Here is a 144179-nt window from a genome sequence, read left to right on the forward strand (position 1 = left end):
ATAGTCATGGCTCAAGTTTTTAAAAGTATTAAGCATACTTGTCGACAAACATTTTTCTTACTGCCAGGACTCAGTGGCTTTAACGCTACCCAAAGGCTCATAAATTACTTAAAAGTGTGTGCTCTGCACTTTTCCCCAGAAATCTCGGTGGACGGTCATGTAAATGGGGTGTAGCGTTGATGAATTACACCTTTCCTCCTGATTCGAGGCTGAGTTTCCTATTATTAAATGGTCATGTGCCAAGACACTCAGTGGCCTGATGGTCAATTAAATTTCAAAAGGACTTCAAAGGCCAGGCACAGCCATTTCCCCTTCTTTTTGAACGCCTTAATAGCAACGGTCTCGAATTCCTTGGAAAAATTAAAATGCAGTTCATTTGCAGCCAGCGTTGGGTAATTATAAAATATTGTTCTGCAATTTCTTTTAAGAAGGGAACTTCATTCTGAGGAGCAGATGTGACAGTCACCGGAGGGCTGAGAGGTAACAATGAGAGGTAACAATGGCTTTGCTAACATTGTCAAGGAAGCAGCGACTCCGCTCTGTGCAAGATATTTTAATTCAGCTCCATTGTTTCCAAGGCAGATTTGCATATCTCAGAGGGGAAAACTCCACCCGTGAGTCCTGTGCCACAGGCATAAATCTTACAGGGCATGTGACTGCTGTACACAAAGGAGACCACTGGTGAAGGCGACTCTCTGGGAAGTCACTCCTCGGATGGGAGCTGGGATTTTCCACTGCCATGCGCTGTCACTCTTCACACTGCCCTTTAGTCTCCTGGAGGGAAAAGTACCCAGAATTCCTGTTGTGATCCAAACAAACCCATGGAGGAAGATCCCCAGCTGCTGCTGCTGCCCACCCTGCCGGTGCCCAGATCTGGGACCGTTAGAGGGACAGTGTGGACTGAAAAGTACCTGGAAGCACACGGCTTGCAAGTGGAAATCTGGAAATTCCTCCTCTAAGGTAATCCGTTTTTAAAAATCTATCTTACAAGATGTGTCAAACACACAGATATGGGTGTGAAGAAGCCTTAGAAGCCCGAGTCACCCTGAGCTCGGCCCGTCCTGGACCTCCAAACTGCAGTGCTAAGGCGGCCAGTGAAAGGCCAGTTAAAATCAACATTCCAAGGATCTTTTTTATTTTGTTCCGCTATTATAGACGTAGTCTCGAGAGATCTCTGCTTCTTTCTTTTCACCTGGTTTCCCTTGTGCTACAGGACAACAGGGAAGCCAGGAGATTCACACGGCCCAGCTCCTCTTTGGATCCCTCTCCAGCACTGCCATCATCAGGATGCTCCCCCAAGCCCCCCAACCCCCACCCCCACCCCCACCCCCACCCCCACCCCCAGTCAGTCTGTTGGCAGAGACAGGATAGAACAGGATGCCATCAGGATCCTCCCGCCTCTGTCCCATGAGGGGTGTGGCCATTTACCTTGTGCTTCCATGAAAGAAGGAACCTCTTCTGTAGTCCACACAGACAGTGTTGTCTTAATGGATGGTAAAGGGAATCATGGGGACACTGGGCATCTTCTCCCTAAGGAGATTCCCAGTGATGTCCAGGAAGAAGAGGTGCTATGAGAGAAAGGGAGATGCAGGAGGTAACGTATTTGTTGTTAGGAGCTCCCAGCTGCAGAGGTTCCTGTACTAATCTGACAAAATGCAGACAGAGTCTGGCTTTATCACTCTCAGGTGTTCCAGAACACCTGCTCCCAGCAGCTTCCCATTGCTCTTGTTTTGAGACAGAGTCGGGCTCTGCAGCTCCAGCTGACCTTGACTGCCTGGCAATCCTCCTGTCTCAGCCATCCTAGTGCTGGAATTACAAAGGTGAGCCACTGCACTGGGCTTTACCCAGCACTGTTAAATAAAGTACCCTGTGCCCCGTCCCTGCTCCTGCTCCTGCTCCCCCCACCTTCCATGAGAATAGGTCACCATGATGAGTAAAGGGAACATTTCGCTTCTGTTGCCCAGAAAGTTTTTGGTTGAAACACCAGGCTTTCAATTTCCTGAACAATCCCCTATGTGTTGATTGGCCATTTCCTGTTGACATAATGCTGTCATAATCTAGAATGATGCTGTAGTTCCCCAGCCAATCCTTGCTCTAAGTAGAGCAATACTCCCCTTCTATATTCTGTTTGATAAGGAGTGAGGCCCTGAACAGGGTCAGCCAATGGGAGGTCATCTGTGAACACCTGATGTCTCTATGTGGCCGTGCAGCAGCGCTCAAAGCTGGACTACGAGACTTTGTAAGATTTTTTTGCTTTTCAAACTTAATTCATTCATTCATTCATTCATTCACTGTGTGTGGAGGTCAGAGGACAACTTGCAGAAGTCAGTTCCCTCCTGACTCTGTGTGGGTTCAGACATCAAACTCAGGTCATCAGGATTGGTGGCAAGTGCCTTTCCTCACTGAGCCAACTCTCTGGCCCTAGATTTTCTAGAATTTTTAAGAGATTCCCATCAGACACTCAAGGATCTCAACACTTGCTATCTCTCCATGAGATTTTCTTGATTTCTGATGGAAACAGAAATTCAGCCAAGTGGCATGTGGCCAGCCATGAATGCCAGTCCTAGACTTCACTGTCACTGAACCTGGAGTAGAAGAGACACCCTCTCTCATACAACCTACTCACTGATAATGTGGACTGTCTGTCCTCAGATCAGTTGAGACAGAAAGCGAACAGTTTAAATGAATGCCCAGGAAGCATCCAAGATGTTCAGCGAGAAGAGGAAGAGTCACTGTGGGGTGGGTAGCACAGACATCATTCTGTAAAATTACCAGATCAACAGTTGCCATCACATTCTTTGAAGGGAGCCCTTCACCTCCAGGGCAGAGCATGACTCGGTCAGCGCCCTGCGCTCTGGCTTTTCTGCCTTTTTAACACAGATGCATGCGACGCTGTGCGCTTCTTCCTGCGGCTTGGTTTCCCCGTTTGTTGATGTAATGGAAACTACCCTGGTGTCTAACCACCTAAGGGATAGATTTTACCCAGTTTCGTTGGGCTTTAATATAAACCTACACTTTTCCCCTATCCATCAGGGCTGCGTCCACGCCTGCGCACAAAGCCTACCACAGTTTACTCCTGATGGTTCCAGAGTGGGGCTTTTAATAGAACCCTGGGCATGTGTCATGTTAAAAAATGACCTCTCTGATGTTGTAATAAGATTAAAAACTTGGCATGGTGCCTAGATCAGATGACAATATTTATGAACACTCTTTGTAATATTTTGGATTCTAAAAAACCCCCTCCCCCCAACACACACACCACTGCGCTAAGTCAATAGGGAAATATTAATCTCCAGGAAGTCAGAAAGGGAAGTCACCAGGGGGATGGGCCACGGGGTCACTTTAGTTTCATTGCATAAGCCTCTGGTTACAGCAAAGCCTTCTGCTGGAAGTTCTTACTGAGAAAACAGCAGAGACAAGCCCTCTACCTCCCTTGGCTTTTGGTGAGGAAGAGGTCGGGAGTGACCCCCTGTGTGCTTTAAAAGGCCCCACTTGCCCCTCGCTGAGGCTTGCTTCACTGGCTGTTTAATAAACATCTGAAACAATGTTTTAGACTTATCTGTGTTCATTAGCTTTGCAAGACTTCAGACCTTTGACCGTATTTCTTTTTTAAAATACTTTGTTCATTCATTCATTCATTTATTTGTGTGTGTGTGTGTGTGTGTGTGTGTGTGTGTGTGTGTGTACACATGCAAGAGTGAAGGCATACACACACACACACACACACACACACACACACACACACACACACACACACTCACGTACACACATACACACACACCCCACAGCATTCACATGGAGGCTACAGGACATCTTTTGGGAGGTTACTCTCTCCTTCTTCTGTGGACTCTAGGATGGAGCTTGGGTCATTGGGCAGTGGGCATGAGCCATCTCACCAGCCCTTAACCAAAGTTCTTTCCATCCACTTTCAAAGTCAGTGACAAAAATATGCTCTGCTATGGATGCTGGACCTTACAGTCTGAGCCACTTTAAGACTACTAAAACTTTTTTTTTCAAGACAGGGTTTCTCTGTGTAGTTTTGGTGCCTGTCCTGGATCTCACTCTGTAGACTAGGCTGGTCTTGAACTCACAGAGATCTGCCTGCCTCTGCCTCCAGAGTGCTGGGATTAAAGGCATGCACCACCACCACCCGGCTGTAAAACATTTTTTAAAAAGCCATATTTATCGTTTCCTCCCCCAAATTGTAGGGCCATTTTGGCATTATGGAGCATTTATAAACCTTGGGATTTATAAACGAGGTGATTCAGTTGCTTGACAGCCACCAAAGACCAACCATTTTTCCAGAAAGATGATGAACTTGAGGGAGGAGTCGTCGAGACTAGAATCGGGTGAAGGGTGGCCAGGAGATTCACCATGTCCTCTTCCCTGAAATCAGAGCCAGCTGCCTCCCGTATTTACTTCCCATGGACTGACTGAGGATGAGCTCAAGGCTGCCTTTGCTACATCCAGGCCTTCCTGGCTCATGGCTTCAGCCTGCCTATCAGGCTTCTTCATGTGTAGTGTGGCGTTGGAAGTGAAGGTGGAGATAAGCAGTTACTATGTGGGTTTCCCGCAAGGACCCAGGAATGGTGGAAATGAGAAAGTGAAAGCCAGAGTTCATCTCCTGTGAGTGAAAGCCAAAAAGGAGAGAAAGAGGTTCCCAGCAGAGTCCCACAGGAGGGACCCAGCTCCCCATGTCTACTGTCCCCTAAGCAGAGTCCCACGGGAGGGACCCAGCTCCCTGTGTCTACGGTCCGAGTCCCACAGGAGGGACCTAGCTCCCATGACCTCTGTCCCCCAAGCAGCATCAGCCTTCCTAAGACACACTTACCCTTGTCATCTATCACTGTAGCCATAGCGCCACTGGGACAGGGAACTCGCACCCCGTCCCTTCTGCACGAAAACACCAAGCCCCTGCAGACACTCACTCAGTTACGATCCCATCTTTGCAGCATATCCCTGTACACAGACGGATGCACACGCAGCCGGACCAGGGAAATGGAAGTCTGTCCGACAGGACCTTGTATTCCAAAACCATACCCAGGAAGCTCCCGGACAAAGGCAAGCCTTCAGCGGCCCACTGCTCTGAAGTACTCTTGGCCAACTTGCTTGGTCTGTAGCCATCTTAAAACTTCTCTCCTAGCACCCCACAAGATGGGGTACTTGTATTTTGCACATATGAGAGTGAAACATTTATTTTAAAACATAGTTTAGAGTCAAGGAAGACTAGCAAAGATTTCATTTGCCATTTCCAAGTCTTATCTCAGAGGTTTTGAGTTTAGAAACTCAACAAAACAAGAGATTAGCCTCTGTATCTCCTCAGAGTGTGTGTGCCATGTGCCAATGAGGCCAGGGTGGACTCAGCCACGCAAAGACAACTACATGATAGATGCACTGAGAACTGCCTTCCAGTACCCTGAGACACTCCCTAGTTCCCTCTGTTGTGGGGCACAGCACTGACTACTGGAGACGAGTTCTAGTTACAGCTTTTCTGCAATCTGCCCTCACCCAAACAGAATCTGTCTCTGCTCTGCTCCTAGGACTGTGTGAAGTTAATCCAGGAGGCAGGTTGTTCTCCATTACTGGTTGAGGCAGGTCGGGCTGGAGAAATGACTCCCTGGGTGGAACACTATCAATGTAAGCATGAGTACATGAGTTCAGATCCCCAAGTATCCACAATAAAAGCCAGACCTGGTGACGTGCATCTGTAATCCCAGAGCTCCTAGGGTAAGATGGAAGGTAGAGATGGGAGAAGCCATAGAAAACTGCAGGTCAGCTAAGCAGGGATATGGTCAACAAGAGACGCTGCTCCAAACAAGGTAGAAGGTGAGAACTAAAACCCCTCCTTATACACGTGGCATGTGTCTACCCATATTCTCTCTCTCCCCCTCCCCAACCCCTCTCATGCACACCACACACTACACACACACACACACACACACACACACACACACACACACACACACGAAGATGTTGTTTTACATTATGCTGGAGAGATAGCTCAGTGGTTAAGAGCACTTGCTGTTCTTCTAGAGGACCTGAGTTTGGTTTCCAGCACCCACATAGGATGGTTCACAACCACCCATAACTCTAGCTCCAGGGGATCCAGTGTCCTGTGGAGAAATCTCTGTGGGCGGTCCTCTCATCAATAGCCCCTGCACCTTCCCTTAAAAATGTGTCAGATCGGCCGGGCGGTGGTGGCGCACACCTTTAATCCCAGCACTCGGGAGGCAGAGGCAGGCGGATCTCTGTGAGTTCGAGGCTAGCCTGGGCTACCAAGTGAGTTCCAGGAAAGGCGAAAAGCTACACAGAGAAACCATGTCTTGAAAAACAAAAAAACAAAACAAAAAAAAATGTGTCAGATCTCCTGGCACTAACACTCACTGTGTTCTCTGGAGTACCAAGCCACTTATTCAAGAAGCCATCCCTGTCCAGCTTCCTTCCCCACAGTCACAGGTGGAGAGGGCTCCTGCCTCAAAGAGGAGCAGGGATCTTCTGGCCTCTGTGCATCAAGGACTCCCATACTCTGTAGCGTCAAGGACGGGAGGAACCTCATGAAGGTGGCTTCCCATTTGCTTTTGAATGGTTCCTCCCAGAAACAAAGCAGTATCTTTTTACCTAGGAAAAGTCACCAATTCAGAGAAACACAGAGAGGGAATGCACTCGTCCCTACTTCTGCCCAGTTCAGATGATCACTCACTTTTATTCCATCTGGGGTCCCAATGTAAGGGAAATTCTAAAGTAGTTCAAACTGACGTGTGGCCAGCTTTCTTTCCTGCTATTAGACATTTTCAACCTTAACTGTCCCTAGTGGCTAGGACATTCTATATTACTTTTTTTTTGGATGCATATATACAAACATAAATACATTTTATTGAAGTCATGAGATCACAGTAGAAACTAATACATTGACTGGATTAACTCTAGTGTAGTTAATATAATAAAATGAATATAATCTGTCAGCCTTTAGTAAGTAATACAATTTTTGAGGCATGAAACAGAAGACAGAAATCTCATATTACAATTAAGTTTCGAATAAGTATACCCCACAGCTTCAAGGGTATAGTAGATTGATGTGCAAGTCAATCTGTATAGCATGAATCTTAAAAGTTCTTATTAATAAAATCAAACCTGAGGCCAGTTATTGGGGTGAATGCTGGAAGATCAGAGAAGCAGAACAAGCCACAGCTACCTCACCTTGCCTGTTCCTCAGCTGGTCTTGTTTCCTCAGACTGGAGGCCTCTGAGTCCTCATTGAGAATGAATCTCAGCTGAACTGCTGCTAGAAGCCTGAAAGCTTAACCAACCAAATGCTTCTAGTTTCTGGTCTTCACGCCTTATATACCTTTCTGCTTTCTGCCATCACTCCCTGGGATTAAAGGCTCACTTTCTGGGGTTAAAGGTATGAGTCACCATGCCTGGCTATTTCCAGTGTGGCCTTGAATTTACAGAGATCCAGAGGGATTTCTGCCTCTGGAATGCTAGGATTAAAGGCAGAGCGACCACTGTCTATCCTCTATGTTTAATATTGTGGCTGTCCTGTTCTCTGACCCCAGATAAGTTTGTTAGCATGCACAATATTTTGGGGAACACAATACCACCACATATCTGTAAAAGTCAGTTTCTTCTGATACTCAAAGAACACCAATATCAATAGCTCAGAGAGGCAGGAAGCACTTTTAAAAATATACTTATGAGGGAAGGAGTCATTTAAGAGAATACAGGAAAGCTGGATAGGAATGAGAGCCCTAAGTGGGGAGTCACCATTTTGAGTGGCAGCTGTTTCCTGTGAGGTAGGAACAAAGTTTGGGAGTTGTGTGTGCATGGTGCCGGGGGAGCTCCCAGCGTCCCTGCTTCTCAGAACAAACCACGAGGGCATGTTCCTCTCTAATGTCTCTGTTGTTGTTTGGGTTTTTGAGACAGGGTTTCACACAGCCGAGGCAGGCCTCTGACTCTGTTTATAGCTGAAGAGGACCTTGAACTCCTGATCTTCTTCTTGCCGTGTCCCCAGGACTGGGATTACAGGTGCAGCCCATTTCCATCTCCAAATGCCTCTGCAGAGGTCTAAGTAAATAAAGTTAGGATGTGGAAGGCGCCATCTCTTTCCTCAAGAATAAAGGGTTCAGGGAAAGGCGAGTGACAATCACGTCTTGTGTGTCCTTCTGGAGTATGGCATGCAGTAGAGAGGTGTTCTAGGACAGTGAGCAGAGGCCCCAGCTGGGAGAGAGGAGGATGCTCTCTGGAAAGCTAAGCCAGTTCAAATGACGGTATCCCTGAGGCTTAGCGGTCCCCTGCCCAACTATTGCTAGTGTTGCTGTTCTCCACACAGGGAGAGCTTACGGAGCTAACAGAAGAGCGCAAGTCCGGCCAACTCACCTTGGGTCCCAGACCTGCTACTTACAGGCCTGCTTTGGACCTTCGTTTCTGTTGAGTGTGCATGTGTTCAACATTACCTAGTTTTTTGTTTGTTTTTTTGTTTTGTTTTTTCATCTCCCACTTTATTATCGACAGAGTTTGTACTGACTTTGGGCAATGACATTGATATCCTGGCCACCCAACAGTGTAACTTGAGAAATGCTGCTGGCTGGGAAGAGAGAGGCCGGTGGAGCCTGCCTGGCGTGACTCCAACCCCCATGTTGCCTTGTACTTCAGGGCCCCTTTCTGAATGTCACTGGAACCAGAGCAGCTGAGATGTTCTCAGCATGAGGAGCCTTTGGATTTCAGTTTCACGTTAGTAATATCGAGTGTCACATATGGAGCTGGAGAGATGCCTCAGCAATTAAGCAGATGACCCCAGTTTGTGTCCCCGTACCCAAGTTGGGTGGATCATGATCACCTATAACTCTGGTTGCAGGGGGATCCAACTTGACCTTTGAGCTTCTGTAGGCACTTGGACTCAATTCACACATGCTTACATGCAAGCCCGTGCCCGTGTGTGCATGTGTACTCACACACACGCAATTGAATAAAGCCATAAAATCTTGAAAAGAGTGTATACACACACACACATACACACCTCACCACCTTCTTCATGGTCATAAGACTAATCTAAGTATTTGAAATCATAATATTTATGTTGTAGTGTTGCGCTGTGGTTTTGTGATGCCTAGAGCAGCCATGTGGGTCGGCCCTCAGTAGACCATGGATGGAAGCAGCTGTCAGCATAATTGTCCACGGGCAGCTGTGCCCGAGGCATCCGCCCTGTCATGGGACACACTGCGTTGATCTCTCATTAGAAAATAAGGGAAGCAGCCAGCAGCAAGTGTCCCCTGGAGGGAAGCAGGCAGGTCAGTGTGTGTGACAGGTGGGGCGGCTTGAAACCCAGCATCACTCCCCACATCTGTCACTGTCCAAGGAGAGAGTGGTCCCTTCTCCAAAGTCACTGTTTGGGGGGTTGTAGATAACATCGTGGACCACAGAAGTCCCTGCCCATGTGTCCTTAGCTCCCGTGAATCAGGACCAAGGGAAAGTGACTGAACTTGCTCTGTGTCTCAGACCTGAAGAAAGTTCACATTGTTTTTGCAAGACATCTTGCCGTGTGGTCCTGCTGTCTTCTCGCCTAAAAGGACGAGGGACCTTCTGACGTGCCGCAGTGACCCTGAAGGTGACAGTGACAGCAGCCATCCCTGGAACGTCAGGACAGCTGCCTCTAGCACAGAGTGAAGCAGTACACCTGATCTACCCCGCAGATGGCAGGAGGTTCATGAAAACATCAGACACACCAGTGCGGGTAAACACTCCCACCCACGTGACGTGCTTTTGTGTTAATTAAGGGAGAAGACTGCCCCATGCCTGGCCAGACCTGCCCCAGGTTGCTCCTTGCTCCCTGTGTGGGAGTAGACTTTCTCCTGCGCATTCCTCACTTTCACAGTGGCCCCTCTTCCGATATGCCCATGAATAAACCCAGCAGAGTGTTTCCTAGTGAGGAATCATCCTAGCCTGCAGCAACGCGTCTCAGGATTAGGAGTTTGGATCTCTGGGTCAGTCCCTCTCTGTGGTCAGACTCTGTCACATGTGTGACCCACAGCAGTGCCCAGACAGTCACATTCACCTGTCCATCGGCTCTGGTTGAAATCTGTCGGAAAGCAGACCCCTGTGGGGGGGCTTTGTCTTATGTATTTCTACTATGGCTTTCTGCGCCTTAGAAGAGGCATGCAGGGAAGATGCTATTCATCAATTCAAGAGACCTAAGAGAGGAAGTGATTCTGTTTTTATTTAAAGTTGGCATTTTCCTCAGTTGCTCCAACCTAGAGAAGGGGGTACCTGGGCAAGTATCCAACCGTCATAGTTCAGCCATGCTGTTCTGCTCAGAAACTCAGCGACTCCCGCACACTGTCAACACGGCAGGGTGAAGATATAGTTGTAATAATTAAAATCAAGGCAGAGCTCATAAAAAGCTGTGTGGCTACTCCCAATGCTGCCGTGATCATAAAATACTCTGAGAAAAAGCAACCTAAGATAGAAGGTGTTTATTTTTGGCTAACAGTCCCAGTTACAGTCCATCCAGGCAAAGAAGTCACGCGGCAGGAGTTGGGATGAACTGGCCACACGGCATCTCTAACCAAGAACAGAGAACAGCGGCTGTTAAGGCCTGTGCTTAGCTTGCTCTCCTGGATTATTAAGTCTAGATCCTGCCCACAGGTATGATGGGTCCTTCCTACATCAGTTGATGTAATCAAAACTCCCACAAGTCTGTATTCCAGGCTGTTTTAGATTCTGTCAGGTTGGCAATGTCACCCATCACACATACACTAAGCAAACATTTGTGGCAAAAACCCCTTGCCTTCAACCCAACAGGATCAGATGGACTGACTCAGAAACATTGAGGAGGGCCAGGATGGGTCCAGTGGTTTGGGATGGGGTTGTAGGAGGGTACCTGGACTGCTGGCAAACTTTGGCAGTCGGGAGACTTATAGATGGGAAGGGAGTTTCCATGAAAGCTACATCAGGCCATAGCTCGGAGAAGGGCTACTTCCGTGGAAGCATCGAGAGAGTCTTTGGATGTGTGGGGACTCCAGACCTGTGTGTTCTGGGTGAGAGTGGAGAAGGCTGTGTATGAACAAGTATAGAACCAGGGCCAGGTCACTTTTGCATGTGAATAGAGGGTGACAGGACACTCTTGCAGACTCAGGGCAGGTGTCCAACATGGGTAACTTCTCCAATACTTGGAAACTGCAAACCCAGAAAACTTTGAAAAGACCTGATGGCATTAGGAGAGAAGCAAAGCTGGGGGAAATGATTGTGATCTATTTGCTAGATGCAATAGTTACTTTCTTAATATAGAAGAGTATCTCTCAGATTAATAGCTGAAGAATGGAATGAGGGTTCACACCAGGGGAAAAGCAAGTCGGCTTCTCTCTGAAGAGGTAAGACTTGAAACCATGGGGGAACCTCTTATCCCTTGGCTGAGGCAGAAGTTTGATAACATTTTCTCTGAGTGTGTTTGAGACAGTGACACTCAGGGCTTCTGGGAATATAAACTAATGCATTGTCCTTAGAGGTGGGTTTCAGAGTAGTGTGTGTGTGTGTGTGTGTGTGTGTGTGTGTGTGTGTGTGTGTGACACAGAGCGAGAGACTGTATTGAGTTTAAGTACAGATCAGTTAAAGGATGTTATATGTTGAAAATGAATACAGATGGGACTAGAACCAGGCGATCCCTGGGTGATTCGCGGTGACTGGTGACTGGTTGCTGGCCTCAGAAGGGCAGTGGGAGGAAGCAGTCACTAATAACACTTGGAGTAAATTTTGAGATGGACAAAAAGGCTCCTGGAGAATTGTTTGGAAGCATAGAACAGTGACCACCTATGCAGAGCAAGTTACAGGGAACACAAATGAATAAGGAAACTTAAGGTCAGAGCTACATAGGGTGACCCCTCAGCAGAGCCCTCCAGGCTGGTGTCCTACCAGGGATGGGAGGTGTTTTCAAACTCGGATCTAGTCTTGTCTTTCACCAGAATCTTAAAATCACACAAATTGAGTCCTTGGAAGTGATGACCTCTTCACTCTGGATATTTAAATATTTAAACACATAAGTAAATATTTAAATATATCTGTAGATAAGGGGAAATTCTAGAAACTTCTGAGGCATATACAATGAATAAGTGTTCAGAGTGGGACATTTTGGAAAGTACCAAAAGACACAAAAGACAAGAGGAGTTTCCAAATAGCTCCTTGTCAACTCTGCTTTGAATGTGGAAAAGTGAGTTAATACATATCCTAGAGACCACGCAGTCCCCCTAGAACATGATATCCTCAGTGTTGACCTCAGAGCTTATCAATACAAGGGCTGAGCCTCTCTTTCTAATAGGAGACTCTTATCTCAGTGGTCCAGCTGGTTTTGGGGAGATGTGGTCACTGGCTCTGGGACGGGGGGTGGGGAGGGCTGGTCACTGCTTCTAAATGTGCTCTGGACTGTGCCTGATCTGCCTGGTGACCAGGAAAGCCATGGCTCCCTCACATCCTGGCATCTCACCTGCAGAATTTCCAAGGTCTCCTTCACTGTCCTTTTATTAACTTGATTGTCTGGACCAATTTCTCTAGCACATTCTTTGGGGAGAGAGAGCCTAAACAAGAACAAGGCTAAGTTTCTGAGCATATAATAGCCTTTCCCTTTCATATTTAACTACCGTATGCTGGAATAAAGAATTGTTTTGCTGGCTTACTTTTCCCTCTGGTATAACAACTATCATTCCATGTTGCCATTAGACTTTCTGAAGGTGATCTGAATTTCCTTTCTTCATAAAGTAACTAATTTCATTGCCCAGATACCCAAAGGCCTTCCCTGTTCTTTTGACTGCGGTAAAGTCAATGGCTTACATCCTGGGCCTGTTGGTACCACAGGCTTGAACACAGGGCCCGTGTTAGCATTCTCAACCTTTTTATGTCAAGAGACACCAGTGGAGTTCCAATGTTTCATCTTTATTCCACTGTTTGTTGTGAAATTCTATCTAACCTCTGAATTAATTTTTTAATGGAAGGATGCACACGTGCGTGTGAAGGTGGCCGGTCCACACTAGGGTCTTCTCCAGTTACTCCCCACCTTGATTTTTTTTTTTTTGAGACAGGGTCTCTCACTGAGCCTGTGTCTCACAGATCTGGCTAGGCTGGCTGGCCAGGGAGCTTCAGAGTCCCCACTCCTGGGAATACGTGGGTGTGAGGAGTCTGCCCTCATGTCCTTGTGCATGCTCAGCAAGCATTCACAGCACTGAGCCATCCCCAGCTTCCCTCTTAAATATCCTTCCCTATTGCCTTGTTTCCTTCCTCCCAGCCTTCTGGGATGCCATTTCATTTCTTCGCACTCCTTGCTCACCCCCAGAATGCTTTGTCTCAGCTCTAACTCTTCCTAGAAGGCATGGCCGCCACCACCTTAAATTTCGCTACTTCTTTGCTACGTTGCTCATGTCTTCTGAATTTCATGGAGGTTGTTTGGAGCTCCTGAGGCACTGCTCTTTCTACTCTGTGTCTTTGGGAGGGGTCTCCATTCCAGCAGGAGCATCCCCTTTTCCTTGGATTAACCGGAGGCACCCTGTGGCCCCTTCTGCTCCTCCTCATCACCTGAGGGAGGGCCCCTGCATTTGTGGGAGCGAGAGATGGATTATGTAACACGAATCTTAAAAGGTCTTGTCAATAAAAAACCTGAAGCCAGATATTGGGGTAAATTCTGAAAAATTAGAGAAGCAGAACAAGCCACAGCCAACCTCACTTTACCAACTCATCTGATCCTGTTTCCATGAATCCTCAGATTGAAAGCTTCTGAGTCCTCACCCAAATGGATCTCAGCTGAACTGCTGCTAAAAGCCTCTAGTTCCTGGTCCTCACACCTTTATATACCTTTCTGCTTCCTGCCATCACTTCCTCTCTCCACCCAGCTGCATCACTTCTGTCTGTCTGTACAGACCTCCAGACCTTTATGGTTAACTAGTGTTGGAATTTAAGGCGTGTGTCCTTCCCAAGCAGAGGCATGAGATCTCAAGTGCTGGGGTTAAAGGTGTGTGCCACCACTGCTTGGCTCTGTTCCCAGTGTGGCCTTGAACTCACAGAGGTCCAAATGGATCTCTACCTCCCGAGTGATAGGATTAAAGGCACGGGTGCCACCCCTGTCTGGCCTCTATGTCTAATCTAGTGGCTGTTCTGTTCTCTGATCCCCAGATAAGTTTATTAGGGTACACAGTATATTGGGGGATACAATATCACCACAGGATTATGATGCTTTCCACCTCTCTGGCTCCACAGCTCCCCATGTTGTAACTCTCATGAACCCCTCCATCTGCCATTGGGCTCTGCCCCTGACAAATGCTCCTCTGTATAGGACTCTGTCCTGGGAGGAGACGTGTTAGTTGGTTGGAGAGTAGAACCCAGCATCCCCTTAAAAATAAGTTTTGGAATACGTATTTGTTGACTGGACATAGTGGTGCATGCCTTTAGTTCCAGCACTTGAGAAACAGAGGCAGGGAGATCTCTATAGTGAATTCCAGGACAGCCAGAGCTACATAGTGAGACTCTCTAAAGACAAAATAAAACAAACAAACAAAACTATGCCTTTGGGATTAAAGACTAAGAAACACATTCTTGAGGTGACTGCTCACTGCCAAGGAACTCAGCTGTTGATATAATACAAAATGGAATGTACTCTACTGTTCTAGAAAGAGTCAGTTCAGAAAGTTAAATGGAGAACATGGTAGATACTCATTACAATATCTTGGCAAATTACAGATGAGGAAAAATGTGGAATTAAATTCATTCTCTCTCTCTGCCTCCCCCATGCCCCATACCTCCTCCCTCACCCTTTCCCTCTCTTTGGAATCTCTAACTGGGCTTCCCCCCCCCCCCCCCCAGTTCAGAGTATCAGTTAAGTTTCGTTCACCGCGATGCTAGCTTGGCGCAGAGTGCTGTAAATAACAAGGGGCCTCTGCCACCCCACCCCCACTCCCTTATTTCCTACAGCTCGATGGCAAGTGTCCTTTTGTAACACGGCTGCAGACCCTGCGTTCCTTCCTCTTGTTCCACTACTATAGGACAGTTATGTGACTGCACGCTGGCCGCCTTCCTTCCTGGAAGAGTGGCTTTCCCTGCATTTCTTACATTTGTTTCCATCTGCACTAAATTGGAGTGAGGGAGAAATCCATTATGGAGATGACAAGAAGGGCCACCTTGGCAAAGTGCCCCCTCTTTCTTTCCTGCTCTCCAGAGATGGCTGTATGTCACAGCTCAGAGACCTTGGGAAGCCATGTTTCCCCTCCCACAGCTCCTCTGGGCTAGCCCATGGCTGCTTTGGTATTTCTGTCCCCACAGACGATTCCAGTGGGTGACCAGTGTTAAAGACTCTCCAAACTGGGCCACAGATTCAAAAGGCGATGCTAAGGTAATGGACAGGTGTGGAATGGTTGTGAGAAGCTGGTGTGCTTCTCTGGTGTGCCCTCAGCTTGCAGGTAATGGGGAAGTGTGGTGTTATTTCAACAGGGGCTGTGGCGTTAGGTCCATCCTCATGACAGCATGTCACAGCACATCACGGTGTTGTACTGAAGGCTGCAGTCAGGGTGAGGGAGGGGCCTCGGCCCCACAGCAGAGCCGTGCAGGTCAGATAGGGCCAGGATGAACAGGGCTGCCTGGCAAGAAGTTCCCCAGGGAGACCCCTGACGGTGAGGTAGCCCCAGGAAAGGTGTGTCCTGGAGCCCAGGGGAACTGAAATGAAGTGTGGGCCACTGGTTCTGTCGCTGAAGGAATGGGGCTGGAGCTGGAGGAGGACCTGCCTGTCTGGATGTAAATTTCTAAGACACAATACTAGAAAATTAAATCTGCTAATATGTTAAGTAAGCAGTACATCGAACCACAGTTGAAATTGATACTTAAAATGCAAATTCAGCATCCAAATGGGACAGGAAATGGGACACGCAACATTAAAAAATGAGTTCCTGTAGAATGATGGCTCACCTGGAACCCAGCACCCAGAAGGCCAAGTAAGGTAAGAGGATCACAAAAAGCAAATGATTCAATCACTATAACCTGTTACATTAATAATCAAACCTTAGTATATATAAATGAGTTACCTTATCAAACCCAGTTATAGGCATGAATTTTTAAAAACATTATTAGTGGTAAAAAGGGGGTTTCTGAAATCAGATAAGGCTGGTGTGTAGTGATGAAACTGACTGAAATGGCTGTTCCAGTGAGGGGTCCCAGCTCTCCACGGGTCAGTCATGAGACGGTGTCACCGTGTGGGGTAAATTATCTTCCAGGAGTTCTTCACCAACACATTAAGGCAAGAAAACTATGAAGATTAAACAAAAAGAAACAGACCTGTATTTACTCACAGGAAACACGATTTTCTAGCTAGAAAACCTAAGGGGGCCACAGACTGCTGGCATCGCCTGCAGAGGAGGGCAACGTCAGCATGCCAGTGCCAATGCACTCCTGTGGTCCAGGAGTGACCATGTGGGAATCTGAGACTGTGAACAGCACAAGCTGTGGAAGCAAGAAAGGCACCCCCCCACACACCAGGAGTCAGCGTGGAACACAGGAACGGCAGGAATGCCGTAGGGAAAGTTAACGCACACTTAGATAAAGGGAGTCTTTGTTCGTGGATTAGGGGCTGGACACTAATTGTGATTTCATCTATGGATTCAACTCAATCTCAGCAAAAATACCTCCAGGTACTTTAGGAATAGGAAATTAGAAAGGCTATCAAAAGTGAAGAGCGTGCGCTTGACTGCAATTTTGTGGCGAGTTCTAGTGTTTTATACACACGTGTGCAGAGATGATATGTCACCACTTGGGCGAAGATCTCAGCAGCACAGGAAGTCCGTGTTTGCAAGTGTGTTTATTTCAACCTCACACCCAACAGAAGAGCACGGCCCACACAGGAGGGAGCTCTGTGAGATGTGGAGAATTTTCATGGCCTTGGGGTATGCCAAGATTTCCTACATAGTTGTGAAACGCATGCTACCTGGAAGTGGAAGGAGCCAGGTAAATTATCATTAAGAACCTCATTCATGAACGTCACCACTAAAAGAATTGGAAATGCAGTGGGAAATCCGCTGAATGTATGCCTTCCAAATGAAGGAACACAAGTGGCCCATAAATAATACATTTAAAGTGGTTAACATCCTTACCTAAAGGGGAGTGGAAATCAGAGCTACAGCAAGATGCTACCTCATCCCGGTGAGAACGGCCACCCCAGAGAAAACAGACAACAAGTGCTGGTGAAGTTGGGATGGGGAGAAGAGTAGCCGTGGAAATCGATATGAAGGACCCGGCAGAAGCTAAGCATAGAGCTACCACAGACCCAGTTACACTGCTCCTGGGAAAGCCATCCCACCACAGAGACCACCGCATGCTGTGCTCACTTCTCACCACCTACAGCGGTCAAAATAGGAAACCGGCCTCGGTGCCCAACCGATGTATCGATGAGGACGTGGTGGTGGGTGTGGTGGTGGGTACACACAAGGGCCTCTTGCTTAGCCACAAAGAACACAAGCACACCATTTGTAGGAAAATGAGCATCATTTATTAAGTAAAATAAGCCAGATTCAGAAAGGCAAATGTCCCATGTTTTCTGTCATAAGTTGAAAATACCCATGACGGTATAATGGTGTGGTGGTGTGAGTAGGAATGGCCCCCATAGACTCACGTGTTCAACTGCTTAGTCATTGGGAGTGACATATTAGGAGGTGTGGCTTGTTGGAGTAGTTGTGGCCTTGTTGGAGGAAGTGTGTCCCTGTGGAGGGGGGCTTTGAGGTCTCATATATGCTCAAGCCACCCTCAGTGTGATAGTTCACTTCCTGTTGCCTGCAGATCAAGATGTGGAGCTACCTCTCCAGCACCATGTCTGCCTGCATGCTGCCATGCTTCCCACCATGACAATAATGGACTGAACCTCTGAAACTGTAAGCCAGCCCCAGTTAAATGTTTTCCTTTATAAGAGGTCACAGTGTCTCTTCACAGCGCTAGAAACCCTAAGACAAGTGGGGACTACAGTCAGTGGGTAAGGGGAGGGATAAGTATGGGTGGTCAGGGGTAAATAGAATCAAAGTGCCTTATATATAGCATGGAGATGTCACAATAAAAATATTTTGTAGAATTAACATACATGAAGTGAATAAGGACTTTACAATACACCTGGGCACAGTGCAGATCTCTAATGAGATGCTTGTTAGGACAGGGAATTTCTTCATACCTGTACCGAAAAAGGGTAGACCAGAAAAGCAACCATTTTATTTTTTTATTTTATTTTTTTTTCAAGACAGGGTTTCTCTGTGTAGCTTTTTGGAGCCTATCCTGGAATTCACTTTGTAGACCAGGCTGGCCTCAAAATCACAGAGATTCACCTGCCTCTGCCTCCCGAGTGCTGGGATTAAAACCGTGCACCGCCGCCGCCACCACCCAGCAAAAGCAACCATTTTAAAAAGCCAGGACTTGAACGAGCACATCCCTGAAGGGTCCATGGAACCAGCCAGAACCACATGAGAACAGTAGCCCAGAAGAGCGAGCCCAGGGACTGGGGAACTGCCGTTGTAAACAACAGGAAAGGCAGAGGGACAGACTGACACAAAGAAGGGAAAGAAGGAGACAGGGGAGGAGAAACAAATGGCGGTCTGAACCCTGGCGAGCATGTTGTAGGTAGTATCAGCTGGTGCTCAACTTACACGCTCTACAGTCCGGCCGTTCTGCCCTTTGCTTCCTGTTCACCTGAACTGCACGTGGCTGTGCACCAGAGACTAACTACAAACATCCCCTGCACCACTGTTTATAATACCTACATCCTTTAATGGTGAACTCAGGGGTATGTTGTGATGTAGTCCTACAACAGAGTGGCACCTATCCAGAAGACCCAGTACCATGGGCCAGTGGTGGCACACGAATGACAGATGACCAGGTGGCAGCTGGCATTTGCTCCCATCTTTACAAAAGTAGTCTGTGCTTAATGGAAGTCAGAGGATGCTGGCATATGCATGCAGAGCCTGGGACACAGCAAGAACGCGTTCCCTGGAATGCAGGTCACACGCTGTTTTGTTAACTTGAATGAAGGTGAGGCAGGCGTGTTCTCTTGGCCACGTCATCCACCTGAATGCTCATGTGCACTTTTGATTTCACATATTTTTAATAAAAAAAATTTGAAAGGGCATGTACACGTGGATTAAAGTAGGTAAGAAAAAGATCGTGGCTTCCCAGTGGCTGATGAACCTGCTGTCAACTATCTGTCCGTCTTGCTGACTTCTAGCAACTGAATCTGTATGAGTTTGAGACCTCTATGATCTAGAGTACTGATGGTTCCGACAACAGGATCAGGCCGTGCCACACTGGACCTTGCGGCCAGGGTGAAGGTGACACGTGGCGGCCCCTCTGAGCTGGAGGGGCTGTCCTGGCTCCTCTCTCAGCCTCTGGTGAAGTACCGATCACCCTGGGGGTTCCCTGGTTTCTGATGTGCCACCCTGAGCCCTGTCTCCTCCCCACAGAATGTCCCCTGTTGTGCAGACCTATGTCCATATTTTCCCTTTCAGGAGAATCAGGCACATTGCCTGAGAGCTCTGAAATCCTGCTTTAACGGCCTCAGTAAAGCCCCCATCTCCAAATAAGGCCAGATTGTGAGCTTCTGAAGGTAAGACTCCAACATATGACTCTGGCATACATAATTCATCACATAGCACTGTTAATCTACACACACACACACACACACACACACACACACACACACACACATGACTGTCAAGTGTTTGTGGTCTTTTAATGAAATCCTGGCTTTTGATTAAAGTTTGCTCTTGGAAAATACAATTTCCCTCCAGTACCTGGGGGCAAATTGTATAGTTGAGTTCAAAGTACACACACACAGCATGCATTTAGCACATAACTTGGGACAATAAAGCATGTGTTGGTAATAATTAGCTCTAGACGAATGACTAAGGAAGTCATTGAAAGAGGTCCAACATCATGCTTAAGTGGTAATTATCGGACATTCCGTGGAAGCCGCTGGGTTAGATTGTAGCCGTGATGTTCCTGAGAAGCTGACTGGCCGGCTCTTGCTTCAGACTTCGCAATACCATAAAATGTTAGCTTAATTTTAAATTAAGGCACCATTGTTGGAACTGATGTGGACAGTGACCGGTTTGCTGGCCTTCACACACAGGGCAGCAGATTTGGAGAGCTGGCGTCCTGTCTGAAGTCAGCCCCTCTGTGCCTTCACCTGCTCTGCTTGGATGACACTAAGGGGACCCCTCTGTGCACAGCAGTGCAAACCTGACCCAGCTCCTGGCCACACACACCCTTTGTACTGTCCGCTCTGAGTCAGGAAGGTGTTCCTACAGGATCAGTCAATAGCACAGCCTGTTCAGCTGGAGCTTTACAGAGAGCAAAGTATGTTGACACTTACGTCTGATCCCCAGAGCATTCTTTGGAGCTGGCCCGATAAGGTCTGTGGCACCCCGCCTCCCAGGGTACAGCTTTGATGTGCTAGTGAGAACCCAGTACCACACCTGACACGTAGCAAGCGCCCAGTAGTCACAGCCCTGGCGTTACACGCGTTTTTATTGTTATTACCTCCACAAGATCACATGGCTCATAAAACTCTGAGAAAGAACTTGACCCCAGGTCGCCAGACATCAGTCATTTCCCAGTGCCTTGAAACGTGACAAATAACAGGACTGTCGTCAAGGCTGCCTGTCCTGCAGAACCTCGGGGACAAGTGGAGGCAGGTGCAGGGGGCTGGAATGCTGCCGCTGTCTGTCCTCAGAAAGCTAGCTGCTGTTGTTTCTGGGTGAGCCCCAACCCGACAAAGGGAAGTGGGGCACACAGTGAGGGCCCCACGAATACAGGTCCTTGTCAATCTAGTTCATGGCAGGAACCAAAGCAGAGACCAGCTCCAAAGCCCTTCTAAGTCAGGAGCTGTGGACCATGTCACCCATCTCTCAGTCATCCCCCTCCCTCCCTCCCCGCCCCCCACGGCCGCCATTTAAATCCCAGAGATTGACAGGAGTCTACCTTTCCAGAAACTACATGGCACAGTCACTTGAAAAATACACCAGACATTCAACTTCTGTGGCATCCAGCCACCTAGGCAAGTATGTGGAGGAGCTGCCCATGGACTCAGGAGTCATTCTGTCATTTCAATGGGTGAGCACAACCATCACCGGACAGGAGGAGGAGACCCATCCTACATCATAGGAAACAAAACTAGCCAGCGGCAGAGCTCTAGATGCGGACAGAAGTGGAGCCGACCCCACGGCTCTGCTAGGTCTCCAAGGCTAGCCAGCTGCGGCACCAGGAGGCCACCTCCAGACACCCCTGCCTTATGTCCTGTCCTCTGCATCCTGAGAAAGTCCCACTGGTACTGACGGAGAAGGGGTATGTCTGCCTACGATGAATTACATGACTGCTTGGAAGATTCTCGCCTAGCTGAAACCAGACTCCAATCCAACTGAGAATCTGAGAGGAAGCCCACAGGGATTTAATAATACAAGGTAGAGCCAAGGTCAAAAGTGATGAGTCCCAGGGCCTCCGTGACATGGAGCTGTCTCTTCCACCCCGCAGAGCACCTGTACTTTCCCTCAGCGTCAGTGAGGGAAGGATTGTACCTTCAGGTGTGAACATGGTGGTTTGCCGCTGAGGATGCTGGAGGGAACAGGGAGCAGGCACATGTTGCTGGTCCCTCCTCCCTGCCCTTGGCCTGTCCCTGACGCCATGGCCCATTATCTCTACAGTCCTGTTAAAGCCACCCACCCAAGCGCCACGAGTCCTGTGTCTGTTTATTAAGTAGCAGAGGGAGGGTCACACTAAACGTAGGAACCTCTGGAGCTGGATCCTTGGAAGTGTTTGTAGAATGTTCCTCTAAGAACTTTCAGAAGGTCCATGGATAGTCACTTGAGAACCTGAAGATTAAGCAACTTGTCTGAAGTCCGCTCTAATCATAACCCTTTAGAACCAGGACATGTCCCTTGTGGACTTGGCTCGCTCTCTCTCTCTCTCTCTCTCTCTCTCTCTCTCTCTGATCTGGAGCAGGGAGGTAAGATCTGCTGGTGGGTTTCAGCTGCACCTCTCCACAGCTGGACACATCTGCGGGGGCTGCATTTCCATCTCAAACTCTGTTCTCTTGTTCATTCTTTGATAAGCCAGCCTTCCTTCCTTCCTTCCTTCCTTCTTTCCTTCCTTCCTTCCTTCCTTCCTTCCTTCCTTCCTTCCTCCCTCCCTCCCTCCCTCCCTCCCTCCCTCCCTCCCTCCCTCCCTTCCTTCCTTCCTTCCTTCCTTTCTCCCTTCTTTCTTTCTTTCTCCTATAGTAGTGGGAACTGAGCCCAGACCCTTGTACATGCAAAGCAAGTATTCTACCTCTTTTAACTTTTTATTTTGAGACAGGGCTTCACTGTAATATTCCTCACTTATCCCGGCCTTCAACTGTTCTGTAGCCTCGGCAGGCCTTGAATTTTCAATTCTCCCAGCTCAGCCTCCCAAGTAGCTGAGCCCCCAGCCCGGCTTTCTTTGACAAGTGTGTCCTTACGATTCTGGGAGCATGTGAACCTGAGAGCGCCACTGCATGCAGGCCCTGTGAGCTGTCGCCGTGGAGTGGACCAACCATGCGACTCCTTCTTCCTACAGCGCACCAGACTGGTCCGCCCTGTGGCCGGGCAGAGGCTGACTGGTACCAGGACTTCATTCTGAGAGTGCACAGAGGGACACAGACAGCAGAAGAGAGACTATCAGGTCACACAGGAAGATGTATGAGGGGTCTTGCTAACCCTGAAAAGAGAGGAGCTGGGGCTGGAGAGATGTCTCAGCAATAAAGAGCACTCGCTCCTCTTCCTGAGAACCCAGGTTAGGTTCCCCACACCCACGCAGTGGCTCACAACCATCTCTAACTCCAGTTCCAGGAGATCTGAGGCCCTCTTCTGGCCTCCACGGGCACTAGGCATGCACACACGACACATGCATGCAGGCAAAACACCCATACACATAAAATACTTTTTTTTTTTTTAAGTGAGGAGGTGTGCAGTGCATCTCTGGAGGTCGGAAAGAACTGAAGCAGCAGAGTCTCCAAGCTGCAAACCAACCCGAGAGACGCTCCGGAAAGCACCACAGCCACCCTGCCCCGCCCACCCAAGCGTTTGTGAAGGGGCCCATCTCCTGTCAAGGGCTCCTGTACCTCAGCAGGAGGTGATGTTTCAACCCCCACCTCGAGTGTCACAGGCTTGCACCAAGCCAATGAAGGGTTCAGAAATGAGGCAAAGCGAACTCCCTCCTCAAGTGCCTCGTGGGCTATCGCTGGGCCTTATGCTGGCGAGCTACCAAGCACTTAAATGAGAAGGGGTGTGTCTGCCCACGCAGACTCCAATCCAACTGAGAATCTGAGAGGAAGCCCACAGGGATTTAATAATACAAGGTAGAGCCAAGGTCAAAAGTGATGAGTCCCAGGGCCTCCGTGACATGGAGCTGTCTCTTCCACCCCGCAGAGCACCTGTACTTTCCCTCAGCGTCAGTGAGGGAAGGATTGTACCTTCAGGTGTGAACATGGTGGTTTGCCGCTGAGGATGCTGGAGGGAACAGGGAGCAGGCACATGTTGCTGGTCCCTCCTCGCTGCCCTTGGCCTGTCCCTGACGCCATGGTAGGGACATCAGGGACATCATCCTCGGTGGCTGAGGAAATATAAGATTTAGTGTCACTGAAGTGAGCACTGTTTAAACACTGAAGCTCAAACCTGTGTTCTTGCCTGTAAAATGAGTCAGGTGGGTCATCCCTCCTGCTAACTCACAAGACCTCCTGCCTCAGCTTCCAGGAAGACTCAGATGGACGTCACCCCCCCAAAGGCTCTCAGTGTGGGGAGAAGGTGAACCCTCAAGGTCATTTTACTGGTAATAATTATGACACATAAAAGCAGTAATCCTTGACCATATATCCCTACTAAGCTGTTTGTCCTGGTAACTTCTACCCCACACTGGCCACACGTGGGCCATCGTGCAGATTTGCATATCTTTATTCTGAGTCAGTTTATGTCGGTTAGTTTCTGAGCTGCATGGCCAATCATAGTGCTGTGTAGGTGGTCATCTCCAGTAGGTCATCTCCAGCTCTCTCCCTAAACCGTAACTGGAGAGGAAGAGAGCAAACTCTCTTTCTCTCTCTCTCTCTCTCTCTCTCTCTCTCTCTCTCACACACACACACACACACACACACACACACACACACACACACACACACACACACACGTGCACGCAGTCTCACAGAAAAGTCTTCTCCGGGCTGGAGACTCAACCAACACGAGTGTTTGGCTCATGCACTAGAGAATGGCAGGTCAGCATTTTGCATCATTGTCTCAGGTGGGCCGCTCTCCCTCAGTGAGCTCAGATAGGAGAAGTGGCCACACTGGTTTGAGGCATGAGGTAATTATCTAAAGGCTCATGGGGCAAGCTGGAAGCCTTGGCTCTCTCAAATAATCACACAGACCTTGGTGCATCTGTCCCACTGCAGGTAACTTCCAGACCCTGCAAGGTGAGATGGCTGAAGAAACCAGATCCCGCAGCATCTGGGGGCTGTCCATCCATTTTAATTGAATGCACTAATTGAATCACCCGCTTGGTAAGGAGAGCAGCCCTGTCTGCACGCTGCATTTCTTATAGCATGTCAGCGCTGAGCCTTTTATCCTTCCAAGAGACATGTTTCTTCCCAATGGAAGAAGAGCGAGGGGATGATAACTTTCCCTAGTAAACTGTCAGATTTCAGAGCTGAGCCAGTACTTACGGGCAGTGAAGTGCTTGCCTTACGAGCATGGTGAGCTGAGTTCAGACCCCCCAACACCCAGGTGAAGTTAGGTGTGGCGGTGCATGTCCGTAACACCGGCGCTGGGCAGTGGGGATGGAACTTATTGATCAGTCAGACTAGATGAAGTGATGGGCTCTGGGTTCAGTGAGAGACTTCATGTCATAAAATAAAGTGGGGGGGCAATTCATTTTCAAGACCTGCTCCCTGCTGCCTGGGCTCTTCTGCTCTGCTTCTCAATAGACTTTGCTCCCCCAAAATAAATGTTAGAAGAAAGATGAGAAGTGATTAAAGAAAGCTCCCATTGTGGAACATACACAGCACACCACACATAGATATGAGCGCTAGGCACAGCAGTCAATCAAACAAGTCAATAAATGTTATACTATCAGAGCATTTCCAAGAAACAGTTACTAGGAAGCTTGATGTCCTGATAAAGGTCCCAAGTCTCGTCTCGTCTACCTTAGAGTCCCTTTACATCTTTGCTGGTGCGGGGAGCTCTGCTCTTTTTCTCTACCCCCTGCCCCATGCTGACTCACCTCCAGCACCCCTGGGGACTGCACAGGGTGGGCTAGAGCCGAAGATCCCAGCAGCAAACCAGGGTGGGGGACACCCAAGGGCCTGACCTGTGATGTCAAAAGGTGGCGTCACACAGGAGGCTTTGGGCATCCAGAGAAGAGGAGGGAAAATGAGGCACTCTATAGAAATGACCTTCTGCTGGCCTGTGGGATTCTGTTGGGTCAGATGCTGAGACAGCCGTCTGGTGTGGCTCCTCTAAGGATAAGTAGATGGGGTCCCCTGGCTGTTTACCCTCAGACACCCACCTTCTTGTCCTCTACATTTCCCCCCTGAGCCTTGTCTCAGGTCTGCTGTTGGCACAGCCAAGCTAACCCTCCCAGACCTTCTCCTAGGTATGATGCCACAGAGCGAGCAAGGGTCCTGGAGAATGGGCAGGCGGCAGAAGCTGACAAGCTCAGCAGCCTGTCAGTGTGATGAGTCCCAAACTTGTGTGCAGCACAACACCTACCCCCTGCACGTGATCTCCGTCCCGGAGTTAGGTGATGTGCCCGTGACCAGAGGGCTCTTTTCCCTCTTTATCCAAACTTACTCTCTGAAGGAGTAACTCCAAGTCTTCTCCTAGGTCTTTGCAGCCACTTCATCCTGCACGGAGATCCCGGCACACACACACACACACACACACACACACCTGGCTTGTTAGCTTCTAAACATACTTCTACTGGGCTTACAAAGGACCGTTTAAGTTTCTGAAGGCTCATCTGCCACATTTTCTTGTGGCTGTCCATGATCTCAGCACACAGCTTTTTTCTTCCCCCCCATGGGAAAGGATTTCTGTTGTCAACAGCGCACACATCCCATCACCCTTCGGGTGGCCCGGTGGCCAGGTCTTTAATTTTATTTGTTTGTTTGTTTGTTTGTTTGTTTTACTTTTCCTTCCACCACAGGCATATGCTGGAAGAGGGACAGAGGAACTGGGCAGGCGTGCTGTGTTCTAGCCTGCAGGAAGCCAGCAACTGCTCCATGATGGTGCCGCCTGACTCTGTCCCCTCCTCCATTTACACTGAGCAGGGGCAGGATCTTCTGCAGTCACTGCTCTTGCCTCTGCTTCTCTGAAAACCTCTTCGCCAGTTCAAACTGTCCGACCAGGAGCAGCAAACACACGCAGCAAGAAATCTCCCAGTGAACACAGACCCGCTGCACACCCCAGAAAGGGCGGAGTGCCCCTGACTCCATACTAATCCTTCTGTGCCCCACTAAAGACACAGGATGTGGGGACTAAACAGGAGAGGGACAGGGGGGTGGTGGCAGAGACAGCGAGCCACCCCGGTCTGTAGTCCATTGCCAAATGGTTCTTCTTGGCCAAGAATGTACTCCAACGATGGCCTTCCCAGCACTGTCTAGACTTTGACAATTTCCAATGTTACGTAACTCAGGGTGGCGGAATATTTTCCCATTAACTGCGGAGTGAGCCCACAAAGGTCACCGATGAAATAATGTTTCAAAGGGTATGGAAAGCACTCAAAAAATTCAAGAAACTGGAGGGCTAGCCACACCCATACTTTTTGATACCCATTCATAGATAAAGTGAGGTCTCAGGTTTGACCGGCCTAGGTTCCAGTCAGGGTTTGAGAAGTGTGGAGAAAAAAAAAAAAAATAAGACCAGCTTGTCTCTTTGCTGGCAGAATGAGGATGTCTGTCCAGGGACAGGGACAGCCCCACAGCTTGCTAATGGCCTAATGATGACACAGGACAGTTGCCCTGGTTGGAGCATCGCTGAGCTGGCTGAGGCAGGAGGCATTTCACAATCACATTTTGTAATGGATTTGATAGACGCTGGTGCTCTGGGCTCAAAAGAGAACGGGAAATAGAGAAGAACACAAAATAGCAAGGAAGGCAGGGGCATTCTGGGAATAGGGAAGGCCCGCCCCAGCCCACTGGGAGGTCCTCATTTAGAGTGCCTGCAGGGTCTGCCGCTGATAGACCAGTATCTGTAAGCCAGTCAGGATCCTCTTTATGTAGACGCTGCTTTACCATCCACAGGCTGTAGGCCGAGACCTGCCCCTCTCTGACTTCCACAATTGCTGTGAGTCCATGCATTTCTGGGCCCAGACAAGTCCTCTTCCTCAAGAGGCTGGCCTCGCAGCGTGAGAGATATACACCTGGAGTTCAGGCTGGACTTTCAGGGGTATTCCCAGGATCCTGCCCACCCCAGGTGTCTAAGAACTGGCAACAAGTACAGAGGTCTTTCTAGTTAAAGTGAACCCCCCCTCCCCCATGAATGCTGTCACTTTATTTATTTATTTATTTTTTTTTTGGTTTTTCGAGACAGGGTTTCTCTGTGTAGCTTTGCGCCTTTCCTGGAACTCACTTGGTAGTCCAGGCTGGCCTCGAACTCACAGAGATCCGCCTGGCTCTGCCTCCCGAGTGCTGGGATTAAAGGCGTGCGCCACCACCGCCCGGCAGTGAATGCTGTCACTTTAAACACTGACTTAAAAGAGAAATTTTCTGTGAGATTCAAGGCATCTGCTGCCGGCTACTCTTGTTCTTGAGGGACTCTGTTTGGTCTACTGATTTATGACTCCCGATAATGTTTCTTTAAGTCCTGACTGACCCATCATCCCCTGACCTTGGTGAAGCCCCTCTCTGCTGCTGAGTGAAGCCGAGCCACCGGTGACCATGAGCGGAGCCTCTGCCATCTGTCCCTGTGTCGTGGACATGTGTCAGAGCAGCATGATGGGCGCCTGGGGACTTGGGAGCAAAGTGTAGCCCTGGCAAGTGTCCCTCTGTCAGTCAGCAGCCCCTCCTGGGGACAGGAGTCTGCGGGCAGAGCAGGGACATGGTGTTCCATCGACATCGACAACAGCCATGCTCAGCACAGAAGCGGCACACGTTGCTTTTTTTTTCTGTGCAGGATAATCTTCCATACCCAGAAACAGAGGATGGCTCAGTCCGAGAAGGGCCCACCACACAGACGTGAGGACCTGAGTTCAGGCCCCCAGAACCCACGTAAAAACCGAGCACGGTGCCGTGTCTTTAAGCCCAGTACTGAGGGGTGGAGACAGGTGGATCCCTAGAGCTCATCAGCTATCTAGCCTCATCTGATTGATGAGCTTCAGGCTTAGTGAAGAGAACCTGTCTCAGTACAAACAAACAAACAAACGAACAACGAGAACAAGGGAGGAAGATATCCAGTGCTGAGCTCTGGCCCCTACACACACACACACACACACACACGCATGTGTATAAATACAGACACATGCGTGCACCACAACAAACACAAAAAAACAAATCACCAAACAAACAACAGACAAAATGACTTCAAATGATGGCAAGTCAGAGGCCAGGGAAAAGTGGAATGCTCATGGTGGCTGAGCCATCTCTTCCCTCATGGCTAGGTAGGCAGACAGAGCTGGGGGTGGGGTAGGGTTGGGGGCTGGGATAGACATCAACACCATGCTGAGCTCGGGCAAGCTGGTATGCCCAGTACACTTTTGGACCATTTTCAAAACCAGCTCCCACCACCAGGCTTTCTTGTCATAGGGATGTTGTGTGAGCTCGGGTCCTGGAGGTACCACAGAGGGAACTGTGCTGTGCAGCCACCCAGGTCTACAAAGGGCTCCAACTGCAGCCCAGTGTAACTGCCACACGTTATTTTACAACGTGGTTCTTAAAGATTCTATTTGTAAAGTTTTGTGTTATTTTTCATTGTGTGCATGTGGGTCTTGTAGAGGGAGTGTGTGCATGTGAGTGTGAGTACTAGTAAATGGCACTAGATCCCCTTGAGCTGGAGTGACACGTGGGTCACTCCACGTGGGTCCTGGGAACCGATCTTGGGTCTTCTGGAAGAACAGAAAGCCCTCTTCACTGATGAGCCGTCTCTCCAGCTCCCTTAAAAGAGCCTTGTTTCCATGTTGTCAGTATTTACAAATCTGCCCTAATGTATTTATTTGTTTACATTCTAGATCAATCCAAACTGCATTTTGGCTGCCTTCCACACACACACCAGTTCAGATGAAATCCAGGAACACTTCACTCTCGACTGAACACCACAGTATGGGCCACCCTCAGGTGATGCGGCTTTAGGGTTACACAGTTGTTTTTCCACATCAACTTTATACATTTAAGCCAGACTTAAAGCTTAACTCACAAGGACCCCGATTTCCTCGCTGTCTGTGTTCACCTGTCAAGTCAAGGCTCAAAATACTACAGAAAGCGCTTTCTAATTGTCGCTCAAAGGCAATCAAGCAATCAGCAAGAGCAGGCATCGGCTGTAAATGTCAACCCAAACAAATATTTCAGAGAATTTTAATTTAACAAAGTATTGATTGAATAGCTCTTACGTTCAAAGTCTTGTGCTCACTCAGAGAGGCAGGGAAAGGAGGCAGAGGTGCCTACAGACTAAGGAGACAACCTTAGCTCAGGCTCTGTTTACCCCCATCCGGAGGGCTTTGCCGGGTGGCCATCTGCCTGTCGCCGCAGGAGCCTCCTCTATGTCCCATGGTCATCGGCACTCCCAGGCCTGTGTGCAGCTACATGTGGGGCAGTGGATTTCTATACTGGGTCACTAATGCTGGAGGCCAAAAGTGCCCCCAACTAGCCAGGGACTATTTCCACTGAGTGATTACTTTGCCTGGCAAGTGTCAGTCTGTCTGGTGTCTGTGTCTGTTCAGAGATGTGGAGAATTCCTCACTACCCTGCCAACCCTGCCAGACATAGTCCATGCATATATACACACTCCAAGAAAACAGGTCACAGACAGACACACAGCTCAGGGTCCCTAGGAGTTGAGTTTTAAATCTGGTTCAAATGTTTAAAATAGGAATAAAACCTGAATAAGTCCACAGTGACCCACTATGAAACTAATGTGCCCTCATATTTCTCTCTCTCTCTCTCTCTCTCTCTCTCTCTCTCTCTCTCTCTCTCTGTCTCTCTCTGTCTGTCTCTGTCTCTGTCTCTCTCTCTGTCTGTCTCTGTCTCTGTCTCTCTCTCTCTTTCTCTCTCTCTCTCTCACACACACACACACACACACATTGTGTGTGTATGTGTATGCAAAGCAAAAAATGCACTTTGGATCTATAGAGACTATAAATTAACACACACACACACAAGTGGATAGGCCATGAGTCAGAAACCAACACTTGGTAGCTGTAAGATTGGTGTATGGTTTTCTCTCCTACACAGAAATAATGGGCTTTATTGCGTGATACTGATATTTAGAGTTTAATCCTCAATAATTATCAGTAATTATTAGTGTTTGGCTGTGAATAGATAATTATGCAAGTGGTGTCCTCCTTTTGAAATGGAAAAGTGGGGTGACGCTACAGAAACAGTCACTTTAATCCCAGAAGCTCTCGTTCTCTAGCCAATGGTGAGCAGCCCCAAACATGCGCAGAGCAGCCATGCCGTGGCATCCGCCCCAGGCCTGCCTGGGATCTCCTTCTCCACAGTCTTATCAGGAAGCGCAGACAGCCAGAGCAGAGGGCAGCCTAGGGGAAGGTAGCTGACCCCACATCACCTGAGGAAGTGAGGATCCAATCCCAGGATCTGTGCACAATACAGGTTCTCCTTGGGTGTGTCTGGGGGATGCCTCTGCCTCTGCCTCCCTAACAAGTTTCCTGGAAATGCCAGGACCCTGGTCTACAGACTGTACTTTGCAACATGAAGTGGGAGAGGGTTTCTGTGTGCACAGACCCCGTGCTTGCCATACAGGTCCAGATCTCAGTAGGAGGACAAGCCAGGCCTAACTCCTGTTACCGTGACAGCAAGGGGGCAGAGAGGTTCCCATGCAGTGCGGCAGGGGCTCTGAGTCTTCTTCATATAGCTGTGGTCTGCAAGGGAAGAGGTTGGCCTGCAGATACACATTGGAGCAACATCACCTCAGCATCAGGAAATGCCACACCCACACCCCCATCCCTGGCCTCTACGTGTTGATATGGACTCACTTCTACAACTCTTTGCACAAAACACCCTAAAACGTGTAATGCTGCAGGCCTTCAGGATGGCTCAGCAGGTAACGATGCTACTGCCAACCCTGACGACCCGAATTCCGTCTCCAGGCCCCACATGGTAGAAGGAGAGAACTGAGTCCTTCGTGTTACCCTCTGACCTCCACATGTTCACCGTGGCACACACAACAGGAATACACATCAATTAATAAATAAATATAATTAAAACAGCGTTGATGTGATGTTTCCTGCAATCTTCACAGATGTGACTTTGTATTTAATGTTACAGTGTATCTCATATACCTCAGATTCTCTTTTTTGTGTGAATATATATATATATATATATATATATATATATATATATACACACACACACATATGCATTTTTTTTCTAACACAAGTTATGGGTTGAAGTAGAGCTCGGATGATTGCTTGTTTCCATGTGGCTTTACAATGGTCACTGTTAGAATTTTAAGGTTGGGACAGCTTCCCTGTGCGTGCGTTTGATTTAGGTTGATGAATGGGCTGCAAAGAGATCAAATACTATTGGTAGAGGCAGTTGCTAAGAGATTCTATTGACAACAGGTGATGGTAATCTTGTGTCTGAAAAAATGCAGATGCTACAGAAAACATGACTATCCACCTTGAAAACATCAGGGGTGTGTGTGTGTGTGTGTGTGTGTGTGTGTGTGTGTGTGTGTGTGTTCCCAGTGAAGGTCATTCAACTCTAAAGCTCACAGAAGGATAAAAATAGATAGAAAACCATAAAGGACATCCAACATAAAATTTATGTCAAAGAGATGACAGGGGATAAAAGGAAGTGATTGTGATACCAGCTATAAAAGGTAAGTGTGGGCCAAGGGCGGAGAAATGATTAACTTTCTATTTTGTCGGCACACCTGTTAGATATAAGCCAACATTTTAGCACACCATGAGCTGCCCCTACACAGTTTTAACAGATTGCTGACTGACTATTCAATATCAACGCTGGCATATCTCATTACAGAGAACTAAGGGGTGAGCGGGTGGAAGAATGACCGTGGATCTGAGGTGTGGATCTGTGCCGTCTCTCAGATCGCAGAGACCCCCTGTCTGGTCACAGATCCCGAGGCCAGCTGGTCAATATGGTGGAAGCCTGTGATGTCCAGGTGAGACAGAGCCAGGTTCCTGGCTCAGACTTACTTTAGAGCTTCTCAGTAGGACTTTACTCAACCTCCATCCTTTTTTCCTCAGAAGGAAGAGAAATTACTTAAGGAACTAATATAGACTCACAAGAATGATGTAGTTGCAGAGTTATTTCATTGTCAACTTGGTGGGAATGGGAATTACCTGGGAGACACACCCCCGGGCAGGTTTGTGAGGGTTTCCAAGGAGGTTCAGCTGAGGAGGAAAGCCATTTTGAATGTGGGCTACACCATACCACAGGCTGGGATCCTGGACTGAATAAAAAGTAGAAAGAACACTGAGCCCCAGAGTCATCCTTCTCTGCCTCCTGACTGTGGATGCAGGGGACCAGAGGCCTCAGGTTCCCAATGCCATGCCTTCTGCCATGGAGGACCATATATACCTCCAAACTGCAAGTCAACATTAACCTTTACATTGCTTTTCTCAAGAGTTTTATCACAGCAACAAGAAGAGCAGCTGATGTAATTACCTCAATAAATCCATCCTCTGAAGCGAGATCTTCATTGAATTCTTCCCATGTCGGTTTTATTAAACATCTCGTAGTGTAATTAATGCTTTACATAATGAATTGGATGCAATGTAACAATGGCGTTGGGAGTGAGAGCAGCCTCTGCTGCATGAACATGTGCAGGCTAGAATCACTGTGAGCTTCCAGAACTCTGGAACCCACAATACACCCCAGACCAGGTCACTCAGCCACGGGGGTTGAAATCCCAAGATTTCCAAAGCTCCAGGATGTATTGACAAAGCTGCAGTCAGTAGCGGAAGCATGTGCTCCAGACCAGCGGGGTTTTGATGCTTCGTCTGACTGGGTCTGCTCAAGGGGCCTCTGTCCAGAGCCTGTACTGTCCTGTCCATAGGAGAATAACACTGTCCCGTGCAAAAATAGAGCGTGGCCTTGGCTGCAACTCCTGGGGCCGATGAAACGAATGGTTTTGGGAGTAGGATCTGCCCGGTGGCCTGGCCCAGTAATTTCTAGTCCTTCTGACAAGGCTTGTCAAGAATTCATCCTGCATCAGGTTTGACTGTGGAGATACAGTGAGCGAGGAATACGGCATGTTCACCTCTCTCCAGCAGCTCGTAATTTACCAAGAAAGAGTCCATGAAAAATAGAATAGAGCTTATTACCATGCCGGAGGAGACTGGAGGAGACTCAGGCCCCAAACAGCCCTCCTTGTAGGCAGGAGGAGGAAGAGGAATAAAGGACGTGGCTTGACTGAGCTTCACCTTCAAGCAGGAACTAGGCAAATGGGACAGGACAGAGGAGGCAGAGCTCCTCCTCTAGGAAGGGGTGTGGGCGTCTGCCATGCTCCAAAGACCAGGATTACCTCTAGAGTAACACAAAGGGTCTTTTCCTAGGAGACGTGGGACCACTGTCTTTGGTCTTGTTCCATTCTATACAGGGTGATGCTTAGCTCAGTCAGTGTTTGGAAAGAAAAATTAGACACCAGTGGATGGACAGAACTTCCCTATGTTAATCCAGGAGGAGACAAATAACAAGATGAACGAGGTAGATGTACCTCAGTACATTTCCCTACCTCAGAGCCAAACCTCTCTGGAGTCAGATGTGCCAAGGATGTCAGGGAAGGAGGGATAAACAGGGCGAGAGGGTGTAGCTCTGGAAAATATGTCCCCACTGTCATATCTTCTGCCATGGAGCTCTACCCTGTGGTGGTATTGTGTTCCCCAAAATATTGTGTACCCTAATAATCTTATCTGGGGTCAGAGAACAGAAAAGCCACTAGATACTTAGGATAGTCAGTGATAGCACACGCCTTTAATCCTAGCATTCCAGAGGCAGAAATCCATCTGTTCAAGGATACAGACAGGCATGGTGACTCATCACGCCTTTAATCCCATGGAGTGATGGCAGAAAGCAGAAAGGTATATAAGGCATGAGGACCAGAAACTAGAAGCATTTGGCTGGTTAAGCTTTCAGGCTTCCAGCAGCACAGTTCAGCTGAGATTCATTCTCGATGAGGACACAGAAGCTTCCAGTCTGAGGAAACAAGACCAGCTGAGGAACTGGCGAGGTGAGGTGGCTGTGGCTTGTTCTGTCTCTCTGATCTTCCAGTGTTCACCCCAATAATTGGCCCTGGGTTTGATTTTATTAATAAGACCTTTTAAGCTTCCTGCTACACTACCCCAAGTGCTGGTTGTTTTTACTTCAACCTGACACAGGCTAGAGCCATCTAGGCAGAAGGAACCTCGATCAAGGAAATGAATCTGTTGAACCGGCCTGAGGGAAGTCTGTAGGGCATTATTTCTTGACTGATGATTGATGGGGGTAGAGCCCAGCTCACTGTGGGTGGTACCACCCATGGGCAGGTGGACCTCGGTTCTATAAGAAAGCAGGCTGAGCAAGCCATGGGGAGCAAGCCAGTAAGTAACACTCCTCTGTGGCCTCTGCATCAGCTCCTGCCTCCAGGTTTTTTGACTTAAGTTCCTGCCCTGAATTTCTTTCATGATGGACTGTAAGCTGTAAGATGAAATAAACCCCTCCATCCATAAGTAGTTTTTGTTCTTTCATGGCCATGGTGTTTTACCACAGCAACAGAAACTAAATAAGATGACGATCCAATGCCCAACGGATAAGCTGGCTACCCAATGCCCAATGGATAAGATGGCTACCTAATGCCCAACGGATAAGATGGCTACCCAGTGCCCAATGGATAAGATGACTACCCAGTGCCCAATGGATAAGCTGTCTACCTAATGCCCAATGGATAAGATGGCTACCCAGTGCCCAATGGATAAGATGGCTACCCAGTGCCCAATGGATAAGATGGCTACCCAGTGCCCAATGGATAAGATGGCTACCCAATGCCCAATGGATAAGATGGCTACCCAATGCCCAATGGATAAAATGGCTACCCAATGGATATTTGGGAGTAGGGGTCTAGATCTGAGCTGAGTAAGTCAAAGGAGGAAATACAAAACATTTCTTCAAATTTTTAGTTTTAGTTATTATTTTTTTTTTTTACTCTTGGGTCATTTCATACGTGTATACAATGGATGGAGGTCATTTTAACTTTAAATTAGCATGATAGACACTAGATATCATTTGGAATTTTCAACCACAGTGTGTCTCATCGATTCTCTGCCTCCCTTATTGCCCCCATTGTCTGTCCCCATCTTCCATTGTGCCATCCCCAGTTCCTTTCCGTTCTCATGGCACATGTGTCCTTTTCACACATCCCTTCCTTAGCTTCTCTTCTTAACCATCTTGGCCTGGTGGCCTGGTGGCCTTTCTAGTGATTTTTAGACTTTACCCACATTTACACCCATTTACAGTCAGACAGATAGATATAGATAGACAGACAGATATGGCGAGCTAGAATTTGCATATGAGAGGTAACATGTAGTTTTTGTTTTAGACAGTATTAATATGTGAAACATACAAAGGAGGAGGCAAAGCAGAAGGAAACACACAAGAAGCAGAGTAAACATAGGCACGCCCAGCCTGGACCACTACCCTCGATAGATAGATAGATGATAGATAGATAGATAGATAGATAGATAGATAGATAGATAGATAGATAGATAGATAGAGATAGAGAGAGAGAGAGAGAGAGAGAGAGAGAGAGAGAGAGAGAGAGAGAGAGAGAGAGAGAGATTGGAGGGACTTTTACCTTGCTAAACAAAAGATCACATGACATTCATTTATATAAAATTCTAGAAAAAGAAGTCAAGTTAGTAAGATCAGTGGATATCTGGAATAAGAGGAAGGAGTGTAGGAATGGTGTTTTAGATTTTTTTGACTCGTGCACCCGGGTGTCTCACTGCGGCTTTAGTTTGAGAGTCATGTCACGGGCTCACTGGTCCGTTGTACAAATGCTCCAGCGTTGCTGCACAGCATTCAGTCATTTTAGTTGTGCCCTTTGCCTTTGCACGCTTGAGGAGTAAATACTGTAGCGAACCTCATAATACAAGCAAACACGAAGTAGGAGAGTGTATAAAATATTGAAAGATTTCAAAAGCCAGCTCCACTGAATTACCCCCACCTTCTAGGCTCTCTGCCATGTGAGTAACACGGCGGCTTCTGAGCTTCTGGTGGTGCTGTCATATGAGCCAATGCTCCCATGCACACACATGTGCCCATCCACACCCCCACACATGCACCCTACACACACATGCACTACACATACACACACACATTTACAACACACACATGCACCACACCACACACACACACACACACACACACACACACACACACACACACACTACTCATCCCAAGACTTTTATCACATTCCTGGATCAAATATGCTCAGTTATGGAGAATTGCATTTTAAAGACCTCTCAACCCAATTTGCTGTTATTCTGAGTGTAAGTGTGCACAGAGTAGACAAGTCTACAGTTTATGAAGTGTGCACATCTGTGTGCCAGGGTGGTCTCAGGTGAGACTGTGGTTTATGGGGTAGGCACACCCTTGCCAGCAGGCCTCTTTGTCAGATTTGATGTCAGTTTGTGTTGACGTCACATCAGTAGCTACACCGCACAGTCCCGGCCCCGGGGCTGGAAGCTCCAATGCCTTCTCCGCAGTCACTGGGGACAGGAAAAGCACGTTGGGGAGGAGGGTGAATGGCGCAGTGAGGCAGGAAGCGTGGTGGTCCCTGTGGGACTCAAGGTGGATGTGGGTTAAGGTGTCTCCATTTCTGGCTTCTGGCCCCCAGAGGGTCTCTGATTTGAGGACAAATTGGACCGCAAGCTGAGGAGACTGCCAAACTACAGACACCCCTCCACCTGCAGGCTCCCTGTTCCTGGAATTGTTGTCAGAGCGGGAGAGAGCGCAGCAGGAGAGTCCAGCTGGGCGACTCCCCTTGTTAAATCGCCCTGGCTCCTGGGACCAAGCTCCAGACAGATGCGTGGCTGGTCCTCAGCCTTAAGCTGTATTGCACACTAAGTCATGTCTGCCTGGCTTCTCACCACTCTTCCCGCTCTAGCTAGACTTGCGTGGCTGCGATAATCCCCACACCCTTCACCTCGCTCCAAGTTCTTATAATGTGTTCCTTTCCACTAAAGCCGGACTTCCTTGCTTTCCCCCAGAAAACAGACAAGCCTGTTAGAGGCAGCCATCCTGGGAAAAATAGAGAACCCATTTATCTGTTTTATCATCACCAATAAACCAGACCGACTGAGTGCAGGTTTGAGCTAAGTCTGACATGGTTAACACACACACACACACACACACACACACACACACACACACACACACACACACTCCATTCTCCTCACTAAACTATGAGACAGAGAAATCCCCAGTGACCCATGACAGTACAGTACCCCAGAATACTCACAGGATAAGGGACAAGAGTGTGACATGGATGTCTGTTACAGGTAGCCGAAAATGTTCTCCAATCAGTGTCAGTTACCACAACATTAGGAGATTCCCTGCTAAAATATTATTAGCTTGTTAAAGCTTTCAAGGGTCTTATGAACCCCAAATTAGCATTTTATCTAAGCAGAGATATGGTCTCCTCTGTAATGAACGATGTCATCCATGCCCCGTGCTGCAGGAAAAGTTAATTAATTGCTGTCTAACATGTTAATTAGGGGAGCGTTCAGACTGTTTTCCACTCTCCAGCTCTGACTTACTCAGAAAACGTCAGTTTGGCACAAGAAGCTATCGGCTCACATTCCTCTGTGTTGGAGTATATGACAAAAATGTACACTTTTAAAGGAAAATTTTGTTAAGGCAAGTTGAAAATTTGCAGTGTACCACTTGTGGCAAGTCACTGGGTGTCCTAGGCAGACAGCAGGCTTCCTTATGTTCTGTGTTGCTGGCAACCTGAGAGCCAGTCCGCTTGGAGCTAGACAGAGCCCCTGGTCACTAGCCCCTCTCAGAGAGACGCCAGGTTCTCTCCCCCTATGAGTGCAAATGCAAGGTTTACCCGAGGAAAGTTTTCCTAAAGGGAAGATGATAAGCCAAAGTTAGCTTGGGAGGAAACCTACGTGAGCCAGGTGGGGACAGCTGTGTGGTAGGACTTGGTTCCCATGCTGTCCCTGCTCTGCACTGTAAAGATCTGAAAACCTCCTTTGTAGACAAATGACACCGAGTGTATGTGGCCGTCCCAGGCTGTAGAAGGAACCTGCAGGGCCCCATGAGGTTCCCATGAGAGAGGTGGAGGGGCGGTGAGGGCCCTTGGTGGAGAGATAGCACAGAAAAGAACAACATAGGAATCTTCACCGGAACGCAAAAAAACCCCTGGATGCTGGCCAGTTCGCCAGCAGCTTTACAAGCCGCGAGGTTTATAAAAAGCATAATATGTTCTCCGCTTCTAAAATTATAACAAAACATCAATAAAACTGTCCAGATAGAATTTGCATTCCAGTTAGAGCTCTTAAAGAAAAAAAATATTAGCATATATGCACATAAAACAAAATGTTCTCGGCCTGTTTGATTTTAGTGTTGGCCTCTCTCTCCACCGGGACTCTGGTCTGTAGTCAGAAGGTTCTGCTTCTGCCTCACGTGTGCTTCTAATTATCCTGCACATTTCAGAATCAAGAACTCAGTCCCCTCTCCTCTTTTGACCTTCTCTCATTTCTCCCTTCTCCTCAACCCTGTAAACTCAACAAACTTGCTGTCCTTTGTTGGGTACCAACCAGGAGTTAGTGATTCCTTGACATCAGGCCTTCCAGGACATTTCAGCCATCTCCCTGTGAAGGAACGGATGCAGTCAGTGACCATTCCATTGGAAATGATGTTGAAGCAGCCCCGGAGGCTCATATTTTGAGTGTTTTATTCCCATCTGGTAGTGTGTTTGTTCTTTGTTTTTGTTCTCACTATAGAGTAGAACGGGCTATGTAGATCAGGCTGTCCTCAAACTCAGAGATTCTTCTGCCTCTGTCTTTATACACGGTATACACCACGACATCCATTGGTTGTGTCTTTTGTTGTTGTTGTTGTTGGAGGGGCTGTAGATTCTTAGAGTCATGACCTTGCTGGTAGAAATGGATCCCTTGGCCTTTGAAGATTATAGGGTCAGCCCTCGCCACCGCGAACTGAGCACAATGCCATTCCTTCCCCATTACAATGAACTGACGCCCTTTGAAATGGTGAGCCAGCATACATCATTCTTTCCTTACTTCTGTTGCTTAGTTTGGTCACAGTGATAGGAAAGCTACTGCTATAAGCATATGTCACATCAATTGCCATAACAGACAGCTAGGGATGCCCACAAAAATCTACGAGATGTACACCATGAAATGTGAGAATGCCTCAGGTATTAGTGTCACAGTGGGGAAGGGCATGAGGCCTGGGCATGTGGGAAACACTGGAAGTACAGGCTGCTGGGAGCAAATGTTCCCTGCTGACTTGTGATGACAATGGACCAGCTTCAGGGCCAGTGACTCTCCACAGACCATTCTGGAGACACCCAATGGACACAAACAGCTGTGAGCTATGCCATCCTCAGACCCTCCATGCGGGTCTGACTAACCCTCTTAGTGAGCAGCTGCACACACGCACCCAGCCCTGTGCACAGGATTGGACGGTAACAGGGGGAAACCCCACACTGTGGAAGAGGGAAATGCATGGTTTCCCACCATGATGATGTCCGGATTCTGGGTGCCCTTCCAGAATACAAGGGGAGGTCTGCACGTGTCCAGGGGGAAGGCCCACACATCTGATGCCAAAGGAAAACAGAGGACACATGAAAAGAAGCAACTCAGGATGTAACACAGCAAGCGTGTAGGGTGGGGAGTGGTGGACCGCTGAGTTGGCATCGTGGAAGATCAGTCTGTGAGGCTGGAGGGCCTTGAGGAGCTCTCCAGAAAGCAGCGGGGTAACGAAGAGTCTGTGTTTGTGTGGAAGAGAGGGAAAGGGCCCCTGAAGGGTGAGACTGGCACCACTGAAGGGAGATTCAGGAAAAGAAGCGTCTGGAAGGTGAAGAAACTTATTCAAGCACGCAGTCCCTAACCGGCTCTCCTACGCGGGAACAGATCGGCTGCCTTAGTTTCCCCGTGTGTCAGGTGACATGGTAGAAGGCAATGTGTTACCCCTTTGCTTCCTTCAGGAAGGGCACTCATGTGTGGCATGTGTAGTTAACAGAACCCCTGGGAGAACGATTAAGACCAGATGACAGTCCTGTGTCTGACTGCTGAGAGTACGCCTGGTGTCTGTAATGTGTGTTTTATTTCCTTTTTGTAATTTTTCTCATTAAAACATATCTCTCCAGAATAAAAAGTTTAATAAATACTCTCAGGTCAAAATTAAATTTAAACCCAGCACTATAGATTAGTTTGAAAATAAAACCTGGAGAGTACGAAATAATGAAATCCAAAAATTGCAGCCAAAGTGGTCCCTTGAGGCAAAACTCTTATCCTTAAACATACTAAGTATTAAGCATAAAAGAAATACAAACAACTTAACAGTCAATCCAAGAAGATACAGAAACGGCTCCAGAAATTTCAATGGATATGTTTTTATGTAAACACGATGAGTAATTCTAACTTCCTTGTGAACACACCAAACGGGGCGTCCAAGGCATTCACAGACTTCACTTGGCGGAAAACCATCAGAACGGGACATCTGGGGACAGGTTGCTTCTTGGCCACAGAACGGGGTGGAAGGACCAAGAAGGAAGCTCTGAAGACAAGTCTACACCACTCTCCTGGTGATGTCCCGGTTACTGTTCATTGGGCAGGGCTGTGTGGTAGGAACAAGTAAAGCCATCGTGGTGGCCAGTTTTCCCCAGCTGGGGTGAGGAAGTAGGAAGATAGATCTACCATGTCCAGATTATGAAGAGTGATTCTCAGCTCTCATGAGTAAGTGGGAGAACAGGAGGGCGCCTGCGTCCCTGGTGGGAAGACTGTACCTGGGTCCCCCCACCCACCCACGTCCCATACGGTTGCTGCCGTCCAGGACCCACTCTCAAGACATGTGACAAGCTTCCATCCTCATTATGAGTGAACGCTAGGTTCAGTGTCACTGGTCAACAGGCCTGCCCTTGCCCCAGTGTAGAGTATAGGCTGTCCACCTCTTCTCTGCCTGAGATAAATGCTGAATGGTTTCACATGAAGACCTCTATACTTTGCTTTGAGTAGAAAACAGTGAACAGGTCCTGCCCTTCCCCAGGTCCACCCAGTTGTTACAGGCATGTGGCGATGTGGCTCCTACATGATTCTATCTTACTTTCAAGTTTTTATAAACCTTACCAGCCTGGCATTCGCTCAGGTCCCGCAGAACATCAGCCTGGGACTTCAAATATTGGAACCCAGAGGAGGGATTCAGAAATAATGTTCTCCATTAAACACTCGAGTTCTTTCCCTGTCAGATGTGTGGGCCTTCCCCCAGACATGTGCAGACCTCCCCTTGTATTCTGGAAGGGCACCCAGAATCCGGACATCATCATGATGGGAAACATGCATTTCCCTCTTCCACAGTGTGGGGTTTCCCCCTGTTACCGTCCAATCCTGTGCACAGGGCTGGGTGTATGTGTGCAGCTGCTCACTGATAGGGTTAGTCAGACCCGCATGGAGGGTCTGAGGATGGCATAGCTCACAGCTGTTTGTGTCCATTGGGTGTCTCCAGAATGATCTGTGGAGAGTCTCTGGTCCTGCATCTGGTCCATTGTTATCACATTTGAGTGTTTACCATAGAGGGTGTTACAAATTATTCTGAAGATAAAACCTTAAGACTACAAAGTTTTGAAGTTCAAGAATTGTAGCTAAAGCTGTCCCTTGAGGCAAAACTCTCATCCTTAAATGATTCAGTTATTAAGCATCAAAGAAATACATTATGTTCAGTCCAAGATCCAAAAACAAGCCCCCTAAAAGCCAATGGATGTATTTTTACATAAACATGATGACTAATTCTAACTTCCTTATGAACACACAAAAAGCAGGCATCCACAGTGCAGGGTGTGTGGGAGGAAGGGGTGGAAAGTTCCTTGTGACAAGACGTTATTTGAGGACAAAGTTTAGATTCTGCAGACCTAACATTCTTGCCAATACTGCACAGTGGCTCAGTGATGGAGCACATGTCTGGCATGTCCAGTGTGGAAGAGGAAGAGGGGAAGGGGAGAGTAGGGGAAAGGGAGTGGAAAGAAGTGGGAGGGTGGGGAAAAAATCACTAACCTCCCATCATTGGTAAGGGCTGGTCTCAGAAGACCCCACCCCTTCCTAAGGGGATGTAGACAGTAATGGGAAGTTAGGTTCCTCAGTGACGCAGCCACTGGTGAGCTGCCTTTGTTCAAGTAACTCCTCCATCCCCATGATCATGTAAGCAAGCCTAATTAAATGCAGTGAGACACACACACACACACACACACACACACACATACACACACACACACACACACAAATAGAACACAGTAGGATGGCTTTCTGGGAATCATAAGGGGTTTCAGTGGGAAGAGAGGGCATAAGAGAGAAAATGGGAAGAATATGACAAAGTAATATATATATACATATATACATATATATGTATATATATAATTATGAAAGAATAAATAAATAATTTCAAACAGAAAAACAACTATAAGATGAGGAAGAACCCCAACGGACAGGCAGGCTCACATCAATGGCCTATTGCTCTACAGCTAACCATCCCTGATCCCATCGTGAAGGCTGAATGTGGCAGGCAAAATAATTCAAACATGACCACATGTTGTGTGACTTCTCCTGGAGAGACATGAAGACAGGTTTCTCCATCCCAGATAAGGCATCAACAACAAGCTAGAGACATGACTCCATCCAAGCTCAGCTTAGTAAGATAACAAGCCGTGAGGCTACCTACAGGAGCTTGGATGGCTCAAAACACCTGCATCACCAAAGAGACAACCCCCCCTCCCGCCCCAGCATGGATGTGAAGTTGCTAGCTGCCTCACTGCAGTTCTCATCCTCAGACATCCATCGACCTCTTACACACCAGCATCTCCAAGACACATGCGGATGGAGGAGGGGGTGGCCAGGAGGGTGGGTGAAGGTCTGGTGACCCTCCCACACACTGCTCTAAAGACCCCCCTGGCACTTGCTTATTATCCCTCTGCTGCAACTCTGGAGCTGAGGTCTGAAGGCATCACCACAGTCTCTGCTCCACAGTGGGCAATCCAAGTTGAAGTAGGATGAAACCACTTCCCTCCAGTACCACATCCACTGCCCCACATGTCCTTCAGTATGACTTTCCTTCCCACTTACCATCAACAGGCACGGCTTGCTCCCCTTCCCTCAGACCTGGGAGATGGTAGGGCTTCATCTATAGAATGTGGAGGAAATATGGCTGTGGACCTCCCGAAGCCACTATGAAAGAGACTTCTTCCTCATTCTCTGGACCTCCACCCCCAGAGCACCGAGGCAGCCATGTGTAGAGGAAGCTCAGCTTGGAGGACCGTGTAGGCACTCAATCAGACAGGCCTGTCTGAAGATCCCAGCCCAGCCATAAGGCATGGAAGTAAATAGCCATTGATCACTTGTGAGTTATGGTGATATTTTGTTTGTGATCTAACAAGTAAAGCTTTCCTGAAGATCGGAGTGCAAAGCTAAGCCACTAACTAGTTAGCCATAGAGGCCAGGCAGTGGTGGCACACACCTTTAATCCCAGCACTTGGGAGGCAGAGGCAGATGGATCTCTGTGAGTTCAAGGCCACCCTGGTCTACAGAAGATTAATCCAGTCTAAAAGAGAAACAGAACCAGGCAGTGATGGCCACACCTTTGATCCCAGCACTTGGGAGGTGGAGACAGGAAGTGATATGGCTGGACAGAGAGAGGAATATAAGGTGAGAGGAGACAGGAGCTCAGTCTCTTTCAGGCTGAGGAATTGGCGAGGTAAGAGGTGGTGGCTGTGGCTTGCTCTTTTATCTCTCTGATCTTTCAGCATTTACCCCGATATCTGACTCTGGGTTTTTATTACTAATACCAATTAGGATTTATGCTACAATGAGTCCTTCCTGTAGCGGCCACAGGCATTATGAGAAAGCCTTTCCCATTGACCCTGTCTGAACCTGTAAAAATCAACTGTGGCTGATGTCACTGGTTTTGCTGTAACAAGACCAGTTACATTTTTATTTTTGTTCCCTTAGAAATTCTGCTGAATTCTAACTGAAATTCTAACCCCTACTACCTCAGGATATATGACTTGAATGGGCAGTGGTTATCACTGTAGATCTCACTAGTCAAGATGAGATCATCCAGAAGTAGGGTGGATCCCTGATCTATTAGTACTGATAACTGTATAAAAAGTGGGGTGGGGGAGGTCATAAGGGAAGTTGGAAGTCAGGGCAGGAACCTGGAGGCTGGAGCTGATGCAGAGGCCATGGAGGGGTGCTGCTTACTGGCTTGCTCCCTCTGCCTTGCTCAGCCTGCTTCCTTATAGAACCCAGGACCAACCAGCCCAGGGGGTGGCACCACCCACAGTGAGCTGGGCCCTCCTCTACCAATTATGAATCAAGAAAACACCCCAAAGAGTTGCCCACAGGCCAGTGTTTTCTCAGTTGAGGTTCCCTTCCCCAAACAACTCTAGCTTGTGTCAAGCTGACGTAAAACTCTCCAGCACTGGTTACTTTCCATTTCTGTGATGACATCCTTGGCAGAAACAACATAAAGGAAAAGAGGATTTCCTTTGTTTGTAATTTCATGGGATTCAGCCCATGCTTGCTTGGCCCCATATGCTTCGACCAGCATCATGGTGGTTGGAGCATGTGGTGGAGACGAGCATCTCACAGCATGGTGACAGGTAGGGCAGGGGAAAACACTAGCAATCATTTGTCTTCCTTTCTTCCTGTTTGTACTGTGTGGTCCTCTCCCACTCACCCAGGGTGGATCTCAGTCCCTCAGTTAATCTATGGAAATACTTTGACAGACATGCCCAGAGGTGTGTCTCCCCAGATTCTCCCATGATACTGAATCTGATCAAGTCAGCTCTGAAGATGAACCATAACAGAATGAATTGAGCTCTGTGATGGGCTCACTCAGCAAAAATTTATTTAACACATACAAAGTCCAGACGGCAGCAGGTGAGGTCCAGAGGGACTTGGAAACGTGCCTGCCCCAAATGCTCATCTTCAAGGTGAAGCATGTGGCTGTTTGGAACTAGCCCTGCGCGATCTCACAGTGAGAGATGGCCTTGGAGCCCCCTGGCTTCCGAGTGTGTTCAGAAGCCCTGTAGATGAAGGTGACTCCCTGGGAAGCTGGAGGAGAGGCTTCATGCTGCTTTGGTCCAGGTCTGGTGCTTCCCACCTTATCTTTGCTCACCAGAGTTTTTAAAATCTTAGGTGCTTTTTTTGTTCAGCTTCCATGGGACCATTTTGTCTGGGCTCTGAGAACAATCTGCTCTGCACATCATCTTCAAGACTGGCCTGTATCTTTGGCAGAACAGAACCCAGCCACCCTTGATGGAAGACGGCCAGACCTCGGCAGCCACTTCCTGCCAGAAGATCACACCCAACTCTGTTTGTTTTCGGATGAACTCCTAGATGCAGGCTCTCCCTAACTCTGAAAGAACCTACTTTTCTTGGGACTACTTCCAAGGTCAGATCTTTGGGGATCATTCTTGCATTTGACTAACAAATGGCAAAAGTTCTCAGGCAGACATATGGCTATGGTAAAAAAAAAAAAAAAAAAAAAAAGTCAAGGCACCACCACATGTAGTAGTTCAAAGCTCAGGCTTTGAGATTCTGTTTCTTTGGATTTGACTCTGCCTAAATCAAATGTTAATACTTCAGACTTTTATGTCCAATTATTCACTGAAGCTTGAAAGCAGAAGTAGTCTATGCCACACAGGGATGTTTAGAGAATTAATATTGGGAAGACACGTGGATGGATCCTGGCACATGGTGACCACCATATCAGCATTCATTAAATAGCAACTAGAAATGCTGAACAAAACAGAATGTGTTCACATTAAGTCCATGATGATTCTCTCTGCCTGGGGTCTGTGTAGTTCCTGAGAGGCCCGGGCATTTTTAAAAGGTCACCGCTATCGCCTGAAGTCTATTCTCTTTAATACTAATGACAGGTACCACTTTAAATAGGTCTGTGGATCATAAAATACACTGAAGTAATGTCCAGGCAGGCATATAGTATCTCCAGATGCAAGAGGATGTCTTGACTACAAGACATCTTTCCCTTGACCTCCTATAAATTCAGGGATGTTGAAACTGCACCAGGTACCAACCTCCTTCCTGCCCATCACAGGGAACATCCGGGACCACGGCCCAGCTAATGATGGAGTGACCACCCCTTGTCCCTGTTTGCAGACCCGTGCTCTTGGCTGCAGGAGGGAAGAGGACCGGAGGGAGATGGCTGCCAGCCCAGAGCTGAAAAGGAAGCTGGCTGCTGAGGTGATCTGGGTGGGAGTGGGCTCTGCACTCTTATCATGGATTCCTCTGCCAAGCACGAGTGGGATTCACCCCAGCTGCTGCTCTGTGGGATTTTGAAGGCTTAAAGAAGGCAGAGAGAGACAGGGAAGTGAAATAGGGAGGCATCCGCTGGTTGGAACCAGTTGCTCTTTCTACCGCTTCCCAGGGACTCTATCCAAGGGGGAATTTGTGTTGGTGTGACTCACACTGGGGGTGCTATGGCACCATTCCCTGGAGCTATCTGCCTTACACAACAGGCCCGTGGCTCCCTTTTCCAATTGTAAACACTCATTGAGAACTTTGGGTGTACTTGGCGATGGATGTAAGAGATGAAGTCATTGACTCTCCTCTATGCCAGGGGCCTGAGGGATAATGATGGGTAACAACGTACCTGACAGAGTTCTGAAAAGCTGAATGATCTCCATTGCTGTGGGTTCAGCTTTGGTTGGGCATGTTGGGCTTTCCCAAGGACAGGAAGCAAAGCATTTCAAAGAGCAGTTCCCAAAGAGGCTGTTCCTATCCGCGCACAGCATCTCTAGAACATAAGACCTGTGACAAATCTGTCTTCTGTGTGCATTCTTCTTAACTGACCCAGGGTTGTTATGTGTTTGCTGTGGGGAAATGTGATGGTTTGAAGCGTCGGTGGGCACACTGCGGAATTTGGCACCTAGCTGCCTAACACCCATCACCTCATGCTGTGAGTCGCCATCTTGGAGATCTCAGCTATGCTCTCTTGAAAAAGATTACCCCAGCTGGGCTTGCTGATTATTTACACCCCCTCGTGGGGGAATGGGGAGGGTCACCAGACCCTCACCTGAGTGTCCAGCCTCTCTCTACCACCTGTGGTGTACGTCTGTGCCTTGATGGCTTGTGGCCTTGGGGAGGAGCTAGAGTATACATGCTGGGGGAGACTAGGAGAGGAGGTACGCCATCTATTTGGCCGTGGGGAAGCCCTCATCCCTGCTGGGTAAAGGCTTTCCAGGTGTGGCCTGTTGCAGGGAGGAGTGTCTACACCCTTGTAAGTAACCCCTCACCTATACCCAATAAACTCTCCGGTTCCTCAGAATGAACCTTGGTACAGTCCTACTTCTGTTAGTTACTGGAACCTCAGAAGGAGGGGGAGATATCTTCCCCTGAGAAGGAATTATAGCAGCTCCTCATATAGCTTTCATCTTCATGAGGACATTTATTCTCCCCCTTTACGCCTGTCACTGTTTACCACGGTCGCAGGCTGTGTGGTAGAGCTCTTGAACTAACCCCTCTCATCTGCAATTGTATGAATCTTGACTGGCATCTCCCCAAACTTCCTCCTACAGGCACCCCTTCTATTGTATGTTAATTTCTATGACATCTTTCAAATTGTGCACACTCATGCATGTGCGTGTGTGAGTAGATTAGTATGTGTGTGTGTGTGTGTGTGAGTGTACTAAGGCTGCTTACCAGATAAGAAACCCTTTATGGGAACGAAGACCTCTTAAGAAATTCTGGACAGTGCATTTATGCATCACCCCAGCTAATGAAGGCAATTAGATAACAAAAGGTTAAAAGGAAGAAGCTGTTAAGTCAACTTTTTAGATTAATGGTCTGCAGGAGGACTCTTCCCCAGGGCCACATCAAAGCAGGAGGAGAACCGAAGAGATGAAAGCTGTATTTGCATATGATTTGTATGTGATTTGTATGCAATTAGCATATGTGTGGCTTGGCTCTGAAGTCCTGGGCAATTTCAACTTAAAAATGTCCTTTAAAGTCCCCCTGTTGGCATTTCTAAGCAGGGCCCTGCAGTCTGGGTGCCTGGTCCCCGAGTGAACATCACAGTGATGCCAAGCCCACAAACAAGGGTGTGGCAACCGCAAGCCTCACCCAGACACCTCTGCTGGCCCTTTGAGAGCCTGGAGGGGTGGGTAGAGGGATCTGTGCTTAAAGCGCTTGCTGGGCCAACTCAAGGACCTGAGTTCAGGTCCCGGGAGCTTCCATAAAGCTGAATGCAGCGGGCACACCTGCAATCCTGGCTCTACTTCCATGAGAGGAGAGGTAAGGACCAGAAAACTGCCAGACGCTCCTGAGCCAGGTAGCGTGGTGCGTGCAACTGTGAAACACAGGAGGGCCCATCTCAAACAGCTCTGAAGAGGAGACCCTTCACACATGAGCTATGACACAGACATGCCTGCACTCACATGCATGCACAGAGAGTCAGACGGAGACAGAGAGACAGAGAGCAGCTTAGAGAGTCATGAGTCAGGGGGCAGAATGCTCCTTCTAAATGCACTTCCATCCATGTGTATAGCCTGGTTATTAAGTCACTAGAGCTCACAGGGAGAATTTAAAACGCGAAATCAGAAGTTCCAAATTTAGGACCCCAGGAAACATTGCAAACACTGTCTCAGGACACTGTGCTACTGTCCTCACTCGGGTATGACAGACACCTGTGTTCACCTGTGCTGGAGACCCACAGATCTCACCTTAGCACTAATTTTTTACCCAAATATAAACTTATTCCAGGCAGGATCAGGCGTCACTCTTCTGCACCTTAGTAAACATTTTTTGCAGTTCTTTCATTCACTGGTAATCATCGGTATCAATATTCATTGATAAACTAAGAACTCAAACAATAATTAAGACTTTCTTGGGGAGGGGCTGGAGAGATGGTTTTACCGATAAGCACTTGGTGCTCTTTACAGAGGATTGGAGTTCAGTTCCCAACACCCTTATGGGAGGCTTCCCCACCTGTAACTGCAGCTCCAGGGGATCCCCCACGCTCTCTTGCCTCTGTAGGTACCTGCACACTCTTAAGTGCACATATCCACACAGAAACACACCCATACAACACAAAAATAAACCTCTTTTGTAAAGGTTTTCTGCTAATAGTGGCTCTAGTCCTTCTGACTGGAGGGAGGGCTCCTATCGCTAGTGGGGCCACAATAATAACCAATGCACTGTTTTAGAGGAGTAAGATTCTAAACCAGTGGTTCTCAACCTTCCTAATGCCGCAACCCTTTATAATACAGTTCCTCATGGTGTGGTGACCCAGCCATAAAATTATTTTGGTTGCTACTTCACAACTATAGTTTTGCTACTGTTGTGAATCATAATGTAAATGTCTGGCATGCAGGATATCTGATATGGGACCCCTGTGAAAGGGTCTTTTGACCCCGAAGGGGTCTAGACCCACCAGTTGAGAACTGCTGGTCTAAAAGGAAGACTGTAGGGCTCTCCTTCCTTAAAAATGGAAACCACTGCAAAATATTTATGGACAGAGAGGCATAATCTCAATAATGCGACCAACTTTGTTACTATTAAGATTGCTTATTTGCCATGGCTTTGCCCACTTGGCCTTCTGTTTCCTTGTTTGGAGGGGCCACAGACACGGGGTGTTTAACCACTTAGCATATACCACAAGGTGGAAGTAGCATGGAGACTGAATTATGCACAGCTGTTTATTTCCTGTGCCAGAACTGGGCTATTTGATCATTTCTAATTTGATTAGATTACTAGAACACTTGATTTCCTCTGTAGAGTTCGTGATCTTTGTTGGTTTTCTCTAATTTTCATTTCTTAGACCAATTTTCAGGGAAATAGCTTTATACAAAAACACTGCACAAATAAGCTAAATCACATTGTGCAATATCTGCCATCTATTTCATAACCTATGATCTAGCCACTGAAAACAATTAGTGATCTTTGGGATTTTTAATGTTTCTGTTTAGGGGAAATTCCTAGCCTTTTGGTGCCCTTGTATGAAAGGTAAATTTTACAACCACAGGTGCTAGCACACCTAAAGGCTATTTCTCTCCTCCATGGAGCCATGCTTGAGGAGAGGAACTGGACAGGACCTGCCGCCAAGAGCCTCCTCCTCAGTGCCTGGCTTCTTGGAGCCGGCCTATGCCTAGGACATCCAAGGACCTGGCTCAGCTGTGCCCAGTGGCTCCACCGGGCCTGCCAAGAAGGAAGCCTCCCACTTCTGTGACCAGTAGGAGCTGAGCAAACCTCATCTCGACTGGCAGGCACCTCACACATAATCCCCCAGCCTCAGCTCCTTGGCAGTCATACCCATAGCTGACTCCAGGGTGTCGGCTGGCTGGGCTTAGGCGGCCACTCCTGCCATTCTTGGTGTTTGTGCTGAGCACTCATGATGTTCCTCAGAAGAGATGTCCCTGCTGCCCACGTTCTGCTAGTGGTGAGGGTGCCGTCGATTTTACTTTTATATGATGATAAATCTTTTTGAGACATGTGTTCTGCTACTAGTTAATGTTCATTTTAGCACTTTTATGATCTACAGCCATCAGAAGCCCACATCTCTGAAGACCTACAGATCATTCGTGCTCAGAGCTTGTCTGAGCGCAATGGCTACAACCCTCGGAGACTATCCTGGTGTAACATTTGCTATGATGGCTACCATTGCATAATGGATTCTAAATTAACCTGATCATTCAGAGCACTGGTTTTACGATAACAGCTTCCCCAAAGGACCAGAATCTGTTTCCCTAGTGAGGAGCCCTTACATCGGTGCATATTAATGCACTTAGGACTCACTCCTCAGGGAACAACCATAGCATGGAGGAAAATGGAGCCGTCTTGTCTTCTCATGCACTGGAAGACAGGGGAAGTCTGCACAGGTTTCTCCCTAAATCAGGATGCCTCAGGTTTCACTCAGCATCCGGATGACAGTGAATGCTGGGTCTCAGTTGGGTAGTTGTTTTGTTGCTAAGCGAGGGTCTTTATGTTGCTCCCTACAGATCTCTCATGGGTAGTCGATTATTGTGTGACTCCATTTTGTCTACTGTCCCCTTGGTTCACCCTCAGCTTGGACTTGTACTTCAGGCAAAAGGAAGCAAGCATATTATCTTTCCACCTCAGAGGTAGTAAACTACAGAATGGCGAACCAGATTTCCAAAGGCTCCACCACCATTCCCTTTAAAGTGTGGGCCCCTCAGTTGAACTTGAACCGTAAGCTGGTGTCATAGAACTCATCTGCCTCCACGTCAGTCATCTACCTGCTGCTGCACAAAATAAAAAGTGACACCCAGCTGGGGCAGAGCCCATGACTGCCTCCTTGTTCTGCCAGTTCGTCCAGGCCAGGGATAGAAGTGTGATGTGAATGAAGACCCAGTCGGTGATGGCAAGAGATGGTTGTTGCTGTGGGCACAGGTCTTTAGCTCTGGAGCAGAGGAAGCCGGAGGCTTGATGCTGACTGCAAAGCTCACATGATGACTCCTGTCCTAACAACATGTTGTCCCTGAGGCTTTTCAGGAGCTTTAACACAGCTGTCCTTCAGGACAAGGAGCCTCCACCAAGGGATGGGTACCAGCCACCAAGACTGCAACATCCCTGCCCTCCCCAGTGAGAAACAAAAGGGCTGATGTCTTCTGGTCCTCGTCCCTAAGCCAATGCTGGCCCAGCAGGAACAGAACTGTGCCTCACCAATGCCCAGCGCAACCATTGGTGCCCCTTGCTTTATGGGATAGATGGCAAGTGGGGCCGTAAGGAGTGTTTGGAGAAGTCCAGCAGAGCCCATCACGGTCTCATCATCGGAGACCCCAGATGTGTTCACATTTCCCCAGATGTGGTGATGTCATGAGATGCAGAGAAGCTCGTGGCTTGATGTGGTTTGCTTCTCACTTTCAGGATAATTTAAGGAAGGAGAAAATGCTGATTTACTTATCCCTTAAGAGCCAGCACGGAGTACACTTTGCTTTGTGAAACTATTCACTCAATTCAGGGAAGATTAAGTTTGTTCAAGTCTCAAGGTAGCTGATAGCCCAGCACTTCTCTCTTGGTGCCAGCCCTGGGGTCAGCCCAAGCCTTACCCCCCATTGAATTATTTATGGCAGTGGGAAAAACTTGTTTAATTCATTTAAGTATCTACCTTCCTGCCCACTCCCTGTGCGCCACAAGGAGAGAGAGCATCAGCTGTGAAATCTCACTGGCTGAGCTGTGATTTCCGGCCCTGCCTCTCACAGCTCTAAGACCTCGAGCGACTCGCCCACCTTGCCAAAGCTGAGACCTTTTCCCCAAGTGTCTGTCTCATGTGAACAATAATTTCCACTGAGAAAGGATCACAACAGAAGGGTGTTTATTGCTCATGTCTATGATGTGACATCATTGCTGCAGCGAACATTGAAATCTTTGCAATGAGCTTGGGAAAAGTCACGAGCCAGCCCCGACTCCTAGCGACATTCCCTTGGTTTTCCTTTCATGGTGTGGACTCCTGAGTAGGACATGCAGGGCAAATAGAAGCCTCATATCGAGACTCTAAACAAGGGCTGAAAACCAGGCCAGCTGTAGAGCTCAGGCTGTGTCCTGCTCCAGATACTCTGTGCTGTAGGGAACAGTGGCTCTTCAGGCTGCCCATTGCCCCAGGAGACTCCATTTTGAGGGAGAAGGATGAACTCCAGCCCCTAGGTGGACACACAGACAGCACCATCTGCCAGGCATTACCCTGCGGCACAAACATAAATGGCTTACTCATTCCTGGAGGTAGAAAGGGAGCCACCCTCTGAGTTTATCAGGGGGTGTTGTGGGGGCACACGAGTGTGTTGAAATCTTATTAGGGAAACCAGGCCTGAGGACTTATCAGGCTGACCAGACTAAGGAAAGAGTGTTACACCCTCACCTGGACCCCATGCACCTGGTGTACACATCAAGGACCAAGGACTCTCCAGCTCAGCTCCATCCCCACTGTTGGCACAGTCTATCCCACTGACTGCCAGTCTGCCCATTTGCCCCTCCAGAGCTAGCCCGCTGTTTCCAGCTTCCAACCCAGTTAGACCTTTACCTCGCAGCTGGACTCCACAGCTTCGCCTGCAAACCCTGACTCCAGCAGCAGCATCCTCTAGTCTGGTTCTTTATCTTATCAACACAGACATTCCCAGCCACTTCTGAAGCCTTTTGAACCCTGCCACAGCCTCTTTCACTTTCACATTCATTCTGTAAACCACATATATGCATGTAGATATGCTTACTCTGTGCTGTGCGATACGGGAGCTAACATCACTGATTAAGATGGAAATGATACTAATTTGCAAAAGAACCTCATTCACTCACCCAGATTGTCTGGGTAAGTAGGTTATATGTCAAACCGCTGCCACCAAAACTGCTAAACTCCATGAATCTGTTGTTATTCAGTAAGTTCTGACCTTATGGAGAGACAGGCATGCTTGCCTACATCGCTGTCACAATGTGCTCACAACAGCAACAGTGGGGCCAGGCCTATGGCAGAGGCCTCCTTAGCCATCCATCCTCCCTCCCTCAGCCTCAGTGAGGGGCTCCTACAACCGTGACTCCCCACCAATGCACATAGCCAGGAAAGCAAGACTCCTCGTGGGCCAGGTGTGACAGTGTGGGTCTTCCATTTCAGTCACGGGCCTTTGACTTTCAAAAGAGAGGGACTTTTCCTTGCTTTGAGAACAGTCCCTTTTGCCTGATTTTCTGTGTTCCACTTTTATTAGAAGGATGGGTAGATGAATGGATGGATGGACAGGTAAATGATTGATATAAATGATATGAACAGATAATTGATAGATGATTGACAGGAGAGAGAGAGAGACAGACAGAGAGAGAGAAAGAGAGAGAGAGAGAGAGAGAGAGAGAGAGAATCTTCTACTCTGACAATAGCTCCAAATCACCCACAGCAGAGGGCTCATATTCTGCTCAGGAAATGGGATGCTTCCTTCAAAGCAATGGTCCTACAGGGGCAGAGGTACACACCTGTAATCCCAGCACGTGGGAGCCTGTGAGTTTGAGGCCAGCCTGAGCTCCCTAGTGAGCTCCGTCTCCGAAGAAATGAACAAACAGCAAAACACACACACACCAGACAGCAGTAGGCTCCTCCGGCAGGCAGACCCTTCTGAGAATGAACACTCTCCAGGGTGGCGGGGCACAGGATCGGTCCGCTTCTCAGCACTCTTCACACTCTACCTACAATGCTCGTTCTAAAACCTTGGCCTCTGTGTGGGGCGCTGCCTCATCCATGCTTGTGTGCTTCATACAATGCACTCTCTCTCTCTCCCAATTTCTGAAACCTCACACACTGCTCAAGGTGTAAGTCTTCCTTCTCTGGGGGCCAGCGACGGCAAGAGTTTGGACCTGCCAGCAGGTGTCTTGTGCCTTATTTCTTTAGGAGGAAGCACTGCCTTGGATACTGGGATTTGGTCCACGCCGGGCCTTCTGAAGCTTGGCCTACTGAATGGTGAAGGACAGTTTCAAATCAATGGCATGATGCCTTCTGTCTTAGTCCACTTGGGTTGCTGCACCCAGAAGCATGTTTCTTTTATTTCCTGCGGCTTTGGGGGCAGGTGTCCGAGGTGCCGCAGGACGGGGTGCCAGAGAGGCCCTTCTGGGTTGTGTCCATCTCCTGGGTCATTATGTGACGGGGGTAAGGGCCTGTCTTGGCTTCGTTTGTCCCCCTGCCTCCATCAGAGTGGCCTCCATCTTCGTCACATGTTTACCCTCCCCCAGAAAGGCCCCACCTCTTGGGACCATCACAGTAAGGCTTGGGATATCTGAAGGTGAAATTCAGGAAGACACAAACATTGGGCCCTTTGCCGACTAAGAATGACTACCCACTCTGGTTCTGGTGATAGACTCCAGGGGGGCTGCACAGTGGACTTCCCACCTTGAGAAGAGGAAAGTGGAAATCAGACATGGCCTCCACATGGTATTGCCTTTCTGGGTGAAGAGCCGGACTCCAGTGAGCTCCACCACAGGCTTTCATCTCAGCCGTCCCAGCCATCCCTAGGTTTTCACGAATTCAGAGGGGACCACACAGCATTTGCACTGACTAATTCAAACCCTGCTCTGCACAGGTACCACCTTTTGAATAGCAGGAGTGTGTGCACACAGGGTTCGTCTTGTCGTCTTAAAACAGACTGTGACCCAAGGACTGTACACTTATTGTGAGTGCTCAGTCACCTGTGCACCGAGGAGAAATAATCTAATTTCCTGAAGTCACCTCCAAAACAGGGAAACCAAGTTTTCAGGATCAAGCATAGTTTCTGCTGACGCCGACTTGTGTTACTGGCTACCATTCAACCCCCTACCACCTGCATATGCAAGTCACTGCGGGACTGGAGCAGGATCCGGAGGTGGTGCCGTGGATGCCGCCTGGTTACACAGCCTGTGTGAAATGGCACGGAGCTGAGCATCCTCCCAAATCCCAGTCAGATGAATTCTGTAGCAAAGTAACCCTCCTCCTCCAAAAAGAGGTTGAAATTTTAAGACAGCATAACTAACATCTTCTTAGCTATTGAGACAATCAGAATAAACAGACAAGCAACTTTATAGCATTGGAGTAATGCAGAGGCCTTTAGGAACAGTGATTCCATGAATATTTGCATGAAGAACTTCCTCCAATTTTATTTCCAAATTTCCTTAAGAGAAAACTAAGAAAGAAATCAGATGTATGTTGTAGAAAAAAATGGGATATAACAGTGCCCAGCTCTGCCAGACCAGAGATTTATTTTCTTTTTTTTTTCATTTTTAAAATTTTTCCTTCTTTCTTTCTTTCTGTTTGTTTTGCTTTGTTTTTGTTGTTTTTGTTTTTGAGACAGGTATTCTCTCTGTAACCCTAGCCATCCTGGAACTCACTCTATAGACCAGGCTGGCCTTAAGCTCACAGAGATCCACCTGCCTCTGCCTCCTGAGTGCTGGGATTAAAGGCATGCATCACTATCTCCCAGCCTAGAAATTTCCTAAGAGCCAGAAGTTAAATGAGGACCCTGGTCCCAAGGCTGGGTCGTGAACTGTAGCCTCTCCTCTGCCCCACAAGAACTCTTTTCAGTGATTTCAAGGACAGTTCTAGGCATTCCTCTACCCACGTTGGTTCAGCTGTGCCTTTGTTAGGGTTTCTATTGCTGTGAAGAGACACCACGACCATGGCAACTCTTATTAAAAAAAAAAACATTTAATTGGGGCTGGCTTACAGTTCAGGGGTTTAGCCCATCACTGTCACAGCAGGAAGCATGGTGGCATGCAGGCAGAGGTGGTACTGGAGAGGTAGCTGAAGAGTCCTACATCTGGATCAGCAGACAGCTGGAAGAGACTGAGACACACTTCCTCCAATGAAGCCACACTTCCTACTCTAATAAGGTCACATCTCCTAATGGTGCCACACTCCCTATGAGCCTATGGCAGCCAAGCATTCAAACACATGAGTCTATGGGGACCATTGCTATCGAAACCATCTCAAACTGGTTCCACCAAGGAAAAGCAGACTCTGGAGTACGGCACTGGCAGGGCCAGGTACTACGTCCGGAAGGGCCAGGAGCAGCACCTTCTGGGAATTACCACATCAGTTCATCTTTCCTAGCTGGGAGGGTCTGCCCCTGGGGTGGGGTGTATTTCCCATCATCCCAAAGTAGATTCTCCCCCCAGGGTGAGGTGACTGGGCCACCAAGAAGGAAAGCAATGTCAAGGGGGCAGATACAGCATAGATGAAAGACACATGGGCCCCAGGGCCTGGCCTCTGCACAGGACAGAGAGTGTTCAAGATTTCAACAGGATGAGCTAAAAATACTGTGCTCTGGCGAGCTTGTTTTTATGGGAGTGTGGGTTGGCAGTTCTGAAACCAATTTATGTGTATGCCAAGATTGGGGGGAAAGAGCTGTTTTGTTGGGGTAACGGCAGCCAGGGCTCATGATAGAAATGAGTTACTCACAAAGGTGGGGGTGCATGGACGCTGTTAGGCTGAGCTGGAGCGAGAGGCGGGTGTTGTGAACGTGTGTACACAGACACATGTGGATCTAGAAATAGATATGATATGGGCATGTATAATCTGTAGATCTTTTTCTTGGTCTGCCCATCGACCAGGCTAGAGACAATGACTGACTCAAGAAGCAATGAGCATGCTTCCTACCTATTCCCTGGTTCCAAAACGCCAATTTCCGGTGACAACCGGAGCTGCTTCAGGATTGAGGCAAGGAAAGTATGAGGTGATCTAGGATGTCTCGTGGTGCCAAAATCAGGATGGAGACGTCAAAGAGCACAGCTTCAGGGGTCTCAAATGTCAGATCTGGGCATCCTGAGCAGCAGAGCCAGAGACTCAACCCAAGCGTCTCAATGACCACATTAAATACAAACAGCTTAGAGCCCCAATGAGAAGACATTGTCAGAATGAAATCAAAACAAAAGGCAGCCAAAGGCAGGTTTAATGATCTAGACAGAAAGTGAAAAGGTGGGAAAACAATATTCCAACCAAACATTAACGGGAAAGCCAGAATGGCTAATTCTATTTATTTATTTATTTATTATTAATTTTTTCATTTATTTTACATCTCAACTTCAGTTTCCCCTCTCTCCTCTCCTCTTGTTCCTTCCCCCTTACCCCCACCTCCCCCGTGCCCCCCTCCCCATCCACTCCTCCTCTGTTTCTGTTCAGAAAGGGGCGGGCCTCCCATGGGTGTCAACAAGGCATGGCATATCAAGTTGAGGTAGGACTAAGCTCCTCCCTTTGTATTAAGGCTGGGTGCGGCAACCCAGTATGGAGAACAGGTTCCCAAAAGCCAAAATGGCTAATTCTAATATCAGAAAAACTCCCAAACAAGGAAGCTCAATTGACCAGTAAGAAGTGGGCATAGCAGATGTGCCCATGGCAAACAGACTACTGCAGAATGAATAAGAGTATGTGATCTACCAGGGCAGGTGAAGTTCGTGATGGTGGGAACACGTGGCCGAGATGCCTCCCATCTTAGGAGACCAAGAAGCAGGAACAAGTTATAAAACCCCAGGCTTGTGCCCAGTGACCCACCCCCTTCACACCTTCCTGAAACAGCACCACCCATCTGGACACCAAGTGTTCAAACCGTGAGCCTGTGGGGGACATTTCACATTAGAATTACAGTGGATAGACTCAGTTGGGACACAGTCGCTGTTTATAGATTTCATAGTTGTGAATTATCTTTTTACTGAAATTTACTTCGGATACCAAGGTCAGTGCTTACAACATTTGTGGACGTGCACGGGGAGAGCGTGTTGAGCAGAAACTTTCCGATCTAGCTGGGGTACCACAGATCATGCTCTGCCCTCTGCTGTCCTCGTGAGAATACTTCCTGTGCTTTTTATTATCGATTTGGTTTAAAATCACCCCAAGCACAGAGCTGAGGACGCGCTTGATCCACCGTGACAGCACAACGGTGTGTTACAGTCCTGTTGACCGTGAAGTCAATGCTACAAGATCTACAGTAGGCATTAAATAAACGGTCATCAAACCTAAACAAAATGTCTGATGGGCCTGTGGACAGAGTTGTGGCATGGAGGGCTGGGCAACCGTGTTCTCAGGTGACGTCAGAGGACTCGCCTGCAGCAATAGTGAGGTAGGACTCTCGCAACGAGAGACAGGAAAATAAACAGGGAATGCGGCCATTTTCACAGAGTGAGTCTCATACAAGGCTGACAGAGCGGGATTCCTCTGTTGTCTCACGTCATTTCTAAGAATCCAGTATGGGGGCGGGGCGCTGGAGCGATGGCTCAGAGGCTAAAAGCACTTCCTGTTCCTGCAGAGAACCAGAGTTTGGTTCCCAGCACGCACAGTGGGCAGCTCACAACCACCTAGAACTCCAGCTCCGGGGGATTCATAGCCTCTTCTGGCCTCCATGGATGCCTACCCTGGTACGACGCACGCTCACACAAACACTTGCACACGAATTAAAAATAAAGAAAGTAAAAAGAAATTCAGTAGCGTTTACAAAATACAATTTAAATGTAAAAATCAATCCCTATGATGATGAGTAAGCAGAACTTCCTTTGGAACCTACCGAATATTCACGTGGAGGTCTCTTTCAAGTCTACTTAGCATGTAGTACTCTGCTCTAAGGTCAAAGGAGGCCAAAAGGAAACAACCTGCTCCCTACCCCTGCATCAGCTGGATTAGCACTTAGAATACATTTATGTATTTGGAAAAAGTTTCTTCATGTAGCACAATAAATTTGTAATCATGCAAATGATGTGAGTGGTCAAAACTGCTATTTTGAGTGAAAAGAGACACATTTATGAAGCCGGAATATGCATGTGTAAACATTATTACATTAAAATTTGATGGAAAATAGCAAGGTAAACTCATTACACAATTCCTGGAAGCGTGCCTTAGTCCATTCCCCTGCCACTGTGAGAAAACACCCGACAGAAGCCACTGGAAAGCGTCTGACTTCAGAGGGTCCACCGTGGTGGGGGAGGCAGGGCCACTGGGGCACGTGAGGCTGTAGCCCCTCACACCTTGGTGGAACAGGTAGCAGAGTTTAGGCTAGCGCCAAGAGCAGATATCACCTTCAAGGTCCCTCTCCAGTGACCTGCTTCAGCTGGTCCCAACAGCTCCACCAGCTGGGAACAGTATTCACGCTCATGAACCTGTAGGGACATTTTATGTTCAAACTATCCCAAGCACCCAGAAGCGCTGACGCTCAGGCAGTCATGAGCTCCCCAATACATTGATCTCTATGTGTATTCCTGAATGATTCAGGGCCAGGATCCACAGGGCCGCCTCCCAATACCAGCCTTCAGTCAGGTGATTCTCCATCAGCTTCTAACCCAGAGAACAGGACAGCAAGCAACTGCTGGCGAGGTATGGAGCTTGCTGAACCATGGTAAAGGGTGCTCTCTGTGCCAAACCCGGGCACGGTAGGGCATCAAGAATGAATGAGTGTATTTACCTTTTGTTGCTCTCTGATAAAGCACCGCAGCCATAAGCAACTTAAGGAAAAAAGAATGTATTTTGGTTTACTATTTCAGAAAGAGAGGCCATAACGGCCAGGGGTGACATGGCAGCTAGCAGCCAGAACAAAAGGCTGAGAGATCACATCTTCAACCACAAACACAACACAGAGTGAACTAGAAGCAAGATGATAGACCGCCCCCCCCAAACCCACCTCCCCTGATGGACTTCCTCCAGGAGGCTCCACAACCTTCTCAAACAGCACCACCAACTGGAGACCAGGTGCTCAAAGACGTGAGGCCATGAGGGACATTTCTCATGCAAATCAGCACAGAGATTATGACTGACTTGAAATGCTACTCTTAGGAACACACTGTGCAGAGCACCCACCGTCTCTGGCGGTGACGCCCTGTCCACATCTGCCTGTGCCTTCCTGGCCTGTGTTGCTGACTAAACTAATAGCTGACTATACTCTCCATTCCTCTGAAGACCATGAACTATTTTAAAAGTAAGAAAAACAAATGCTTTAGACTTTAGACGAGACAAGATAACTCATGGGCACCAGGTAAAGATACATCTCCAACAAACCACACTGGGGGACAGTGTGGGCGTGCTCTCTGAACTCCAGGTCAAAGGACATTAACCTTCCTTTGAATCAGGATGGAATTATTTTGCTAACTAGGAAGATGTCACAACTTTTAAAAGATTAAATCTGGAGACATTGTCATCACAGATGTCAAGAATCAAGGTGTGAAATGAGGATTTGCAGTGGCATCTACCTGACTAGCCACAGAAGCTTCTGGAAGGGCAGACAGAAACCAATAGTGAGATTTGTTCATCTGATTTCATCTTCACTTTGGTGAGGGGACTCACAAGATGGAGAAAGGATGGGAGGAGAGTTCTGAAGGCATTCTTTTAGAGACACTCTTTATCAATGCCCTTTTATTCAAGAAAGCAAATAATCTGCCATTAGAAAATGAAGAACTATCCCCCAGCCTTGAACAGAATCAGAAGATCAGCTGTCAGCCTACCTGAGCGAGAGCACTGTAAATGAAAACAGTGCCATTCTAACATGTACTCTGCAGACAACTGTGCATTCTTTATGGGCATCTACAGGACATATACCGCAGTCCAGGCTGCCTCAGACCAGATTCAAAAACCCACGCTGAGTTTCAAAGGCAGAAACAACAGAGACCAAGCATGCTGACCACAGTGAAATAAAATTAGCCTTTGTTCAAAGGCAGAGTCTATCCATAAAGCACTGATTATCAGACGGGGAGGGGGACAGAAACAAATGAAGAATTCACTCTCGGAAGTTAATAGAGGGAAACAACGCAGAGGAAGGAAGGGATTTTTAAAAGGAAAATCAAGGGCAGAAATAGAATAAAGCCAGATTTGATAACACATCTAAGAGCTCGTTCTTTGAGTTAAAAAGAAAATGAATCAGAACGCCAAACATCTGGCAGTCACTTCCAGAAAAATAAGAAAACACATTATACAAAATAGGGAATGAGAACATAGTGGGTAGAAGATTAATAATATGGTAAGCACCCCCATAATGCGCATGGCTGACTCTCTGATTATACCTTGGAAAAACTTACAGAAATGGATAGGTTTGCTCTCAAGGGTAGAAGGGTAGAGAATGGAAATTTTTTTTCCCCAAAAAATCCTACTGAAGAATAAGTCTGTGGTCTAACATAAACAGTCTCAAGGGAAATATGAAGGGTTGTAGGGTATTATTCCCCAGAGAGGCCAGGTCTGGAGTCTGGGGGCTTTTGTTCTTTTCAGCTCTGGACCTGAGAGCATACTGCCCAGCTGCGCTGGAGAGGAGGAGGTTACAGGAAGCCTCCCCAGTGCTCACACAAAGCCAGCACAGTTCTGAGCCCCAAACCTGACAGAGATGCCACAAAAAAAGAAAGTGACAGGCTATGAATAGGCCTATTAAAATTCCAAATAAAATGCTAGTGATTTCAGACCATGTCTGTATTAGAATGACAATAGTTCATGTTCAAGTAAAATTATTCAAGGAACACAAGGGTATTTTAATATACCATATTAAGAGATTAAAAGGAAACCCAAGTCATCTAAGAAGATGCCCATAAAAAGGCATTAAAACAATAACAATGAAATGGAAAACAAGCTTCATCCTTGACATAATAGGAGAAAAAAATGCTTGGGTCAAAAAGCCAATTCTCTAATATTCACCATCTTTTAAATATTCTCAAGCCCAAATATTGCACTGACTTCAGGGTTAACTGGGTATTAATTTAAAATGTGGAGATAGATAGATAGATAGATAGATAGATAGATAGATAGATAGATGACAGATAGATAGACAGACAGATAGATAGATAGATAGATAGATAGATGACAGATAGATAGACAGACAGACAGACAGACAGACAGACAGATAGATAGATAGGTAGATAGATAGATGACAGATAGATATCAGTTGCCTTTGATACAATAGGGCAGTGTGGGAAACACCCAGAAACCCAGTGCCTCAAAACCATAAGCATCCGCTCTTGATAGCTGCCTTCAGATTTAGAAGAGGGGGCTCATCTGACCTTGATGGACTCACTCGTGGTCCAGGGCTAAGCTGGCTGTGGCCATACGAGGTGAGGGTCCATGGCTCTGCTCCACACCCCTCCTCTGTATCCGAGGCCAGCATCTTTGCCTGGGCATCTTCTCGTGATGATGTCAGGAAGCACCTAACAAAAATCCTTTCTTTCTTGTGCTGCTGTTTCAGAGTCCAGATCTCACTGACCAAGGGAGGCAACGGTTAGCCCCATGCCAAGGGAGGGGTGAAGTTCAGCTGATACACTGTCTTCCTCAGGCCATGATGTCCGAGGGTAAGAAAGAAGGTGTCCAAGCCTCGCACAGTTAATCCCTTCATTAAAGCTTTACTAAGGAGATAGGAGTGGGCAGTGGAAGGGCATTCTGTATGAGCCATGGGAGAAGAGATAATGCACCTGGTGGCCCACGCTGGCCAGAAACAGAGACTTAGACAGTGAATGCTGGGCTCTTGAAACAGGAAAGAATGACAAAGCACGACATCCCGAGTAAAGGGGTTGGGACTGTCCTGAGGCAGCTTTCAGGAAGCCAGAAGTTAGAGCAGGGGCTATGGAAGTGCAAGCTGCGGTTTACTGTCACACTTCGGTAGCATTTTAGTGAACCAACAGGACGTGCTAGGGAACATCAGAGGTGATTAAGAGCCATCCTTGCCCCTCTGGAAGCCTCAAACTGTTAAGACCAAACCTTCTGGCCATCAGATGAACTCCTCTGTGTGATGGAGGGTCATCTGCTTTAGTCACTGCTGCTGCTGCTGTGATGCTGATCGTGAATGATCACCACATCACAGCAGTGTCCACCCCGCCACCCAGGAATGATGACTAACAAGACCCTGGCACACACACACAGAGACAGCTCAGCATCACCCAGGCTCTGAACCCCGGCAGACCTGGGGTGTGCATGTCTTTGCTAAGCAGGCTGCATCAGGGACAGCCTCTCCACCTTGGCTTCCTCCTCTCTAGTGTGGAAAGAATAACAGACACCAAGAACAGCTGCCAAAGCAGTTAAGCATGTGCTCAGAGACTGCGGGATTTTGGTACCACCCCTTTAAGCTTAGGGGGGTGGCAAACCAAAGAAACTGGGGTACACCTGACAGTTGAGAGAGGGCTCTGAGAGCCAGGACAGAGTTCTGGGGGAAGACCCGGAGCTGGAGGATGACAAGATGAGGCTGGAGGATGAGGCTATCATTGAGCGGTCCCTCTGGGACCTGTCCTAGTTTGTCACAATTCCACAGACAACAAGTGCCCGATTACGATCAGGAATAGCCACCTCTGCCTGTTTGCTAAGGACAGTGCCTCCCCTGGGTGTCTCTGTCCCTCACAAACAGCACTGAGGTCACTACCTCCTCCAGGGCATTGCCTGACACTAAAGGGTGCCATTCAAACCCCTTCCTTTCTAGGAACAAGCCAATGGCTGAAGCAGGGTTTTCCTGGGTCCCCGAGCAGGTCCTGTTTGCCAGCTCGCCCAGTGTGCATGCCTCCAGCAAAATCCACAGAGCAAAGAAATAATAAAATAATAAAAACCCAGTGCTTTTACTCCTGAGACTAAATCACGAGGCACAGAGCAGGTACAGACGTCCCCGTGACCCACAGCCCAATGTGGCTGCTCTGACGTGCGTGCGACTGAGGTCACGGCTGACCGGTTGCCAGAGGTTCCTCGGTGACTGCAGAGATCGTGTGTCTCTGCTTTGCAGTTATGTAACTGCCTTGACTTGAAGGACTGCCTGTGCTCACGTGAGAACAGCCCCTGTCTTCCAGTACCAGTGCTGGGTCACAAGACACAGATCTCTGTGTGCCGGTTTCACATGAGGTCATCGACCTATGTGACCCATGACAGAAATGGAAAGCTGGCTTTCCTGGGGACCCTCCTTCACTCCTTCTTCTTCAGCTCTCTGGCTGTTTCATCTGATTACAGCATATCTGAACCCCTAATAATATCAACAACCAACCACATGAAAAGGGCAGCCATGAGTCTATGGGGCAGCTCGGGGCCTCACGGCTCCTTCCTCTTCTTGTTAGTTGAAAATAATTCTTGAAGGGGAAAAAAAAGCATTTCAAAAAGAACTTTTCTTTTCCCAGAGATTTGAAGCAGGATGTTATTATGCGTCTTCTATTACATTAGGAAACTTTATTAAAACCATCTTTCTCTGGCTTTTTAAATCTGAGGCGTGTAGCACACTTGGCAAGCCCACAAATACCTCCATAATGACGAACAGAAATATATATGTGTTTGTAACAGGCACACTATTGTTCTTCTAAAATATGACCCCTTTCCTATACATTTTTCCTCCTGGCATCATGGAAAAACAAACCTTAGATCATTTTAAGATTTATCACCAGACACTTGGAATTCATGGGGTAAAATTGAGGCATGGGTTTCTCTTCCTCCTGATTTCTTTCAGCTTTCAGCCTGGGTCATTCAGTGTTCGCATTTGCTTAATTAAAACCCACATTTGCTGGCTGGGTGCTTCAGAAGGACTAGAAATCATTGAATTTACAAAGTGTGATTTCAAACTGTGTAGGAAGCTTTGATTGGCCCTCATGGGCGCTACGGCAAGCCAGGCATACAACAGGCTCTAAAACCTCACAGGAGGTTATACCCTTTGTCCCTGCATTTGATCCTTTCATGTGGTTTAGATGAGTTCCCAGCATGCCAAGCGTCAGTCCAGTGTATCAGCTATCTGCTGCCTCAACAATGTGAGTGACAAACAGGAAATCTCAGCTAACACAGAAGTGCCATTGGATCCTCAACTCTATGGGTCTCTGCTGACCAGGACTGAGTTCATGCCTGGTCAGTGTGGGTCATCTCGACAACTCCACAGGCCTGGCTGGGTTTGCTTACAAATGGAGGCTTGAAGAGGAGTGGCTTGCCTCTGGTGACCTCAGATAAAAGGGTTGTGGCTCAACTCTGCTTCCTCTGACTTTTCTCAGACAAGCTCTCATGGCTGGACAGAGTTTCCGAACAGAGAGATGCAGCACATAAACACCTGCCTGGCCTCTCTGGCCTCAGGAGTGCTGATCCTCACTGGCTCCAGGCAGTCACCTGGCCAGCCAAACGCCAGAGAGGGAGAAGATTGAGGGCCAGATGGAAAGAGCTTGACAAGGAGGCAAGTGGACGGGTGGAGAGCCTTGCTTGTCCCTTTGCCACAGTGTGCTCCTGAAGCCACAGGCACGTGTCAGAGAGCAGCGGTGTGCAAGCCCAGAGGAGGACAAGCATTCTGGCCTGAGTATCTAGGAAGGCTTCCTGGTGGAGGTCACAAAACCAGAAGTGCATCAAGACGTTGTGGCGGCGTCACGGAGAGCTGCTTCCACTTTGAAGCAGTGACCAGCGATACCGAGGCCTGGGCCTTCACTGTGGCGACTCCTGCCTGGTGGCTCGGCTTCTTCTTCCTATCGTTTGGCAACCTCTGCACCCCACGGGAGGAGGAGTTAGTCCATCCTTCCTCCCGCTTGTGTTCCTCCTCATCCTCCTGTGTGCACAAATACAGCCAGACCTAACTAAGCCTTCACCCCACGATGCAGTTCTAACGTAGCACTGTGTAAGTGGAGATGGGATTTCAGGGAGTCTGTCTTCTGATACTGAAACCCCAAACTTCTCGAAGAAGTGATTCCCTCCTGGTTTTCTAAGATGACTGGTCAACCCTGTGTGTGCCCTGGGTTGTATGAGAGCCAGTTACCAGACTGAACCCTGAACCTAAAGACAAAGGGACATTGAAATAGGTTTGTCATCAATAGCAAACTGAAATATGCACGGTGTTAGTTTCCGTACGGCGTTCACCAGACGCACGCAAGTGCCAGCTCACTTGTGGAATGTGGGTTTAAATTTATATGTGTACACACCTGCGAAAGAGAACCAGGGCCACGAGGGAAAGCGACTGTTCCTCAGAGCTGAGCTGCTCATGTCCAATGGGCTTCTGAATCACTTACTGCTTCATAGAATGTCAACTTCTGCAGTGTTTTCCCATTGGGGCGGCTGGCCCTTGTACATCCAAATTAAGCCCTAAGGACTTCATGATGAGGTCCTGAGCGCCCCCTAACCATCACACCTCTCAGTACTACCACGTTGGGGTTAGGCTGGCCTCTGGGAATTATAGAAAGACACTGACATTTAGACCTAGGTAGAGATAATTGACAGGTGGGTAGGTAGATTGATAGATATATAGATAGATGACAATAAATGATAAATACATAAATAGATAATAGATTGATAGGCAACAGATAGATGGTAGACAGATTGAAGAAAGAAACATAAGGTAGATAATATTTAGATGATAGATTACAGATAATGACAGATAGTAGATTGATAGATGATATATAGATGACATTGATAATAGATTGAAAAAAGACAAAATAATAAATGATAGATAATAGATTTATAGATGGAAGATAGATTGGTGGTAGACATATAAATGGAAGGAAGGAAGGGAGAAAGGGAGGAAGGGAGGGCCTTGAGGAAAGTGTCTGAGGTGTTGGTAGTACTGTTACTACTATTTCTGGTAAGCAGGAATTTTTACACTTAGTTCATGTCTAAAGAGTAGACTCTGGTGGATGATAACATTTCTCTAAGAAGATGCCTATATTTTAAGTCAGTTTAGAAGGGCTACACTTGAGGAAATATGAGATAAAATTTAAGCAAAATAAAATTGAAAATCATGCATGAAGTTTAGGAAAGCCATTACAAAAGGAGAATGTAGGGAAAGAAACTGGGTCAGCAAGAGTTCAAAGTTCAAGCTAGATTAAAAACATTGACTTTATTTTAGTAGATCTCAGATGACACAATGCCATTCACAGCTGCCAAGATAAACAATTGTGTGCACCACACATGAAGGGCACCATGAGCTATGATACAAGAAAAGTCCCCAAAAAGGGGCAGCGAGGTGGAGGTGATGCTGAGGGACACCAGAGAGCTGGGTCAGGAAAATTTTATAAGACATCAAGAAACAGGAACAAACACAAAGATCTGTGGAAAACTCAACATCAGAGAAGCTGGAGTTCTTTTAAGTTAATTCAAACACTTGACACAGCACCAAAAAAAAAAAAAAAAAGTACCAAATCTCAGTACTGGAAATAGACTGAAATTCTAAATTTTACTTTGAATAATGGAAGACACAAATAGCCAGGAAAACTCAACAGCGCAGCCTGTCCAGTTCTGCCTGACGACCAGAGAACTGGCAACCTGAGTAGTCCCAGCACTCTGCCAGGTTCATTGGCCCAGCAGAGGGAGGCACAGATTCTAGATTCTGGGGTGACTTAGTTTTCAATGCGGGTATCACCGAACCACAATCGAGAATCAGTGTATTACTGGACATGACAAATGGCCCATTTCCTGCAATAAAGTGGATGCATTCTAAGCTTGTGCTGCAGACCAAGGCCAATCTCACATAGATAAGAGAATAAAAGTAAGACAAAAAAAAATCAAATCTCCAATAGGAAATTCTGCTGAAGGAGAAGGACCATCTAACTATCATTCAAACCAGGAAACCATGCACTCCTTGAAAGTATTGAAAACCAGTATGGGAAACAAACCCCTGAGCACTACATGGTAACAGAGCCAGGACAAACACAAGGCATGCCTTCAAAATAAATACCCACTGTTTGTATCAGAAAGGACTAATTTTATGCAGATATAATAATGAGCATCCTCAAATCAAAGATGAGGAATGCAGTAGAGAAATGAAAAATGGGTAGAGTTTGTAATCTAAAAGTACTTGTTTTTTCCTAATTTATCAAAATATGCTCAAATCCATGAATAAAATGAAACTGGAAAATCATTATCACTTTGAGAACCTTGTCTCTTGGGTCTGGGGAATGACCAAGGTTTGTATATCTCACCATGCTGAGAGGAACCACTATACCTGTGTGTGACAGGCGGCCATGTGGCTGCAGACAGTCTTCAGGAAGTACATGCCCCAGTGCTCCTTGAAATCCCCACAAGAGGAAGCAGAACTTCCCCGGAAAGTGTCCTTGCAAGAGGCCACTAGAGTTCCTGCCCCACTGGACCCAGCAGGGCTGCCCCGCTAATACTGAGAGATCCCTGTGGAGGAAGCCAGTGCCCAGGGTCTCTCCTTCCCCTGGAACTAGACAGTCCCCTTGTCTTCAGACCTTGGCACCCCCAACTGGAGCCTAGAGAGCTGGTGATGAGCCAGATGCCGGGAGCCACCTCCCCAGCCTTGAGGGTCTGGGAAGCTCCATTGTCTCTCGGTGCCCAGGGGAAGAACACGGCTGTCACTGCAGGGTGTATTGGGGACCAACAGTGAACGCTGCACTCAAAACCCTTCCAAGATGGCATCCACAGGCAACAGCAGTTACTGACATTATTCTGATGGTTGTTGTTTTACTGGCAAGAAGACTTTAACCCTGAAGAGGAGGAGGCCAGAACCAAGAGTGCCCTGGTGCCGTGTGACTACGAGATTTCAGTAATGTTTTGAGAATGTCCTTGGGGAAGACTCTAAGAAGAGCCTGAGGTCTGTGACTGCTCTTGGTGATATTTTGTTTATCCTCTAACAAATAAGCTTGCCTGGAAATCAGAGTGCAGATCTAGCCACTAGTAAATCATAGAGACCAGGCAGTGGTGGCACACACCTTTAATCCCAGCACTTGGGAGGAGGAAGCAGGAAGAAGAGGAGTTCAATGCCACCCTGGGCTACATGAGATGGATTTAGTCTAAAAGAGAAACAGAGCCGGCCAGGGGAAGCTCAGGCCTTTAATCCCAGCACTAGGGAGGTGAAGACAGTATTATAAGGCTGGAGGAGGCAAGAGCTCAGGCCCTTTTCAGGCTGAGGATTTCGTAGAGGTAAGAACTCTAGTGGCTGGCTGCTCTGCTTCTCTGATCTTTTAGCTTTTACCCCCCCCTCAATAACTGACTCTGGGTTTTTATTGCTAAGACCAATTGGAATTCACACTACAATTGCGGGATGTGGTCAAGTGACGGCATGTATCCTCATAGCCAGAGATGCTCATCAGAGGTCACTCACTTCCTGTCTGTAAGTCTGAACTCTTCTCATTGCCTTCCATAGAAAGTGACAGAGACGGCGCTATGGGTGGAGGCCTGAGGCTCACAGAATCTGCCTGTGGTACTTGTAGAATTCCTCTGGAAGTCTACCGTGAGACCCTGAGGTCCATCAGTAGGGTCCCACTCTTTGCAGCTGCTATAGGAAGTGGGTTCCCAGGAGACTGGCCATACCCCACATTTGACTGTTTCCCAGTTTTCACCAGCCTCCTCCAGTCCGGGATGACGACACAGGTCTTCAGCTTCTGTCATGGGAGCACTTTCCAGGTACACTGTTCTAGAATTCACTCTGTAACAAGTCACCTAGTACTGAATGGCCGAAACCAGTGTTTGTCTCTGGATTTGGAGGCTGGTTGGGCCATTCAGAATACAGTGGTTAAGGGGGACATTCCAGCACAGGCGTAGCTCAGTCCATCGAGGGCAGAGACAGAGGCTTCTGGGATGCCATGTTGTGCTGAAGGGAGGCTGATTTGAGATGCTGAGAGAGACTAGTCCTAGGATTAGCCATCTGCTGCGGCTCCCACCCCCACCCCACCCCCATGAGACATGGCTCCATTTTTCTGGATGATTCCATTTCAAGATGTGGTTCCCAAGCCCTGAACTGGGATATTCCTGGCTTGCCAACCACATCTCAAAGGGATAGAGAAAAGATTGACATATACAAGCGTTCTGAAGTAAATGCTCTGAGAACGGGAGGTCGGGGCCTGCAGCCATCCTCAGCAGGAACAAGCAGTGTCCAGCTTTCTGAGGCAGGATCCTGAAAGAGCAGCTGTCTCAGAGCTTTGTAGGAGAAATGAGTGTTTATGCGGGGGTCTTACTTCCACGTCCAGATGGTAGCTGGGTGAGAAGAGGGCTGGGAGTGGGCTGAGGGGCAGAGACACGTGTGGGCCTGCCAGTCTCCCATTTGATGATAGAGCCCAGCGCTGGCCATCAGCACTCCCTCCGTCAGCTGGACCTCCCGGGTCAGCAGCCCCTTAGGGTTCCTCCTCTAGTGGAATGAGAACCGAAGGGAATGGAGGCCAGGCTCCCCAGATCACAGAAGGAGGAAGCCACTGCTCCAGGCAGAGAAAGGGAAGCCACTCAGGACGGCAAACCCTGAGGTGGGTCATCAGTACAGACCAAATGGACACAGAGAGCTGGCTTCTGGGAGTGAAGACGTTCACTGGTTAGTTTTTGCCAACTTGACACAAGGTAGAGGGGTAACGGTGAGAAGAAGGAACCTCAGTTAAGGAATTGCCTCCACCACACTGGTTCATGGGTATGTTCATGAGGCATTTTCTTGATTAATGATTGACATGGGAGGGCCCAGCCCACCATGGGCAGTGCTACCCAGCGCCCTGAGTCATATAGGAGATCAGGCTGAGCCATCCATACGGCAAAGCCAGTTATCAGCACTTCTGGCCTCTGCTTCAGTTCCTGCCCTGGCTCCCCTAGATGATGGACTATGGCCTGTAACCTTTTCCTGCCCAAATTGGTTTTTGCTATGACGTGGATCACAGCAACAGGAAAGCAAACTGGAACAAGTAAGGTGCTGGGTCCTGGAAGCTTCTAGAAGCATAGCTCAGGGATGGCCACAGCAGGTCTCTCGCTGCAGCCTCCTGCTGTGACGGCACGTAGTCACGTGGTGGGTACACGAGGGGCACACAGTGGGCACAGGCACACAGAGGGCATGGCCACACACCACATTACTGTGATGTTTCAGACCTTCCTTCTCCAGCAGTTCCTCCCACATGCCCGAGGGTGAGCGGACAGCTTTTCTAGCAACCAGGTCCTTCCTTCCAGCAGCCCAGATCTCTCTGTGATGGAAGAGACGTTCTTCTCACGACACAGCAGGAGCTACATGGAGTTCATCTTTGACGGTTTAGTTTCCTCATTTGTTTCTGCCTGAAAACATCACAAGTTTCCGTCAAATAATACCTTCCATGATTCTGGTATTCAGACGCTCTCCACACCGCTTAAAGGACTCAGCATAGATAAGCGCCATGGGGATTTAGACAATGTCAAGTGGTGTCTGCAGCTCCTCACTTTGATCATGGGCTTCAGCTTCTTGATCAGGCATGGGTTCCTGCAAGCCTTTCTGACTAGCCCCCTCCAGAGGACTTGACCCAGCAGGCTCTCCCGAGCCGGGCCCAGCACAGTGGGATAACAGCTCCATTCAGCACCCTGCGACTGCTTTCCACCAGCCTGCTGACACAATGTGACATTTGAAAAGACAAAGCTATAAATGACTAAAGTCCCTTCTGCAGCGGTGTCAACCGGCCGGGGAGATGTGCTTCCCATCCATGTCACTCCGCATTTGATCAGAGATGAAAGCGTCCCACTTTGAAATGAAAGTGCATTAAAACAGCTATTTCCTGGGCCAAATGAAAGGCGGAGGAGGCCAGTGGGGACCGAGAGGGAGGCAGGGCCAGCCGGGGGCAACCCTGCGGTTTAGGGGAGTCAAGAGCACAGGCATCTAGTGATACCTGCGTAAATCTGTGTTGGTTTAAGCAGTGGATTCTTCTGCCACCCCAGGACTTGGGAAAGAATGTGGCTGTCATGATACCAAGCTCCATGTACACGCTAGGTGTCCAGGACCCAGAAAGCAGGGGAGACAGGTTATAGTTTTTTAACACATATACACAATTCTTGCTGGGCTTCTGTGAAGTATGTGATGTTCTTTATTTCCTTGAGTGAGACCCCTTTCTACAGCTCTTTGATTTGTAATCATTTTAGACTCAGAAAATCAATTGCTAGTGTGTAAAAGAACTATATGCTCATTACCACACCATCTTACGCCAAGTTCTGGGCCTAAATTCTTATTTGTGTTTCTTAATAAACGTATTAAAAGAAATAGCTTTCACTGCTGCGTGAGGTTAAAGTCAATAGCTTTTAAAATTCTAAAATAAATTATTTGGGAGCCCAGAGTGCATGTAATAATCAAACTGCAATCTTTCTTAAGATTATAAATTGATACATGTACAAGATAATGCCTTGATTATTTTAGTTGTATCAAGGAGAGAGAACAGAACAGAAGGACCCTTGATCACCCAATGCATACAGCGATGGTGCTAACCCTTGGGAACCTGACACAGAGTATACAGTGATTGTAAAATCTTCCCCACAGGGTCTGTGTTTGAATGCTTGGTCCCAGCTATTGGTGCTGTTTGGGGAGGCTGTGGGAATGTTGGGAAGTGAGCCCTTCCTGGAAGAGGTAGGTCACCAGCATTGGTGTTGTGTAACACTATTAGTAGGGAGACATGGAAAAGTGTCAACTCACCCCAGATAGAGAACCAACTCTAGCCCAGAGGAACAATGCCACCCAAGTCCAGCTGGGTGGACCAACTGATTCATTGGGGTTACTGATAGGATTATTACTAAGAGGACACTGACAGGAGCATGGATGACATCACAAAAGCCCAGCCCAGCTTGAGTGACAGCTCATGAGAGCTGAAACCCTAAAGCCCTCTGCCTGACTTACAGGATGCTCACAGGCAGGAAAGGATCCCATGAGGGACACAGGGGCCAACAGGATGGGAGAGCTGTGGGAGGGAACACCAAAGAGGTTTTTGAAGTAGTGAGGAGGAGACAGGAGGTGGCTTGGATCAGGTGTCATGAGAGTATGGTCTTTCAGGATGACATGGGAGAACACCTTCCTGAACACACAGATGAACAGTGGTGTCCTGAAGTCCAACCCAAGTCTCTGAATAAATATGCCATCTGGGTCTGGGTCTCAGGAGAGGAAAGGAAGGGACATTTGTCAGTTGACACCAGAGGACCCAGTGATGACTGAGGAGACCTCTGCAGGGTGACAACATGAGGAGAGGACAGGGAAGGAGGAGCGGAGCAGGGCCAAGAGACCATGGGAGGGGTACACAAAGAAAGGCTGAGAGATTGGGAGCATGTTAGTTAGAAGCCAAAGAAGAGAAGCCTTTAGCCATTTAGTCGGGTCCCAGTATGGTGTGACCAAGGAAACAGGCTGTAGGAAAAGAGCGGAACAGAGCTCACACCATGGATTTGTGTGGTGTGGCTGGGAGAGCTGTCTCGAGGTGCACAGCACACAAGTAATAGGCAGCAAGAAGAACAAGGGACTGAGCCAGCTTCCCACATACACACACCTGGGGTCCCCCAGAGCCATGAGCTCTACCTCCTGGCTCCACTCAAGAGTGTCCAAAGCAGGAGCAGGGTCTAAGAGTGGTGTCATGTTTCTGGAAAGTCTGAGTTGTTCCTTTGTGGAGCAAGGATGAGATGACACAGGGTCTCCCCCAGGCTGGCCTTGAGCTCACGATGTAGCTTAGGATGAGCCTCCTGCTTCTACCTCCTAAGCGCTGGGAAGACAGAGGTGGACATCTGTACCAGGCTTCCGGGTTGCTTTTCTGAGTGATCTCTTCCACCCTCCTCTGGCTCTTTCGTGAGCATTTGAATGATGGACCCGTGACAGTAACTGAAATAACTCAAGGTCACTCACACGGAAGGTAATAAATGTGAGGAACTGTCCATTTAACTCCCAGAAATCAAGATTTAACTGGGGAAATTAGGACAATCAGAAACATTCTCTGAGCCCTGTTGTGAAGATCCCTGGTGCCAAAAGTTGACAGAAATGAGACAATCAATGAAGATGCAGAAGTGGCGGGTACCTCGGATGAAACAGGATCTATCTGTAGAGAGCTTGCAGCCGCAGAAGCTTCCAAACAAAGAATTCAAATCCAAGACAACGGGCCGAGACAGAGTGACTCCACTGCGCAAGTACCAGGAAGCCTGCCATCTGTCAGGCTGACCTGGATGGTCTGGCTTTGCATGCTCATTAGCCATGCACGGCTCTCTCCTGTAGTCTGTGGATCCGCTCAGTCAGGACCCTGGGGCTGTGACAAGCCATGAGTGCCGAAAGCCTATCTCCCTCCCCACCCGCCTTGCCAAGCAGACAGAACTCATGGTTCTCATCCTGTATGAATATGACTCGGTGATTTGACTGATTCCATTAGGGCTCCTCGCATTCTCACAGATAGATGGGTTCTTGACAAGTTGCTCATTGCAATAAGTGTTTAGTCATGTCTCCCCCCAAATGTCTGCAGATTGTGAGCAGCTGTATGCTGGAGATATGTTAGAATGTGCTATGGCAGCTTCAATGTCATCTAACCTCCATCAGGAGATGGAGGCTGGACATGCCCTTCTTCAAATACACCAAATGGTAGTCGAGTCCACACATCACTACAAAGGTTCCTAGTACACTCTGGGATTTCAGGGCTGCCATAATGTGGCTCCAGCAGGAGATGTGTGCTACTGGTGACTGATGGGCAGTAGGACCTGGTCTACCCTGCCTGGCCAGAGGCAGAAGCTGCTCAGGTTGAGGGACCTGGAACCTCCCTAACCAAACCTGATAGACAGGACACAGACAGCTCCCGCTCTCCCACCTCACAACAGAGACGAGCTTCCCCAGAAATCACGTGGCATTTAACGTTCTGACAGAGTCGAGTCTTTGGATGGTCAAACACCCAATTGTGTTGTATTTATTTATGAATATAGACTTGTTTTTACAGACACCATCCATGGTTGGCACAAATCCTACTAGTCAGAGTTCTCTGGAGGAACAGAACCCATTCCAAACAGCAAAGGGCTCATTAGATTGGCTCACAGGATGATACAGTTCAGTGGTCTGTGAACTGATAGCTTCTTGGTCCAGGAAGGCTGTGTGTGTGTGTGTGTGTGTGTGTGTGTGTAAGAGAGGCAAGAGAACACTGACCTGTTTATATTGTTTAAGCATCTCAACCAGAACATGGTCACAGCAGAATATGCAGGCATCCCACTAGGAACAGCTGTGACTTAGACATCACTCCTGTGATTTTTTTTTCAGCTCTCTACTTGATTAGATAAAGACACTCCTAGGGCAGTAGTGAAATGCACCTTTAGGTGCATTGGCGAGGGCTTTTCCAGAAAGGGTTAACCCAAGAGCAGACCCACCCTGGTTGTGGGCAGCACCATCCCATTCCCTTCTCTCTGCTTCCTGATCTGCATCATTGTAAGAAAGCTCCATCTTCCAAAGCTGTGAGCAGCTCTTGCTGACACACCTTTCCACCGTGACTGACTGTACCTTCACCCTGTGGGCCACAGTAAACCCTCCCCTCCTCAGGGCATTTTTGTCACCAGGAATTTGGTTATGGCAACAGGAAAAGTCACTAAGAGGCAGGGGCCAGAGGACAGGGAGAGGTAGCTGGCAAGGTTTACAGTTGGGGAAACTTTTCCCACCTTAGGTCCTACTACAAGTGAGGAATGGGGTAGAGAGACTGGAAGGGAGAACTTCCATTGATGCTTGGGGATGAGGTACGAGTGCAGGGTGTAAAGACTGTATCCAAAATGCAAAAATGGAAAGCAGTGTGTAATGAGGTCTGTGTTTCATGCAGCATGTGCACGCATGGTACAGTCACCACGTCACCAGAACACCAGTCTTTCCTCCCTTGACAAGCAGTATATTTTAAAAGGCGGCATATACTTCTATTTGATATTGAAAATTAAGCTTTTATTGAACGAGGGATGGGGATGGGGTAAAGGCCAGGGCACAAAATGTTGATAATCGAGAAGGGGGGTCATGGTTGAAACATGCAGCAGGGCCGCTTACTGAGGACACTCTTCGCTTCCTCCTCAAGAGTCCCTGGTGGGCCCCAAGTGGGCAGCGTTCATCAAGGACTCGCCTAGAAATATCCAACCCCCAGTTAATATACACAGGACTTCACTGGTCCTGAGGCACACTTCCCTCTATAAATGCAGGCATGCTTCATCTGTGAATAGCAGGAAGCGCAGGGACTCGGCTAGGTTTGCACGAGGGTCCCGAGAGAGTTTGGTGTGTTGAAATGTGGAGCCACTCTACAGTGGGAAAGACCTCAGCACTGCTGAGAGCTCTAAGAAAACCCCATCCCACTGCAGGCGTGGTGAAGCCATGGCTTAGCCACAAGCTTTGTAGATGACACACTGAGGCTGTTAATAATAATGGCATGTGGTTTCCAAGGGAGCCAACACAATTCAAGTTGTATGACTAGAGGTATCAACTCCAGGCCAAAAAAAAAAAAAAAGTACCATTTTAAATGTTTCTTTTTTCTTCTAAAGATAAAGGCAGTAAACACAGCATTTGAGAATGTAGATTCCAGAGCCAGCTGACCTGAGTTCAAATCCTAGTCCACAGAGAGAGAGAGAGAGAGAGAGAGAGAGAGAGAGAGAGAGAGAGAGAAAGCCCAGCCCAACGTAATAAGCTAAAGTTGGAAGGGTTGTAGGTAATGAAGACGATCACCTTAATTGAGAAATTAATAAACAAATGGGTGTGTGGCCCCCGAGAACTTCCGGTTTTCAATTTGCACAGGCCAAGCTGCGTGTCTATGTGTTTGGAAACGTGGCTGGCTGGCACATGACTCCCTCTTCTGGAACAGGGTCACACAGGGGTTATACCAAAGCTGAAACAGGTGGATCCAGTAAGTGCGTCCCTCGGTGTGATGGGCGGGGAGTATTCTGACCGCGTACAGACCGAGAATTTTGATGACTTCTGTCTTTTCCAGTGATAGATGACATACGCCATGAGTTCACTCCCAGGAAGGGCTGCAAGCATGTCAAAGCAGTCTCAGATTACACAGCTTGTCTCACAGTGCTGGATGTTGGGAGTCCAGGGCTGAGGGGTCAGTATGGTCAGCTGTGTGGGAGTTTGTGTAGGACCACCTGCTCTATTCCTCATCATGCAGGTTGGGTTCTTTTCTATTTTTGCCTCATAGATGCATGACCTCACCTCTGCCTTCATCTTTACCTGACATGCCCCATGTATCTATGTACAGATATCCCCCCATTTCCCCCTTTTATATAAGGACACCGGTCACCTTGGGTCAAAACTCACAACAATGACTTCACTTTGATTTGATTTCTTCTCCCAAACCCCTGTATCTCCTAAGGATTGTAGGCCAGAACTTCACCGGGGGGATTTGGGACGATGGTATAGTGATGTAAATTACCCCACAGCAGAAAGTGACCTTAAAAGTATAGCTTTATTTAAGTCTTCCTGGAAGAGCACCTTTGCTCCAAGGAAGTGACCATTTCCCATCTAACTGATTCTTGGAGACAATGGTGAACAGAATGGGGTACATGGACTACATGCAGAAAATCATCCTTTGACGAGCAATGGGACAGGAGCAGCCCTTCCTGATGGTCAGAGACCTATGCTGCTCAAGTACCATAGGAGCCCTTAGTTTCCCACTAAAGCTGTGGGAATGCAGAGCCAAAGGCCACAGCTGGGCATGTGGGAACAGATATGAGGAGCTGAAGAGTGTCTCAGAGCAATGCTTATCTAAAGGATTCAACATGTAAACAAGAGGAAAGAGACGGCTCTTCCTGACAAACCATTCCAGCTGATGGTGTCGAGGAGCAGAGGACGGAGCCGTCATTACAACATCTCCGAATGACAGGAAGGGAAGGGCCAACAGCATGTGTCATGTAGCTGCGGAGTCGCTCTGCTGAGGATGCCAGGGGTCTCATATTGTCTTTGATTTCCCTCCCTCCGGGAAGTAGAGCTAAATCCTCCTGCCCTGCCCTTGGGCTGAGCCCAACAGCTTATTTATAGCGTTTAGACTGTAGAAAGTAGTGTGGCACCTCAACATGATATCCAAATAAGCAGACAGGCAGGTGACAGGCCAGGCTTATGTCATGCACCAGACATGTGTCACCTGTACGCCTTCTTCCCAAACATGTATACCATCATCTAATGAAAGTACCTGACAGTGCCGACGTGAGGCTTATTCCACAGAACACCTGCTCTGCCCGGCCTCTTCAAGAACAGAAGAGGAACACAGAAGGAAGGTAAGGGCCTGAGGGGGGCGGTGATGTGGGTGAGGTGGTGAGTACTGGCTGTCAACTTGGCAGGTCTGGAATCACACAGGAGAGACAACTCTGGGCATGTCTGTGGGGGAGTCTCTAGATTGGGTTAAGTGGGGAGGGGAGACCCACCTGAGATGTGTGCTGCATCATTTCATAGGCTAGAGTCTTGGACTGAATAAAGAGGAGAAAGAGAGCTGCTCACCAGGGCTCATCACTTTCTGCTTCCTGATCACAGACACAGTGTGAGCTTGAGTTACGTCACCATGCCTGACTGCCATGGTAGACTGGACTTGTAACTGGAAGCCAAAATCGTCTCTTCCCTGAGTTGCATTTCTCGGGAATTTGGTCTAAGCAATGAGAAAAGTCACTCATCTACAAAATTCATACCAAGAAGCAAGGTTGCTGTTGTTGTGATGAACCTGAGCAGTGGGTGTGATGCCTTTAGAGCAGATTTGTAGGGGGAAGGGGGAGTGTTAGGGACTCTGAGTTAAAGACACCCAGAATGCTGTGAGCAGAGCTTAATGGAGCCTCCAGAGGGGAATTTGGAAGACCAGAATGCCGAGAGAAACCTGGGCATTGGAGGTGCAATTCATGATGTTTCAGAGTGAATAGGACTCTACTGGGAACCAGATGAGGGGCCTGGATGTTATATTTTAGCAAAAAAAAAAAAAAAAAAAAAAAAGAAAGAAAGAAAGAAAGAAAGAAAGAAAGAAAGAAAGAAAGAAAGAAAGAAAGAAAGAAACCTGGCTGTATTCTGCCCATGTCCTGAGAATTTGCATGAGACTGAATTCAAAAGTAATAAATTAATTTGGTGGGGGGAAAAACCTCAAGACAAATAGCATCAAGGCTATGTCATGGTTACTGCTGTTGTCAAGATATAGAGTGAGATAAATGAAGGAGGAGGAAGAGGAGGAGGAGGAAGAGGAGAAGGAAGAAAGTGCTGTTTGGCTTGGGCAGGAGTTTAAAGTGCAGACCAGGCTGGTCCTGCTCTGCACTGGTACAATGGGAAGGGTCCTCTGAGGGCAAGACCATATCCATTGAAGGCTCTAACTCGTGGAAGTCAAGAGACTGTGACTACCCCCCTGCAGAGGTTCCCTCCTCAAAAATCATCTGTTGAGAGCTCCATTGCCCTCCATCAATGTCTAAGCCAGAACCACGAAACAAGTGGAGGGCTGATCAGAGGAAAGACACTGATGTCACCTAAGAAGCTGAAGAAGCGTTTTTAAAAAGTTCAAATCGTACAGGAAGGGGTACTGGGAGACAAAAGCTACTTATCACAGCTGAGAACAAATCTTTTCTATAATACCTTACCCTAAATCATGATGGGCGTATAAAGAAACAGAGGAGCCGTGGAAGGTTAGAGTCAACCTGGAAGGCACAGAGAAGCCTGTGAAGCTCTGATGCAAGGAGGGTGGGCGACATCCCAGTCGGCAGAACTTGGCAATGCTGTCCAGGTGGTCCTGGTGTATCGTCATGAATGATGGAAGAGTGAGGGATTGTGGGGGCTTGTACCAAGATTCTTGAAGGCCGCTTAGGGAAGGCAATGGAGCTGGAGTTGTAGTAGAGACACCAGGATATCAGTATGCCAGAACCATGGAATATTGTTTTTCTCTCTGTTGCTGTGATAAAGCACGTTGACCAAAAGCAACGTAGGGAGGAAAGGGTTTATTTGGCTTACGTTTTCAGGCTTCAGTCCATCATTTCAGGGAAGTCAAGACAGGAACTCAAGCAGCTAGTAATCTCATATCCATGGTCAAGATCAGAGGGACATAAATGAAACCTGGCTTGTTTGCTTTCTCCATGCTTATACAGTTCAGAGACCAGCCTAGGGTATGGTGCTGGTGAGACATCCTACATCGTTAACAGTCTAGAGTGTAGACTCTAGACAATTCCCCACAGACATGTCCATCCACTAACCAACCTTATGTAGGCAATCCTTCAGCTGAAGCTTTCCTCTCAGGTGGTTTTAGATTGTCATAAGTTGGCAATGAAAAGCTAATCCTCCCCACTGTCCACCAGGAAATCTGCAGTCACTGAGAGGCATCAGCTACAGAGATGTTGTGTGTGCTCTGGTCGCAGTCCTGGAGAGATGTGGCTTTCCAAGCCAAGCCTATTGGAGCCCAGGAGATCCCACCATGAGCTCCAGATGCAGAGCTGCAGGGCTTGGTGTCTGCCCTTCTATGTTTTGCTTTTGCATTGATTTGATCATTCTTTGCTATGCCCACACGGCATTTTCCCCTTTGCCCTTGTGTGTTGGAAGTACGTAACTCATTTTATCAGAGGAGACTCTGTATTTACACTTTATAACAAGGTCGGAACTGCTAAGGACCATAGAGACTTTTGAAGTTGGACTTAATGCATTTTATATTGTATGACGGCCATGATGGGTGGACGGTTATAGATAAAGTGGTATGCTTGGGTGTCAAGTTGATGATGGGTGGAGTTGTGATGGTTAATATTTATTGTCAGCTTGACAAGATCTAGATTCATCTAGAAGACAAACCTCTGGGCATGTCTGTGGGGGAGCTTCTCTATTGAATTAATTGAGTTCAAAGCCTACATTCAATGTTGGTAGCATTCTGCGGGCTGGGGTCTCAGACTACACAAGAAAAGAAAATGCACTGAGAAGTAGCATCCATTGCTGTCTGCTTCCTGACTGTGGATGTGGCGTGGCCGGCTGCCTCCTGCTCCTGCTCTCATAACTCCCCTCCATGATGTGATGTACCCCCTTCAAACTGTGAACCTGTAAGCTCTTCTTCCCCACATTTGATTCCACCAGGTATTTGATCACAACAATGAGAGAACTAACTAATACAGGAAGGGAAAAAGACAGACAGACATAGGTTTAAATAGATGAAGCAGGAAAGAAACAATTTGGGGGAGAAACAGACCCACAGGAGACAGGGAGGGGAATATGGGCGGGAAAATGGTGATTATGGTCAAGGTACAATGATATCTAGGAAAATGTCATGACAATAAAAACAATAAAAAAAGAGTGCTCAGAGACTGAGGATTGAGAGCCTAGGGAACAGGAAGTTGTACTCTTTCCTCCCACCATCCCTCCCTTCCTTTGTTCCTTCCTCTCTTCCTTTGTCATTAATACTGAGAAGTTATAAGGAATCATGAAGATTGATGGAAAGGTAAAGAAATGGCCATGCTTTAGCTTTAAACTAATATAATAGTGTATTTTACACCATAACGAGAGAAGTAGGTTCAGAGTGGTAAAGTAGGGATGGAGATAGATGGAATGTAAAAAAAAAAAAAATCAACATTACTGATTGATCAAATATTTTCGTACAAAATGGAAGGGATTGAAATTAAGTGGTGCTGGCTTGTTAATTTCCTTCACTCTAAACCAAAGCATGTGAGTACACCAAACAGTTCTAAAGACTCTGTAACAGTTCATTCCTGTGGTATAGACGGGATCACATGAGTATACCAAACAGTTCTAAAGACTCTGTAACAATTTGTTCCTGTAGTATAGACGGGATCACATGAGTATACCAAACAGTTCTAAAGACTCTGTAACAGTTCATTCCTGTGGTATAGACAGGACCACATGTGTATACCAAACAGTTCTAAAGACTCTGTAACAGTTCATTCCTGTGGTATAGATGGGATCAAATGAGTATACCAAACAGTTCTAAAGACTCTGTAACAGTTCATTCCTGTGGTATAGACAGGATCACATGAATATACCAAACAGTTCTAAAGACTCTGTAACAGTTTGTTCCCGTGGTATAGATGGAATTATGCACACTTAACATATGTGGAATCTTGTACTCAGCAGACAGAGGCAACATGCCTAAGATCACAGAGTTCTAGTTATATGATAAATAGTGAAGTAGGGATTTGAAGGCAGGAGGTCTGTGCCAGGAATCTGCTCTCTCAACCCCAAATGATACTATTTTGATTCTAACTACACAGTTGGCCAACCACTAGAGATTACATTTCTCAGATTACAGCTTCTTTGCAAGTGATGTGTTCTCATGGGTAAGCTATAGGCAGCGGTATGAGAGTAGGAATTACACATGCCACTCCTGGATGCCCTGTTCCTCTCTGACAGATGATGAATATCCCTCCCCTTTTGCACATTACTGTTCCTTCTCAGAATAAACCTGCTCCTCCACATGACCCATCTTTAAAATTATAAATTAGTTATCATTTTCTCTGCCATATCTAAGTAACCACCTAGACAAATTCACTTCCCTCATGATTCACAAAATGATCTGCTCTGTCCTCCAAAGCATGAGCCACATTTGGGGACAACACTCATTTATCATTGAATCCGTCTGTTCAATGACTGCCTCTTTTATCACATCGTGATATTCTTAAAAGTACTTCTTAGGTTAATTTTGTTGTTGAGGTTCAAATTTTAGCTCTTAACACATGCCTGATACACTGTTTTATGACTGTATGGTTACTAATGGGAAGACTTGAATGTAACCACAGTCACAAAACACTGTTTAATCTTTGTCATGACAGAAGAGACCCACAGACATCAGAGTGGAATTCTGGAGGTTGATGTTCACCTACATGACAGTTAGAATCTAGACATGGTGGGTCGTTGTATAGCAGAAGCACACACCAGGGCCTCTGGACAAATGTGTGCACATTGCTCCAAACTTTGTAGGCTCAAATCTTCACATTAACATCTTGGTGCCTACTCTGAGGAATTTCTACTGGAGTCCTACAGGTGTGAGTACTTTGAGTCTCATTTTATGGAAAAATACTACTGATATTTCTTCTTATGTGTTGAGGGGAAAAGGGGATTCTTTTGAAAGAAACTCTGAAATAAGAACCAAGGAAGTTCCCCTAAGTAGAAAAAAAAAGTCTTGGGATTCAGTGCTAAGAATTCTAAACACAAGAGAAAATGAGGTGTTTGTGTGTGAGGGAGAAATGGAGATGTGTTTGGTTCAATAATTCAATGTAAAAATAAGTTGATTTATAAAAACAGCTAAAAACCTGTGACTGTTAATGACAAAATCGCATTTGGAGTTCCTAAGTGTGAAATGAGTCAATGAGCATGAAAACCGGAGCCAAAGACACGTGTGACATTAAAATTAAATATCTCAGGGCACGGGGCAGAGTGCCAGGAGTTGCTGTGGGTGAGATACTCTTCACGATGGCCTTGTTCTGATCAGCAAATAGACGAGCAAGGCCTGTCTCCTCTGCAAACTAAGTCAAAAGATCACAAAGAAGTTACAGCCAGTGGCCACCTCCTGAACAGCGTTTACAGGACATTCCTGTGAATGAGCTGGCTTGTGTAGTGAGTTTCCCCTTCAATAGAGGCAGAGAAGCGGGTGGAGGGTTGGCCAGGGCTCATGCCTGGCTGGCGGCAGATTTCTAGGTCTAGGTAAACTGGGATCTGCCTCATTCTCAGATGTTCTACATTCCACCTGGAGCTTAGGGTGAACCAAGATTTGGTGTCTTACAGCTGAGGTACCATGGGGGGGTCTCAAGGTGTCTAAGGTAATGGAGAATCCCCTCCCTCCATGTGCCCACCCACAGAGAATGCAGACTCATTCACGGTGAGCGGTTCTCACTCTTCATCCAAATCCTCAGCTCACAGAATCTAGACTCTCCTAGCAGCTAAACCCCTGAGCATGTCTGTGAGACTTTTCTAGATCAAGTTGATTAAGGTGGGAGGATGCACCCTAAATGCAGACTGCAGCACTCTATGGGCTGAGGTCCTGGACTGAGTGAAAAGGAGAAAGTGAGTTGGGCAGCGGTGTCTGTTCACTGCTTCCTGACCATGTGACCAGCCGCCTTACCCTCTCTAGCACCAGGGAATCCATCCCTTCTTAACAAGGAGCCCAAACAATCCCCCTCCCTGAAGCTGGTTTTCACCGTGAGAGTGATAAAAGTAACTAACACAAGAACGTTCTCAATTCACTTCCTTTCCTCCATTTGTCTGTGGGTCAGAAGCATCCCAGAGCTGCATCCTGCTTCAGGCCTCCTGACAGACGCTATTCTGTATGCGGCACTCAGAGGCTGGTGCGGTTTTGACCCACCTAGCTGTACTCAAGGCTCACAAACCTTGGCATGCCTCTGAGGTGAGAAAGCTTAGTGGAGCCCTGGCAAGGCGTTCCGGCTGCTGCGTTACCATTGTCCTCCAGAGGATTTGTCTCTAAAGCTGCAATTTAAACATTGCTAAAGCACTGTACTTCGTGCCTCGTTAGAAGGTAATGAAAATTCACAGAAACTCCGAACCCGCATTTAGCACTTATGTTCCAGCGTGAAGAGGAAGCGCTTGGCAACCTGCTAACATTTGACACAGTAACTGAAAGGTAGGGCGGGCTACCGGAGGGAAGAAACAGCTTTGGCTTTGCCCAATAGGAAAGACTGTGGGATGCTGAGCCTAAGACCTGAGTTACTCAGAACTCAAAGGCGCCCATAATCATTGAGAAGTCACTGCTGAAAATAAGGCTGATATCAAATTTGTGCCTCAGGTCATCTGAGTCTATCCTGCCCTATCCAGAAAATCACCCCCAAGATTAGGACGGTATTTCATATTGTCATATTTCTGGAATTCAGTCCTCATCACTTGCAGGGACCACACACTCCCTACTACTGAGATGTCTTACAAGCCGTGAGCTGGAGACCATGCACTGGTTCGTCAGCCTCAGTTCTTCGGTGGGTTCAATGTGCTCAGCAGAGTCTGAGATAGCCACACAGAGGTGTCTGAAAACGTCAGGAATTAGGACTAGAAACACAGTGGACATTTGATATCCACGGCCTTGGGGGAATTCTCCATTGGCCCCATGAGTGTCACAGAAAGCTCTGAGGACATTGCATTATGACCCAAGGTTTAAATTAAAACCCTGAAAGACTTAAGTCTATGTAAGTCACCAGAGAGCACATCAGAAGTCACGTGACATTTTCTGAGCCTCAATCTCCTCCTGATCTTGTATGAATTCTCGTAACACAATCTCAGGACTTTGACCCATAGATTAACACAGAACTGTCACAAAGATTAAGTAAAGATGCATATTCTGGCCCCATCTACAGTAACTGACCACACTGAGCATCAAATAAAAAGTGTGGTTTGAATGTGAAATGCCCTCCACAGGCTCATATGTTTGAACACGTAGACTCTAGATAAGACCACTGTTTGTGGGGAGGTTCTGAAACTTTGCAGATGGAGAGCCTTGCTGGAGGAAGCAGGTCATTTGGGGCAGGCCTTGAGGTTTCCTATCCCTATCCCATGGCTGCTTTCTACTTCACAATTCACCCAGATATGAGCAAGCAACCTCCTATAATAGAGGAGCGCCCAGCCACTCCTGACCCCATGCCTTCCCAGCCATCATGGACTGTGCCCTTAAACTTAAAAAAAAAAAAAAAAAACTTTCCAGGCAGTGGTGGCACACGCCTTTAATCCCAGCACTCGGGAGGCAGAGGCAGGTGGATCTCTGTGAGTTCGAGGCCAGCCTACTCTCCAAAGCGAGTTCCAGGAAAGGCACAAAGCTACACAGAGAAACCCTGTCTCGAAAAACCAAAAAAAAAAAAAAAAAAAAAAAAAAAAAAAAAAAAACCTTATTAAGTGGCTTCTTGTCAGGTATTTTGGGTCATAGCAATAAGAAGATAACTAATACTCCATCAACTGCGAGATTTTTTTTAACTAGATTACAGAATGATCGCAAAGGGAATGTACAAAGAGAAGGCGAGCCACAGGAAGCATGGGGGGAAATGTGCTTGAAGGCCAAGGCAGGTTTCAGTGCCACTCACAGGGTGACGGAAAACTCACTTCCACAGTGCTGCTGACGGCACCGCACAGAGTGCCTTTTATCCCGTGCAGCCCACAGCGCTCTGTGGAGGAGAACACCGGCTGAGAACAAACATTAAGGAAAGTAAGATGTCGCTGCGCCGCGCGTACGCAGATGGAGACTCATGGGAACTGGCCAAAAGCTTGTCAAGACTTCAACATGGCTTGAAAAAAAAAAAAAAAAAAACCCTCCCCCAAATCCCTTAACTACACAGTTTTAAAATAAATTCTAACACTTTTCTTAAACAAGGGCTGTGTCTACAACAGATCTGACTTTCAGTATATCTTATGCACTCAACTGTCTGCAATCAACTTCACCCTTCGCAAAATGCCGTATTTTTTCATAATGAGTAATCACCGCATTCTTCAGAGAGTTCGACCATGCTCTCCAATTTGAGAGATCCTGGTGTTTTCCTAGAGATCTTTTCGTCTGTATCACTCAGTTCATAGAGGCAAACGTTCTCACAGAGGGGCCACAAGCCAGCACTTGACTTCATTTACTTTCCCCCACATATTTCAAGTATTTATAACCATTGAAAAAGAAACAACCACTTTATATTTGTGTGTTGACAACCAAGCAGGACAAATAAGAAATCTTTGTCACAATTCTTCAGCCCTCCTCCGTAGGCTCCCAAAAGGAGGCAGACTGCTCCAAACACAATCCCACGACAAATTAGTCCAGAACTCCTCTGTGAGAAGAATAAACTGTTCTCACTTCCTCAACAACTACAATGACCTGTGACTAATGGAATTTCTGTGGAAAGAGGCTAGAGTTCCCTCCACAGGGAATGTGTGTGCGTCTGCTGCCAGAGGGGCTTTGTGCAAAGGCTTCCCTCACTGCTGCCCGTGTTCACAGGCACGCAGCAATGTGTAAAGATGGGAGGGGGGACTTCCACCTCTCCTCCCCGGTGGAGGGATGTTCACAGTCAGAATAAGGAGGCAGCTCTCCACTCAACAAATAGCTAATGCCTTCCATGACACCTTCATGCTTTCCTCCTTCCCTCCCTCCCTCCCCACAGTTGCTTGTAGCAACTATTTCTGGCATGGTGAAGCATCCGCACTAAAAATATGGTCATGTTTAATAAGACCCCAGTGAGGGGAGAGAGGGGGAAGGAGAAAGGAGAGAGACGCTGATGGCAACTTTACCTTTGGGTTTTAAATCAAATCCAGAGACGGAGCATTTTGGTTTTTCTGATGCTTTTATTTGTTTGTTTATTATTTGTCTACAGATATGTTCTGACTGAAGCAGGGAGGGGGAGAACAATTCAAGCTATTAATTAGCTTCACAGTAAAATCAGCCAAGGGGAAAAATAGCAAACAAGCATCCCGAGTCACCACTGTTCCAACCCCAGAGCACCTTGCTCACCCTGGCCCAAAGTCCCCTCCATTTTCTCTGGTGTGTCTTGTGGCCTCTGTGTTTCTTGTGGTACCACCAACTTCTAGGGATAATCTGAGCATCTCAGAAACTCTGCATCCACCTCTAGTGTCTCCTCCCCACCCCCTCCACCTACCTACAAGGCCAGGACTCAGACCAGACAAACCCTCTCCAAGGAAGTCCTGAAAACAGCAGGTCTTCTCCCAGGGTGAGTTCAGAATCATTAATTTCTAAGAAACCAATCTGTTACCGTTTGAGTGTGAAATGTCCCCACAGGCTCTCAACTTTAAATATTTGCTCCCCAGTCAGAGATGCTGTTTGGGAGGTTGTGGAACCTTTAGAGCAGGGTTCTCAACTTGTGGGGTACAACCCCTTTGGGGGGTGGTCAAATGACCTCTATACAGGGATCCCCTAAGACCATTAGAAAACACAGATATTTACATTAGGATTCATAACAGTAGCAAAATTGCAGTTATGAAGTAGCAAAGAAAATAATTTTATGATTGGGGGCGGTGGGTCACCACAACACGAGGAATTGTATTAAAGGGTCGCAGCATTAGGAAGGCTGAGAACCACAGCTTTAGGGGGTGATGCATGGCTGTGGAAAACCATTGGGAATGGGACTGAGGTTATAACTGACCCTACTTCTGACCCAAGCTTTCGGCTTCCTGGTCTACCAAGATGTGATCAAGCAGCCTCCTATTCTTATCGCCATAGCCACAAGCCACGCCCAACGTCCTGAATAACATTGTAAACACCGCCATGACTTCCCAGCCACTAAACTGTGCTCCAAAACCAAGCCTTCCTCCCGAGCAGTTTCCTGCGGATATTTTGTCACGATTACAAGAAAAGAAACTAGTGTAGAGACCTTCTCCTGCCTTGTCTCTCTCCCTCCTCTCCCTGGGCCCAGCAGGAGGAATGGCTCGCCAAGTCAAGCTGTCTGTCCTCTTGGGAAGGGTAAGTACCAGCCCGCATGGCCTCCCCAGGCACCACTGCAAATACAGTCACATCCTCACGGCTCTGTGCTGAACAGCTGTGGTGCAGACAGGAGGATGATCGAGCATTAATAATGAATTTGCTTTGACAAGGACTTCTTCTCTCTTCTGCTATTCACACTCCATCACCTTAAGTACCAGCAAACAGCCCACAGCATTGCTGAGAACTCCACCAGGAAAGGGATCGGCAGGAGAGAAGAAGGCATAGGGCTTCCAGACGGATGAGGTGGTGGACAGCAGGGGGCTGATGAACGAGACCATCCTGCATGCCCTCACCAGTGGCTATATATAGTGTGTATAGGTGTCTGAGCTGACCCTCTGCAGGACAGCTGTGTCCCCAAATATTCCAGTTACACTACAGTGAGGATGCTTGAGCAATTTCCACTGGATACACTTCAAACCATCAACTTCCCAGGAGCACAAGGATGAGTGGATAGTGGGCCACAGAGACACAAAAGTCCCTGAAAATGGGAGAGAGGCTGGAGAAGGCACTTTACAATAGATTCAGCGCAGGGCTGGGCAGGGGCAGGTGGAACCCCATATCGCTAGGATGTGTACCAGGCCCCATCTGTCACCACCTCTAAATACAAGAAGCATCCCTGTGAGGGAATCCTCAGTAGGAACCCCCAATCAGAGCCCCTGCTTTATGATGACCACATCACTTGATCCAGTCTCCAGATGTGTGTCATGTTCCCATTCCACATCCACCCAATGTCACAAGCTTTCCCTGAATGACACCCCCTTTTCTCTATCTTAATTCAAGTCATTGCCAGCAGAGATGAGCTATGCCTTGGTCATGGGGTGGAGTTGACACTCCTCCGCAATGAGCATGGGAAGTCTGCCCAACCATGGCGACTGAGTTACAGGTACACAGGTCCTCACAGGACAAACAAGACTTTCACTGACATCCTTAGAGATGGGAGTGTGAGGAGAACTTCCCTCCCCTCAAGGAAGTCTGAGACAAAACCAAGACTGGCACCAGGAGGGTCACAAAACTGCATCTTGATGACATGATTGGTCCCCAAGTCGAATGTGTGTAAAAAAATAGCTTAACCCATAAATTTACTCTCATATGAGATTCCAATTTCCCTTGCTCTCTTTAGCCCAGGTCATTCTATGTTTGTATCTCCTACAAACTCGGATAATAGATATTCTGGAAGGAGGCAAAGCCATCACTAAGGACAGTCAAGCTCTAAGACACTTCTGGCCTACATCCTGGCCCATTGCTTCGATCTCAACCCACCCCAAACCCATTTGCAATTGACTCTGCCAGTGAGCATCAAAAAGAAAAAAAAAAAGACTCCTTAAAATCCCCACTGCTCTCAGAATATAGGATATTAAAAGGTAGTTTCGTGAGTAGCGCTGACAGGATGATGGTCAAATAATGCCCTCTCAAAAACATGTTTGCAAATAAATGGAAACCAGTATGCAGAGTGTTGCAACTAAAATAAGGAAAAGGTGACAGCGACTAAAAAGTGCCTAAGTTCCTCTCCCAGTAGAAAATATTCCAAAGCCAATCCAACGCATGGGAAAAAGTGCTGGCGCTCATTCTCCCGTGCTGTTCTTCATAATTCTGCCCCCTGTTATCCTTGCGCACTTTGGGGCTCTGTCTCCGTTTATGGCACAGGCAATAGCAGCAGTTGGTACCTTAAATGCGTGTGAATCACATAAAAGGCAATCCTGATTAGAGCTGAAGGTTTTAATTAAATGAGCAATTAGCCTTGAGCATGGATGTTTATACAAAAGGAAAATCAGCTAATTAATTTGGATAATGACTTGCTCCTGTGAACATGAGCCTGCCCCGGGCTTAGCATGGCAAGGCGAGAGGCATGGGGGCAGGGAGTGTTTGCACCCTGTGGTTAACAACTGGGGAAAGGAACAGCTGGGGTCAGGCCGGGGTCCTACCAGGAGAATGTCACACGCCATTACTTAGTGGCCTGGGACACCTGGCTTCCGCCCAACCCTTCACCCAAGTGACTCAAAGCACCTTCCGGCAGCTGTCTGAATCTCCATTGAAGGCTCCAAGACCTCTCCCTGCAGGCACATCTGATGCTAAAGCTATGTGGATTTAGTCACCAAGAGAAACCCAGCACTGAGAGACAAGGTGACTGGTGGTGTTAATTGTCAACCCGACAGAACCTGGAATCACGTGGGGCATGGGCCCCTGGACATGGCTGTGGAGATAGGCTTGATTAGGTTTAATGGAGGTGGGAAGACCTGCCCACTGTGAGGGGGGCCATTCCCTGGCTGGGGTCTCCCACTGTAGGGATGGATGAGAAAGGCAGCTGAGGACACCAGCATTCATCCCTTTCTTCTTCCCGACTACGGACACAATGTGACCCACTGTTTCCACCTCCCCCTACCATAGACTGGATCCTTGAGCTGTGGGCTGAAGTGAACCCCTTTCTTTTAAGTTGTCTTTGTCAGCGTCACATTATCACAGCAGTGGGAAAAGACACTAAGTCGCCATCCAGTCTCTCAGCCAAGACTTAACTTCGGGAATGTGACAATGTTGGCTGGGTTTGATTTTTGTCAGCTCCTGGAGGAAAGTAACCAAGCGATTTTGCAATGTTTCTAGACTAGTTCCTGCTACATTGCTTAAAATCTGTAACTGAGAAGGGAGTTTTTGTTGGTTTTTATGCTTGTTTTGTTGTTGTTTTTGCTTTGTTTGCTTGGGAGTGAAAATCACAAGAGTGATTTATACTAATCCGGTGTCTTCCTACCCTACTCATACCAGAACCGGAATCATCGTCCAACTTCCTTGAAAGCAGTGTTGTAGCATGGCTGAGACCAGTGGTAGCTAATGTAAAGTTCAAGGTTGCCTAGCCTGCAGAATGTTGTCCAAACCACTGAATACTTGAATCAAAACAGTAATAAAAGGACATACGGATTGTGAGCATATTTAAAAATGTAGAGGTGGGACTGGAAAGATGGCTCAACAGTTAAAAGTATGCACTGCTCTTAGAGAGGGCCTGAGTTCCGATGCCAGCACCATCAGGTGCCTCACACTGCTGATGACTGGAGTTCCAAAGGACATCCAATACCTCTGACCTCTGCAGGGCACCGGCACACATGTGCACACCTACACATAATTAAAAATAAAATCTTTCCATTTTTACCACATGGGCAATGGTAGGAGCTGCCCAGAGGCCCCCAGGGTTCTTCTCTCCACCCCTTTCTCGGCTATTTCAAGTGAATTGAAAGCAGCCTACAGGTGTTCCCCCTTTGGAAAGTGCAGTGTCCTTTATACATCCTACAAAGTCCACGCTCAGGCCACTGTGCGGGCACAGTCCTTCTAGGCAAACCTTTACCATGAGAGGGAAGTCCCCAAGCTACTCCCTAACAACAACCCTGGGTTCCATGCATTCCCCCAGGTCAGCCATCACATATTCAACCCATCCCCCTGACCCCAAGCAATGTTGTGATTGCTCCAGCTTCCTACTTACAGAAGACAAATCCCAGAGCAGATGAGCAGCACCCCTCTTTATCAAAAGTCCAGGGATTCCAAACTCATCCAGTCTACCTTCCAAGTTTATTTTTATTTTTTAAGATTTCGTGTGTGTGTGTGTATGTTTGTGTGTGTGTGTGTGTGTGTGTGTGTGTGTGTGTGTGTGTGTGTGCAATGCATGCTGATGCCAGAAGAGGGAGTTAAATCTCCTGGACCTGGAGTCACAACAGTTGTGAGCCAACCAGAATGGGTGCTAGGAGCCCAACTCAGGCCTTCTGCTTCTCTTGTCTTTGGGGCTGTGAGACTAGCCTTCAATGGCTGAACCAACTCTCCAGCTTTCTCAGTCTAATGGGAAGAGATGACTTGCCCTAAGGCTTGCTGATGTGAGAGTCTAAATAGATTCAAAGTGCAAGGAGGGAACAGCTCATTCTGTGTGGGCAGATCTGAAAAGACATTACCAAGATGCCAAGAGCAGAGGGGTCCAGACCTTGAAGGATGTGCAGATAGTTCCTGAGGAGTAAAAGAAATCCAAAAGCTTCCTCAAGAGAAAGTGAGAAATACTAGAAATGGAAGAGAAGGGTCACCACACACCTTGGAACTGATGGAAATGGGAAAGCTGGGGCTGCAGACACGGCTGTGTGGGAGTATTAAGGGAAAGTGTGTGCAGATTTGAGAGAAATGAACAGACAGAGCTCCAGACTGACAGACAGATGACTGAAGATGACTGAACAGGTACTGTCTGGCTTGTTATAGAATATCTGCGTGGTCTGTTCAGGAGTCAACTGGAGCTCTGCAGTCCCCGTGGCTGAACATGTTTAGAACCCAATGTGAGGCAAGAGTTATCCCACTGCATAACACCAGGTTTGAATTTCATGGTGAACTTCTCAACACAGATGCTTCTGGTCCGATATGCCCCAAACAGAGTGTGTCTGTGGCTTGTGACACAGCACAAAGCTGAGTCTACAGAGCAGATGGACAGTCAGTCCCCAGAAATCTTAAGGGTTCGCAGGGGAGAGACTGAAATCCCTATGTCTCTTTTTTAAAAACAGCTAAGTGGTGTCACTGGTCTTGCTCGGTGACATTCTACATTTCCCAGGGTTGCTCTCCCTCTTCCTAGAAGTGAAGCACTGTGGGAAAGTGAGCAGCTTTCCTCGTCCTCCAGCCCACTTGGAAGAAGAACGAGTCTCAAGAGCTAGCCACAGGGATCTCCACCCTCTGAAAGTGGAAGTGAGACTGTCTGGGGAAGGAAGGGGTTGTGTAGAGGGGAGCGAGAAGGGGAAGCATGGGGAGCCGAGTGCAGTTATAGGACATGGTGTCCTGGGTGATTTGTTCTGTGGAGGTCACTGTGGGCTACCCACTTTCAGGAAGGGAGTAAAGGGGTCAGTGAAGCAGCTCTGACTGCCCCTGGCTCAGTGCTGAGCTCGGGGGAGGAGGTGCCTCTGCACCGGGGAGCCACTGTGAGCAAAGCAAGAACCAGAGCCAGAGGTCCTAGTTACAGAGACATGGGCGCTGGAGATGGGAGTCAAAACATCATGGGTGGAAATCCCAGGAGGATGCCTGGATTTGCTGGCAGCCAGCCTAGCCTAAAATAGATAGATAGATAGATAGATAGATAGATAGATAGATAGATAGATAGATGATAGATAAAAATGAGTTCCATGATAGTGAGTCTCAAAAAATCAAGGTGAGCTGCACCTGCAAAACACTAGAGATTGACCGCTGGCTTCCACATACTCCCACATGAACATACAAACACACTACATGCATGTGCATAGGACCTGTACACACACACGCGCGCACACACACACACACACACACACACACACACACACACACACACTAGACTCACAGCACTGCCTGCCAACGTCCTTTATCCATGCAAGCCAGCAAAGCCAAGGCCATTGACTCCTGGCTCCAGTTCAGCCCTGTCCCCCAAGTTCAGCTCTGACATCCAACCTCTCAGGCTATCTTTGTTCCCTATGGGGACAATGTTGGCACATCTTCCAAAATTCCCCCCAAATAATCACACACAGAATAATTACACAGGGACCACCCAAATGACTTCAATTTCAATGTTATAATACTTTTATTTCCAAATTCCCTAAATATGATTCAGCCTATTTGTGCCTCACCAGCTATTCCAAGAAAGAGATGCATGTATGTCCTTTCCACTGAACATTCCCTGATAACAGGGATCTGGGCCTAGGCTTTCTGGTTATTACTGTATATGGAAGAACACAGTGCAGAGTGTTCCCTGTGCTGGGGGCAGTGGAATGACCTGTTGTCTTTGGAGTATGCAGCTGGGAGTAAGAATGTCAAAACGAATATGCCACAGTGAGCATGGGACATGACGACTCCTGCAGTATCCCTGAAAACTCCGTGGTGCCAGTGGCTGGGCGAACGCTGTAGATCCCACAGCGTGGAGGGGAAGACAGCCCCAGACGGTGACAAAAATGGAGACATTGTTTAGTTCTCTTGGGCAAGCAGCAAGGGAATCTGAGAATGAAGACACCAGAAGAGAGATGCTGGGGAAGATGCTGAGTGAGAGGGAGGGCAGGGAAGAGAAGGTCACCTGTGGGCAAGAGGAAGGGTAGAGACTGTGGAGACTGAGGAAGGAGAGAGGGGTGGGGAAGCAGAGGATGCTGGCTGGTGAGCCGTGGCCACCAGGACGACTTCCTTTTTAAAAGGCTTCGGTGTGAGGTTAGGGACCTAACACCCATAGACCCCAGCCACACCTCTAGACCACAGCCTTGAAGAACTTCATGCCTGGGATGTCCCGGGCCTGAGTCTGGAGACCCAGCACTCCCGAACATCAGGAACACTCCCGAGGATCAGGGTGCTGGGGTTTTACAAGAAAGCCCCCTCCACATCCCCACATCTTAGGTCTCCTTCAGCAAAGCTGAAACAATTTGCATCCGCTGTCCTCCCAGGCACAACAGAAAACTTGACATCTCAGTTCAGAGTCTGCCTTCACAGAAGGTTCTACCTGCCACCTTCACATTCCTTCAGAAGAACTTCAAGCCCCACACAGAATGAAACTGACTGCTTCTAAATAGCCGCAGAAAGGTCCAGGCCATTTAGTTCCCACACACGAAGCTCTCTTGGCCTCTGTGCGGCTGATTTTTTTTTTACTATTTGACATTAAAAAAAAATAATGTTTCTCCGTGTGTATCATCTTTGAAACTCATGACAAAGTGGCTTCATGTACAAAGAGGACCGTGGAGGGATCGTGTTGTTCCTCCAGCCTCCATAAAAGCTCAGAAGCGTGTCATAACCACTGAGTGTTCTCTTCTGTCTCAATAATTCATTATGGTATTAATCAGCCAACGTTCTCTGCAAATGTGCAGTAAAATGTAGACATAGTTCAGGTTTCTCTCGCAAATTCCCTCAATCTGGGAGGAAAATCAAGGCAAATTTCCTTGTCTTTACATTCACGGCCCAGTAAAGCTGGTCTTCCTTCTGTTCCATTCATTTTTCAACCAAGGCCATTTCCAGTGAGAAGCGTCTGTGTTGTAACACTGCATCACTTGATTTTCGGTGTGTGTGGCTGAGTCCTCCGTGGACCCAAGTGCTGGGAGGGCATTCTGCAGAGGCAAGGTTGCCACTTGCAGGGGTATACCATCAGATCATTTCAAAACCACCTCAATGCAAGACATAGTGGCTGATGCCTGTAATCTCAAAACCCAAGAAGCTGAGACAGGAGGATAGCTGTGAGTTTGAGTCCAGTTTGAGCTGCATAGTGAGTTTTAGGCCAGCCTTGGCTATCACCTCAGAACTTGTCTCAAAAAGCCAAAGAACTTGGAGGAGGTCTTCCTACTCAGTCCCCATCACGAAGGAAATTTTCTCCATATCCATGGCAGCTTGAGACGGAGAACTTGGGCCTGGAATAATTCGAATCAGGAGCACCCCAGTGAAGAACTAGGTATGTGTGGCCTCAGTCCTTTCCAATGACTCTGTTTGATGGTAAAATTACTGTGTCAGCTTGACTGGACTACAGTACCCAGATATTTGGGTCACAATTTTATGTACACAGCCTCCTAATAAAACAGATTACTCTTCATCGTTGGATGGGTATCACACAATTGGCTGAAATCTGCCTGCCGGTGGCCTTTGGACTTGAGCTGAGAACATGAGCTCTTCGTTGGGTCTCCAGCTTGCTGGCCCACCCGGTAGTTTATGGGTTCACCATCCTTTAGTATACTGTACACTCGTTCTCTTGAAATAAATGCAAGTGAGAGAGATGCTCCACACATCTCATAGGTCCTGTCACTGGAGACCCCTCATCTAATACACCTGAGCGTCCACACCTCAGGGCTGGGACAGCAGATCACCCTTTGTCAACAGTAGTCAGTCATGCTCCCCAGCCTTGTGAGTGGACAAAGACCAGAGAACACCCACTGTTGAGGGCTGTAACTAGCGTGACTTTCACTCGTGTCCCGTGACACTGTGACCAGGTTGGGCTCTGTACTATCTGGAGCCCATCTTCTATCTTGTACGGTCTACGTTGAGCACACGGGTGCATTAGTCACTTCCTGGGAAGGTGACCCATTCCCTTCCCTATGACAACCATCCCCGCCCCTGAAATGGCACAAGCAGATTCGGAGGCCCTGAAAAACAAGGCCACTGCTGGACCCTCACGAGAATGGTGTTCACTGCTGGCCCTGCAGGGGGAAGCTCTCAGCAGCTCAGCCACGGAAGGCTACCTGAGAAGAGGACAGCTCACAGCCATCAGTGTGGTGGCTTGAAAAGGAAATGCCCCTTGACCCGCATAGAGGCTCAGATTTTGAACCCTGAGTCCCCAGGTGGTAGAGATGAAGCTTTGCCCGGGGGAAGCATGTCACTGGGAACAGGCTTTGAGAGCTCAAAGCCTTGCTGACCTCCAGTTTGCTCTCTCTCCTTGGCGATGGGGGCGGGGTGGGTGGGGACGGATGGGAGAACGTGAGCTGAGCCCCAGCATTCATCCCTTTCTGTTTCCTGACTACAGATGAGATGCGATCTGTTTCCTCAGTTCCTTCTGCCATGCCTCCTTGCCCATGAGGGATCATACCTGCAAACTGAGGGCCAACAAGTCCTTTTCCTCAGCTGCATCTGTCCAGCATTTTATCACAGCAGTGATGGGAAGACAAGAGCCAGAGTATTATTTTGCAATGTCTTTTGGAATAAGAAAAAAAAACCATCTCTTTTTTGGCTTTATTTGTTAATAATGCCACTTGTAGACTGTAAGAAACGAGCAAAATGCGAAGTCCCTGAAGACCTTATTTGCAGTGAATACACCATCTGTGGCTGAGTTCAGTGGGACCGCACCCCAGTAAGCGCAGGCCTGGGAGGCAGCAGGTGGAAAGTTCCAGAAAAGTCATTCCCGGGGCCATGATGCACTGTAACATGTTGTTCTCCCAAGCTTACTGCTCCAAGGCGTATTCATATTCCAGGGCTCACTGCTCACGGAATTTCAGATGGCTTGACCGTTTCTACTCACGCCCCAAACACAGGTAATATTTTGAATTTTTAAGATGTATTTCATTCCTGAGGGGCGGCGTGTATCGGGAAGCCTTTGTATACTCAGTTAATGACCCATAAGAAAATCCCATTATCAACCAGGTTTGTCCAGATTCAACCTTCTAAACAACCGATAACATCTTTATTTCTAGGAAGGCAGTACTGGCTGAGACGGTTAACCCATGATCCCACAGAGCTAGCTAGTCCCAGCCCTCGGATAGGAAAAGGAAGCTCTTGAAGTTTTAAGAAAGTTCTATGCTCTGACAGACACTATCTACAAACATCATCTAACTGTGACTAGTTCCACAGCCTCCCAGGAGCTCTGGTTTCATCTTGTCCCTGAGTGATCGAAATCAAGTAGGCAGTTGTCAGATGTCTCCATTGTTTAGCTATTGTGTCTTAGCCCTTCTTCTTCTTCTTCTTCTTCTTCTTCTTCTTCTTCTTCTTTTTTAATGTCATCCTGGGGCCTCTGGGGCCTCTGGAATTGGAGTGTTGCTCAGTGTGATGAGACTTGAGACAGAGGAGAAATGAAGCTGCCTCTTAACATATCAGTCATTACCTGCCACTCAAATCAACCCTAGGGTAAGAACTAAACTAAGGATCATGGGAACTTAACAATGACCCCAGCAAAAGGTTTTAGTCTCTCCTCCTTTTGGCCACCTTGGTTGACCTGGTCCTTAACCAAAGACCTGTCTGCTAATAGAGAAGAGAAATAACAAAATTAGAGCCAGGAGGTAGATAGCCATGCAGGAGGACATTAGACACACTGTTTATTTATTGGCCAACACCAAGGCAGGATTATAGCAGCTACCCATGAGTTGCTAGAGGAAAGATGACCCATGCTTCTTCCATTTTAATTCTTGCTGCCACACCAGCAAATGAACCTAGGCCATTTTGAAGACAAATCATCAGATGAGAAAACACATGTGTGCTCTGATAGACCCTGTCCAGTCTTTGAACATGACTCATCCTGAGTTGTAAGTCTCATCTCATGACTCTGTGGGGGAAGCTATACTTCTGTGGGAAGCAGGAATATTGCACAGAGGTTCCAGGCATCCGCATTGGGGGATCTGTAAAGGCATTTCCAGTTCCGGTTGGCGGAATAGTTGGTGGGGCTGCCCAGTGATGGTGGCCAGGTCTTGCCATGCGCAAGACAAGAGGAGCCGACCATAGAGTAAGGTTAGTCATGCTTATGAGAGCCAGTTCTGCCCATCTCCACCTGGCTGCAAGAGGTGACAATCCACACCCACTGCAGGGATTACAGACCCAGCAGGCATGAGCCATCCACCTGGGTCCACAGGACCAGACAGAGGGATCAGACAAGGGATAAGCAACAGTGAAGCAGAGTGATGGCTGAGGTGCCCAGAGCGCCTGAGTTCTTGCTTTGAGAACGCACTCCCTTATTTCCACTTTTTCCTAACCTCTTTCCTGTTGTCCCTTAACAGTGCCAAAGCTACCTTGATTTATGGCTTTGAGCCATCAACAGAACAGTCGTGACACATTCATTCTGCCAGAGTGTTACGGTGCACTTAAGTCCAGAAATTAAGTAAAATATAGCTAAAACTCCTTTACTATTAGGGTTATGACTGGAGAGATCATCTTCATGGGGTATTGAATATGTCCACTGGATTTGAAAATGTGACACTGATATTTTCACAAAGCAATAATGAGAAGAAATCAGCTTATTATGGTACGGTCAGACCTTAAGCCAATATCCAGGAAGGAGGGATCCTGAGGGGAAGTGTGAGCCTCAGACAGAGGTCTCTGCTAATCTTCTTCCATAAGTAGAGACAACATACTCAGAAAGACAGACACCATGACCTGTGCATGCCCCACCCCATGCTGGCAATAAAAAGGTAGTCAGCCCCAGGGAATGTCACCCATAGAGACTCAAAACACAGCAAAATGTCACCGGAGAACGAAGCGTCAGTGTATGTGGCTTAGGTAGTAAAGAAAATCACCCTCAACGGCTAGCGGCCAATGGGTTCATGGTCCCTAGAAATGGGCTCATATTCTGTGACTTCCTAGGGGTGATAGCAACCCAAAGAATAATGAATGCCTAGTTTGGTAAGCCATGAGTTTACTGGGGTTGCAGACAGGACTGCGGGCGGCTCAGAGGCCATCTTGGCATGGATGAGGACTCATGAAAGATGCGCCCCTGAAGATGCACCCCTGCAGCTCCCATCCAACTTGCAGGCAGCCCAGCTACAGAGTCTTCATCCCCAGGGACTGCTGACTGCTTATGTAACCTCTAGATGGTGGCCTCTTGACTCCTGTAAGAAGATTTCTTAAACAGTCACACTGGGCTTCCAAACAAGGCCTCCCTCCACTAGGACCTGACAGCTCATCCAGCTGTCCTCGACAGGCACTGTCAGGGGTTGTGGCACACCAGCTTCTAAAGCCAGCCTGTCCCCAAGTCTCTGGTAGCCAGTGAGGAAGTGGACGAAGGAAAGGGACTGGGAACACACGCCAGTCGTCAGATGATAAGAGTACAAAGACATAAAACCTTCCCCATGGGCACAGAGCTTGGGTCAGGCCACAGTAGTCAGTCCATCAGGATGTCCTTCCCCGAGTGCTTGTCACCTGTGACGGTTGTCAGAGTCTTTCTCAGCCTCAGGGCTGCTGCTGCTGAACGCCAGTGGCCAGAGCCCATGAGAGCCCGCCCTCAGCTTCTTACTTTGGGTGAACATGAACACATCTCAGCAGAAGAACTCCTGACAGATCTGGGCCCAGGACACAGGGTTAGGAGGTTCAGCACCCTATCAGCCTAGTTTGGGGCCAGCAGTACTGACTTGAAGTGGGGCCTGGCTCCTGGTCTTTAAAATCTCATCTAACAAAATGACAGTTTTGAGATGACCAGATAATATGCGAATGAGTGGTGATTTGGCTTCATGTAATAAGGCAATATATGTAAAAAAAAAAAAAAAACCACACTACTTCTATAAACTACTTTAACAAATAGTTTATAAATATACTTATTTTATGATGTATTTTCCTTTCTTATTTTTAACTTACCCATTGATAATTTCATACATGTGTATAAGGTATTTTGAACATGTATGCCCCTATTCCCCTCTCTTATATCCCCCTTCACTCCCCCAGAATACCTTCTTCCCAGGAGATTCCCCTCTTGCTTCAGAATCTTTTGCAGGTTTTGTGCCAGTGACCACAGTTTTCGAGAGTGCAGCTGCTATGGTGCATCCAGAACACGGCACTCCACAGCTCTCCTCTCTAGCCTCAGCTCTTTCTGCTTCCTCCTCTGCGGTATCCCCGAGGTTTGGAGCAGGTTATACAGACGCTGCACAAAGGACTGACTGCCCTCGGTGCGTGGTGAGACCCTGTTGCCGAAGAACCACACACTTAGTTTCAGGACAAAGAGAACGCAAGCTGACTGAGCTGGCAACTTCCCTAGGGCTAACTTACAGGGTGCCAGAAGGTGCTAGACTGGCTGCTGGAGGGATAAACGTCATCAACGCCCTCACCTAGCTGTGACCCCTGCATGCCACAATACTGACCTGCCGGGGGAGGTTTGCCCACCGGTACAATAGTGTCACAGATGGTGTGGGGTTAAACAACCACGTTCTGATTAGATTTGAGGCTTGATCCATTGGAAGGAATTGCATGCCTTCACTGCGGAGATGAGAAACAGAGGGATAGACGCCCAGGGAAAGGGAGAACTGGGCCATCAAGATGATTGGGTGAGTAAAGGCGCTTGCCACCAAGTCTGATGGTCTGGGTTTGATCCTTGAGGCCCACACGGTGTAAGGGAAGAATAACTCCCTCAAGTCATCTTCTGATGTCCACACAGGTGCCATGCACACACCCTTGTACTAATAAACACACACAAAATAAACAAATGTCATAAAAGCTATTTTTAGGGGCTGGAGAGATGGCTCAGTGACTCGGAGTACTAGCAGTTCTTCTGCTGAATCTGGGTTTGATTCCCAGCACCCACATGGTGGTGCACAGCCATCTGTAACTCCAGTCCCAGGGTATCCTACATTTTCTTCTGACTTCTATGCAGTGCACAGACATACATGCAGGCAAAATACTTATACACATAAACAATTGCTTTAAAATGTTTTTAAAGGTAGATAATTTCCAGTAGAACACAGTTTTTTCTTTTCTTTCTTTCTTCTTTTTTTTAAGAGTGCTGGATCCCTTGGAACTTGAGTTATAGATGGTTGTAAGCTGCCACATGGGTGCTAGGAACCAAACCCAAGTCCTCTGCATGAGCAGCAAGTGCTCTTAACCACAAAACGATCTCTCCAACCCTCTTTTTTAATTTTATTTTATGCATATTGATGTTTTAACATGGGTATCGGTTCCCTTGGAACTGGAGTTAGACAGTTTTGAGCTACCATGTGGGTGCTAGGACTTGAACCCAGGTCCTCTGGAAGAACAGTCAGTGCTCTTAGCCACTGAGCCATCTCTCCAGCCCCTAGAAAATGTAGTTTACATGTATTTTCCTACAAACACCTCCCTCCCTTTACTTTGCCTGCTAGCCCCTGAAACAGGAGATTCTCAGTGAGACATGTGGGCAGAGAATCAGGTTCCATAGTGTGCCTTTATTGTAAGGATGCCCTGTCCACATACACTCAAGTCAGAAAGCAGGGCCTCCTAGGCTGGCTGAGGGAGCTGCATTGTGTTGTGGAGGAGTGTGTCACCACGTGTGAACATTTGTGACTGCCAGCTTGCTGTGACATAATTCAACTTGATCTCAGAGGAGATTTACACGGCTCCAAACAGGTGGGCTCTGGCTATCCATGTGTGATCAGAAGCCCTTGTGAGGGATAACGTCGTGTATATAGAGACCAGTGCACAACACAAGGATAGATCCCTTTACAGTACATGCCATACCATGCTGTGTGCAGTCAGGAAGGGCTCACTCACTTTAGGAAAGATGAGTTACCTCCAGGAAATGCAACTACTTCTATGGTTTCAATTACAGAAGCAGAGGATGAAAAGCTTTCCTTGCTCTGGAGGGAACCATGACGGTAAAATCAATGCATCCTCTGTGTTTTTATCTTCACTGTATGCTTTAAAGATGGATAACGGGAAGCAGTTGATGAAAGACGAATGAAACCCTAAATGGGAAGCAGGCTAGTTTACATCGGTCCACATGTTGTGGACATCTGGCAGGGCCCATGCAGTTTCCTCCCACAGATGAACCCTGTACCTCTTCAACGTCAACTGCTCGAATCTAAGAACCTTACTGTTACTCTGGCCTAACACCACAGCATGACATGTTTCCCTGAGTCTCCCTGAGGGAGACTTTGACGCGCCCTTTGTCTTAGTGGGGGTTTCTATTGCTGTGAAGAGACACCATGACCACAGCAACTCTTATACAGGAAAACATTTAATGGGGTGGCCTACATTTTCAGAGGTTTAGTCCATTGTCATCATGGTGGGACATGGCAGCATGCAGACATGGCAGCATGGTACTGGAACTGAGAGCCCTTACATCTTGATCAGCAGGCAACAGGAAGTGGCCTGCCTTACTGATGTGGCTTGAACATATATGAGACCTCAAAGCCCACCTCCATCTTGACACACTTCCTCCAACAAGACCACATCTACAAGGCCACACCTCCTAATAGTGTCACACCCTTTGGGAGCCATTTTCTTTCAAACTACCATACCCATTAGTTTTGTGTGTGTGTGTATGTGTGTGTGTGTGTGTGTGTGTGTGTGTGTGGACTCATATGCACATGCTTGAGGAAGGCATAGAACCATCTTAGGTGTTGTCCCTCAAGAATGATGAGCTTCTGCTGGGCAGTGGTGGTGCATGCCCTTAATCCCAGCATTCAGGAGGCAGAGCCAGGTGGATCTCTGTGAGTTCCAGGCCAGCCTGGTCTACAGAACGAGATACCCTGTCTCGAAAAATAAAACAAAACAAACAAACAAACAAAAAGAATGATGAACTTGTGTGTCTCTCATTGCCCTGGAGCTTGCTGATTCCACTAAGCTGATTGGCCTGCAAGATCTCCAGGGATCCTCCTGTATTTCCCTCCTGGCGCTGATATTAGATGTGTATACCATGCTTGGCGCTTTGGAATGAGCTCTGAGAAATCAGATTCAAGAACTTCATGCTTGCAAGGCAAATGGCTTACACACCTAGGAAAGTGCTGTGGGATAATGCTTTTGTACACTGGTTTAATAAAACACTGATTGGCCAGTAGCCAGGCAGGAAGTGTAGATGGGATAAGCAGACAAGGAGAATTCTGGGAAAAGGAAGAGCAGAGTCAGGGGATGCCAGCCCTTTGTCCAGGGAGCAGCATGTAATAGCACACAGGTAAAGCCACAGAAAATGTGGTGACATATAGATTAACATAAATGGACTGAGTTTAAGTGTAAGAGCTAGTCAGTAGTAAGCCTGAGCTAAGGGCCATGCAGTTATAATTAATATAAGCCTCTGTGTGTTTCCTTGGGTCTGAGTGCCTGCAGACTGGGTGGGACACAGAAAAACTTCTGACTACAGGAAAGTTCCTTACTCACTTTGTGTTTAAAACAGTATCATCTAGGGCATCAGAATCGTTGGGTAGGGCTTACAGTTGGAAGCCTGTACATCTTACATAGTGTGAGCTGGAAGACCACAGCCCATTCAGAAAGCTGTTAACAATGCATGCCAAAGGTCTGGCAAGGGATCATCATAACCCATTCATTGTTTTCCTGGGAATCCTCTCTAAAGATAGAGCCCCAAATTCAGGGGAAATGGCATTATTGGTTTCCTTATAGCATGATTCATAAACAACAGTTCAAAACAACCTACCCACTCAACACCAAGCAAATGGTTACTCCCGTGGAGTCCAGTCTAGGAAGATAAAATATTTCACACTCATGTTTTGTAAAGCATAATGTTGGCATCAGAAGAGGCATCTCACCAATCAACCTGAACCCCGTAAGGATGGATGGATACTGCCAAAACACCAAACTTACACAGCCATACTTAAGGATATATTATAAATCCACAGAAATGTTGTTACTTGGGGCACATAAACCTGTATTTGAATAGAGAAAAAAAAAGCTGGTGTATATGCTTAATGTTGGAATGGCTGTCTCTGCCCCAACCCCCTGGGGTTGGAGCATGTTTTCTTTCTTTTGTACTTTCCTTTTCCAACATTCTATAAACAGCACTTGCTTGTAATCAGGAAGAAATGAAGTGTTCTCCCCAGCACAGCCCCAAGAGCTTAGATCTCCACATGTGTCTGTCTCAGGACCTCCATGGGGCACCATCTTTCAGCCCCAAAAGAGTGTGTATGAATCGATTTTTATGCCGTTGGTGGAAGCATCTGGAAAAGGTTCTCCACAGTTAAAACGATCAAGATGCCATTTCTCTTCTGCGTTTTATCAGATGGTGTTTCCCCATTGCTCTGTCAACTTTCAGAAACTTGGAAATTATATTTAGGGATAAATATAACTTTTTCATTAAAAGTTTGTCAAAATAAATGTAGATTCAAATACAGTTTTAAGAAATCCAGGGGCAAGAGCCTGGGCTCCGTTTGCTGAGTGTGTGGATGATAACATCTTTTGAAGCTATGTAGAGAACAATCGTACAAGCCGGGTACCGACACTGTCCCGCTCTCCCATCACGCTCTGATTTCCCCAGTTGGAGTGGCTACCTTCCATCAGTGGGAAAAATGTGTGACAGAAGCAAACTGGACGGAAAGGTGTTTATTGTAGCCCACAGTCTCATGGAGAGGACAGCGTGGCAGCTAGGATGCCATCCATGGTGGCAAGAGATTGCGTTGTGAACTGTTAGGAACTTAGTGGGTTAGGAAAAGAGAGAACCTGGGCCTGAACCATCTCTCTGCAACTCACTAGCTCCGCCCTCATGGCCCTGGGTTGGCCAGTGAAGTCAATCCCATGCTCCCAAACTCCCACATTCTCCCCAGTGTCACCAGATGTTTGCAGGGGGACATTTCACATTCAAACCATGACATCAGTTGCACTCACACGTCTGTGGATGTTTAGCTCAGTGTGGCTTTACCGCAAGGACACTTCCACATCCACAGTCACAATCAGGATGCAGGATGATTCCATCACACAAGCATTCCTTGGTCAACCCGCTCTAATCCTCAAATTGCAAGCAACTCCCCGCCCCAGTGGCCAGCCTCTGTACCTCTTTCAACCTACAGTTGGTTCAAATTTTGCATTTGTACTTGCTAGTTTATAGTCAGAACTTGTCAAAGGAATGAGACCCTGACCTCTAGCATCCTCAAACTCTCAAATTACAGTCGAGGGAAGTCACGGGGGGGGGGGGGGGGGGGGGAGTGGGATATTTTTCCCCTCCAGGTCTGTGAAGCTCACCATGGGAGAGAAGCTGATTGCTAAGGGCATTCTTCTGCATGCCAGCTGGAGGAAAACAGTGCTTTGGCTCAAGACCGGCTCCCATCAGAGAAACCGAAGGACTTCTTCATGGCTGTGTCCATTTGCAAAGCCTTGTTTCACAAATTATCTGAAGGGACGAGTCACACCTGCTGGGCCCTGACTCAGTTCCCTTGGACTCCCTGACATGAAAACAGTATTTTCTAGAAAGAAAAAGAGAATGACTCTTTAAGCTTTCCCTAAATGTCTACATAGGGGTCTAGATTGGGTGTGTGCTGCATGTGGGGTTGCTTACAGCAGGGGCTCAGTGACTGATGTAACCCAACCACCACAGCCCCAGAGCTACCAAGAGTTGACAGGCATGCAGCCTCCTGGACTGAAAGACGGAACCATATAGAAAACTGTCCTGAAAAGCCAGTCATCACAGGACTGGGTCACACATGGGTCACCCTGTTGTAGAGTGAGCAGGGGCACAGGCCATGGATAGTGACCTTTGTTCTCCAATGATAATGATTCTGTTACTTGTGGAGTTTCAGGTTCCTCTGTATACCTAGATGCCATTGTGTACCCATCAGAGTGAGCCATTTAATGGACTATGTTTGACCAATGGACCAATGTGAGGTGGGCCATTCTAGAAATAGGTGTCCCTACAAAATGTGTTTGATACACCTCTTGTTCCTCTACCTGTGACCTCCTCCATCCCTTCACCTCCTGCTCCACCCACGACCCCCTCCACCCCTTCACCTCCTGCTCCACCCATGACCCCCTCCATCCCTTCACCTCCTGCTCCACCCACGACCCCCTCCATCCCTTCACCTCCTGCTCCACCAACGAGCCCTTCCATGCCTTTACCTCCTGCTCCACCCACGACCCCCTCCATCCCTTCACTTCCTGCTTTTTGTTTTGTTTTGTTTTTAGATAGGGTCTTGTGCTGCCTTTATTTGCCTTGAACTCCTGATCCTCCTGCCTCTGCCTCCCGAGTGCTAAGAATACAGACATGTGATGCCATGCCCACCCCCTGCCATCAAGGTTTTTAGAAGATTTGCATTCCTTCAAGTTCTTCACAGCCTCCTGTTTTGTGTGGGGCCACATCAGTGACCCCTGTGGGCTCCTGTGTCTCTTTTGGTCCCTTTAGAAAATCAACATGGAAGGAAAGAGCCAAAGGGGTCGCCAACACCAACAGTATTCCACATAGGGATGGAGAAAGCCAGAAAAAAGAAACCTTCCGTGCCTGGGTGTTGGAATTTAAGGGACTCATCACCTCTCCCTCCCTGATGCCACCACTCAACTCAGCTATGACACCTTTGACCTTGTTCTACAAGAGCACTTCTCCTGACCTAGAGACACACAGACTCTGAGTCTCTGGGACAGGAAGTGGGTCTTCAGCCATCTTGTGGGTGTGGCTTAATGGGTTTGATTTGGGCTGTCTGTGACTGTAAATCTAAGAAGTCCTAAGGAATGTGAGAGGAGGTCCTGCAGATTGAAATCAGCTTTTGATCTGGACGGAGGTGCTGACAGGCCTTCTGAGATTTCCAGGCCAGCCATGCCTAGGACCACATGGCCTCTGAAGGTGATGCGCCAGCACTACCGTAGTTTGAATGTGAAATGCCATTCAGAGGCACATGTGTTTAAGCACTTGGTTTGGGAAGGTTGTGGAACCTTCTGTAAGAACTGGGTTACAAGGTGTCTTAGTTAGGGTTTCTGTTGCTGTGAGGAAACACCATGACCATGGCAACTCTTAGAAAGGAAAACATTGAATTGAGGTGGCTCACTTACAGTTTCAGAGATTTAATCCATTACTATCATGGCAGGGAGCATGGCAGCATGCAGGCAGACATGGTGTTGGCTACCTTGATCAGACAGCAACAGGAAGTGGATTGTGACACTGAGTGGTATCTTGAGCATAGGAGACCTGAAAGCCCACCCCCAGAGTGACACACTTCCTCCAACAAGGCCACATCTCCTAATAGTGTCACTCCTTATGAGCCTATGGGGGCCAATTACATTCAAACTACCACACAAGGGATGGGCCTGGTCTTTATAACCCAAACTCACTTCCTGTTCTATTCCCGGCTCCTTCCGGTTCTGTGGACATGGTCCTCCACCAAGTTAGAGTGCATTCCCTGTCATAAACCAAAATCAGCCCTCTCTGCCTTAAGTGATTTCTATGAGAGCATTTTATCACAGCACAGGCACCAGCCACGGCCGTAAGCAGCTGCTGCCTTTGGGAGCTCAGACTTTTCCTCTGCAAAGACAGGAGGTGTCACTTGGAACCCTCGTGGAACACCCAGTGGGTCTTGAGTGCACTTGGCCTGAAGGATGATGTAGGTACTCAGTTTAACCTGGGCCAGTACACACATTTAAACACAGGGGAATGGGCAGGGAAACCAACTCACCCACTTAGGTAAAATGTGGATGTATTTGGCAAAACCAACAAGTCTTGGCAATTTCTTCTAGTTCAGTCAAGGAGCCCAACCAGAAACTATTGCCACAGGCTGCTAAATGCTGCTCTGTCCATCCAGCTCCCAGTTCTGTGTTTCTAAAGCCTCAAACACAACTAAGCAGCAATGAAAACTCCAAATTCTCTCTCCTTAGAGGTGTGCTTCCACTTACAATCACCCTCAGACACAGAAACAAACGTGAAGGCTGGAAGCCGTACCCACTAGTGGTCCCTGCACACCATGAGTCCCCCATCTCCTGCCCGCCTTCCATCATCACCTACTCCAGGTTCCTTAGACACTTGGCATCTCAATCTCCTGTCCTCCACATTTGCCCCTTTGTTTTGGGTGCCAGATCGTTACCCCGAAAAGATGACATTGAAGCTGATATCACGAACATTTACCTTGGCCAAGGGGATTAAAACACAAACAGAAAGGGGGGATGGGTTCCCTGGTGTCCAGCATCAGATTAGATGCAACTCAATCTCATGGACATTGAAGTAATAAATCTTCTTTGAAGTGGGCAGCAAGCCAATCACACAGAGGAGCTCCCAGGGTCGGCGGTGAAGGGAGCCGAGGGGGTCAGCAAAGGGCACAAATTTCTTCCCCTTGCAGCAACAACAAAGGCCACCACACACACACACACACACACACACACACACACACACACACACTTTCCTGTACTGCTCATTGATCATCAGCCATACATTCTATTGCAAACCTGTGTCCCATGATGACTCTGCTCCCAAATCAAAGACAGCACAAAGAAAGAAAACACGAATGTGAACATAAGGGATAAAACTCCGAGAACGAACACTTAAAAATACTGACGGCAATCTTTCCCAGATCTGGGAACGAATTGAAAATAAGGAAGAATGTTAACTGCCTCGTTTGCAGTTTGTGCCTTTTATTTCCCTTCCAGGTATTATTGTAGAGGAAGGAAAATGTCTTATAATAAAAGCCCACCTACTTCATATCCCTTCCCCCTCAAAAACAGAAGTTAAATAAATTAAGGTAGGAAAAAAAAAACCAACAACAACATCATGTCCAATGCCAACCCCAGATGGCACCAGGAAATAGCCACGGCTCTCCTAGGACTCTTCAGATATTTTCATAGATCCAACCAGCAGGAAACAAAGTATATTTCCAGTGCCAGCTCGGCCAGGCCAGGACCCTACCTGGTGGTCCCATGGCCGCACAACCAGAAGAAGCTGTTGTCTCTCGAGATCACCAGAAGCAGATTCCTTCCCCATATTGCCAACTCTGACGTCTGCTCTGAGTTCCCCATTTAGCTATGTCCTCGGGCACACCATGATGTTTAGCAAAAACACAACATGCATGTAGATAAGGCATCGCTCCCCACACAGGCATTCTGTAGCCAGACCATCATCAGTGGAGTCATGACCCTACATGTCTTGCTGGTGTCAGGGGAAGGAGCTTGTTTAGAAGTGTAAAGATGATAAAGAGGCAACTAGGGCCTGCTGATATTCAAGACTAAAGATGCTCAACGTTATCTAAAGACAGTGAGAAACTCCCACGCTGCAACTTTAAGTCACACCATTTGACATTGGCTCTTGGGGGATATTAATACAACATGCCAGAAATTTGATGTATCATGTCCCTTGACTGCTCTTAAGAGATTTTATTTGTATACCTATATACCTTCATTTTCATGTAAGCTGGTTGTGTATCAGGCCACAGTAAATTCATCTCAGTGCTTTGACACGTGAGCCACATTCCTCTCCTCCGATTTCTAGGAATTGAGTCTAAATCAAACATTGCATAAATGTGGCAGCACTCCACCTCAAACTCTTCTCTGGGTTTTATTTTATTTTTCCAGAGTCAAGTGCAAATATTTACTGCCTTTGACAAAGTTCAAAGGACTCTGATTAGAGAGAGCCTTCTGGTAAACAGCTTCATTTACCTTGCCAGGTTCTAACATAGAGCTCTACTCAGGGACATTTGTGTTGGCCAGCCAAGCCTTTTACGTGAGGTTCCTCAAGTCCATTTTACAAAGCCTTGAACACGGGGAACTCTGTTGTCTTCCCAGAATGCACTGGGCTCAGCATTTTAATCATCTGAAAACGTTCTCTTTAAGGAGGCAATTTAGGTGACTATTCCAGATTTACTACTCCTCCCATGAGAGGAGAGGAGGCTGAAGGACATAGAACTAAGGGGCCAGTGCCCAATCTGCCCACTCACTGAGAGGGACATGAACCCAGCAGGGACACAGGAAGCCACAGAATGGCTGGTCTTGGGGAAAAATTAGTTGAGCAATAGACTAAAGAAGTTGATCTGAGCAGGGGTATGAAGTTAGGATATGCTGGATACCTTGACTATCCAAGATGGTGCCAGCCACTGACTGCATGAAAGACTCCAGCCCTCACAAAGAGCTAAAGCATAGCATGAATACAGACGCTAGGGTCTAAGCATGTGTACTACTTGTCTTGGCGTCCAGCTTCCTGGACTCCCTAAGCCACATGGTCCCAAGCACATGGACTGTTCAGGTACCTGTGCAAAACTTGTTTCTGTCCTGCTCAAGTGAGCTGGGGAGTCTTAAGAGGAGAATTTCTGCCAAGGAGACCTCAGGCCAAGCGCAGGGTTACAACGACCATTCTGAACACTGTGGACATAAAATCACCAAAGGGTGAATGTTGCACCATGCGTCTTTCTGTATGCACATATCCTTCTAGTACAGACCAGACCTCCAAAGCCAATTCTATTGTTCACTAAAGAGACTAATAGTGGACTTAAAAAGAATGGAACAGATAGACTCTGAGGGCACAAATGAGCCCAAGAAAAACCAGGTCACTTCTCTGAAACATGGTCACTGTGGGGGAGGGAGCAGTTGGTAGGAAGCATGTGGTTGTGTTAGAAAGGGAAATTCATTTAATTCAAGGCTCCAAATCATCCCTAACTTTTTCCCCCTTTCCCCCAGCCCCCTCTCTGACTCCTCTCTTTCCCTCTCTCTGGCCCTCCCTCTCTCTTCCTCTGTCCTTCTCTCTCTCCTTCCATTCACCCACACTCTCCCCACTTTCTCACCATGCCTGAGCCACGCTTGTGTTCTGTGTGTATCAGGCACATGCACCAAGTGGTGTGGGCTCCATCTACATCCGTGGTGCCTCACGGTCAGCTTATTCAATATCCCGGGACCTTGGTCATATCCACCAGAGGAAGACTCTGGGCAGGGCAAGCTCCAGCTTGTTAGCTCACACCACAATGGCTGTTCTGCCTGTCCTCCACAGGAAGGCGGGTGGACTCTGCAGAATAGAAACCATCTCAGTCCTTAGTACTCATGTTCCTGGAATCCTCGAGTCAACATTGCCCAGGACATTGTGGCTTCGCTTTTTGTTTTGTTTGCTTTGAAAGAGGAAATTATAGGCGAACCACGTGGTTCCACAGAGATATGACTTGGTTTGCCCAACGCAGTATAGCAAGGTTTCCTAGTGTGAAGAAGGCCCCGGACAGGTCGGCACATCCCCATCCTGAAGCTTCAAAATCAGAGTTACCACCAGCATTATCTCCAGCATTTACGGCCGGCTCATCAAGTTCCAAGTGGTGCTGGCACATAATGTAGGTAATTTCACTCTAGTTTTCTCAGTAAGCCTTCAAAATCTATGACTAAAGCATTTGAATTCAAAATCAGTGAACTGACCCATTTTATTAACCATTTTTTATACCCAAGGAGAATGAGGATTAGAGAGAGCTACAGCATCCTAGGGAAGAGAACTGGAGACAAGCTTGATCACACCTACCCTTGACTCATTTCTCACTCTGTACCAGGAAGGGTCATCTTACCCTCCTGAAGTGAGGCTGCCCCAAGAGCGGTGTCTTCTAGATATTCCCAAGTCCAAGGGAAGCAGGGACATGGTTGCATTTATTCTTATTTCTATCCATATTTCTTTGTGCTTGTTTTTGACCTATAAAAAAGGCATGTCTTAGTCAGGGTTTCTATTACTGTGAAGAGACACCATGACCACAGCAACTTTTTATAAAGGAAAACATTTAATTGGGGTGGGTCACTTACAGTTCAGAGGTTAGGTTCATTATCATCATGGCGGGAAGCATGGGGGCTATGCAGGCAGACATGGTGCTGGAGAAGGATCTTGATCTGAAGGCAACAGGAAGTGAAGGGAGACACTGGGTGTGGCTTGAGCGTATACAAGACCTCAAAGCCCCGCTCCACAGTGACACATTTCCTCCAACAAAGCCACACCTTCTGATAGTGCCACTCCCTTTGAGCTTATGAGGGGCAATGACATTCAAGCTACCACAGGGCATAACATCCTTTTCTGACCTGCACTGTGGAATGATCTCAAGGGAGTTTGCACAGCCGTCACTGTCCCCTTAGTCTGTGGTGGGAGCAGCCACAGTCTGATTGCTTAGTAAGTAATATTTCAGCATGCAAAATGACAGTATTACCCATGGTGCCCTGCTGCCCACAGTCTACCTAGGGCAGTTCATCCCACACCATTGCCAAGTCCACACTTTCTCACCTGCCTCCCTTTCCCCATCCCCTCACCCCTGCCTCCCTTTCCCCATCTCCTCACCCCTGCCTCCCTTTCCTCATCCCCTCACCCCTGCCTCCCTTTCCCCATCTCCTCACCCCTGCCTCCCTTTCCCCATCTCCTCACCCCTGCCTCCCTTTCCCCATCCCCTCACCCCTGCCTCCCTTTCCCCATCCCCTCACCCCTGCCTCCCTTTTCCCATCCCCTCACCCCTGCCTCCCTTTCCCCATCCCCTCACCCCTGCCTCCCTTTCCCCATCCCCTTACCCCTGCCTCCCTTTCCCCATCCCCTCATCCCTGCCTCCCTTTCCCCATCCCCTCACCCCTGCATCCCTTTCCCCATCCCCTCACCCCTGCATCCCTTTCCTCATTCCCTCACTCCTGCATCCCTTTCCCCATCCCCTCACCCCTGTAACCATCCTTCTACTTACCGTTTGTACATTTTATACTTTTTTCCTCAAGATTCCACGAAGGTGTGAGGTCATGAGTTCACCATTCTGTGTCTGACTTGATCACTCAGCATCACGTTCTGCCGATTCACCCATTCGTTACGAGTGGCAGTGTCCACTCCTTTCCAAAGGAGAATGTTCCATTTTGTTCGTGGGCACCTGTCTGTGTCTGTCTTGATGGCTGTGAATGATGCTCGGATGCACACAGAGTGCAGACGTCTTCCCTCAGTGAGCTGCTAACTTCCTTCAGTTTGCTACATAACACAAATAATGGGGTTTACTGCCCCAGGTGGCCTTGGACTTTCTTTGTAGCTGAGGCTGGCCTTGGTTCTAGTCTGGTTTGGTTTGGGTTTGAGGTTTTAGGGGGTGTTTTGTTTGTATTTATTTTTGTTTTTGATACATGGTCTCACACTCCTTGTGTGGGAGAGGTGGTGGACTCCCAGTCTTCCTGCATCCACCGCCCATCATATCCTGGCTGTAGTGTGAGACTCACCTTTGTGCAGCGGCATGCACTACCCCTGCCACTTTCCCAAGAGAACCCCTTTCACACCCCGTACCAAGCCCGACTTGCTCACCAGCCTCACTGGCTTCATTAAGGACTTAACTTTAAACTCCAAGAAGTTTCCATCCAGAGCTGCCTATGGTAGGTGGAATGCAGCTGAACATCTCAGGGGGCCGTTGACAGTAGGTCTTGAGAACCCACCGCAGGGCTCTGTGTGAGTGAAAACTGGTGACCTCCCGAGGGTGTGTAACACTGGCTCTCACTCAGCCCCGTGTCTACACAGCAGCCATTCACCCCCTTGTGCCCAGGTGAGGACTTTTATCTCTGGCCCCAAATGACAGTCACTAACCATCTTGTTTCTTTGCCAGTTAGATGCAGTCATTAAAGACACAATGTTTATAACTCTTACCAAATACCACTCTAGATTTCTCCCAGAATTTGAGCCCCAAAGGAGAAGGGGAGAGCCTGAAACCTTGGAGACTATACTGGGACTTTAATGGCTTCCCAGTGGTGCTGAGGCGCTCTCCAGCCTTCCCTTCGGTGCAGTCCAAACCACCCCTCTCAAGGCCCGAACGCTGCCCTTTGGCATCTACCTGGTGTGGTTCATGGTGGTTCTGTGTGACACTCTCTAGGAATGTTCAAAGTGCTCCACTAGAAAGGCAAGATGCATGCTCCTGAGTAGTAAATACATTTGGGCATGCTTGCAAGCGGTGCAGCTGCACCTTCTCCTCAGGTCACCCTGCTGTGTGACTGCAGAAGATGCAAAAGGGACCCAGAAGGAAGGGAAGATTCCACACCTCTGAAGCGGGATGGAGGATTCCACACTTCTGAAGTGGGATGGAGGATTCCACACTTCTGAAGCGGGAGGGAGGATTTCACACTTCTAAAGTGGGATGGAGGATTCTGCACTTCTGAAGTGGGATGGAGAATTCCACACTTCTGATGTGGGAGGGAGGATTCTGCACCTCTGAAGTGGGACGGAGGATTCTGCACTTCTGAAGTGGGATAAAAGATTCCATACTTCTGAAGTGGGATGACTGCAGCTTTAATGCAGAATCTACAGAAACACGGCAGAGCACACATGCTTGGTAGAACAGGGACCAATTCAGTGAGACGGGGGTCTCCACCCACCATGTTCTCACTCTGCCTGCCCTTACCTACTGCTCTTTCCTGGCACCTCGCCCCTTCTCTCCACAGCCTGATGACCATGCTACTTCCACTGCAGAGAGTGTCACCATCCCAGGTCCCTTCCAGAGTGAAATCTCCATGCCCGCTCCCTCTCAGGCAGCGAGGATGGCTATGTCTACTTTCAATTTCCCAGAATTTACTCAAGGCAAAGAACATTGATTAATCATCTACCCCCCACCGGGAAGTCCTGTGATTCAAGGGGTGAGTGCTAAATTTCAGTCTGGGTCCTGTGTAGGGAGGTTGCAACAGTTTAATCAATGTTTGGGGAAGGAACCCCTCGGAAGTGGACACTACACTTCAGAATCTGCCTCCCAAGTCTGCCTGTATTTGTACCACTGAACCACAAGCTGATCTTTATGATTTCAACAACTGTATAGAGTCTAGATACTGCTTTGATAGTTTTATATGCATATAATACATATGTATGTATAGATGGGGTGAGGGACAGAGTGAGCACAGAAGGTATAAAGAAGAAGAGGAAGAAGGGAAAACACTGAATCATAGCTAATACTTGTGGCTAAAAACCTTGGCTTAGGGAACTTCATACTTTGGGTAAACTTGCCCCATTTCTATGCATTTCTACTTGTTGACCTGTTCATACAAACATAGAGCGTGTTCTTAATCATAAAGGCAGTTCTAAATTTCTTTCCAAAAACGTGTGTGTGTCCCTAGAAGTATTTTTTTTAGAAATATCTTATAATCTCTACAAATAATCCAAAAACGAAACACAGAGCCTTTTGTCCTGATGTGAGAAGTCTCCATGGCTCCCGCCCTCACAACAGAAACATTTAACCAATTCTTCAGAGAGTTCACAGGCTAAGTGAGAGTCCAAAGAACACGGAGGAACGCTCAGAGGAGCCTCTCACATCTCAGCACTGGGCTGGGAAAGCTGGTTAAAATCTCAGCTGTGGGGCTGAGGAGATGGCTTAGTGGTGGAATTGCTTGCCAAGCATGCTTGAGGACCTGAGTTCCAAGCCAGAGCCTGAGTAAGAAAGCTGGGCACACGCTTTCAATCCCAGCCCTGGGGAGGTGGAGACAGTCAGATTCCTGGGGCTTTCTAGCCAGCCTGAGATACTTAAAGAGCTGCTGACCAGTGAGAGTCCCTGTCTTAAAAACCAAGTGTAGCAACTAAGAAATGACACTCAAGATTGACCTCTGGCCTCCACATACACATGGACACACATGCGCAAGATGTGTCTGAACACACATGAAAAGATACATACATGAACACACACAGCACACACATACATCTCAGCTACATGGATCATGCCAAATATCCAGCTCAAATGCGCAGCAGCCTCAATTCTCTTGAATAACCAGGAATGCTTGTGCTCCTGGGTGGAATTTGACAAAGGATTTTAATTATCAAAGCCCATACACTCATCTCCCAAGGAATAGTCCTGAGCATCATAAACAATTGCTATTATCATGGTAATTTTCAAGACGGAAAATGAATAAAGGCGACTTCACAAACTGACTTCCAAGGTCAGCTTTCTGCTGACAAGTCAAATCCTGCCTCTGCTCCCAGGACAATTGGCATGCGGACTGCCACACCTGAGATTTCCAGGATCATTTCTGCAGGCTCCCCGTGGCAATCATGCAAAGCAGCTTAATTAAAATGATTATTAGAGTGCTTTATGGGGGGGGGGGGGTCACGTTAAAAAAAGTAGAGCTAAAACTCATGCAGAGTCTGGACACACCAGCTTAGAGACAACCGTATGAACAGAAGTGTGACCGGTAAGAACTCCGAGTTCTACAGAACCTTCTGGAAGCAAACCCTGTTGGGATAAGAGTGTTCCCAGACTGCCCACAGCTGTGTGCTGATGTGTGCACTGTCAATCACCATTCCCCACCCCACCTGTCCTCCAGCGTCCTGTCCTGCCAGTGCCCGGTAGAGCCCGGCCAGCTTCCTTTGGCGTCTGTCCGGCATCACTCCCAACAACTCATTTGCACATGCACCAGAGTGAGAGCTCCTGCCCACTGACCATTGTTGACGCTGTCTTATCACAATGTACTGTAAAACAACTACCAGGAACCCTGCGTGGTAAAAGCTGGTGGCCCATGGCATGGCACCCACTTCCTGCATCTAGCCAACATTTATTTGCTGGGGGATGTCTTTCTGTACGCCGTGAATATATGTTGTTCCCATTCGTTAATAAATAAGCTGTTTTGGCCTATGGCAAAGCAGCTTACAGGCAGGTGGGAAATCTAAGGAGTGAGACAGGGAAGAGAAAGGTGGAGTGGGGGAGACGCCAGCCTGCCATCCTAGGAACAACATGTAATGGGATGCAGGTAAAGCCACAGAACACGTGGCAATACATAGATTAACAGTTATGGGTTGAGTTAAACTATGAGAGCTAGCTAGCAAGAGACCTGCCACAGACCATACAGTTTGTAAATAACATTAAGCCTCTGAATGATTATTTTATAAGCAGCTGCGGGACCGCGGGGCCAGGAGGGACTGGAGAAAACTTATGGCTACAGTTATTGGGTATGATTTTTGTGACAACCTGAGTTGGTCAAGGTGGGTAAGACATGCCCTCTACTCTTAAAGAGCTTGCAGCCTCGTCAGGGAGTAGACACGAACACGAGAGTTCCTGTCGCTGAAACACCCCCACCAAGTTTTTAAAGTTAGGCGTCTCCCCAAGCTTCTCTGGCATCTTCCCGTCCTCTCTGTCCAGGAAGCCCTGAGATGGTCTCACCTCAAAGTCCTGGACACATATGCAGAACCCCTATTTCCAAAGAAGGTCGCTTCCTGAGGTTCCAGGAAGATGTGGATTTTGCAGAACACTGTGGAACCCATGGAAGTTAAGGCTCACCCCTCCCGTCTAAGCTTCCAGCTCCAGCGTAACGTGTGCACATTCCTTTCTTTCACCCACTGGACTGTCTTGGAAATCATATTTTGTGAGACAATGATATCAAATATCCCATGTTCCTACTGAATCCTACTTGCTCTGCCAATGGTAGAGGAACTACCAAAGTTGTTGAGTTATGTTTGCAAATGTGATATACTTGTCGCCAGTTCTGTCATTTTTCATGTATTTTAAAGCTATATCATTGGGTGCATGCCTATAGGAGCCCCTTTTCAGGTTCCTCATGGCTTAACCCAGCAGGTCATCATAGAGAGGATGACTGGACCACAGGTCTGAGTGCAGGTGTCTGAGATGGTCTGCACTTGGCTGTGCTGGGGGAGGTCTTTTGCTCCACCCCTTGGTGTTTCTATAAATACCCTGGGGCAGAGACAGTCAGGACTTGTTGGAGTAGGTTCCAGGCCCTCTTGAGGCTATCCTTTATTTTCTATCTGTTTATCTCCACAATCTAAATCCTTCTATCTAATATTTCCTGCTGCTCATACTCAAGAAAACTCTGGTGAGCTGTGGGGTTGGTGGGTAAACACCCCTCACATACCTATTGAGAATTGATGCACACCTCCCTCTTGGTTCTCCATTTGGATCATTTCTACTGGTCCACTTTCAAAGGCATTGATCTTTCCTTCAACAGTATCTAAACTGCCAATGAGTCAACCCAGACAATTTTCCTTTTCACACATTATATATCTGGTTTTAAACTCTAGTGCCTGACTCTGTAGCCCAGACTTGCCTTGAACTTATAGATACTTCTGCCTCAGCCTCCTGACTTATACCCAGCACATCATGTTTTAACAGTAACAGCTGGAGCCTGGTCTGTTCTCTCCCTCTCTCTCTCTCCCTCCCTCTCTCTCTCTCTCTCTCTCTCTCTCTCTCTCTCTCTCTCTCTCTCTCTCTCTCTCTCGTCTCTGTCTTTAGATGCATTTGTTTTTATTGTTTAAAACAGCTACACAGAGAAACCCTGTCTCGAAAAACCAAAAAAAAAAAAAAAAAAAAAAAAAAAAAAACAGTGTCTACCCACTCATTCCAACATTTCTGTCACTTACAGGTATCTCTCTATCAGCCTTTTCCCTTCCTAGTTGTGGTTAGATTTTTTTTTACATCTACTGTTATCTTTTATGCATGTGACTAACACTGTAGATGCTGTGATGTTGACTCTGTGGACTCTTGTTTTCTTTATGAAATATGAACATCATCCTGGCAGGCAGCTGATGTGCTAGTGGCAGATTGGACCTTCTGGGCTCCTTAAGTTTCAGGGATCTAGAGCAGCCTTGCAGCCTTGATGCTAGGGTGGAGGCAGACCTCTCTGTCTGGAACCTGTCTTCCATAATCTCAATGATTTGAAAGCCTGGGAGCTGAGTGCCATCTCTTGGCACCCACTGTAGGATCCCTGCCTCTTGTAATAAGAAGCTCTGTTGGAATCTGTAAGAGCAACCCCAATTAAATGTTTTACTTTGAAAGAGTTGCTGTGGTCATGGTGTCTCTTCACAGCAATGAAAACCCAAGCTAAGACAGAAGTGCACATATGAAGTTCTCACTCCTCCCCTGTGGTGGTATTTTACTTATACTGAAATGTGATTTTAATTGTATGTTAATAAATAAAGTTGTCTGGGGGTCAGAGCTATTAGAGCCATAGCAAGTGCGTGGCGGCGGTGGCGCATGCCTTTAAGGACCTGGAGGGCGGTACATTCAGGCAGTGACGAGGCAGTCACATGTTTGGGTTTACAACCAATGAGAAGGCAGAACAGGAAGACTTTAAAGACAGACACACAGGAAGTAGGTCTTTTTCGGAGAGCTCTCTTGGCTGGAGAGGATCCCTGAATCAGGAAGGGTGAGGCTCTTAGCTCTGACCTCTTGGCGTTCTCTGAATTGGCTCTGTATTTCTTATTTTATAGGACCGTTGGTTACATCTACACTCCCCAGCCGAGTGCATACCTGAAGCTGCCTCAACGAAGGAGCTGATGTCCCCAAATATAATGCCAGGCATATCATTCATGAGAAGCTTCAAGTTGGGTGCATTCCGGGAGACTGGGAGCTGCCTTCCAGAGTCCTTCATGCACAGAGTCTACTCTGAAAATCCCCTAGGAAGTCCACCACTCCCCAAGACTCCAAAGGAGATAACTTTAGCTCTGATGGACCTAGTAAGGAGCTCACAACTGTGACAACCACCCAGAGCATCATTGACAGGCTTCTAGTTCATTGCAAGGTTCCTGACTTAAGGGGATGAGGATTTCTCAGTTCCAGGGTGCTCATGCTGGGGACCTATCTTTGATTACTACTCAGAGGAGAATCTTGGAGCAGGAGATCTCAATAGCCACACCTCTTCTTTTGTCACACATACTCTGGCCTCAGGTCTAGGGTTTGCCACACCTTCAACCCAGTATTTCTAACTTGGTGTCCTGGGACCCAGTCCAAGCCCAGTGAAAATGTCTCTTTCTAGGAAGCCTTCATGACACCCCAAACTCAAGAAGGAGCCGTCTTCTGTGTTAGCCTATATGCCTATCTTCTCTCAGGCCTGAAAAGATCCTGCAAGGATGTGCCCATCTGCGCAGCATCGAGTTTGAGGGTGCCACACAGGGTGCCCCATAAGACTGCTTGAGGTTTGGAAAAGCAACCAGGATGGGGAGAAGTCAGTCCGAAGAGGCTGCTGCAGGGGCTCTGAAGACCATGGTTTCAGTTGCCACATGTAGAGTCCGCTTCCTGTCCCAGCAGAGGGCCGCTATGAGCCAGAACCCGGAGCTTCTGAAGGTCATGGCAGTGTGGATAGAACACTGGAAGAAGACCTCACCTGTTGTGGGAATTTCGCCATTGGGTCTAATGACCAATGGAATGGAGGGGCTTGGCCCGATGGGCGTGGTCTTCTCTAAGATACGTGACCCTTTAAGAATCAGAGGAGGAGGGTCAAGCACCCCATTTTGGATGCCACAGCTCAGGGACCTTGTCCGGAGTTTTCTCATCTCTCCCTGGGGACAAAGAAGCAGCGGCGTCCCTTCGTTCTGTGTTCCTGAGTGTATTCTATCGATTTCATCCTTTAACAAATCTGTCCTGATCCAAAACTTCTGTGGACTGCCACAATACTCACCTCTCCAAGCGTGTGTCCCAGTCAGCTGGTTCCCAAGAGACCAAAGACCATCTCCACCTGTGGATACCCCCCACCCAACACAGTGAGAAAGAGACAAAGAGACAGAGGGAGACAGAGACAGAGAGACACACAGAGACAGAGAGGCACACACACACATACACACACAGGAGAGAGAGAGAGAGAGACTCCCCTTCTCTAGCTGGAGTCTTACATTTGACTCATTCAGCTCCATCTTACAACTAAGTTCAGGGACAAAATCATCTTTTATGACCTTGTTTATCTACAAAAATCTGTGCCAAATTCCAAACAGCAGACTTAACCTTGAACCGTGAATAAAAGTCATCTGTGTGTTGGGGCCAGCTGAGGGCAGAGCCTAAGGAAAACAATCTGCCATCCTTGTCAGCAGTGATGGGGACTGCGCCATCGTAAAGGAGGAAGGCACGAGAATTACTGCATTAAGAGCATTTTGGGGAGACCACATCCATGTGTGCACTAGTGATGACGTTTAGTAACCAAGTCAGAGGAACTAAGAGAAGGGCAGAGTTCTCCGGAAAAACGAGGTCCGGAAGGTTTTAAGCTGTGCACTGTGGATCAAGGCCCAATGCTCCAATAAGATGGTGTTCTCATTAATAGGACACAGTGTCATCGGCTTATTTTTAGCTCGGGAACCAGAATGCTCTCAATATCACATGACCCAAGTGTGACACAGGTGGCCAGAAATTAGGGCAGGCTTTGTTTTTCTCTCCTGGGGTGCAAAGTGCTCAGATAGTCGGAGAAAAAAATCACAGCGCCATCTATTCAGCATCGATTCTTTTTCCCTGACTCCGGGATGTATTTTTTTATTGAATATATGCAGGGTGGTGTGGGGTTGAAAGGCCCTTTAAGTTTAAACAGATGATGAAGTCCTTCACATGCATGTCTGACTGGGAGGTTTAACAGTGCGAACCTGGGGTTGGGAATTTAGCTCACTGTAAAGTGCTTGCCCAGGGAGTGCACAGTCCTGGGTTAGCAGCAACACAAACAGGTTTGGTCTGGTTTTCTGCTTCCCTTTAACAAACTCCCCCAACTTGATAAGCAATTTAAAGATCTGGAAGTTGGGAGCTCATGTGAGGCCCACTGAAGAAAGCCTAAGAATCATCAGGGTGGGGTCCCTGTGGAGGCCCACGAGGTGACTCCAATCCCTTCCCAGTTCCTGGAAGCTGTGGGTCCTCTGGAGCTCTTTCTTCCACCCTCAAGGCTCATGGTCTTCCCAGTGTGAAGCTCTGCTTGGCAGGTGGGGAAGAATCTCCAACCTCAAGGAACCCTGGGATGGCTCTGGGCCACCTGGATGGCTCAGGGTGTTCTCCCCACCCGGGGCCTCCACTTCTTCACAGGTGCAGAGTTCCTCGGCCATACTAGAAGGGATCCAGGGGTTAGAGTATGGACATCTTGGGGGTCATGACCACTGTAAGCATTCTTCTTCCCCAGTCTCAAGGTCACATGTGTTTTGAGTTCCTCTACTGTGGGAGGAAAAGCAGACATCTAACTCCACTGTTTATATATTTTTCCACATGGAGGGTTAGAAGACGTTGTATCCAGAGGTTCTCAGAGTGCTAGGGTGCCCTGTGTCAGAGTCCACGGTCTGTGTTCAAGGGTGCTCTCCACGCTGTCTCTCTGTGGTCACTCTGCCTCCCAGGCACTCTGTGCTGACACATTTAACTCTTGGACACAAGACACCTTCTCTTCGATTTCCTGATGCCCAGCAAGTGGCTTCTAGGGAACAGCAGGGGGTCCTGCCCAGCCCGGGACTGACTCCACCCTCCACCATCTTCCTGTTACAGTGGTACCATGCTCCTTCCTGACATTTAGCACACTCCACAGAGAACACACTCATGCCCTGGCCTGTCCTTTCTTCCTACGTCCTGAAGTCCTTCCAGCCTGACTTGACACATCCTCCTCAGATTTCCCCACCACAAGGCATCACTAATGTTTACAGCCCCAGTTCTGGCCTGTGATGTCACCACTCACTCGGACCTCCGTGATGTCAGGTCATTTTCTCTCCTAAAATAAACTATCACAGTAAAAGTTGCCCAAATCTTTCCATCCTGGCTTGGAAATGCCTTCCAAGCCCAACCTTTGTTTCTCTTAAAAGATCTGGTGACACAAAGAAAGAGGTAGAAGAAACCAAGCTCCACTGATTTCCAGACAGTGCCAGGCATGTCCAATCTACAGCGCATGGCCACCGGGAGACCGGAACGGCCATGATGGCAGCCCAACACATTTGTGAATGATAATGCCATAACGTTCTAGTGTCAAAAGGTCGGACACCCTCCAAAGGCTGGAGCACAGAGGGTAGACCTTTGTGGTGGGCGAAGCAGCCGGCTGCCATGCCTGGTCATGAGAGCTTCCCAGGTATGTGGGTGGAAGCCTGCCATCAGAAGGCCATTGGTACTGCTGCCGTGTTTCTATACAGACAAGACATTGGTGTAACATGGGACAATTGTGTCGGGGATTGGAGGGATTGGGGGGATCAACTGTAAATGCTCTAGGAACATGGAATGCCACAATGTTACCATGTGACCTCTGTAGTCATTATACCAACCGTTAGATTGTGTCAAGAATCCCCCTGCCACTGAGATGATGCCTGAAATTCTAGGCCTTTGTAAACTATGTATTTCCATAGCCACCCAGCATCAAGTGCGCTGTGGTCTATAAGCCATTTTCTCAGACAGTTTCTGAATGAGATATTGTGCCTATTGCTTCCTCCAACTGTGAGAGGATTCCACCAAAATTAGTCTTCTCCTGGGATAAGCGCCCTAGACGGCTATCCAATACCAAGTGCTCAGCCTGAAATCATGTGTATATATAACACTAAATGGACTCGGGGTGTGTGTGTGTGTGTGTGTGTGTGTGTGTAACAATAATAACCAAAGAAAGAGGCGAGGTGTGACCTCTTTTTTTTTTCCTTTTTACTATTCCTTTTTTTTTTTTTTTTTAACTTTCCACTACTTTTACTTCTTCTGGATCATGCTCAGATCCCTACTATATGGCTCTGATTATTTTTCTTTCTCTCTTTCTCTCCTCCTCTTTCCTTTCCCTTCCTCCCTTCTCTTCCTTCCTCCCTTTTCTTCTACTGCCCCTTTGGGTTGAACCCAGGCCTCACCCTTGCCGCATGCTAGGCAGCCATTCAGCTGCTCTCTCTAGCCCGGCTGTCGCTCTCTTACACTCAGGCCATGTTTTAGCTTAGACCGCTGTCACACCAGTTGAGATTCTCTGTGTAAGTGCTTACATATTGCACGCACAGACGCACAGATGGAAACAGAGTTGGAAAGAGTGCAAAGGTGTTCACTACTGGCCCGACACATTGTGAGATGTTTGCATAACAGAGGATTCCAGGGTTGTCTCAGCCTGTTCAGGCTCCTATAACAAAATAGCCTCGTCTGGGCAGCTTATGAACACAGAAGCCTATTTCTCACCGCTCTTGAAGCTGGAAGTAGATCATGGTGCTTACGGAATGGGATCCGGTGACTCTGCCTCCCGGTTCTGAGATCAAATGTCCTCACTGTATTCTCACAGAGCAGAAAGAGAAGGGAGTTCTCTGAGGACCTTAGCCCACACCTTAGACAACCTCATTACCTCTGTAAGGCCCCACTTCCTGTTACCACTGGCTTGCAGGTTGTGGATTTTGGCATGTGAGTTTCAGGAAGACACATAGTTCAGACCTTAGCAAAGTTTAAATTTATTCTCCCAGAACACGGATAAGCAGCTTCCTATGTCAGGGCCCACATGCTTGCTGTAGTGGGATTCTCTTCTTGCCTCTGTCTTCCTCCTGGGTCTCTGCTGAGTGGGAACCACTACCCCATGCCTCCCACTCCCTCCTGGTCAATGTGTCCCACTGTCTGTGGTTGTAGAATATTAGTTTAACTATGTGACGATGTGTTACATTTGTTTCTGATGCCTTTGTTAACGATGTAAAGAAGTGTTACATTTGTTTGGGCTGCATTTGTTTAATTAAGTAAAGATGTGTTACATTTGTTTGGGCTGCATTTGTTTAATTAAGTGAAGATGTGTTACATTTGTTTGGGCTGATTTGTTTAATTAAGTGAAGATGTGTTACATTTGTTTCTGCTGCCTTTGTTAACAATGTAAAGAAGTGTTACATTTAATTAAGTAAAGATGTGTGGCATTTGTTTCACCTTGCCTGCCTAAAGCATCTGATTGGTCTAATAAAAAAAAATGGCCAATAGTTAGGCAGGAGAGGGATAGGTGGGGCTGGTGGGTACAGAGAATAAGTAGGAGGAGAGATAGAGGGAAAAACAGAGAGACACACCCAGTGCCAGAAGCCAGGCAATTGCCAGACAGACAGACATGAGGAGCAGTGAAAGTAGGACATACAGAAAGAAAGGTAAAAAGCCCCAAGACAAAACATAGATGAAGAGAATTGGAACTTGTGGGACAGGCATAAGATAAGGCATTCATAACTAACAAGAAGTCTCCATGTCATGATGTGGGAGCTGGTTGGTGGCCCTGAAGAAAAAGCCTGGTACGGCCCACACCTGCTGTTCTCTCTCAAGTGTCAACACCGGCCCTTGGTGCGCTCGGGCAAGAGCAATGCTTGGCACAGAGCAAACTGAGATGAAGACGTGATGACTGAGGGAGGCATCTGGGAGGAGACTTGCCCTGGTGTCTTGTAGCAGCCTTGTGAGGAAGGAGCCCGGCTCTCACCTCTGTAATGGGGGGCATGCTGAAGCTCCCTGGACTGGCTCCCCCAGTTTTGTCTTCATCCCTGTTCTTCTAAGATGATCTGAGACCCTCCGAGGCACGGCTCTGTGCTGCAGGATTTTCTGCACAGCTCTCTTGGTCTGAAAAGGTAATTATTTTTACCTCAAGGACGCTTCTAACCTATCATTTCTTCAATGTGCTCTCTCTTCTAGTGACTTCTTCCTCAGCTCTGGGATACAGACCTGCTCTTTCATGTCTTTACTGTCTCTTTTCATGTCCCTACTTACATTTTCTAAGCTGAAATTTTCTTAACATTGTTCCCTGGGACTTTGATATTTCTTATGTCAACTGAATCCATTCTGCTGGATAGCCTGTCCATTTTATTTTATTATTTATTATTGGGGTGGGGGTACCAGGGAGTACATGTCAAGACTGGAAGACAGCTCTGTAGATGCTGCCCTCCCCTCCCACATTTATGTGGGTACTAGGGATCAAATCAGGGGTCAGGCCTGACAGCAGGGGCCTTCACCTGCTGAGCCATTGGCCAGCCTGAACTCATCTACTCATTCTATACAAAACACAAGAAGTGCTTCCAATGTTGGTCACATGTGGCCCAGGATAGTTGTGGATGAGCACAATCAATCACAAAACATTAACATAACCAAAAATTAACATAAAATATTATTTTGTTTTGGAACTTGATTACTAGTCTCAGGCATGAACTTTGTGGATGCTAATATCAAGTCACAAAGTCACACAAAATAAATGTATGTCTCCCCAAGCTAGTGGTCGGACACCCTGGATTTGATTTATGACCTGAGACAATTCTTTGTCCGATAGGGTCCAAAGAAGTCAGAAGGTTGAGCATCCTTGAATATGAAAATTTCCAATTCTCTTCTGTTCAGGAGTGACTACTCTTAACCCCAAAGGGCAGCTGCACAACCTTATGGTCATGGTCATTCTTTCCAATGCTTTTAAGGTTTTTACAGCTGTCTGGAGGTCCTACCCACTCTGAATTCTGCATGGAGGTTTGTGCCATCTCAAATGTCAGGCAGACACATGCTCCCCTCCAGAATGCATAGGTTTGTCCTTCTTCCTCAGCCTCCTTGAGGGGACCTGGGTCCTTTCTGCAGACCCAGCAGCAAGGAAAGATGTGTGTGTAAGAACTGCACAGAACACAAAAAGATTCAACAACAGCCATCCAAAGAACAAAGGTTCTTTTTGGGGGGAGGGGGCGGATATAGAGACAGGGTTTCTCTGTGTAGTTTTGGTGCCTGCCCTGGATCTCGCTCTGTAGACCAGGCTGGCCTCAAACTCACAGAGATCTGCCTGGCTCTGCCTCCCGAGTGCTGGAATTAAAGGTGTGCGCCACCAGCGCCCAGGGAACAAAGGTTCTTATCTCCTCTGCTGCTGGGGTATGAGGTAGGTGCCTGCCTTGCCCATTTAGGGCTATTTCTAGGCCCAGGGCCCACTTTCGTTAGAGGAAGTGCCCAGCTTTCCCTCAAGGATATGAGAAGAGAAGGTCCTGGGATGACCTGTAAGTCTAAATAAGTACCTGATGTCGTGGGTCCCAGGCCTTGAACTCAGGTCCTCAGGCTTCGCAGCAAGCCCCTCTAAACACCTCACCATCTCACCAACCCACAACATGTCATTCTAGCTGCTCCAACCATGTGCCTATTTCATTCACAAGCGGGAACGTCCCTGAAGCTCTCGGGGAAAACACTGCCACTCCATGTTGTCTTGGGATACAATTTCCTACCCCCTCCCATCCCAAATGCTTTCCCTCTGGCAGGAATTCCTCTATGCTTTGGCCCCCTCAAACTCTTGGCCTCGCTTTCTCCATCACTGTCGGGGGTTCGTTCTCACCAGGAGCCTCTTGGGATGTGTCAACCGGAAGTGGAAGGGGGGGCACCCTGCTCCTTCTACTACTGAGCTCTGTGAGCAGAGCACACCAGCCAGAAAATCAAAAGAGTGGCCTTCACGGTCCACCAATAAAAACTCAGAAATGAGGCTCCAAACATCACCATTTCCCTTAACTCTCAAAACCATTTCTTCACATTACTAAGTGTCTTTCAGATCGCAGAGCCATGTGGGATCTCGGACTCAAAGCCCCTGGTCCTCTACGCACACGGCAGCCAGTGCCCCTGGCTGGTGATTCACTGTGATGAGTCACTCCAACCACACAATGAAAACTCACAACAGCACATGGCGTCTCAATGAACACTTTGTATTTTTGTTGTTGTTGTTGTTGGGGGGAAAAAAGGTTAAAACAGGATTCTTCTTGAGTTTATTTGCAAATAACATCGGCGGCGGCGGCCAAGAGTGAACCGTAGGAAACAGTGGAACGTGAGCAGACAGAAGCACAACCACACCTCCTGAGCTCCGCCAGCGCAGATGTTCACATGCCAGGGGTGGAGAATCAGCCACCTGAGACTCCTATCACTGCAAGCCAAGCCCTGCCTGATAAGAAATGGAACCCAGAGCTCTCTACAGCACTGGTGGGACCATGGCTTCCCAAGAATCTGAACTAGAAGCCTCAGTGGCTCAGCTGAGCTCCTGTTGCACATCTGTCCCAGGAGAGGGAATCAGTATCTAAGAGACACTTGATCACGCTCTCTTGATCAGTGCATTGCCAGTATAAATATCAAATGATAAAACTGAATGCCATAAAGGCAAGAACTATACATCAGCTCCTTTAAAAATAGAGAACCCTTATTTGCATTTCCCACATTGATATCACATGTTTTTGACAGCCTGAGCTCAACTCTAGACTGAGGATTTACCTCCCCCCCCCCCCACTTCATTGAGCCTTCTCCACCCACATCACCACCCACCACCTCCGGTTCACACAGAAGGCAGCAAACAAGCTTCTTTGCACTCTAGCCCATGGGTCTTACTTGGCATCTGTCAGTTCAAGTGCGTGTTTGTGAAATGCGTCATTTTCCTTTAGAACACAACTTAAACGTCACCGGTGTGTCACCGACTCCAGCTGTCACTTGCAACCCCAGGACCTCTTGGGAAGCCCAGGCCAGCTGTTCCTGCAGGATGGATAGACAGCAGGATAGCAGGGACCTCAGAGATGCCCATGCTTGGGGCTCAGGTACCACTTTCCTATTCAAACCAGAAACCTGTGCCTTCCTTTATCCTCACATCAGACAAGAGACACAGACAGCAACTCACTCTGCCCTCAAGAAACAGTATAACTTCCAAGGCCTGTGTTAGCCCAGAACACCAGGTCATTTCCCTCAGTCTGACCGTCCTTACTTCCAAGATAACAAGACTCACAGCCTATAAAATGGGTTACCCACGGAGAAGGCAGCTAAGGAATTGTCATTTAATGTAAAGGGAAAGGAAGTCTTCTGCATCAATTGAAGTGAAACAGTGACTTTGCTGACCGTAACAATTTATCTGCTTTATTTTCAGAAATCCAATATGAAATGAAAAAATTCCCTTGTGACATTTTGGTTGTGAAAGTGAGGCTTCTCCTTACTTGGCAATGTGAAACTCTGGTGACCATTTAAACATAAGGACAGAGTTCCAGAAGTATCAGGAAGCTCTGGCAAAAAGTGTTATTCCCAAACACCATGGACTTCACAGATTTCAGTATAAACAGAAATGCTGCAAGATCCTCACGCAGAAACAAAAGCAGAGACGAGGGGAGAAGTGATGTGCCTTCAGGACCCCCAAAGTTTTCCTGTCACCACCAATGCTGATTATGATAGTGCCTGCTTCTTTGATGTTCCCTTAGCTGCTCAGCCCCAAACGCCAAGTCAGACCATCGAATTGCTGAAAATGGAAAGGGCACAAAAATCACAGGCATGCCACCATCCCCCAAGCAGAGGAAAAACAGCCCCAAACTATTTGATTCAGGATGCAGCCCTGGACACGTAAGAAAGACAGGAAAGGACATGAGACATCTCATAGCCGGCCGGGCACACGAGAATAGCATGAGTTTTGCACTCAGCTAGTAGGTAACTACTTCAACACTTGGTCCAGAAACATGAGTATCAGGTGTGGAGATTGAAACCGCAAAGGTAGAGCATTCAAAGGGACCCACACGAGCGAAAATGTGCGGAGAGAATGCATGGGTGCACACACTGCTCACTAGCTTGCTTGCTCTGCTTAGCTCCATTTCTCTGCTCTTCTATAGCCCAGAGCGCAAACCCAAGATTGGTGCCACCAGTTTCAGGCTGGGTCCTCTCGCATCAGTTACTATCATCAAAACAATCCCACATAGGCATTCTCACAGGTCGCCATGATCTAAAGTCTCTCACTGAGATGCTCTTCCCAGGTGATTCCAGCTTGTGTCATGTTGACAAAATTACAACTAACTATGACACATCTGCACAAGGACTGTAGGCCCAGGCCAGCCACTGGGCTGAGCTCTCCATACATGCTAGAGGGTTTACCCTCATCTCCTGAGGGAGGAGGTGTCCCTTGTATCTGAGGTTATCGTGGAATATTATTTTAAGATGTGTTATATTTGCTTATGCTGTGGAACATTTGTTTAATGATGCAAAGATGTGTTGCATTCTTTTATGTTGCATTTGGTTAACTCTGTGAAGCTGTGTTACTGTGCCTGTCTAAAACACCTGATTGGTCTAATAAAGAGGTGAACGGCCAATATTGAGGCAGGAGAAAGGATAGGCGGAGCTGGCAGGCAGAGAGAATATAGGAGAAATCTGGGAGATTAAGGAATGAGAAAAGGAGAGGAGGACACTAGGGGCCAGACCCCCAGCCACAGAATAAGAGTGAAAGTAAGATTTAAAAAAGTAAGAAAAGGAAAAAGCCCAGAGGCAAAGGTGGATGGGATAATTTAAGTTAAGAAAAGCTGACTAGAAACAAGCCAAGCTAAGGGCAGGCATTCATAAGAAAGAATAAGCCTCCATGTGGTTTATTTGGGAGCAGGGTGGCAGGCCCCCCAAAAGAGCCAAAGAGTAAAATAAAACAACCAACAACGTGAGATGGAAAGGTGGTAAACAGACATCAGCAGCCAAGACCTCTTAGCTAAGCCAAGTCACAGCCGCAAGGCAAGCCCAAAGCACTCAGCTAGCACACAGCAGACCTAGGAGGCAAGACTAAGGCTCTCAGGCTCCAGAGCAAGCCCTGGGGACCAGAAGCTCTCTGGACCGGTAGACATCATGGGCCAGAGGTCAGAGAGAGAGGGAGAGACCTGCAGAGAGCCAGGGAACGTGGATATATGGAAAGGGCAGTTACCAGAATGCAGGCCTCAGAGAGACACTCTTTAAGACACCACACAAAGCACATATATCATCATCCCCAGCTGCGACCTGAACTCGGGAGCAGAGCAGAAAGATGTGAGTACAAGACACCGCAGCCCCGCTGGGGATCAACAGGTCTCCTGCAAGGCAGTTGAACCCAAGGTCCCCTGAGTGACTATGACACCCACACCTAACACCCAGACAGCATTTGGATGCACAGCGACAGTGAGGTGTTTGAAAATGCAGCCGAGCGCAAGGCAACGTTGGCACTTCCCGTGTCCTCTAAGCATCCCCTGGGGTTTCTCTTCGTTCCTTGGTTCTGTTGTGTGTTGTTCACCTACAAAATTAGCTTGTGAGTCATCTGCACCCTCACCAGTGATTCCGTGTGTCCCAGCTCCTGGCCATGTGACACTCCTGCTACTTCCTTTCCTAAAACCCTGAGGATGCAACAGGAAATGTTTGCCTTCCAGTTGGGGTGGGGAGCAGTAGATGTCGGGAGCTGTAGAAGGCAGGTTGGGTATAGAAGTCTCTCCTGCCAGTGCCCCAGAGGACTTGAATCCCACCCTGCTGACTTCAGGTTCCCTGAGCCTGTACCATCTCAAGGCTGTAGCGTTCTCTGTGCCTGTCTGTCTGTCTGTCTGTGCACTCCCCTCCTCTTGACACAACACAACAAAGTGTGGCTTTTTATCAGTTTAAGCTTGGTCTTTGTTCCGCAGGCTTCATTTGAATCTCTGATGACGAGAACACTTAATTGGCTCTTTAAGAAAGTAAACAACAGGAAGCGGCTTTTCATCAGGCTACGCTAATTGACTTCCCCCACAGTGTGCTGGTGGGAAAGCTGCTTTCTCTTCTTTCCTGGGTGGCTTGGGACAGAGAGATTAGGCCCCCTGTGTCATCTGTGGCACTGGGCATCCTGGCGTCCTTCCAAATAGCCTCCTGCTGGCAGCTGTGGCCTTGGAGCTTCTGGCCAATAAGAGACATGATACCGCCATCTCACAGGTGATGGGCAGGAAACAGAGGGCCTGGCTTATGACCAAAGAGGAAATGTGGGGAACCCTGGTCTCTAGCCCAAGTCAAAGAGCCTTTGAGGTCTGTATGGCAGAAAGAGCTGCCATTTCTGAAGCCATCAAAAACAACTTCATGTTTCCCAAGGCCATTGGCGTTGTAGAAAGATTAGAAGCCCATGGACCTCCTTGTACTCATGTGGGTCCCCACAGTCTCTTTGTGAGTAAATTCATTGACAAATATGTACCCCAAGCATCCAGATGGTTGTGGCTGCTGAGTATTTTGGCCTTGATTGATGATTTAAAATAATACTTTTATATATGTGGCCAGCTCTGAAAGTTACCTACTGACCCTGGGTCACTCCAGAGGATGGAGTCAGAAGAACACTATTTCACACTAGCTTTGGACTTCTATGTCCCTCAAGCTGTGGTGGTCAATAATGGAGGAATTGGGATGTTGATCATGGAACAGCTTTATGAGGAATCTTGTTTTTGACTCAAAAATATCTAGGGGGTACCCTAGTTTCTATTTTTTTTTGTTTTGTTTTGTTTTTCGAGACAGGGTTTCTCTGTGTAGCTTTGCGCCTGTCCTGGAACTCACTTGGTAGCCCAGGCTGGCCTCGAACTCACAGAGATCCGCCTGGCTCTGCCTCCCGAGTGCTGGGATTAAAGGCGTGCGCCACCACCGCCCGGCTAGTTTCTATTTTTAAACCTAGCTATATTGTGGTATAAGCTAGATGATTTAAGGAAATGTCAAGCTTCACATAAATTTTACAAAGTGTCTCCAATGGGAACACCTGAGGACGAGGTGGCTTGCTTCCATGGTGATGAGCGCAGTGTGCTAGCAGTGGCAGCGAGCTCTATCCCCGCAGATTGGAGCTTCACTTCCTGTGTTGTTTTGAGAAGCATTAACCTGCTCTGCTGAAACCTGAGACGGGGGACATATGATACCACGAGGACATGGAACTCAGAGCAATGTGTTCTCTTTCAGGACAGAGCCCATTGTTTTTTATCAGAAAAACACAAAGAACACATGATAACCCCAAGCATAAGTCCTGGTGAGGTAAGCCTCGTGAGTAGAGACAAGGACCGAAGACACAGGCAAGCCCGCTTGTTCATGGACTTGTGTGTTGTGACCTTGAAGACTGATGGAGATGCAGGATGATCATGCTACCCAGTGAGAGGAGGCTGGACCATCCTCCGTGAAGAGGACAGTGCTCCAGTGTGGTCCAGATTCGTGGAAAGAACAAGAACTCGTTACCAGAAACAGAGTGGCTCATGTATACAGAAAGACACTCCTGACTAGAACACCGAGGGCCAGGTGAGGTACCTATACACACCCTTCTGTTTCACATGCGTGTGTACCTAGGCACACCCTTCAGCAGGGAAACAACAGCAAAATCAAGGGCCAACTGAAGGCCTTACATTGGTACTTTCTATGAACATTTCTCAAGCCCTGGGAGCTTAGATGATGGGCATCAGTAATCTCAAGATGGGAGTCATAGAAAAGGAATACCAGGGGCTGGACAGACAGCTTAGGGGCTAAGAGTGTTTACTGCTCTTCCAGAAGGCCTGAGTTCGGCTCCCAGGACACTTGAGGAGTCTTCTAGACAGTGTCCTGCAATCCACCCTGACTGTTATGGCCATTGAAATAGGCTCCTGGCTGACCATTCCATGATTGCCTTCTGCTTTGGTCACATCTTCATACCTCACAGGCATCAGGGTCCTTGCCCACAGCAGACTGGGTCGGAACAGAGCATCTCTGAGGGATTTCACTGATGTCATCCTGTGACTCTACCTCCATGATATACCATAACCACATGACTCTAGGAGGAGACTGCCGAAGCCTATGGATGCTCACTCAGCTTGTGTTGGCTGAGTGTCAGGGATGGAGACAATCATACAGTTGAACTGTGTCCCTCCAAACTGCAGAAAGTTACTGCATTTGAAGGCAGAGGCTCTGAAGAGTTAAGTTAAAATGAAGTCTTTGGAGGAACCGGCTATGGCTGATGTCCTTATAAAACTCAGACATGGGATACTGACATACAACGAGTGATGACTGTGAAGACATGTGGAGCTGATGGCATCTGCCAGCTAAGGAGAAGCCTCCAGAGAAACTAACCCTTAAGACTCGTTGACCTAGGCTCTCCAGCTCCAGGGCTTGAGACATTCTTCTCCCAAACCCCCAACTGGGATTCTTTGTCTGAGTGCCCTAGGAAACTGATGTGGGGATTGGAAGGGAGCAGCTGAGAGAGGACCTGAGGCTGAAGGTACCAGCTCCCCTAGTTAGCCAGAGATTTTCTCACAGAACTGGTACTTTCAGCCCCTCCGCATCCCCACCACTCACTCCCAGTTCCACAGCAATGTCAGCTGAGTGGCAGCCAAGTTAGCCAGGTTTGCAGGAACCAAAACACTAAACACAGCCCCACACAACAGTGACATTTACTTCCCTTGAACTCGCTCTCAGAATCTCCCACTATTGCAGGAACCTATTAGTCCGAGTCCTTTGAAAGCTGATGCCATGTGGGCCTGCGACTCTCAGAACAAGGCATGATTGTGCTCTCAGAGAGAGCAGTCCCCCGGTGCCTGTGAGCCAACACACGCGTGCAATGCCACACAACTTCCCTCCGCATCCTTGTTTCTCATGAACCCTGCTATAGCCTGCAGCCAGGGCTGAGGGTCAAAGCTTGGAGGTGCTCAGGACATGGCTTTGTGCTGGGGAAAACACACTAACTCATTCCTCAAAATCCACTCTACCAAAGTCAAAAGACTCTTGTGGCATGCCAAAGGGCATCAGGGTTCTCTTCTTCTACACACCCTCCAGGAGGACAGCTGTCCATGCACCCCAGCAGAGAATACCCATTGTGTCATTTCCCAGGTACTGCTAGGTTGCTAAACAGCATGTGTGGACCACCCTACTCCATGAGTCTATGATGTCTAGATTGGCATATCCTTCTTGGACTCTGCATTGTATGCTCAGATGCTATGACGACAGTAGAAAGCATCTCTAAGTGCTTACTGTCCTTTTTCTAGGAGCCATGGATAGACAGCAAATGATCCGAGAATCAGCACATGTCCATGAGTTGCATCTACAGAAGCCAGTCTGGATGCCTCATGTGCTAATGAGAACACCACCAGGATGCTGGCTCCTGGGGCCCTGAGACAAAAGACCTTACCAGAAGGGAGGGTAGTGACAAGCAGAGAGACTCCCATAATTACATCCATACCACACAGGAATGCACTCCTATCAGCCATTATTATGGCTGACAGAGATCAATAAGACTGGAAAGTAGTGACCATTTAGGGAGGAGATCTGCAAGGGGACTGTGTGGCATAATGATGGGACATCATCAAAGGAAGGCTCAAAAAGCAGATACAAAAGGAGCAGAAAATGGTCACCTCTGGGGCTCAGTCAGTAAAATGCCTGCCACTCAAGCATGAGGCCCTGAGTTCAGAACTCACGTGAAAAAAGCCAGACACGGTGGCCTGTGTCTGTAATTCCAGCACTGAGGAGGTAAAGATGGGAGAATCCATGAGTGACTGATCAGTCAGTCTAGCCCAATCCATGAGCTCCAGATTCCCCAAGGATGCCTTGTCTCAAAAACTAAGGTGGACATATAAACAAACTGAAGTCTTTGACAAAATCCAACATCCCTTCATGATAAAAGTCTTGGAGAGATCAGGGATACAAGAGACACACCTAAACATAATAAGAGCAATATGCAGCAAACCAATTGCCAACATCAAATTAAATGGAGAGAAACTCAAAGCAATTCCACTAAAATCAGGAACAAGACAAGATTGTCCACTCTCTCCCTACCTATTCAATATAGTACTTGAAGTTGTAGCTAGAGCAATAAGACAACTAAAGGAAATCAAGGGGAAACAAATCAGAAAGAAGTCGAAGTATCGTTTTTTTTCACAGGTGATATATCATACATAAACAACCCCAAAAAGTCTACCTACAGCTGATAAACCTTTGTCAAATGGCTGGTTACAACATTGACTCAGTTCAGTAGCCTTCCTATATACAAACAATAAACAGATTGAAAATATATAAGGGAATCAACACCCTTTACCACAGCCTCAAATAATATAAAATATATTGGTGTAACTCTAACCAAGCAAGTGAAAGACCTGTACAACAAGAACTTCAAGTCTTTGAAAAAAGAAGTTGGAGAAGATATCAGAAGATGGAAAGATCTCCCATGCTCATGGATAGGTAGGATTAACATAGTAAAAATGGCCTTCTTACCAAAAGCAACCTACAGTTTCCATGCAATCCCCATTAAAATCCCAACACAATTCTTTACAGATCTTGAAAGGATAATACTAATCTTCATAAAAAAAAAACCCAGAATAGCTAAAACAATCCTACATAATAAAGGAACTTCTGGAGGTATCACCATCCCTGATTTCAAGCTCTACTACAGAGCTATAGTAATAAAAAAACACATGGTATTGGCTTAAAAACAGACAGATAGATCAATGAAATTGAATCAAGGACCCACATGTAAATCCACACACCTATGGATACCTGACTTTCAACAAAGAAGCCAAAACTATACAATGGAAAAAAGAAAGCATCTTCAAAAAGTGGTTCTGGTCTAACTGGATGTCAGCATGTAGAAGATTGCAAATAGATCCATATCTATCACACTGCACAAAACTCAAGTCCAGGTGGATCAAAGACCTCAACATAAATCCAGATACACCAAACCCAAGAGAAGAGAAAGTGGAGAATAGCCTTGAGCACACTGGCACAGAAGACAACTTCCTGACAGAACACCAATAGCACAGACACTAAGATCAACACTTAATAAATGGGACCTCATGAAACTGAAAAGCTTCTGTAATGCACAGGCCACTGTCAATAGGACAAATGGTAGCCTACAGAATGGGTAAAGATTTTCACCAACCCCACATCTGACAGAAGGCTGATTTCTAAAATATATAAAGAACTCAAGAAATTAGATATCAACAAACCAAATAATCAAATTAAAAATGAGGTATAGATTTAAACAGAATTCTCAACAGAAGAATCCCAAATGGCTGAAAAACACTTAATTTTTTTAAATTTAACTTTATTTTATGTGCATTGGTGTTTTGCCATGGGTGTTGGGTCCGCTGGAGCTGGAGTTACAGACAGTTGTGAGCTGCCATGTGGGTGCTGGGGATTGAACCCGGGTCCCCTGGAAAAGCCGTCAGTGCTCTTAACCACTGAGCCATTTCTCCAGCCCAAAAAACACTTAAAGAATTGTTCAACTTCCTTAGCCATCAGGGAAATGCAAATCAAAACAACTCTGAGATTCCATCTTACACCTGCCAGAATGGCTAGGCTCAAAAACACAAGGAACAGCTCATGCTGGAGAGGATGTGGAGCAAGGGGAACACTTCTTCATTGTTGGTGGGAGTGCAAACTTGTACTTTGGAAGTCAGTGTGGCGGGTTCTCAGAAAACTGGGAATCAACCTACCACAAGACCCAGCTATACCACTCTTGGGCAAATACCCAAAGGATGCTCAAACATACCACAAGGACATTTGCTCAACTATGTTCATAGCAGCTTTAGTTGTAATAGCCAGAACCTGGAAACAAACTAGATGTCCCTCAACTGAGGAATGGATAAAGAAAATGTGGTACATTTACACAATGGAGTATTACTCAGCTTAGTGTTTGGCCCCACCACGTTACTCCTAAGTATTTAAGAGGGAAAAAGTCTGTCTCTTCAAAGGTCCAAATGCTCCCGGTGTGCTTCTTCCCAGAAGCTCAACCCTAAAATCAACCTCACAAACACCCGCACGTCCATCAGCCCACACGCTCCCCAGCAGCTGCAGTAGACTTCTGCATGGAAGGCTAGTCTCCATATGGGGAAAGGATAGCTCTCACAAGCTGAAGCAGCAGCAAAGTCTAAAGGACCCCAGACTGTACAGTGACACCCAGGGGAAGCAGCCACCCACACTATATAAAGGTCCCTGGTGGTACAGGCCTGTAAGCCCAGCTACTCAGGAGGCTGAACCAGGAGAATCACAGGTTCAAGGCCAGCCTGACTACACAGTGAGTCTGAGGCCAACCTGGATATCTTAGGAAAACCCTACCACAAAGTAAAAGTAAAAAAGATGGCTGGGGACACAGCTCAGTGGTGAGGTGATTGTCTAACAGGAACAAAGCCCAGGATTTCAAAATTCAAAGACTAAATAAATAAGCAAAGGTCCATATATCAAGGGTAGGGGTTCCTCTGACAGCCCAAAGGTGATCCCTTTGAGGCCCTCGAGTCTTCGCTATAAGACTTCGCTATAATGACCCACCTAAGATACTGGTCATTGGCAAATTTTCATAAGATATCACCCTAGTTACAGTTGCCTAAGAAGCTTCACCCATCCTTAGTTGTGTACCCAGTAATGTTCACCAAATGCCTGGCACAGCCTAGGACCCCTCAGCTATCCAGGACACATCACTCTGATGACATTTCTCTACCTCATACTTCTGGGGTGTGATTTGCTTATGTGTGCATGTGAAGGCCAGAGATCAACCAAGACACATCTTCAGGATGCTTTGGTTTGTGTGTGTGTGTGTGTGTGTGTGTGTGTGTGTGTGTGTGTGTGTGTGTGTGTGCGCGTGCCAGTGCATGGGTGGATGGATGTATACAGGTGGGTATGCAAGTATGTACATGCATTTACAGGCCAGGATTCTGCTCTGATTTTGAGACATCTCTCTCTGGCCTGAAACTCACCAAGTTGGCTCGGTGGGATGGATGGCCAGCAAGCCCCAAGAGTCTTCATGTCTCCTCCCCAGAGCTGGGATTGTAAGCACACTCCACCACTTCCCGTTTTCATGTGTGGGTTCTGAGGATTGAAATCAGGTCTTCATGCTTGTGTGTAAGCACATTACTGATTGACCCCCCTCAACCCGTTCTTTGTGTATCTTTCTTCCCAAGATCAAGAGCCCCGCCCAGGTGCTATATCAGAGGGACCTCTGCCAAGATACCTGGCCCATAGGAGGCAAGCATACCTATTCTTGGTTTGCATAGTTCCACAGAAGCTGACTCTTACCCCATACTTCCTTTTTCCTCCAATAAAATAAACAAATGTGTATTTTTGTGGTGACAGAACCATAGAATGAGTGGTAATAAATCAAAACCAAACCCTTTGCTTGTGATCCCAGGACACCAGCAGTGCCGCCTTCCACCCAAGTGACATCTGCAAAGATCCACTGGGCAGACACAGACTTGTACACTGGTGTCTGTCCTTGCCTGTGTGGCTTGTTATTTCCTGCTGGAGTAAAGACATAGCTTTGGAAGAAAATCCTCCCAATTTCTCTTCAAGCAATTCTTCCAGAGGAGTCCTGGAAAGCCCGGGGACCAATGGTCCCTTCTGTACTCTGAAACTGGAGACAGCAGGTGGTCACGGGGTTAATCTGCGAAAGGGCCATGGTGGAATGTAGTGATCTCCATTCTCTCTAGCAAGCAGCTACCAGAGGACAGCAATATCAGGGCACTTACTAAGGGTCAATAGTCAAGACCTGCAAACTGAAAAAATATCTCTCTCTCTCTCTCTCTCTCTCCTCTCTCTCTCTCTCTCTCTCTCTCTCTCTCTCTCTCTCCCCCCTCTCTCTGTCTCCCTCCTCACCCTCTCTTTTTCCTCTCTCTCTCCCTCTCTCCCTCCCACTCTCCCCTTCTCTCTCCCTCTCCTTCTCTCTCTCCTTCTCCTCCCCCTCCCTCTCTCTCTCCCTTTCTCTCCTTCTCTCTCCCTCCCTCTCTCTCCCTCTCCCCTCCCTCCCCCTTCCCTTTATTCATACTGCATTTTAATATCTCCACCTATTTTATCCACCAACTCTGTGTCACCCTCATCCGGCGGTTACCGTGAGCACGGCAATCCTGATGGGCCAATCCTGTCTGCCGAGGTCAGCTGCTGTCTTGGCCTGGCAGCTCCATGTGGCACCAGGGCAGACAGGTCCACAGAACTTCAGGGATAAGCAAGGTTGTTTACGGTAACATGTGATGCTGATATTAAGGTATTTAGTGTGGAAATAAAGGTTGTGTCATGGGATCCACTTAATGTCCCTCCAAGCACCATGGAATCCTTACTCTGTCTCCACAGAAGGCAGCCATGAGGAAACGAGATAGCATACCACTGCTGCAAAGAGCAGTCAGAGGTATTGTGTAAGGGCAGGCCACCAACTCTCTCCATAGAACTGGTTGGACTGTCACATCGTTCCACGGGGGTGGTTTAAGAGTTATTGATCTCACCCGTGTACACCAGCGAAATGGCTCAGTGGATAAAGGCGCCTCCCACCAGGTCTGATGGCCTGAGTTCCATCCCTGGGACTTACATGGTGGAAGGAGAGAACCAACTCCCCTGGAGCTGGCCTCTGACCTCCATACACATGCCATGGCATGTACATGCGCGCAACGCGCACACACACACACACACACACACACACACACACACACACACACGCACATGCTATATACACAACAGTGATAGATAAAACACATTTTAACTAACACACGTTCATCTTGTGCATTTTTCAGCCCGGGAGAGCAAGTCTCTCATAACCGTGAGCAGGTTCTGTTCTATACACTGCCTCACAGCTTGTTTACCCTTTCCTCCGCAGAGCTCTGTCATCTCCGTAGGGAAACCTATCTACCCACCAATTCGCTCTTTTGACTTGGAGAATGGAGGCTCCTACTGTGTGCAAGTCTGTGTGTGGCTCATGTAACCACTGCTCTGTCTATAGACTGTTCTTCCATGTTCTATAGAACTCATGACCAGATCTTTGTACACTACTGTGTCCTGGAATAAATACCTAGAAAAGGAGAATCGGAAGACTGGGTTACCTTTAGCTCCTCATACTTTGGAGTCATGTGGTGTATTTTCAGTGATGTTCAATTAAGCCAGGTGTTCTCACACTATGAGCTGTGTCAGGACCCCCAGGGGTCCAACCTGCTTAAAGCTGGGACAGATAACCGGGTCCCACCCAGACTGCTTACTCAGTGGGTCCAGGCTGGGCCTCCAGGTATCCGTGACCAGATTCCAATGATGCTGCTGGCCCCGCTGCCACACTTTGGAACTACTTCAGCTAGACCACAGCTGTGCCCTCATGGAGTGGGTGACAGCCTGACCTCTGGAACTACAATGAACTGGGACTTGAGCGTCAGGTCCTCAGCCCTGCCCTTTCCAGATAAGCAGACAGGGGAGCCCCTCAGGAGGAGCTGCCCAGACCATCACACACTAGAAACCCTGCCTAAAGTTGTTCACTGGTACCTGTCCTCCGAGGGTGACCCAGTGCCTCACAGACTCCTATGGCCTTCCAGCATCTTTTTAATCGTGTCCAAGACACAACAGTTCCACTCCCAAAGTCTCACATCTGCCCAGCACACGGTACACAGGTTATTTTAAGATAATCTCACCCAACAATAAGACTGGGAAATCTGTACAGAGCACCCTTGAACTTGGCATATCACTCAGGCCTGCCAGGCGTCACTGTGTGATCAGCCCCTGCTGTGATCCGGTTTGTCTGTACTTCTCAGACATCACATTTTAAACTACAGGACAGGATCCCCCGAGTAGGAAGAATATGCAGTGCTGTCCACTATCTCAGGACTAGGAACTAGGGAAGGATATGCAATGCCAGCCACTTTCCCCAGGACACGGCCTGTGTGGCATTTACTCTCTGGACCCTGGCCAAGAGTGGCTGGCAGCAACTGACCCAAAGTACTTCTGTGTCTTGCTCATGTGACATGAGAGCCAGAGGAATGAGTCATCTGAGTTCAAGGCCCATATTCAGGCTTGGTGACACTCTCCGCTCTTTTTAAGATCTAACCTTGAAGTCCCTGGAGGACCTTTATTTGGTCTCTTCATCTAGCTGGCAGTCACGGAGCTGCACAAACCTCCAGGGACGTGACACACAGGGTCTCCTTTATCCTGGAAAATAGAGAGGTCCTAACTCTGTTTCTCAGGAATGGGTGAGGCTCGGAACGAGTTTAGTTAAGCTAACATTAGGATGTCATTCCCCGTGTCCTTTTCACTGCCTGGAGCCTCGTGGTCACCAGTGAGTGTCCTGACCATAGTTCAGAGTTGCGGAGAGTGAGGTTCAAAAGTGGCTTCTGTGGTTTTCTGAGGACTTTGGCTAGGAAAGGAAAGTCCCGGCGTCCCAGGCCCCTCCGCTGCTTGTTGGCACTGTCTTCTAAATGGCTGCCAGTGTGTGTGGCCCTCGGTAAGCAGCAGCTAGCAAGCCCTACTGTGTGTTGAGCATTGCCGTTTATATGGCTGCCGGTGTGTGTGCCCCTCAATAGCAAGCAGCCAGGCTTCTTAAGTCCTACTGTGTGTTGAGCAGTTTGGTGAACAGGTCTGCCAAGACGAGCTGTGGGCTGAGTTGGGTGTGGCTATAGAAGACGGGTCTTCCTCGGAGTTAAGTGGACCAACGACAGGCCTAAGACAGGGTGAGCTCGCTTGCTCATGTGGTGAAGGGGGTGGGGGATAGAGCTAGGAGTCCCGGGTCACTCCATCTTCAGAGCTACTTACTTTAGAGTTCTGGGACAGTTTGTCAATCTCCTATTAGTTCCTCCCCGAATGACTGCCACTTTGTGTTTGTGGCAGTCAAAAGACTTACTGTTCTTGTCACAAGGATTGGGGACCACAGTGGTAGGAACAAATATTTACAGAAGCAACAGGCACACATGTGAAGATGGTGAGGATGCCGGACTTCCTGTGAAGTGGTCATCCAGGGGAGAAGAGTAAAGGCTGAGGGAGACAGACACAGCCTTTACCCCCAGTCTCCAGGTCCTGGGGCAGCATTCTGCTCACAGAGGACATTGACTGTGACAGGGTAAGCTCCAGACCCGGGGTCTGACAGCAGATGCAGCCAGGATTTTCTGGGTTCTCCATCTCTGGGTGAGCCTTCAGTACGAGTGACAAGAGTGTACCCCAAAAACCTATGCTGATGCTGGGGATTGGCTTTTACATTTCAGTTCAGGGAGCCTAATAAGGTTGCTGACCTGAGGCTTGAAGGCCATAGGCTAGCCAGAAGGCCTCAGACTCTAGGCCAGATCTAGGCCCAGGAGCCAGGAAGGTTATGGCATGGGGAGAGACAGCTCCCTATTGGGACCAACAGTAGGACAACCAGTCTGTGACTGAGCCATGGGCTCTGCCGAAACCCATCTTCAGAGTCTTTCCACATTCCAGAAATATTGGGTCTGAGGGCCTGAGCTTTGCAGACCCTAAGGTGGCCTGAGCAGTAGAGAGGAGGCAAGGGTGAGGACTGATGTTCCAATAAGCTTGGGAACACTAGAGGGTGGTGGGGGTGGAGGGAAGCCCAGGCTGAGGTTTTATGTCTTTACGGATGTCCCTTACTCAAGGAAACTTGAACCAAGTCTTAAGTAGCCATCTTTGAGTGTACAAAAACCTCACAGCCTTGCAAAGGAAGAATTACTGGGTGAATTACACCCCCAAAATGTGTGTTCAGTTCCTAGCCCAGGAGTCTATGGACAGCACCTCAGATATCACCTCACTTGAACACCAGTCTCTCCGGCTGTAACAACTTAGAACAAAATGAGGTTTTGACAGCTTAGCCAGAGCTGGGATCCACATAAAGAGAGAGGGCTGTGTGGGCACACACACAGAAAGAATAACATGGACCACAGCGCTAGGACTGGAGGGACATAGCGGAATCTAAGGATGCTGGAAGGAGTCACCTTCCGAAGAGCTGCAACATTAACCTAGCCTGCATCCATCAACCTACAGAACTATAAGAGAATAAATTCCCATGGTTCCAAACGCCAAGGACTGAGACTGTGGATGTAGAACCTTCATTTTCCAGGTGAGCACAGTGAGGTCAGAACTGGACCCTCAGAAAGGAGCTGGGAGGGGACCAGAGGGTAAGCCTCCCTCTGCCCAGCACTGCTCAGATTCCCAGAGTTTCCACCCACACACCCTTCTTTGAGATCCTCCGTCCACCTGCAATGGGAATCCCTTTGCTACAGGCCCAACCGCCATCCAAGGACCAGCTGGGAGAAGAGGCAACCAGAGACTCCCAGGCTTCTGAGCCCCAGGTCACATGCTGCTGGCAGCCATCAGCTCACGCAGTGCCAAG

At 47.7% G+C, this 144179-nt stretch overlaps 1 long non-coding RNA gene across 2 annotated transcripts; it reads left to right on the forward strand.

The window, feature by feature from the left end:
* The first annotated feature begins 762 nt into the window (after positions 1-762).
* Positions 763-68660, forward strand: LOC128118869 (uncharacterized). Of its 2 annotated transcripts, none has more exons than XR_008221366.1 (5): positions 763-960; positions 2137-19593; positions 24442-24549; positions 26193-32341; positions 63068-68660. It is a non-coding gene; the product is annotated as an uncharacterized LOC128118869 (long non-coding RNA). The 2 variants fall into 2 exon arrangements; XR_008221365.1 differs by lacking the exon at positions 763-960 and having other exon boundaries at positions 14842-19593; positions 63068-63170; positions 65526-68660.
* Positions 68661-144179: the final 75519 nt, after the last annotated feature.

The sequence above is a fragment of the Peromyscus californicus genome, unplaced genomic scaffold, assembly GCF_007827085.1.
Source record: "Peromyscus californicus insignis strain IS unplaced genomic scaffold, ASM782708v3 Scaffold_23__1_contigs__length_62951481, whole genome shotgun sequence".
NCBI classification, from domain to species: domain Eukaryota; kingdom Metazoa; phylum Chordata; class Mammalia; order Rodentia; family Cricetidae; genus Peromyscus; species Peromyscus californicus.